Raw genomic sequence first — 113,425 nt, 5'->3', positions numbered from 1 at the left:
GTAAGGCGCTATTTGTCCGGCAGCCGATTATTATTATCGAACTTAAAAACAGACAGACAGGCAGATGTAGGATTTGTACTTTTCTTACTTACCAGAAGATAGACAGATTGTCACAAATTTAATTATTGTAGACCCTTCGTTCCGGACTAATGCGTTTGTCCGCGGGAATCGCCGTTCGGGTCAGCTACCCACCGACTTGGTTTTCCCTCAGGGACAGGACTTTGTGTGAATTTCGAAGTCTCAGTTTTTCTAGCGCTGCTGACAACTTTGTGTGCGGTTGCGTTTTGGATGGCGTTGTGTTGCATTGTCATTCGTCGGGTTGATACCGAGAGAATCGGACGCATTTTGAGCACGGTTTGCAATTTCATTGGTTAGAGGCAAGAATAATTTTTGAATTGTATTATTAAAAAAACAGCAACTCATTGATAATATATAGAAAAAATGAAAAATCAACGTTTTTTTAATCAATATTCATATTTTTGTCATAAAATTACGAACATGGCGTTAACTTAACTCTGCAAAATACAAGTTGTGACGTCATGCTGGAGTGAACCGCTTTTGTTTACAGGTTGGGGTTCGGTTAAGGTTTATGTTCTTTCAAATTATTCCGTTCAGTTCCGGTTCTGGTCCTTAAAATTTTACAAAAAACGGTAATTCGGTAACAGTTCAGCATTCTTTACCTTTTTGGATGTTGCTTAAATGTAGGCCTATGCCTTTACTTTTTATTTTCAGTAATTATTTTTTTCTCTGTAATCTAACATTATATATTTTTTATGTTTCTGTAGCATTTTTTTACGGTCGTCTTTAACTTTTCTTTAGTGTATGGATTTTTAATTTTTTTATTTCGATAGCCTTTCCTTTTTTATTCATTTTTTATTTACTTTACTATAATTTCATTTTCCTTTGTCATTTGAGGTTATATTTAATTTGTTTCTGTCGCATTTTCATATTACCTACCTATCGATAGTATTTCGTTTATATTCTTGCTTAAAGTATTTCGCAAATATTGCTGCTGCAGTTTTCCGTTTAAAATTTTTCTATTCAACCACTTCCAACTTTATATCTTACGATTGGTATTTCGCCCTGAAGTGAGTATTGTTTTGTTCCCTAATTGCTTTTGTGCTATATGTGTGCCGTGACGCCTTCAATTTTCTGGTTTTATAAAATAAACCTTTGTGTTGAAGTTTTTTAAATTCGATAGAGCCACTAATTACGAGGTCGATAGAGCCACTAATTAGGAAAGTTATTTTTAGGATTCATTGATCATTTAAAAACAAACACAAACAATCGCATCGCTATTCAATGTTCAACTAATTCTAACCAATTTTTTTTAAGTTAACAAAATTAAAATGCAATAGTGCAGTTGAATTAGATTAAAAATGGTCGAACATAGATCTTTAAATACAAGAAGTGTTGCCTTACGTTTAAAAGCTCCCATCAACATGCAATTGGGTAGGGATGCCCAAAACGTGACATTTTATTCCGATAACCAATATCGTGAACAAAAAGTATCACAATCCGATACCCAATGACGTCATAACCATGCCCACATAAGCAGAGTAGTTAAAAATTATGAACGTTTAAAAATACTTTTACGGGTTTTAAGGCTAAATTTGCAGGTTTAGTTACCTCCCAGTTGTCAAACATGTAAAACTTATTTGTTTGGTAAATTTAACCCATATAATCAAAAATCCATACAATTGGGACTCAATTAAAAAAAAAGAATTATAAAAAGAATCGATCGAAAAATAACATGCATAATAAATCCACTCCATATAATCGGAAATCCATAAAAGTGGAACTCAAATAAAAAATATATCATAATAAAAAGAATGGCACGAAAAATAACATGTATTACTTGATCTTTTCCATACAAAAAAAATCATCGGAAAAATCGTTTAATATGAAGTTATTTATTTTTCTGTATAACGTTCACTGATACATTGTAAGTTGCACATTGAGCGATAGTGCACAATGTGCACTTAATCGTCACATATCGCAAGTGCACATTGTGCGCACAATGTGCACATTTCGGTTTGCGTACATATCACAAGTGCACAATGTGCGCACAATGTGCACCTTGGAATGTGCACCGAACCGTGCACATATCGCGTTTTGGTTTTGAGTCCTGTTGCAATATGGGCTACATTTCTGGATTGTTAAAACTTGGGTGATGCTTATTGACTTCTGAAGCTATAGCTATTATTTGAGGTATATCGGTTGCCACTGAAGCGCAACTGTAGACAACCACTTAAGATGTTTCACTAAATACTGCAATTTAGTATTGATACGTTCACCTCAGACTGTAATTACGCGTATAAACTCATGTGAAACTTAGACGTTCAACGTAAGACCCAAGCAGCTACTGACGCCTCAAGCCTTATAGTACTGACACGGTACAAAAGCATAACAAACGGAGGTAGGTCTATCAACACAGCACGGTTCATGCCTTGTTGCTGCCTTCTCTTGATTGGCAATTTGGCCGGTTTTTGTAAATTGCTGTAATTTGACCTTTAAGGCCCGTTTACACTACAGCTGCACTGGGCGTGGAATTGTTTATACTACAGCTGCAGTGAGCTGCGCTGGGCGTGAAAATCGCGACAAAACGTAATGTTTTTCTATAGCTGCACTGGGCTTAGTTTAGCAAAGCGTGAAAATCGCTCCAAAGCGTATTTTTTCCAGCTGCACGGGCCTTGAGTTTAGCAAAGCGTAACTTTAAGCTAGCTGCAGCTGTTGCACGGGGCTTGAGTTTAGCAAAGCGTGAAACGCTCGCCACAATAAAATTTAAATGCAAATTACACTTTGCTCAGCTCAGTGCAGCTATAGTGTAAACGGGCCTTTAACGTTGACACGTCCGACATGTTACTCATGGTTAACCATTCGTGTATTGCTATAGCCTCTACTGTGTTCAGTAATTCAATAATCAAGGAACGACCTTAGACCCGCTTTGTTGTTACGGAAGGTCTACGAAACTTTCTATACGGTTATTCAAACAATATACGGCGTACAATTTGTTCGTTGTACCCAAACTTGACGCATACGTTCTCCGAATACATTCACCATCATTGCACGTTGGCGTTTCACTTCCTTTACAATCTGACTATTCGCAAAGATTAATGGTGAAATTTCCTGTTATGCATTGTTGTAAACCACATGTCAGCATGCTGCATCTGTTTAATTAAACAGCAGTAATGTAATAGCTCGTTTTTTAAATTACTTTACTCTACTTAGGTCGTTTTGGTAAATTGACTGAGTTAAGTCGTTTTGGAAAAATACCTTTGACTGGTTTAAAACTAAGTGTTTTTTTAATATTGAGTATATAATTGGACTATTGTGCTTTATTTTTGTACGTAAAATAATTTTACTTTGCGATACGTTGTTTTTTTGTTATTTTTAAGTTGAGTTACTGCTCTAAATTGGACAAGATTACCAATTTTATTAGTTTACTGTTTTAGAAATTGATTTGGAGTTAACATACTTTAATAAAGACCCGGGCCGACTTGGGCAAACTATGTCTTGGACTGTCACTACACTTTTTAAAAGACTTGTCTTGGACTTGTTATGTTATAAATGACTTAACTAGAACTTTTAAAATGACTTGCTTTTAACACTGCTAAACAGCCTAAATACCTACACTTTTTAAATTGTTATTATCAGTTGCTTAAATTTGCTTTCGTTTAAGTGATGTAGCCAACGCGTTTAATGAACTACGGTATGCTTCCAAGTTAGATAGAAACTTACTTATGCTGTGATGAACACTTTCTATGAATTATTATGGCTAACTATCGCGAAAATCTAATTTAGTAATTACTGCTGCGTAAACCAGTTACACTTTGTTTGACTGTCGCCTTCAGACGTGGTAGCATTTAGTAATAATCATAAAGTCCCGTTTACATTACAGCTGCACTGATCGAGCGGAGCTGAGCTGCACTGGGCGTGAAATTATTTTCACTACAGCTGCAGTGAGCTGCGCTGGGCGTAAAAATCGCTCCAGAACGTAAAGTTTATCTATTGCTGCACTAGGCTTGAGTTTAGCAAAGCGTGGAAATCGCTCCAAAGCGTATTTTTTTTCAGCTGCACGGAACGTGAGTTTAGCAAAGCGTAAGCTAGCTGCAGCTGCTGCACTGGGCTTCAGTTTAGCAAAGCGTGAAACGCTCGCCACAATATAATTTAAAGACAAATCACGCTTTGCTCAGCTCAGTGCAGCTGTAGTGTAAACGGGCCTTAACTCGAGAAATAACAACGTACCAACTTAGTTGCGAAGCGCAAAAAAATGCCTTATTTTGTTTAAACTTTCAGTTAGCTAAGCGTTTCTCAGAAGAATACTTGGCGAATTGGGCAGATTTAAAGATTAGCACTGTTTAGGTACCCAACAACTGAATGGCTGCATCGAAATCACGTAAAAAGTTCGCACGAAGTGCAAAAAATCGTAGGCTACTGTGCGTTTATACTTTGTTTTAAGTCAGTTAGGTGTTACCCACGTTCACGATTAAAAAGCCTTGCAAATACACTATAGGCTACATTTGCGCTAACAGCAAAAATGTGTAAATAGATTTATCTGTCGTAAGTTGCGTCTTACAGCAAGTCGGAAACGACGCGGCGGCATCGCTAGACATGCAGATGCATACAATATTACATGACGACTTGACTGAATTGTACCATTATATCAGCTTTTTTGCCTCGAGTTGTAAATCGTTTCGCATTGCTTCCCCACACTTCTCTTAGCAAATCTGTCGACCAGAGGCTGATGTCTGTGGCCAACCCTTGTTGCATTTTATTTATATTGTTTAGATTGCAAGTCAATTTAAGTTGCACATTTACTTTGTGACTCACTTTTTAATCTTTAGTTTTACCTCATAAGTAACTCTTTACTAATTAAATATCAGAAGCCTAACCTAACCGCGTGTTTGCATTGTATGGTGTTTTACAAATATATCTTGTGAATAACAATTTGCTTTGTGTAATTAGCGAGAAATATTTTCGTACCCTTTCATTTAAATTAGACACCTTTCAAACTTTCAATCACTATACCAGTCTATTTTAATAGGTAAAAAGTAAAATGTAATAAGTTTTGTCATTACTAACACATTGTAAACTGAGTTAACATAGGGCTACCATATTTTCAGCACCCAAAAAGGACATATTTTTGGCCGGAAAGTAAAACAAAAGTAGAATTGTTACTTTTAAGTTTATAGATGTTCTATGCTGATTTTCGGGATGTTTGGTTGTTTTGGGTTTCTCGGATTAATTTTCGATAGGAAATTTGGTGTTGTTGACGGACTCAAGCGCAAATATTGGCCTATTTGTTGCGAGCACGATGGTTGTGCTGTTAGCGGCTACGAATCGATTTGTAAGTGACGATTTGAAATCCTACGTTTTAAAGTGAATACCCTAATGAAAATCACACAACTTTGCTTTAAATGGGCCTTTTTACATGTGAGATTGCAATTGTTCTGGCGCAATGTTTTTGCAATAACAATCAAGAAGACAGGGCTGGTAAGGCAATTTGTTGGAAAACCTTTTTTTAAACCAGCAATTCAGCATGTTTCATGGCTACAGTATTTGTTTCGAATTAAATACAACGTCTCACCTAAAAGTCTTGTTAAAAGTATAAGATAACCCGTGGCATCTATAAAAAAGAAGCAATGATAGTTGCATTTACAAAAGCTAACCTTTCCACAGCCAAACTAACTGTCATTAAGCGCAAGTTATAGGGTCTGCAAAGGGAAATGTGGGGCTGTGTAGAGTTGACTTAAAGATCTGGCTTATATATTTAAAGATCTGGCTTATGATTAAAGATCTGGCTTATATAGTCGACACGCTGTGTTACTTGGATAAACTAAACTTAACAAGAAAGTTAAAAATTCCAACTGACCTAGTGCAAAAGCCTGTTTGCGTTTGTCAACAAGCTGAAGCTTTTTAAGGCGCATTTTTAAAGCGGATATTTCTAACACTTTCCGACCCTGCTAAAATAAGCCAAACAGTTTCAAACGTCTCCTTGAGGATAGTTAGAAAATTAAGACATTTTTAAACCCTCCAAAAAAGCTTTGTCATTCGTTTCTGTGATATAGCCTACGCCCTACATTACTGAAAAGGCCTCAGATGACGTTTCTCGTCGGCCTATTGAAATCTGAAACGGCGGGTTAAAAGCCTTGCTGGTCTAAGCCGAGGCTATGGCGTACAGTTTTGGAGATGATTGGCTTTTGTGATGGGGCTATCTGCAACCTACTTTAAATGAAGGGAAAGTATAGTTTTTCGGAAAAAAAGTACTAATTAAAAATACCCAAATATAAAAGTGCTTCGCGTGCGATACTTTACATGTTTGAGTCCCTTTACGTTTGTAACTTCATGTCCTCCCCACGGAAACCGTCAAATTAAAGCATTAATGTTATGACCGATACAAATGTGAACGAATTGTTTCGGTTGACAACAACGGACTTGCAGCAAGTTTTGAAGAGAACTGCTCAAGACACGGATACACATACATGACACTAATTGCCAATCATTTATTTTCTTGTTGTAGTGTAACATTTTAAAATAAATCTGATTGGGTAAAGATAAAGCATGTCAGTAAGCAACTGAGTTTTATTATAGTCATTTCTTTCATTTGTAAGGTGTGGCTCTTGTGGTTAATGTGCCCCAAAAATTTGTCTCTTGATCGTTGACTGTTGGTTGGCCACCCCTGGCTTTGCTTAACGTAAAACCCGTACTTTTAAACCAGATGTTTTTCTAATCGTATCTGCGACAGTTATTTACCAGGAACCGGGGGACGGAGATCTAGCGTAAAACGTGGGCGACGGCTAAACATTTTTGACCAAATATTTTTTTTATGCTCTTTAGTGGTGCGAAAATTTTTACAAAGGTGGAAAGCTTTTGGACTGTCTTTAACCTTTACTTCACTAACGGTGTATGGCTGTTTAAGTGGTTACCATTTTTTGTTTTGTTTAGCTGAAAGTTAAGTGAACTTGTATCCACCAAAACTTTTATGTTTTGCAGTAGCAATTTGAGTGACATATTATGGTTCTCAGTTGATATGTGTAATACAAGTGAATACTTACGTTTTTGAGAAAACGCATATTTTTAGCGATAGGAAAAACACATTTGTAGGAAATCTAAGTCGTCCATTCGATTATTCCCAGTTCCTTGGCTCGTCAACCAATCACATTCGGCAAAAAATCACACGTCTTGATTTTTTAATACCAGACCGTCGAGGCGAAATGAAAATACGGTGTCATAGTCAGACCCACCAATACCATGTAAAGTGTATTTCTCATGTTACTAAATATGATGGTTATAATCCGTTATTGAATTAAACTGCCAAGACACATTCCTTAACTTAATCTTGAAAAAGACCGACTGATGAGCATGGAACGGTTAATTAATTCGCAACAGTAAAAGTTTCCATGTATGCATATTTTTATTGCATAAAATACAGGAACACGAAAGCACATAAATTTTGACCAGAGATTGAATTAGCACTTTTTTTTAGGTTGATTTTGATCATTGTTAGTTGGCCGAACGAAAGTGTGTCGTGTTTGGTTGTCAAGAACAAAGAACACATAAGAGAAAAGTAAACCCTATTTACAAAAGTCGAAGCAAAAATAACTAACTACACAAGCCACATAACCAGTCTAGAATGCGATTTTAGCTTCTGCGGCCTTGCTTATGACTTCTTTTTTGGCAGGCCTGGTTGCCACGAAAAGGCACACCAACAATGTAATGCACAGCGCAGTAAAAGCTACGATGGGCAATTTGGACTTCTTAGTCGCCTTTACAACGTACAAGGTCGGTGCTGGTCGATGTACATTCTGGACGATCTCTGCAATAGAAAGTTAGTTGGTACCACGGATCTGTAATGTAGCCTAAAGCATCTTGATTTTTATCGAAACGTCTTAATCAGGATGCTGTCGATCTACTCGACCTTTTTGGCTTTGAAATTTATTATTAAGTTAGTCTGTGCTTTAAAATAACATGCAGGGTAGCATATGCCAATATAGCATATCTCTGCTTTTGTAAATCGAAAGGTTGGTGACGATCAGAGGTTTTTACATAGGCCATCTTCAATGGGAAAATCAGGAACGAAAAAGAATACTACCACATACATACGGTTGTAAAACAAGTGTGAAATTATTGGTAAAGTAGCGCGAAATAACTCACGATAGTATATTTTTAATACTGATTTTCCAAGAAAAAAAAAAAGAACTAGATCACTATACTTACTTGTGTCTTGATCGCACGAAACGCCATCTGAAGATAGCACAAAACCAAAAGGACAGACACAAAACTCTTTTCCGGTGGATTTCTCAAGACTACAGTCGTACTCACATCCCATTGACATCTGCAAAAACAATGAAATATAGCTTGTTAAAGTAAAAGTTTTTCAAATCAAGATTTTTACATCAACATCGACGATGCAGTAAAGAAATTGCATTTATAACTTAGCAATATGTGGTATCCATCAGGTACATAACCCGAATGTACCCAGTTAGTGTTACGGAAGTATCACTATTCAGTTGACTTAACGAATCAACTTTTTCAGTAGCAATTTCCCCGTTAATTTGAAATATTGTGAAGAGTTACATGACAATTGCGCGCTATTGGCTGGCTGAGATTGGCCGCAGTCCTTCGGCATTTAGTCCAAAAATCAGAAAAACAAATGTGACGGTAGGCTATGGTTAGAATGGTCAATATTTTTGATTTATAAATTATTGCAAAGTTTAATAAAAGTCGTTCATACGAATTAAAATATGGATTATTTTTGTTCTTAAATTTTGTGTTTGTGTAATTAGGATAAACATAGTATAATTGAGAGGCGTACTGGACCTAATGGATAAACCGCCATGCACGATAAATTATTTACCTTGTCACAGGTCTCCTTTTTGTTGACAAGGAACGGACCTAGGCTGATGGTTTTGGTTTTCAGCCTCTCGTCGGGTAAAGATCTTCGCTTTCTATAGGCCATAGCACAGGGATGCTGTGGTAGAACGAAATTAAAGCGCCGTTAAAATTTCATACTACATACAATGACACGACTATAGTGCGAGTTTTCAATTAAGAAGTGCATACACATTGGTGGCTAGTTGCTTGACAAACTACGACATAGGCCTTGCTCCTTTGTCCAAATTGTTTAAAAAAAAATAAGACAGAGAGAATACTAGGTGAGCAGACCACCTTACACAAGAAGATTAAACAAGATAAATAAGTAGTAGATTAATCAAGATTAATAAATAATTAGACATAAGGACTACAGAGAGATATTACAGATTACTTGCCGAACAGACCAATAACGCCAGAATCTAGATTATTCAAAATAGATAATTATCAACGTGAAAAAGTACAAACTAATAGCTGGGTGCAATCCACAATGTAAGAACCACAAACGCTTTAAAATGTTTCGTCAAAAATAAATTCATCCTGCAAAAAACGCGGACTCTAGATAAGATTTTAAAAAGGCCAACCAGATTGTATATTTTAAACAAAAAATATGATAATTAGCTGTAGTTGCTGACGGACTCATAAAAACCGACAGAACAGCTAAATAAGGTAACAAAATAAGGAGTTGTGACCGACAACAATGCGCTATGAATCGTTGAATGACAGCTTTTAAATCACATGTTGCGTGTTTTTTAACAAGTTTGTAGCTAAAAGAATTATTATACAGTGGCATGTATCATTTCGAGTGACACTATATATTTCCGACCCATGTGGCACAATTTTATTTCATTACCCAATGATGTAATTTCGAGTCCGCTATACGCGAGCCTTTTAAACAGAATCGCCGACTTGAACATGTTTTTTCAAAGAAAATTTTCATTAATTTAAAACACGAAAACGGTTTGTTGGTTATCACTTTATTTTTACGTGTTTTGCATGCAAAGTTGCTCGGAAATGGTGTAACGAACGTCTTAATTTCAATATTTCATTTCTGACTTTTATTGCTAATAATAGTTTTGATGATATGGACTACACTTGTTGTTCAATGAGTAACTAAAATGGCCGCGAAATGGGGATTATTCGTTGAATACGGCTTGGCTGACCGAGTAATAACACATGCTGTTGCTAGTGCTTCTTCATAGACTCTAATCCAGTGTTTGTTAACCGGGGTACCGCACTCTAGGGTGCCGAGAAATATTTCAAAATCTTTAGGATTCCAATTTGTAAGCTTCTTGACACAATTTGTTGTGTACGATAACAGTGCTAAACCTTTCTAACCTTGTTGCACAGTTAATGTGCGTTTCAATCTAGTTTATTGTTGTAACGTTCCAGTTAACCACTCAGAAAAATACGAGGAAGGGTGCCGCGAACTTTTTTATAATTTCTGTAAGGTGCCGCAAGCCAAAAAAGGTTGTGGAACACTGCTCTAACCTCTTGCCAAGTAATTGACCTTCCACGTGATCAAGCATGGCGGCGATAATAAAGCATTTTTCAATTCCTATACCAATGTTTAAAAAATAAATAGCTTGTTACTTACATCCTTGCACATGAAGCCGAGGTCCTCCGGACAGATGGTCACTTGACAGTGCACGAAGATTTTGTCGTCTGCGCGGTCAGTCCAAACAAACGAGTTAAATTGGAACTGGCCTTGTTCGGTGTCGAAGTTCTCGTTCACCTGGTTCGAGAGTTCCCACGGCTTCGTGTCAGCTGCGCAGCTGCGAAAGAATGGAAGGTTTTGGCAACGAAATACGGCATATTTAGTAAAAATGCTATCAGTAACGTAAAAGTATGATTTTATTAGAGATAAGCGAATAGCGTAAAAAGCTTCACCTATAATGTCAAGCTGTATCCTAATACAAAAAAAGATTGGAGGCAAGGTTAATAAAATACCACTTTACAACATACTGTATAATTAACTATAATTAACTTACTAGTAAAAAAAAACAAAAAAAAAACTATAATTAACTTACTAGTAAAAAGGTAATTAACTTACTAGTAACATTATATTACATCGAAATTTTTCATTTGTAACACAAACTGCCAAATTAGACAACAAACAAAATGTGATACCCAGCTTAAGACCGCTTAAGAAGGTTGCGATTTTGCAAAAATAAGGTCACGAAAGCCAACCAAAACACCCAATCATGCTTACTAGAGAGACGTCAGTTTATGACAGCCCTGATTTCATATTGAGATCTGACTACCAGCTATATTTATTTTGTTTTTTTACTAAATAAAAGAAAGGAATGATTGAAAATGTTTTTTTTATTTAATCGGCAAAGTTGTTAGATTTGTTTTTGGTCGAACAATTTTTTTTTTATATATTACAAGTGATCCCCAAAATAATAAAACAGTTTATAGCAGAAAGATATCAAAATAAAATATAAAAAATATTTTACAATAGCCTACTATTTGGAAAATAAAAATTACAAAACACGAAAAAGAGGATGCTACATGAGGTACGACTAATTAATCAAGGCATTTAAAAAATTGTTTTTAATCGTAGTTTTATGAATATGGTATAAATATTATAAAAATATTAAAGCGGGTTAAAATAAAAGTGGTGTGTTATCTCATTTGGGTGAAAGAAAGGAATTATTCCCTTCCTTCTCTCAAATGGAGCTTCGCAGCAAGGGATTTATTTTTCTCCGCATTTGAATGTTTAAGGTTTATGAAAAAAGGTTATTGAATTATATTTTTTATAGGGTTTTGCGCGAACGCACACCCCTCTAACAGAAACTGCGATCGATCGAGTACCCCGCATTGAGGCAGCCAAGCTAAAGTGTAATGGCAAGGTCTCGCCTTTGGCCAACCGCCTTCGTGATCGCGGTTAAAGATCCCCGTCAGTTTGGGAGCCGAGTTTTGCAGTTATGCCAGTGATATAAAATTTTAAATTCACAATTAATTTTCCAAGTTGTCTTGTCTTTGGCTAACAAGAAGTAGCCCGGGAATGTTTAAGTTTCAGTAATTGCGGACCAAGTCCTCGCACAACCAGCCAACTGAAAGGGGTTGTTGCCACCACTTGAGGTAGCACCAGAGCTATAACTGTGCATCGAGAAAAGGTCAAGTTTTGCTTTTTTGTTTGTGATGTAAGTAATAATATAAATATAAACGTCTGTGGATGTTAAGTTTTACCGCCCAAGAATCATTCGGTGATACCCAGGATAAAATGGCGAATTACTATATACTACAGTGTTCAATAAAGTACGATTTGTGCCCGCTTAGTATATTTACGACTTTTACTCACCCGTCGTAGATGATGGAATATTTTAATGGGTCATCTGGGTTGTTCGTAGGGGTTGCGTAACACCTACGCATCTGAAATAAAAAAAAAAACGTTAACTGTCCTAAACCGTGCAGTTTGTAAATGTACATAAGGTTCACTTGTGCTAAGCGGCGTAGCTTTGCTTTGCATACCTGCATTATTAAACTTGCGTCAAATCCACCAATAATGGCTACGGTGATATGCAGTGGGTCTGGGACAGTCACGTTCGCAAGATCAGAGTCGCTTCGACTCATTTGCAGAACGAAGTCACCATCGCGTTCGAACTGATCGACCTGGATTTTTCTGCGTTGAAATAAAAAATAATAGACCAGGATTTTTTTGTGTTGAAATAAAACATTAGTTGGCTTATTGTTGTTCAAGGAATCGGTTTTGAGACAAACTCTGCTGTAAAGTTGACGGCTATGAAAACGTAGTTTGAAGCAGTCAAAGGGAAAATAAAACTCCAAGCAATTACCGAAAGGGACAAAAAATCTTTTAGAACCGGTACGAAACAGGCTTTGTCTACAGGCACTGTGAACTATTAGTGTACAGGTCATTTCAACTTTCGATAATTAGGTATATAATGAAATGCGCATCTATCTTAGTTGAAACACAAGTGGTTTGCAAGTGACTTTGGCATCTCAGCGAGTAAAAATAATTATTGCAGGGTTTGACTGTTTAACGCAGGGATGTCCAACCTTTTAGCAGAATGGGCCGCATTGCCACTTTAAAAATTTCGATGGGCCGCAAAATCTCTCAAATTAAAGGGGTGACGTCATAAGTTGCGTCATATCGTGACGTCATAAAACAACCTAACTTATAAACACCCGTTGTTCGAGAGTGAACTTATGCGCAAATATGCGAAAATTTAAGTTTTCACGTGTTTGGGCTGACATATTTCCTTAAAACAGTCCGGAAAAACACACATTCAGAAAAACAAACATCTTACTTAGAAATGATGGGTGCACAAAGTGCTCGATGGATGTTGAAATGCGACATTAGACTCGATTATAAAAAACACAAGATTATGCCTACATCAAATACTGCGCGATCTTCACGTTTTGATGATATTTGAAACAACTGTTTTTAATAAAGGTTACTGAACGTGAGAATTAGTGGTGGGCCGCACGTAAATATCAGGCGGGCCGCAGGTTGGACATCCCTGGTTTAACGGTTTCGCGCTCTAATATGGTTCTCATGTATATATTCTGTATTAGGGAGAACACAGAACTTCTTGTTTTTCAAATAGCATTCTAGGCTCTTTGTTTACTTTTGCTATGCCAAAAAATTAGATAACTATATCATATTTAGCCTGTGATTTGTATTTTTAAGAATGAATAAATTAACCCAACTGAAGTACTCAAATCAACCGCTATGAACTTAATGTTAAATATATATGACATTACGTATACTGTCTGTGTTATTTTCAGCAAAGGGGCGTGAATCGAGATGGATATTCAAGTTGTAAAGCATTGACTTACTCCTGGACTGGCTGAAGGTAGTAATCTGATACGATGACGTCACGGCGGAAAATGCAGCTCATAGCCACGGTCGTTGATTGGTCGCGAGCGATGTTGATGGCCGGGTCGTATTCCGGCACCACGCAAAGGGTGTAGTTCACAAAGAGCATGTCGAAGTATTGCTGAGCACAGAAAGTTTGTTTTCATTTAAAAACGGCTGCGAGCTCGTTTTTTAAATAGAATTAGTTAGCCTACTTTGTAAAACCAGGCTGATTCTTCGCTCTGTAACAAACGATACAATGTGGTACAGCTATACCCCGAATTAACAAAGCAACTTTTTGACAAATCTTTCTATTAGCCTACTTTTTTATCTATCCAAAATTAGTAACAATATTTCTAACATAGTTAAGACAGCCAAAACCCGGATAGCTTGGTTAGGCTCTAGCTACATGGGTTGTAAATCTTTTCTTAGCTGCGTTCGCTTTCAATATATTTGTATGTATGGCGTACTCCCTAAAATTAATGAATTAAAATAAAATATTTTTTAAGACTACATCCGGCGACAAAATATCGTCAAGCGCTGCACTTAGCTTAACCGCTGCACTTAAGAAGATTAAACCTTTCTGCTCGTCACATAACGTTACCAACAATATGTTGGTCACATAATGGTAACTCTGTTAAAAATGAACTTGGTTGCGTATCCCCGGAATTTCAATTTGCGTACAGCAGTTTGAGAACCACTGATATACCACGTCCAGTGGTTTACCTATGACATATCAGATGTTTAATTGCTTCAAGGTGGGACGATCAGTAACTTATTATTAATATTGACCTTGTGTTGATCATCACAAATCATAAATTGTGCTTCCAGGGAGAATAATTTTCTTACAGGAGCGAGAAAAAAAATCCGACAGAAATGCAAGAAAGTTTTAATCCTTGACGCCACAAACGCCTTGAATAAGTAAAGTTGGGTTTTCGTTCCCTTTTAAGTACCGTATAAATAGTTTTAGCCTAATGAGTTCACGGGATGGCCCGGTCAAAAGGGTACTTGGTCTGGTAAAAAAATATTTTTATACTGGTGTGACGTAGGCTTAGCTGTACCAAATATTTTCTCAAAACACCTTTCGGACTGGTCTGCCAGCAATTCTTTTACTGGAAGGCAGTTCCAGCTCAGTTTCACCACTATGTGGTTTCCCGTACAAACAAATGCACACTCTGCCACGTTTAGCCCGTGAAAGGTGAGGCGACAAACCTGAATACTATTTGCGCATTGCCCGAAGTACATATTCAAGTCGAAGATATGGTCGTCAGCCGGCCACGTGCAGTTTTCCGGGATTTTGTCTCCGTTCTCGTCGAGAAAAACGAACTCGCTGATATTATTGATGTTCAGGGAGGCGATAAAGTCGTCCGTCAAACTACAAAAGTCAGTGGTATTGATTTGAACGAAATTGATTTTTGAAGTAACCATCAACCAATAAAACGTTTTTGTCTGCTCTAAAATTCCCGATAGCTTTATGTGTTATTGTAGCTGATTGCTCAACGAAAATGTCATTGCGTTGAAAAACTTATATAGAGTGGGTTTTTTTTCAACAGGTATTAGGCCTATCTAAAATACGATGATAAAAACGAGCGTTAACTGTTACTCAATCCATTAACCAGCATTGTAAAATATAGAAACTGTTGTTTGTTAAATACAGAACGCACTCTATCGCCTCTCAAAAAAGTAACTTTTTAAAAGATATGACTATGTGGACCCTCTGAAAGGTCATTATCACTATGCACCTTAGAGGTTCATGGGGCCTCAGTGGAGATGCCCTGTTCTAATATAAAGAGCCTTGAAACACACAAGCACCTAACGTACTTTTGTACACTTTGCTGAACGGGCATAAATGTTTTCATCACGACTGTTTAGAATACAATACTTACTTGACTTTCGTGCTGATAGCACATTCTATATCGACGCCATCGGCGCTGGTAACTTGTCGTACGGTTACTGTAGATACAAAATAACGTTGTTGACTCAACAAATTTATGTTTTATTGTTTTGATATTTTTTTGCAAGGAAACTGCTACATAATTTCTTAAAATTTATTACAAATTTCAAATTAAGTGTTTCGTCAAGTATTCTGGCTACCGACGTATCTCCATTTCAACTTTGCAGCTCATTTTTAACTTTAAATCCACATAAGATGTTATTGTTGATTTTTCTAGTTTGATTGGCGAATCACGGTTATAAATTATTATGTGTTTAAAGCGTCAGCCACATCAACGCTCCTTATATCAAAAGGCTGTGAAACACAACTAAAAAATAAATGTATATTTTTTTAATTTGACCGTTTACTCCTACAATTAAAATCGAAGTCTATTCACGCAGATGGGTTTGTATTTGTTGTATTGTATAAGTATCATGTTTACTATTTCGCTGTTTTCCTAATAACACTCACCTATTCCTCCAGGCGGTAGATTTTCGATTCCTCTTTTAGACAGTTTGCATTCCGCTACTAAAAGTACAATAAACAGAATTACTATAGCTTAAGGTCAATCAAAATGAAAGCACTAGTGACTAGAGTAAACAATGAATGGTAGTTGTTCTTTGCGTTATGTAGGTCTACCTCGATATTGAATTCAGTGCAAAACTTAAAGACAATTATAGCCCTAAAAGAGCATACAGCTGTTTTGTTTAATCAACATTTTACAGTCTACCTTGCAGCAGGAAGCAACATGAAAGGACAGTTGCAGTTAATCCGAACATTCTTCCCGGAGGAAAACCGATAAATCGCAACTTGTGTATTCCTTGTTTACTGCACACTATTATTACGTCAGTCTGGAACAGAACGTGTTATAGTATTAAAGAAAGCTAGCAGATAGCAAAATCCAATCAAAAGACGTATAAAAACATTTTTAATAAGGTATTTGTATGGCACATAATATCAAAATAAGGCTACAATACGTCATCTGTTAAGAGAATTTGTCTTTTTTTGCGAAGAAAAAATTAATGGTCCTACGAGTACACTGGACATGCTCAAATGCATTTTGCGTTTGTTATTTTATGTTTTAACAGATTTATATTATTATATGACTTTTCAGCATGGGACATACTCAACGAAAATTATGTTTGGGAAACAGAATGAGTTCTAAACATTTTCATATAAATGATACGCATCGTAAAATTTAAGAGAAAAACAAAATATTCAAGTTAAAATAAATTTGCCTCTCATTTGTGTCTTCAGGTTGCTACATATGAGTATAATTATCCGAAGAGGTGAATTTTTGAAATGTACAACTAGATTTGCTTAGTTCATTTTGTCCACTTTTCGAGCGGGATTGTCCTCGCATGGCGATAAAAATATGGTAGGCCCAATTTAAGCACATTCAATGCTGAATTTGAGTTAGCGGCATTCAACCTTATGAATTTCGTCTAAAACTATAACTGTGATCTCCTCTATTACTTTTTTGCGTTTAAGTAAGTTTTATTCCGTGATCTGACTTTTTGCGTTTTAAAAAATCACAGACAGTTTTTCGGTTTAGCTTTTCTCTTCGCAAAAACCCGGTCTAAATAAAAAATATCTGTTTGATATAGACAGTCTGTAAAAAAACAGTAAGCGCTACATGCTATACGTTTTAAACACTACGCGCACCAAGCATTATACGCTAATTGGAGATTGCGTACGACTGTATACAAGACGAGGGGATAAGAACAAGCGGGCGTCCTCGTTTCAGCGGAAACGTACCTGTCGATGATTTCATTCACCAGTTTCCGCTTCGTACGCGTCGCGTGCGTCCCGCGAACCCTTTATTGCGGGCGTTTTGCTGTCAGGTCTATACGCGCAGTCGCGCACGCAACGCCTGCCTTCCATCTATATTGCCTTAAGCGGATAAACGCAGCGCACGTTGGGCAATTATTTTTGTAATTCGGACTGTTGTTGTGTTCGACCAAGTCTTTTAGCGCTTCCAAAGAGTGATGAAAGTAAGCCGGAACGGCGTTTCGTTAAAATGCTAACACGAACGGCGCTCCAAGAAAATAACTTTTGCACCAACGCCGTATTGGTAAAAATAGGTAGATTTTTCACCAGGCCATTCCGCCATCTCCCTAAATGTATTTCAACTAAGATTTCAGTTGCATATTCAGTATTCGTTTTCTAAGATTACTTGTTTTGGGGATCCTGTTATTACGTAAATTGTGACGTAATCTTCAAAAAAGGTCATCCGTTCCGGGTATAAAATTAACCACTTTTCACCCCTGCTTTTAAATAACTTGCATATCGCAACGATCCAGGTGTGACCACATTCAGTCTTTTAAACGATTTTTCGCCCAAGTGCAAGTTCAACGATTTTTAACGACGCCATTTTAATGACGTTGAAATTACCTTCGAAAACCCCAATACTCTTTTGGCTTTGCTGCCATGTTTTTGGGTTACGTTAGACCAGTGGTTCTTAACCTTTGGCAACCTGCCGAACCCCTATGTTGTTCTACAAGCGTTCGTCGAACCCCAAATTTTCGCTCAGTATTCGTTTCTACCACCTAGCAGCTGAAACTGGACATAATAAAATTATAAAATTGCATTTATATAGGTCAAATTGGCCAAACTTGCAATTTTTAACGTTACATGACACCTTGGCACATAAAATAGATTCGAATTGAGCTTGAAATAACAGCATTTATGTTTCAGAGGACGTTCTCGCCGAACCTTGAACAGCTGCGTCGAACCCCAAGGGTTCGATCCAACCCTGGTTAAAAAAACACTGCGTTAGACGGTCAGAGCATCTAGTCAAAAAGATTCACCAGATAAGGTATAGCGATTAAGAAACAACGACAAATAGCGTTTTGAGGCCAATATTTTTGGCAAAAAACAATGTCTCGTCAACACATAGCTTCGTCGGTATGGATCGCGCAAAAAAAAGTACATAATGCAGATGAAAAAGATGGTCTTTCGTCAAACTTTCCGTGTATCTCATTTTTGGAAAATATAAAGTCAACACAACAGAGTGTTTCGCAACTGTACCGCAGCAAGTCAGCAGAATAATGTTGAATGCTTTATAAGAGTAGTATATAGAAAGTAAGGTTGCGGAACGTCGTTTAATTCACACTGCGAAAGAAAAGAAAATAAAAATTCCTGAAACGAGCAAATCCGTTGAGGCGGAAAGCAACTCACAACGTGTTGAGTAGAAAACGAATGAAATGAATGTAAGGCTATGGACTTCACGAAACTGAAACGCAACTGAACTTGATCAAGGTGAGGGCGATGGAAGGTATGGGAGGAACGTTACCCCCGTCCACCGACACACTGCCCAGTCTGAACGTGGAATTCGAAGACTGGCCGCCTTTATAAAACACGTTTATGAATTAGATAATGAATTTGTATAGCAAAAAATGCGCATTAGTTTAATGGGTTAGGGTTATTTTATATTTCTTCCAGTCTTGTAAACAACATGACTCAAGTCATTTGTAAAAAAAAATAAGTCATTTTTGAATAAATAACAACTTTTCCGATTGTTATGAGCAACAATTGAACTAAAAAATAACACGCACGCAAACTTGAGATAAATTTTAATGAAAAGCGGTTAATTTAATCCCAAGACATAGCAATATTTAACAGGACCGTAGGCTACTGAGATGTTTTGTCGTCAATAAGCCAACTATAGTTTAATTTTGCAAATAAAATATTGCTATTGGTAATTTGTTAAAATGTAAAAGAAGGGAGTCGCCAACTTTCTATGCATAAGTTTTAGGCTTTTTAAAAAATGGTTCGGTTTTAGGGAGCTTTAAAGGAAAATGTGGGTGTAAGTGTTAGTCCTAACTTGCTCTGTTAAGTAGTTTAAGAGATAACTTGAGAAAAATCGTCCAGGAGAGGAATTCCCTCCCCATTACTAAATACCCTAAAAACGTACTCCGTGTCCAGTGTCCATCAATTCTACCTTGGAATTTGCTTCTATTGCTCTTGGTAAGGTCAATCCAGGGCAATTTGTTCGTTGCGACTTGGCGGCGAAGCACAACCTCGCGGAAGGGAAAAACCGTAGTGTTTAGGAAATTGAAGAGCGAACGAATAAATTGCTGAGCTAAAACGAGGAAAGAAGCATCAGTTTCTTTAGGTAAGGCGCCTTATCCGCATACACGTTGCAAGTGCGTGAAAACTCATCGCAAACGCTGGTTTTAAAACAAGGAAATGCGATGTCGTTATTAAAAGACAATAAGGCTCGGACGAAGTTTGAGTTTATTTATATCACTTAATAGGTAATATTATTTCTAAATAATTTATAGATATATGGTTATTCATAAATAACGCTTCAGTTAAAATAACTTTCTTTAAAGATATTTTAAATTCTGGAACAAAATTTTCCTTTACAAATCTAATTTTTTTTTATGTATTTTTTTAATACTAATAAAACATCGAAAAAAATCACAAGAAAAACAAATTGTAATAGAAAAGCTCCCAGGTAGTTTTCATGTATTTTATTTTTACGTATCTGCAGAATTCATCTGTTTAAAGACGAATATCGCTCGGAAGTTCGCACAAAACATAATATCGCGAATTTAACATTGAAAGAAAAATAACATCGCTATTAACATTGATAAATTACTTGCCTTTGCAAACCTCAAATTTTCAACTGCTGAAACATAAGTAAATCGCCATTACGCGGTGCATACCTTGGTCGACTGGTTGCTTGTCAGCGTTGAACAGGTTCTCTGTGTCTTTATCCCTGCTGCAATCGTAGCTGCCAAAACCAAGTAACGTTCGAATGCAACAAAGGTTTAAAGCTTGATTAACTTTGTAACCGCCCTGTACAGCTTTTATATTCTATATGAAAATGGTTTAATTTTTTTTAGACACCTCGACGACATTTTGATTTGTTTTACCCTGGTTGCACATTTAGTTTAAACAGGAAGAGTTAGGTAGCTTAGTTTATTGAATATAATCAAATTGACAAATATAATGAATTTTCACCATTAAGAAAATTTGTAAATTTTAAAAACGTCCAATGTGTGACCAATACTCAATGTTAAAATTGATGAGGGTAATTTGGGTATTTTTCAGTGGTGAATTTCTGTACGGTTGTGCTTTAAAAACTTTGGGTAGAATTGTTATATTCAACAAAATGTAATATTGCTATCAATAAAGTTACACCTTAAATCGAAAGACTCAGTATTGTGTAACAGATGTATTATGTAATCCCACTCTTCGGTTGTAAACGCCATTAGGCTGCAGAAAACTTTGCGATCCCGATGAGTAAAAAAGAGTATTCCCTGAATAAAAAGATATTACTTATTTTTTATGTTAATAATAAAAAGAAGCATTTTTATCATATCAAGTTTAACTAATTAAAACCCAAAAATTGGTAAGGAAAATATTTTCATTTTATGTAAACTTTTACATTTTTGAAATACAGGCATTTATTTTTTCCCTATAGTTTGGCATTTTTAGCTCAACAAAATTAGATTGGAATTACAATTAGAACTTTTCACTTTTAACGAATTCTTTAGTTTCCTACATTAGAATTACCGAATGTCGAAAACTAAAAATTAAAGTAATCTAAACTATATAGATTGCCAAGCAATTGACAATTCTTAATAAAACCGCTTTTCTGATTTTTTTTCTCTTTTTTTTATCGAGGTATATGAATGCTAAACATTAAAACACTAAAGATTGGCACTTTACCGACTTTTTATGCAAATTAAATTGAGAAGTAGAAAAAGCAGTATGTCTACCTAAATCATCAAACTACAAAACTAGAATTATCTATAGTTGTCCCAGTTTGAATTGACCGTGAGTTTTAATTACGGATTTCTACAATAGAATAAGGCGTTGAGATTAAAGTGAGATTAACTCGTAGAACCCGGCAAGGATTAGTAAAGATTCGGTTTAAACTGTTAAAATAAGGTATTTGTTAACTGAGGATTTAACTTACCCTTCCAGTCGCGTCGGTTATGATTGCTTTCGCTTGAAACCCAGTATCAGATCTGACGGACCCCCTTGGGCCGCCAGCGACTATTGTATAAAAAAAGTAATGCATTAAAAGTGCTAGTATCTAGTTCAAAAGCAATGGTTTAAAGGCGTTTGTGGCTGTCGGGGCCCGGATGTGAGCAACTACAACCATTCACATCATTTATTTTTTGAAAGGCGGGCGTTTGGTTGATTACATTGATAACTTTAACGTTAAGCATGGATCCAAAGAACGTTCTCAAACTTAAATTTCTTAACGTTTAAAAAAACATGTAGATTGTAGATTTATCCGAGGACCGAAGGACACCAGATGACTAGACAATATAAAAGGCTAAAGCAGGGGTCGGCAACCTTTCGTACGCAGTGTGCCAGTTTATGAATAATGTCAAAATGTTAACCACTCGCGTGCCCAACATTTTTCTATGTTTGGTTTTACACTGGCAATCAGGGCTGTGGAGTTGGTTAAAAACAACCCGAGTCCGACTCTGGCCGAATATGATATTTCATCGCGTCCCGAGTCCGACTCAGCCTCTGTATTTCACCAATTTACGTAACTAAAATAAGGTGGATATTCCGCAATCCGCTCTATAGGGTCATGGAAAATATGACACGAGCATATGCTATTCCACCTTAACAATTTACAGTTTGCTGCCTTACACACGTCGGACTCGGGTAGTTTTATACTGGTTTTACTACAGTCCCGAGTACGACTCAGCAGCCCTGCTGTGATCTGACATCTAATTTACGTATATTTTTTGAAATATACTTCGATGCTTTTACCTATAGAAGCCGATACCTATAGAAGGAGTGTTAACTATCAGTTTCGCTTTTTGTTGGTTTCTCAGTCGCACAAAAACACACGTGCTTGCTTTTAATGTAGAACAGTGGTTCTCAACCTTTTAAGCTTACGTAAAATTTTAAAACAATTTTTGCGGACCGGTGAATCTTCAAAAATTAAAATCAACCCAAAATGTAATTATGACAAAAGTACACAACTTCAAAGCAAATAACGAAAACTTCAATGTAATGAGAAATTTGCTGCTGTCTTATCGATATCGTGGTTCCATTTAAATTTTTTCACATACAACTGGTCTTCAAGTTTAAGACACGTTGTAGCCTACTTTTAAACAGTTGGGCACAACACTTGGAGAATTGTGACGTACGACAAAGTCCAAAGTAGACCATTAACTCTATGCTACGTCACAATGCTGCAAATTAAGGAACTATATAAGTTCTAAATTTGATAGAGAAGCCGCCTTCAACATCTTGCTTTCTGCAATTAAGATATAAATTTGTACTATATTTGGCGGACCGGCAGGAAAGTTGACGCGGAACGCGGTTGAGAACGACTGATGTAGAATGCCCTGCTTTAACGTAGTAAACGTTACACCAAATTTGGGGCATTGTGACGTAATACGAACGGTTAGTGTATAACGCCCACAAAAAATCATATTAAGTACAACACAGTTAAGACACTTATTTGTGACACGAACTGGCAATGTGTGCAACTATTTAGTTAGCGCTAGTGTTAGTGATGTAATAGAATAGCAATGTTAATGATGTGGTAGTGATCTAATGGTTGAACTTTCTTAGGGGTATATGATGTGCGCGTTAAATCATTTGGCGTTGCCGACCCCTGGGCTAAAGTATAAGAGGGCATAATAAAAAATGGGCCTTGCAGTATTATTTTTATTCTCAAGCATTTTATAGCAAAAAAAAGGCAAATAAAAAACAAGGCACTTACTGGTCGAATTGAACGGGCGGCTACAGTTGCAATTAGCTCTCTCACGCCCACAAGCGGAGCACAAAAGAAAGGCGCGAAAGCTGAGAAGACGAGTCACGCCAACCTAGAGTAGCATTATTGTTTTTTTTTCTTCTCACAAATATTAGACACACTTCGTCGAGGATGACTGAAATTTTACGTTAAACGAATTGTCGTTGTTTGAAAAACTTTAAAGCCAGAGTTATTCGTTAAAACCGACATTTTTTGTCTAATTGTTTGATAGACATTTTATAACATTAACAAGATCATCGTAAAACCAAAATAGACAAAAAAGAAAAAATTCTGTACTTCAACAATAAGTGCATTTAAATCTATATTGAAATATTAGAAAACATAAAATCCTAAATCAACCTTAAGACGAACAAGAGAGGCTTTCTCGTCAGGGTCCACGTACATCTTGTACAGATTAGTAACTGTGAAAAAGAAGGCAACTTTCAGAACACCTTTTACGCAAAAAAAGTCCAAAAGCTTTGCTGTATACCATATTTTGATTTAAAATCCCAGACAAAGTACACCAAGATACCGTTCTTTTTAGTTGGTTTTCGTTTAACTCGGTAATACCTAAAACTTTTCCTACTGATTTTACGACACGGGTATAGTTCTCTTATTACTCGGATATATTCTGCAACTAGGAAAATGACATTAACAAACGTATCGCTTACTGCTGAAAAAACATTGTTAGATCAAATATATGCGAATTCGAAAATCAACAATTTGCGAAAAGTAAGCCACGTATAGGTCAAACACGTCGTATAAAACGTGTTTGTAAAAATAAGAAGTTATCATCTCAAACAGGCACTTGCAAAGAGTAAATTATAATATTTTTCTTCTGAAATTGTGACATCAATGTTACTTGACTATGGACAATCCTTACTCAGAAAAGTGCTACTCATGATTTTTCAACAAAAATAAACAAACTTGCTCTTCTGTTACTGACCAGGACCAGCCAACTCCTCCAGATCAACCGGTTCTGATGTTCCAGGTTTCTCTACGTTTTCGAGCTGATCTGTTTCCATCCTTGACTCGCTGGTCGTATCCACCTCCACAGCGCTACAGCTAAATAAAGCACCACTTGTTTAGTCACAAGACACCGAAAACATCGCAGACTCCGAATCTGTCGATCAGTGTATCACAGTTGGTAGAGCCACGGTCCTGGTATGGACCTCTGTTTTTTCTAGCCTGTCTTGCTTGCATCACTGATCGACAGATTTGGCGAGTCTGTGGTGGCTTTCACTGTACTAATAATATGTAAGCCGTAATCGTTGGTCAAAAAGTAGCTTCACAAGGGCTAGATCACAGTTGTTTTTCCATATCAATTTTGTGTGATAATAAACACAGAAAATCATAGTATATATCAGGGGTGTTCAAATGATTTCTGCCATGATCCACGACAGCCAAACCTGACAACATGATGATCCACTAAATGCGAATAGTAAACATATTAGACATGCTTTAATTTTTATGGTGCCCCTTGCCCCGGAGCTTCCCGTTCAGAGTATTTAGATGTGTAAAACAATCAACAAGAAAAGCCAAGTTACACAGATTGGTACCTTCAAGCAGAGTACTAGTTTGACCCTTTTCATTTAAAAAACATGACCAACTCTTTACGAAGGTCCCACAGCCTTTTTAAAGCATGTCCCTTACTTAAAATGTTTTTATTTTTTTTGTTTTTTTTTAATTTTTTTTCAAGACCTCATGGCAAGATCCACACAAAAAAATTAAAAGATCCGGAACCGGGTCGTGATCCACCATTTGAACACCACCGGTATATATCATATCAATCCGGTTCAGAGTTAAAATTAAATGTAAAAATTGTGAGTTCAAAAATTATAAGAAACGCTATATGATATTTTGATAGTAAAATATCGGCAAAAACATGCTATCTCTGATCGTATTATCGCCTTACCGTTAGAACGGTTGTTAAGCAAGGGAAGTGCGAAACTCATCACGTAACCACAATATTATTCTAGACATGGCAAACCATTCCTGTACCATTAGTTTAGCTCGGTATATTGGATATTACTTACCTTGGTTCCAGGGCAGGTTCTTCTGACAACCAATTGCTAGACTCCAGTATGTGGAACGTTGTAGGCGTGTACTTGCAATACGCGTGACCCTGGTTAATATTAAAGGAAGATAACTTTACTATCTAGGTCCAATTGAACTGGCAACCACGCTGTTTTAGTACAACTGGTTTTACGTACAGAAAGCGAACAAAAAATCATTTATGGTAGAAGGAGTATCAAAGACCATACCGACGTAGGTAGCTTGTTTTGAACGTTTCCCATAATTCTTTATTCATTTTCACCATGGTAAAGATAGCAATGAATAAAGAATTATTCGTAACGTTCAAAATATGCTACCTTATTTTGTATGGGCTTAATATTCGTTGTACCACAAGGTATATTTTGTTCTATTTCTGTACGTAAAACCTGTTGTCTAGCATTTAGGCTATAAAATACTTGTGGTGTAACAGTTATGCAGATTTTAACGTCAGGCACATTGACTGACCTTATAGTACCAGGATTTAACTGTATGTCTGTACATCAGCTTTAAATACCATTCAAAATTAATTAAATTTAAGTTAAGCCTTGATAATATTAGTGAAGAAAAAATATCCTAACATCATGTTACAAACCCTCTTGGACACGATCAACTTGAGTCTATAAAAGTTGACCGTGTTGCCAGGCAACAATCCGAGCATAGGGGAAGCTGAAGCTCTGTAGGAGATGTAGATGCTCATTGTTCTACGGAAGATGGACTGTTTAAGAGTGTTGCATAAAGGTTGGCAGAAAAGAGAAGCATGTAAATTTGATAAATATTCACTGATAACTACGCAACAAAACGTTTATCAAACAATTTAAGGGGTATATAACTAGAAAACGGCATTTCTAGGAAAAAGTATCTCTCCTAAAAGCCTTCATTGACATAATGATAAAATAGATAGAAATCGTTCTTCTGGTGTAAACGAAGTATAAACCGACGTTTCGGCAGCAGATACCAGCTGAAGTTATCAGGGTTAATAATTATTAACCAAACCTTTCGCTTTGATCTTCTGCAAGGTCAAGCCTGTAACTGTGTCCAGTCGACGTTTCGTCCCACTTATTATCCCTATACGAGATTCGGTGGACGATGCGACCTCTCAGCGCCACCAGCATCGCTTTGTCGCCAGAGGGCTGTCGCACGACCAGTTGGCCAACCGTGTAAACCTGCACCAAAATCGCGTGTCAAGGAATGGCTTTTGATTTTTGATGATGTTGGTGAGAGCTACAGCGTTTGGTGCGTGGGAGAACCTGGATTACAGTTTTTCGGAGACTTTATTTTAGACATGACGCCACAGTCTGATGTCACAATACTTGCAAAGGTTTGTCTTTAGCAAAGCCGATATTTTGGACAAAAAGCATCGCGATCCGACCCGATCCGATACCAATGACGTCAGTATTATGATTGAACAAGCAAAATAGATGAAATTGTTAAGTTCACGAGACTAGAGCATATATTTTTTTAGGTTTTGGGCTAAAATTTGCTTGAAGTTTGGTAGTTATCCTGAGTTAATATTTTTAATAAGTTTACCTTTTAAAGTAGAATTTGCTGCGTTTGATCGCAGATAATATGCCTATAATAATTTGGTTGTTGTCACCGATACCACCCTAGTATTATTTCGATACTACCACTTGGCATCGGGTATCGGCTTCGATCCGATATTATCGGAAATCCCTAATCAAAACCACATGATTGAATTAGTGTGAAAAAATGTACTTGGTCCAGTTAAAAAACACGCTCGCATTCGCACCAGAATACATTTATATTTTCGTAAAACTAAGCTGTTTAATGTCAATCGAAAGGCTCATAACGGGCTTTCTCTTACCGGCTTTAATCCGTCGCTGTAGAACCCCTTCTTCCAAACACTGGAAGCTGTCTCGTGGAAGCGCTGGGCGCCGGCAAGGTCAAACTCCGACGGAAGGTCATCCCAGTTCTATAAAAGATCACGCTTTGAAAAAAAAAGCAAAATTCTATGATACTCTGTCTTTTATGAATAATTAATTACTATCAATCAATAATTTCATCCAAATTTAAGATGTTATAAACCATACATGTGTCCCGCATATTTATTCGTGAATATCACAAGTAGAAAATAATCAACTTTACTTGATTGAAAGCAAACACCGCCATAGCCTACCAGGAAAAGGTTTCAAATATTTCTTCATTTAACTGGCAAAGGAAATGTTGATAATTGAAATTTTTACAAACCCAATAACTTTACCCAAGTTGCTTTCTACTTCGTGTTTAAACCGCACAGAAGACGTACAAGTTTACAAAATGTTATTTCTAGCATAATTCCGTCCGAGAACAACACATTTTGTTTCCACATTCACATACCCCTTTGCAGTTTATTGGAAGTTTAGCAGAAGAGTAACTTAAAAACAGGCGTACAAAATAGAGCGACGGATCAATGTGATGGTTCTCACCGTTATGTGCTTTAACGTGCAGATATCAACGCAAAATGAACGAGAAGAAGTGGAGGTCATCGGCTCTAGAACAACAAATACATATGCATAGCGTTAGCAGCGTTGTTTTTAGTAAATTTGGCACATATGTTGTCATAGCGTACACCAACGATTACGGCTTACGTATCATCAGTACAACAAAAGCCATGGCAAACTCACCGAATCTGTCGATCAATGATACAAGCAAGGCAGGCTAGAAAAACAACCTGCCTGCAGTGAGGTTCGAACTCACGACCTCCGGCCATACAGAGTGGGGGACAGATCCTTGAGCTTTAAATATTCCAAAAACATTCACTGTTTCCGTAAAAAGTTAGTTTGAAACCTCTGAGCGGGTCATTGGATATAGGACCCGGAAAGCTTACATGTAGCAATGCGAGTACCTTTACTAGCGGCGATGGTGAGCATGACAAGCAGGCCGGGGAATATGTGTGGAAAGAAGGAGGAGGCCTGGTGGCGGAACTGGACGTGACACTCTTCGTACCTCCAACCACGCGTCAGCATGTAGGCCGAGATTTGAAAGGAGGTGGACGACGAAAACTGAAGGAAAACGCTTTTGGTTGAGGTTTTATATGTTAAAGTGTGCCAGCGATCAGTTGAGCATGGTTAAAATTTAAACACTATAAAACCTTATTTGAAAAAAACAGTTGATGGTTCTCCTGCTCTAAAATACCATATTATACTTTTCTCGGGAAAGCTATTTCGATATATGTTATTTAAATAAGAAAACCGTGGAGTAACTAATTAATTAATAGTATTGACATATAGCCATACAAAGGAGAATTGGTTTCCCAGATGTTGGTGACTCTCATTATTGAGCAAAAGTAATGAACAGGGTCCGGGCCTCTAAACCTCATCGTCAAAAATGCAAAAAACATTACTTTCTTTAACGCAATACACAGAACACAACACTTGCCTTTAAAAGCTGTGCTTTGTGGGTGACAAAAATAAGCAGATCTTGCGTCTTTTCTTCGATGTTTTTTGTGATGTTCGAAGGTCCGGCACGTTCGCTAGTAGACTTAACGTGACAGGTTATTTTAGAAAGTGTTATTGAATTTGTATTGAGCTGCCTCTTGAAAACAAAAACCTTCGTCTGAATGTCATAAGTTAAAATCGTCGGTAAATTAACTTTTAGGAAAAATAGTAGTTAAGCCTATTTACATAACCTGTGTTTCAGGGTTTAACAAGAATTTGTTTTCCTCTCGGAACGATAAGATCTATTTACCAGGCTCATGAAAACTTTTTGAGATATGCGTTCATAAAGTTGCGTCATAAAAAATAGGCTGGTGACATCCTTCGATCTCGTGCAGTATATGCTCTAGGAGCTAAGTCTAAATACATTCAACGTGGTTGCGACAAACACGACAAACAAAGTAAAAACATTTTTACAGGTTTTGGGTTAGGGCAATAACTATACCGGAACGTCGTTCTGCTTTGATTAAGTTCACCAGGGTTTGCAGAAAATTATTCTCAAAATTTGGCATTTATTTAGTTTTGTAGCTTTTAAAACGAATACTATTCAGGGAGAAATATGCTAGTTGCCTAACTCACGTATTTGTAAATGTTCACATTTTCGCACGATATTAGCGCTCGGGACCAACCTAAATCACTCACCGCATTACCAGTCATATGCAAATTTTATAACAGAATTTACTCCGTACTTACGTCATCAGCTGATAGCTCCATGAGTTGAGGTGAAGCGGAACGGTCAGCGAGGCACAACGTTTCTCTCAGAGGCAGTTTAACGATTTGCTTTGTTGACGTCACTAGGTAAGCCAGCAACGTAAAATCGCGATCCAATGTGTTTTCGCCGTCTGAAGAGCTGCTGCGAGCAAGATCGATTTAAACTAAATAAATATGTTTAGTTCAAACTAAAGATAAATATGTACAACTTTAAAACTCCGGTAACCTTCGGAGACTATTTGAATCAGCGGATCAGTTAGGGAATTTGATGCATACAGGGCTAGCCTAGAAATTCTAGCCTGTCGTGAGGCTAGAACTCGCGGCATCGGTCGCACCTACTGAGCCATACAGGCTCAGAGATGCGCAAGCCGAGAAACAACCATGACATTATTCTCTGTTGCACCCCTATGGGTACAAACAACTTCCCTGGGAAGTGAATTTACAGTAACATATCAAGGCACTGAGGCAAACATACAAATACGTGTACAATTATTGTGATATAGACTGTAACAAGTCGTCCTATCGTTATCGTTGATTAAACGAACGACCTTTAAAGGTCTAAATCACAGTTATGGCACACGTGTGTGTGATCGTGCGTTTTGGTGACAAAACATTTTAAAATCTATATATTTGGCGTGGGCAAATTTAGGCAGCAGTTTGCGAATGACACAGGATTCGCTACACATCACATATAGACGCCGTTTTCTTTTTATGAGTTGCTGTACAACGTATGCAAGCTCGACGCCAAAAAGCCCGTTTCCGAAAGCAAATCAATAATTAACAAAAAACTGTGCTTTTTGCTAAAAAAAACGCTTACTCGGAGTCGGAGTTCGGTTGAACATTTTCTTCCGTGTCCACAGGCGCGATGTTTTTCCAAATGCGTTCTACCACAACAAAGAAATTGCTTATCACAACCAAGGATCCGAGCAGACCCGGCGGCAAAAGATTGTACTCGTTGCATAGCTCTGTCTCTGTCGAACGACTCACGCTGAATAGAAGTTTCGAGAAATAACCAGTTAAAAATTGGCTCCGTGCCAAACGTTTCAGCAAAAAGTCCTACACTTTCCTCACATAAGTGTGAAGTGGCTGGAGTTACCCATGTAAATTCTGGTCCAAAGAGAATCAATTAACAATAGGTTCATTCTTCTAGTACATTTAAGGATCTGCAATTAGTATTTCCATACATATATAGTGCGATGTTTTGGCATTGCATAAGCCTTAAACCAAACTTAACGGCATCAAAATTGACCAATAAAACCCGCTTAAAATATTTGCACAAATCATTTTTGCGTTATTTCGCATTTTTGCGTGATTAAATCATGTCGTTTGACCTAGCTATTTTATCCCAAAGTTAGGTAAACTACTTTTTGAATAAGATTCAACAAAACAACCTCAGATTGGTTGGATCTTGAAAAATAAGACACTGCAAATCGCCAAGACCATCAAAGATTTTCGTAGAACCAAATTCACTTCCTCCAAGCTTCGCAACCAATAACGGCTTGCTTTGTAAAACCTAAAATAAACGTTCCGATTGTATCAGGGTATAATGATTCGCTACAAACAAATAAACATGTGGCATTGAAAGAACAAAGTAAAATTTAAACATTTCCAGTATAACCTAGATTTGTTTTAGTCTCAAAATATCTGATCGTTTTTATTTAGATATGCTGTTTGGATTAAAAACAAACAAAAAAACTTTTATCTTCTGACCGTTTTCTTTTCATCATAAGTAAGAAGATCACTGAATGGCACAACAAGATGACACCAGAGATCAGAATAGGCATAATCCTCTAAAAAATGATCCCTTGCCCTTGATGTGGCTCTCTGGCAAACTTCCTATAAAACAGCCAATGTTCATCATACTTGCTATTAACTAATATCATTTGATTTGGAATAGTTTATGTTAATTTATTTGTAGGTACCTTGACCGAAAATAATTTAAGAGGTGTACATGGATTTTCTATTAACTTTTCAACAGAACAACTCTCATTGTCAGATGGACTTTGGAATTCCGATTTAACACTAAAATGATCTTTGAGCCACCCTTCATCAAACGCGCTTAACACTGTGCAACAAAATGTAAAGTTCAATGTTCTGTAAAAATTTTAAGGGTATTGCTTAAAAGTTTTAATAGCCCCTATATTCATGTAAAACTATTTTTTGTGTAGGTTTGATTCATATATTTTCTGTCATATGCAAACATAATACCCAATTCTGGAATATGCAAATTCTTTGAAAGTTTGCAAAGCTCCAGTAAATGCAAAGGGTGACAATGAGTGGTAATGATCTTGTTGTATAACGGACAAGAGTGGTCACAAAGTTTGGTATCGCTAGAATAGTTAGGTTGTGGAGCAAATTCCAGAATCTAAGAAATACACTTTTGATGTAAAAGGTAAAAATAAAAAGATTGAATACAAAGACGTACTTGTAATATAGAATGTTTACATGCCACCAATAAAGTATCACTCTTGTTCTACAAATGGTAAAGGGCATTAATTATGGATTAAACATAATTTCAGTTTGTAATTACACTTACCTTACAAACGTGAGCTTGTTTCAGGGCAATGATAGCACCTGGTTGTACAGAGGTATGGACAGAATGAACAATGTTAAACAAAGATACATAACAGTCATTTTGCATTTGCAATATTCCAAGCTCCCAGTTCAGAATGTATTCGATTTTACCAACATAAACTGGACAAAATGTGTATTGATATTCTCTCTTTTGCAACCTATTAACAAAAGTTCGGTGAACTGTTAAACAACTGAATCAAAATATTTAAATGAAAATTTTATTAATTATTGTCCTTGTATACAAATAAAAAATACAAATTTTAAATTTGAAAAAGGCTACTTAAAATATATTTTAACTATATAACAACCAATCTTTGTCTTGGCAAAGGACATCATAATCGGGATCACAATACATATCAAGAAGCTCTTTCCAATCTGAAACAGCTTGTACTTCAGTTGTTGAAGTGGATTTAAAATAAACTGACGGCCTAAAAAATATAACAAGTATTAAATTGTTGTTTTTTTACTTGGTTGCACTTTAAATTGTAGGACATACCATTGATCACCAGACTGTATCTCCACATGGCTGATAGTGACAAAAAATCCAGGATATATCTTTGGGTGGCAATTAAAAGTATCACAATGAACAGAAACCACACAAGATGGCAATGAATGACAGTTGCTTGGCAATGCTTCTAAATTGCTGGACTTTGCAATCAAATGCAAAACAAGGTGTTGATCAGTTGCTTCTAATCGGTACAGGATCCCTGGCAAGAAATTTAATAGGAAATATATAGGGTCCTATCTTAATCTCCTAATAAGACACATTAACAAAATTTATTTTCAGACCTGAAAAATTGCAAACAGATAGTTTCATCAGTTCTTGCATTTGCATTCCTAGTATCGTTTCAATGCTGAGCATGTTTTCTTTCTGCACCATTGAGTGTAAACTGACTAGTAGAATTGGATGCCCTGTGACCTGTAAGCAACTTCAAAATGCACAGAAATCATCTTTTAATAAAAATGTTTTTACAAGTTTTAAAACACAGATACAGACCAGGGGTTGAGGTCATTTGCTGGTATAAAATTCCATGAATAAAGCAAACACACTGCACCAATAAATGAAGAATCAAACTTTGGCATGCAGCACTTTATTTTTCCAGATTTGTCAGAAAACTCTAAGTTCCCTGTATCATCTTAAAAAAACAGACAAAAATTATTACACAAGCAATGCTCACATTTACTAAAATATTTTTGAAGTAAGTCATACAACTCTTGAACAGTTATAGTACTCACAAACTACTGTAAATTTGCCAAACATGTTTTTTTCTTACTGAACTTTTATTAGTACTTTACAAGAACTTTTGTTTAGTGTTTACATCGAATACATCGAGGAAATATCTCACCCAAACCAATTAGTCCAACAAGAAGGCTAGGAGCTTCATTCCAGGTGCAAAACCGACAAACAAGATCAGTTTCTGTCACCGGAAACTTGTAATCTTTCTGTAAAATCATAACACAGGTGAAATGGTAATTTTATTGCTAAGTGTTTTTATATATTTACCTGTACAATGTGACTGTGTACGGGCGTTGCAAAGCGTTCCTTGAGTTTTTTTACTGATATGAAGCATTTCTTTATGGGCAACTTTTTGTCATCTGAAGAACTATCTAAAAGAGATGGTGAAAAATTTAACAAGTATATTATATATAGCTAAATATTATATACAAAACCCCTATAGTTTAGTGTGCAAGAAAAAAAAGTTTATTCCAATACACAAAATAGAATAACATTAATGTTACCAGCTAAACAAAAGTGTTAGCACAATGAACATAAAAAAGTACAGAGATATTAACGTTAGTTCAATGTGCAGTAAAAAACAATAACAAAGATTGGTAGTTGTATAATTATCTTAAAAAAGAATTAGAATATTTAAAAACCTCTAAATATTAACAGAACTGGTTTTAATCCAAGCTACAAGAAGTTTATGTATATTCTGAAAAATGACAAACATGTCAGTGTTTTGCAATGGATCAGTCTTTACCTCTGGATTCTTTCACAACTGAAGATAACAATTTTTGAGCAATTCTGCGTGACAATGCTTCTTTTTCTATAAAATTGGCATTTTTTATTTGTAAAATTATCTTTTTCTTCAAACTAAGTACTAACCTTGTGTTGAAAGTTCTTTAACAGCCGAATTAGCAACAGGCACAATGTAATGCCTAATAAAAAGAAAGGCTGCCTTCACCCAAGCACGATGTGAGCTTCCTGGTGCAACTTGAATTCCAAGTAAAGTGGCATCAGACAGCAAATCAGAAGACACACTTGTCATATTTCACGCATGAAAATTTGTACATAGCTTATTTCGTGAAGTTGAATTGTTTTAAATATAATGTACTTAATGATCACTTTTTATGGTCCTATTAGCTTACTTCATTCATTTACTCAAGACCATTAATTTACCCAAGACCTTGAATCATTAAACCATATTTTACAATCATTTAAATTGTATAAACTTTAAGGAAAATTATAATAGTGTTGGGGAGTCACAGTAAAATAATGGCTCTGGCTTTAGAGCCACCAAATACATATCAAAGACTCCAGCTCCGGAGCACCAAAAATATAACCAATGGCACCGGCTCTAAAGCGTCAATTTTTTTAAAGTTTTTTTCAGCAAGGGCTAAGTTAAGTTACATCTGCAACACTAAACTGTTTGGTAGTTTTCATTTAAGCAAGTTGGAGTTTTTCGAGGTAGAGCAGACTAAAATTTAATAGCTTCAGCTCTACAAAATTTATAAATGGCTTCGGTTCCAGAAAAATATTAAAAATGGATCTAGCTCTAACTTCGAGAGATACTTTTGATTGTTCAAGATTTAGTTTTGTTCTCTACTGGTAGACTTTTTGATACATTTGTTTAGGTATGATAGAAGTGCAATATTTTTGACATTTTACAAGTTTAGTCTGTGTGCTGGCTAGCTTTTCGGGAGTAAGACAGATCTGGTAATGCATCACTAAAAAAATAGGGGGGACCCAAACAGCCCTCCACTTGTATAGCCCAATCTGCCAGTCTGGAGAGTATGGCTTGTCTTGATAAAATTTTGCGGGTGCACGGTAAAAAAAATTAGGGTGAAAACAAAGGTCAAAAAGTGCACCTTGGGGGGAACTTTACGATTTTCTGATGCACTCTGTATTGCATGTATGCTGATGCGATAAATAAGGGTGTGTGTTTTTTATAGTTTTCTAGCAGATTTTTTTCGGGGTTCACTTTTGAAAGGTTGAAAAAAACTCGCGGGTGCACTTGCCATACTTTCCACAGTGGCCAATCTAGAAAGTATGGTAGGTCTCGATGAGATTTTATGGGTACACTGTAGAAAAAACAGGGTGACTAGGTGCCTTAAAGGTCAAAAGTGCACCTCATTTGTGTAAAAGAAAAATATTTCTTGTAATACACTAGTGCAGTCACGATTCTTTCTAATGTAACAACCTTCTAACTCAGGGTGGTCCACAGTTGACTGCATCGCGGGCCACAATATTTCTTACATATTCTTTGCGGGCCACATAAAGTAGGCTAAATGCGTACCAGGAGCGGATCAACGTTTTTCGTTTGGTCGGGGCAGGAAATGTTTAAAGATAACGTCACAAAGTAGCATCGAAAGACAGATATGCTCCAGAAACTTGCTTCTGTCGTCGAACTTGTGCGCCAATAAAATCGAATTGTTATGAAGTTGGGAAAACTGATGTTTTGCGTATTTGACAAAAATTTTAATTCGAAGACTGGATTTTATAAGCGTAGAATGTTCGCGTAAAAGAGATGTTGCATACTCCCCAATCGCTAAATTACAACGTTATCATTTCGCGCACACCAGTTTTTCCAGTCTCATTAACCAGATCAATTTGGCTGAAATTGCAACCTGGTTTGGACCACCCTGTTATAACTAATGCGAACGATTCGCTGATAGCAGGTAGTACAGCATAATAGATACTTTATGATGTCACAAGAGACATCATAAAACACGCTATATGATCGAATAATAAAACATAACTAAAGACAATAAAGATGACAGATAATGTTTAAAACATAGACTAATGTTTTAAAAAATTCCCCTTACGGACCCTCTGAAACTGTTGTTCGGACCCCAGTTTGGGAACAGCTGTTTTAGAGAAACCCAAAATTAGTAAAATGTACACCTAAATTTCGTAAACTGATAGAGTTGTGGTAGAATTCCAAAACCAGGTGTGCATAAAAACCCTGATGGCACACCTGAAAATTTGGCGCTACCCGCCATAGTTCTCGCAAAAATTACCACAAGGCAAACATTTTATCTTTTTAGTCCGGTGCTGAAAGCCAATCGAACAGGTTCTTTTTATAATAATAGGTTAGGAAAACTAGTTTTCGATTTTCCCGCCTTTACTAATCACCATAACTAACAAACAAATGTTGAGTTATGGAACAACGGACTCAGATTTGGGGAATCCCAGCTAACAGTGGCGAAATCTTTTCAAGATGGGATTTAAATATAAATAGAATCCTTTGTGGTCACACTTAACTAACAAAATTTCTTCAAACCACCTGGAAGAATTTATAGAAAAGCCTTGATTATAATTAAAAAGAATATTTTATCTTAAAGTAATTCTCGCTTGTCACTTTCCTGATGTCTACTATCTAGTAAATATATGTTCTTTTTCAAGAGCATTGTGTTTAGATAAGAGTTATGGCAGATAAACATAAGGGAAATAGTACAGTGTACCTCAAAAAACACATCTTTGAATGACCAATAGCTTATATAAAAGTGTCCCGTTAAAACCCATCGTCCAAAACAAATTGTTAAAAACAGTGCCGGATTAACTAAGTGCGGGGCCTGTAGCAGATTAATTTGATGTGCAAATAATGACCGAACCTGGGGTAAATTTAGTTGAAAACTAGTTTGACTTTATTCCTGAATTGGCAACCCTACAACTACCGGTACAAAAAATGTTGATCGCCGGGCTATATTGAGGATTAGTAAAAGATAATATAAATTTTGTCACTTGTTTTTATATGTCTTATAATATTTTCAAAAGATTTTCTTTATTTTAAACGAAATAAACCTAGAAACCTAAATGAACTTCAAAAATTCTACATCTAGGTGTAAAAACCAATCCAAAGCGATGGCAACCCTGTTTTGAGCACATATGTTTCTTCAAAATTAAACTGAACGCTTTGAACGTTCATTAAAAAATTTAGTCCCACAGAAATAAAGTCAAAATGTTACTTTATTAAAAACAACAACAAAAACAATGGCACAATGTTTGAAAACAAAAACAAGGTCACAACATGTCAAGAACAAAATGTCGATGATTTGACACGCAAGAAATTCTGCTCGCTAAAGTTTATTATTTCTTTGTCTATCCCCCACGTTTGTCTTCCTGAACTTGTATCCACCAATATTCTGCAAAACATCCGGGTTACTGTTTAGTTTTGTACAAATCTTATTGTTTATTGTTTGAAGAAATTATGTTACGTTTGACGTCGCCTGTCTGTTCGAAATCGTTTTCTGCCACTTGGCACGTTGCAAGTTGTCCAGCTCCGCTCTGAGTTTGGAGTTTTCTTCGATTGTTTGGCTGCAGTTTAAGCTCGCGAGTTCGCTGCGAAGCCTAAGCATAAAAGCACATTTCGAAAATTTACAACAGGCAAAATGTACTGGACAATTCTTCATCAGGAAATCGCAAAGGAAAAAGTTATTATGTATATACTGCAATGCTGAATTAATAACATTGGTTAATTACACTGGGATACTGTATGTAGCTTTGAAAGATTACTCGAAACGAAAGCTAATAAAACACTTTTGAATTCTCATTGGCAATAATTTGACTTAGCGTTAAAATTTAATTTTATTGTCATTATTGGGGCGATTATTTTTTGACTTGTCAAAAAAAGTCAAAATTTTGTCAAAATTTACACGTTAGGTCAAATTTTTTTCAAGTCAAAATGGAATAAAAATGCACATAAATAGTCTAAAAAATTTAAAAAAAACTATAGTCAGCTTTTTGAAATTTATCGTTTAATTTTATCAAAAAAAATTAGTTTTGATTTATGTTTAAAGTGATTTTAACCGTATTATATATTTATTAGAGCAATATACGGTATAAAAAACGCGTGATAAATGACGCCTAGGTTACTTAAAACAATGTATTTCTAACAGGTCAAAAATTTGTCAAAATAAATTATTTTTAGGTCAAAATTTTAATTTTTAGGTCAAAAAAATCATCATTCTATTTACCGGCAAAAGTAACGTGTTATGTCGAAACCTGCTTTGCATTGAAAAAAATAACCACATAATTATGTAAGTTGGTTTGAGCACCGATATTACCCTTGTATAGAAAATCTTCCGATAGTACCACAAGATATTGTTTTTTACAAGAACTTTCACGTGAATATTTTGTTTACGGGATTTCGTCAGAGAAAAAAGACGCCGATTTATGCACGGAGCGGCCCTCAAAGGCGCACAGACCAACACTATAGTCTAGGCTAGGCGATGTGTGGCATTGCCTCTCGCTAGCAAAAAATATTTCATCGATCGACAAACCCTTCGCCTGTCACTCAACTCAACGCTGACGTCACGAAATTCACCTAACGAATTCCGGTTCGTCTCGCAACGCTGCCTTTAGTCTGATGACGTCACTGCGCACTTTGGCCGCCTCCTCTCGCTTCGCTTCGATGCGCTGGTCCTCGTCTGCAAGAAAAAATCGACACTTGGAGGCGCCATCGATTCTCCAAAATGGATATCATAAATTTCCGAAAAAATAGATACAGGAATTGAATTGGATAACAATGACCATCATTTCGAAGGGTTAAATAGACAAAATGCTAAATTCAGATATAACGAAGTCGTGTTATCAGTTTTTCAGCTAATAGCCAATATCCAAAAGTTTAGGAACACACAATAGTTTCGAAACACCCTATACGAGCTATAAAGCATCAATAGGAATTATCTATAAAAATGTATTGATATCAAGGACATAATAAAAACAAAAATGCATTAACGACGGAGTTAGACCTAAACTTCTCAGAATAAGATCGTCCTAAACCAATCGGAATAGGCCTACCATGAAAAACATTAGGGAAAGTGTATGGGCGATTGGGTTAATATTAGTGGAAATAGGTATTGGCCCTATTGTGGTAATATTCCGAACTGTGATTTATTCCGACGATGATTTTACTCTAATTTCCGTCTTGTTGCTAACGTTTGTTTGATTACTAGGTTTACTTGATTACTAGATTACGTTTGCAGTTTATTACACTTTTTGCACTAAAATTTTGTGCTGTATTGCAGCACGCAACTTTAAACTGGACTTACCAAGCAATGTTATATTATTCAGGTCCTCTCTAGGCTGTTTTTTTTCAACCTTGCGAAGCAACTGAATGGATTTAGGCAGGAAAAAGAGAATCTGATGCATTTATATATAAAAAAAATTCTAATTTGTCCATATTTAAATTGCGTTTGATTTAAAAAAACAAAAAACATTAGTCTGTAGCTTAACAAGGATAACCACTGATCTAAGGTTTACCGTGGTAAAGAACAATGATATTAGGGTGATAAAGTATGATCTGCGCAATAAAGACCAATTTAGTCTGACAGGCGACAAGTTATGCGGGGTTAAAAACAAAGGGGTGGCACTAAATATCCTTTTCAGTGCCGCAGCTTAAACCCTTGCCCCTAGCCACATGCATATCTTTTTGAGCCAAATTACACAGCATATCTTGCTCACGTTTGTTTATGCAATTCCGGCTGTCCATGAATTAAACATGGTTCGCGTGCGGAACATCTCACGACAGATAAGGCGCCGTTCAAACCGTATATAAACAACCTAAAAGATGCAGGGAATTTATGGGGGCGCGATGGCACCGTGTCAAATATTTCAGATGAAACACGATAGAATAACACGCAGAGCAGCAATTTGCGCAATGTAAAAGTGTTTACGTACTCAGTTGTGGCGTGGTATTTTCATTGTTTGGCAAGGTTCTAAAAACAATGCTGAATTAGTTTTAGTCCCTTATCAACGTTTAAAGCAAATACAAATAACAGCTCCCTTCCTCTTTAGATTTGAGTTTTTACACAATACTATCGGAAATTACGGAAACACGCAGTTTTAAAAAACCCTTTGAACGAAACTTTGAAATCCTTTTACACGGCCAGAAACAAACTAGAGTAAAAAAAATCGAACGGGAGTAACGAAATCAAATAGAAGTAACGAAAATTAATTCGCCATTAAAACTCACAAACCAGGTTGTTAAAACGGACCAGGTTGAAATTCCACGTCGTCATGTAACCGGCCTAGATCAGTGCTTTCAACCGGGTGTATTGTACACCCCAGGGTGTACCAGAATTGCTAAAGGGTGTACCGTATTCATGGGGTGTACTGGGGTGTACAAGATATCGCTTTACAATAAGCCTATGATCAGATATCAATAAACAGGTTTATTACCAGACTGACTGGAGTGTACAATACCTGACATAACTTGCAGTTAAGCGTACCTAGCTTGCGAGATACATTCTATTTGTGACATCATAACCGAATATTTCTCTCGATAATCGTTATTGTGAGGTACCTAATAGTTCTGAGAGGGGCACTCTGAACAATGCTACTAACTGGCTGATGAAGCTTTGTGTTTGTATGTTTTTGTAAGTTTTGTGCATTGCGAGAACAGGGGTGTAGAAGTTCTTCAGTAAACGCAAAGTGTGTACTGTTCCAAAAATGTTTGACAAGCACTGGCCTAGATAACACGAAACTTTCAAGCGCGCTTTCAAACGGGACGCATTTAAACGAGCAAGGGCGAGAATTTCCACAACAATCAAAAGTCGGCTTTGACGCGGGCGGTGCGACTTAAACCAGGTTAGCATCGACTTGGAAGCTGCGAATTTCTTCAACTTATTTCGGTCTCGCTAACAAGTGCCGCCACCGCGTCTCGCGCCCGAGCTAAATTTACGCCGCGACAGGCGCCTATTCTTGGGATGTCGCCGGACTGTCAACTTGCCGTTCTGTCATTCCGCCGCTAGGCTGAATAAAACATGGGCCCGTCCAGCGATTCCTAGAGAGAGAGTGACAAGCGGGTAAAAATCGATAGCCACGATGTCGCTTTGGACTCTCTGTGTTGCAATCGGCTGAAAAAGGGCTATGTGAAGCTAATTTTAAGTAAAAATAGGAATATTAAAATTAGGAGGTTTTGGTTGAAGCTTTTATTTTGATTGCACTATAACCTTAAATTATCGGTTATATTATGTTGGTTGTTTTACTTAATGCTAGAATTCAACCAAAACCTGTCGGTGTCCCTCTATATTGGCTGAAAAATAGCCATGTAGTTTTGAAGGTAGTACCAGAAATACCTTACTTATTATAACAAATGCTTTTCAAACATACATTTCAACTTAAGTTATCACTCAGCGACCATGCGACCCGTTGTAAAGCTGATATAAAGTAAAAAAACGCCAGCAAATTCTTACAGTTTTGCTCAAGACCACGAGGATCCACGAGGAAAAATGCCTATGAAACGTTTTGGTTGCAAAGATCTTCACCAGAAATAGCTTACGCAAAAGGTCATCAACAAACGCAAAAACAGCGCAACCGTAAAAAAAATACCTTTTACGACGCGCATGAGGTTTCCTATACAACAAACTATATGGTGTGTTTTTTCACATCTGTTGCATTTTTGCTTATGTTCTGTACTTCCCTTCGCACGGCTTGGCCATATTCATAAACAACGTGGACATTTGCGTAGTACCCATTTTGCTTGTTGCACATTTTGCGTGTTATCCATTTTACGAATACGTCTGTTTGATCAAAATTCTGTTTTCGACGCTTACTTATCGTCGTTGAGGCGTTCAAATTTAAATTTAAAATATTTACATCTGTTGTCCTGCAATTAGCGTCACCGGGTTTTTATTTCAACTGTCGCTCTCTAATTTGTTGTTTGACGCCTTCGAGGACTTAGCCAAACCTTCGAAATGGTCTACAAGGCGGAAGGGCTACACCACAAAAATATATCACATGAAGGAAAAGAGACATGTTTACTTGAAGTGTATAGTCGTTCCCATAAAACTAGCACATTAACGCTGCGAACGAGGTTAAACGCTGACAACATCTGAGTGCCGCATTTTGGTTTTATTAAGGCAGTGGTTTTTTTAAACCTTTTTTTTGCGACGCACATCGCTATAGGAATGTTACTGTTTTTTATCTGTTTGTATTTATATGTATCAAAAAATCGTCATCGTAAATGGGTGCAGTTTCTTGTAAAAATAAATTTCGAATGCATTTGTTGTCTTGGGATAATAATACCTGTAAAATAGATAGTGTTTGTTGTTCGGAAAATAGATTCCCAGGGAGCAGCGAAAGACCATTAGGTCACCAAAGAAGCATTTTATTACCGCAACTGAATTTTAATACGAAGCGAAATTATTGTTCGACGCCCTTAAAAATTTTAAACCACACGTCAGGACGTCATAACACACCGTTTAAAAACCACAGTCTTAAAGGACACCTAAGTGAAATATTGTTAATATATTTGTAAACGCCTGGATTTTCATGTTTTTTTGTGTCACACATTATGCCTAACGCCCCGTTACCGTTTTATGAGTATTGATTTAGCGCAAAAGCAGATAGGCTTTATTCTAGTTGCGTTGTGTACGTATGACAGGATATTAGAGGTAAACATATTTCGTCGAGGTGAAAAACATAAACTATAGAGCGGGGATTTTAACCTTTTTCCTTGCTGCACCCCTTTCTAGAATTGCCTTAATAACAACAAACCATTATATTTTTATAGAAGTAATTAATAACACAGTAACACAATGCTAAAATAAAAATGTTAGTTAGTTTTACATATCTGAGCAAAGAAATAAATTACAGTATTACATTTTCCGATTCGGATTTAGCATCCTCGCACTCTTTTGGAACAATGAAAGACACACACAAACATGTGTTTAATAACATCTGTGATCTAGCCCCTCGGAAGTTGCTTTATGACCAACGATTACGGCTTCCGTATCAATAGTACACCGAAAAGCCATCGCAGACTCGCCGAATCTGTCGATCTATGATGCAAGCAGAGCAAGCCAGAAAAACAACTGGCCTGCAGTGAGGTTCGAACTCACGACCTCCGGTCAAGCCGGGACCGTCGCTCTACCAACTGAGTCTTTTGGAACAATTCTCGCAACCCTTGGCGGTACGAGCATCCCTGGTTAGGAAACTCCCCACTAGAGCTTATCGATGTGAAAAAATCAGGGCGTTATTAAAAATATTCTGAAAGCCAATTGAAGGGTGCCTATAGCAGTTTCATTTCTATAGCGCTGCACTGCACGAGATTTAGCAAGCCCAGGCACACCCCAAGCAATGTTGAGGCGAGTGTATACGCAGGGTTGGCGGGATGCCGTAAGCCGGAACGCTGCGATTTTCGTGCGCCGGGCTTCTGGTTTGTTGAATTCTCTCTCCGCGTAAAGAGCCGCAATTTGCGCATTAATAATATATGGCGCGTCTACCAATCTACGTCGCCGCCCGGGATCCGCCCAAAGTACAAACGGAGGCGCTATACACAGCAGCCTATAGGCTTCGTTTTTTACCCTTTTGACGTTCTCTGTTGCGCTGCAATTTAACTAAGATTTTGTTTTTTTCTTTTTGGGAAGACGTTCCTGGCCTACTTCGAAGCGACCATTCAGTTTGACCAAGTATTGGGCCAGGGTAGACTCTTCAGCAACGCTAGAAACGACTAGGAATCGCGTCGTGATCGAGGCCTTTCGAGGCTTTGGTCTTACGTGCATTATACACAACGTCTTGTCTTTGTAAGTTTAGTTATTCCGAAAATAGATATGAGTTCTTATGCGAGAGCGCAGGAAGTTAATGCGTTTGAAGTCAGGAGTACTCATGGATTGCGCGGAGACAGTCTCCGAAAACTACATAATTAGAATTGCAGAGACATGTTTCAAATCAGTACAATTAATTTGATTTTAAATCCGCTAAAAACATTCGCATTTGTATTGTTCATTACTGTGACGTCATTAGGTGATTAATAGTGCACTGTGATAAGTTAAGTTAATAGTTTTCCGTTAGAGAATAGGCATTTGTTCGCAGTCCGAAGAAATATGTTCGTTATTACCGTTTCTTGGCACACGCAGTCAACTTGTTATACTGAGGCATATTTTGATTCATTTTTTACAGTTAATCAGAATTTTCTTTCGAATATCAGAATCTTTACGAATCCGTATGGTGAAAAAAAAGATTCTGGTTACACATCAATGATAAAGATCAAACTAGGTTTATTTGCGTCAATTTTGCAAGGTTGGCACGTTATATGTGCAAAGTGGTCCATAAAACGTTGTTGAGTTCGGTTATTAATTAGTGCCTTTTAAATGTATATAAACATAAATATTTTGCTTTTTTGAGGTTGTTAGTGATATGTGCACGTTGTTTCAATAGTTATATAAGCACGCTTTTAATTAAATTGCAGTTTTTTGTTTGTGGTATTCTATTTGACAATATTTGCATATAGTTACAATATTTTACGTCAGTAAAGAAAACATATCATATAAGCTTTATTAACAATGTTGTAAGTTTTTGTTGTAATTTCTTTTAAAGCCTCACCGAAAAATATTAAAACAAAAATTGTTTTTAACATTGTTTTAATATTTTAGCAATAAAGCGTTTAGCCAAAAGCGTAAAAGCGGCTTAAAACGACCCGACATGAATAACAGGCATGCAAATAAAAATCACATGAATAATGAATGTGGAACGATAACGTTCCAGACATAACAAAGCCGAACTCAACAATAAATGTTATCTCCAACAACGAGCAGACAACTACAAGCAATTTTAGTGCTATTACAGAACTGCGTGGAGATTTCAGGAAATACTGCGTGGAGATTTCAGGAAATACTGCGTTACGTTTACCTTCCGCACGAAAAACAGTTTTCAACGTCCGCGAAATGGCTTGCCCTTACGAGTCATTGTAATAAGTGTATATATTATTATCGTTCTGTAATTTTAAATACTGCAAAACGTTGCGTGATTTTAACAATATTAATTTGCCTGATTTTGTTAGATGTTGCAGCAATAATTTTATCAAATATGTCAGACGATTGTATCTAATATGACAAACGATTTATCAAATATGACTGACGTATACGGTTCAGTTCATCTAATAACTATGGGGCGATTGTTTTGACCTGTATTTTTTTGACGAAGTCAAAATTTACACGTTGGTCAATATTTGTCAAAATTATTTTGAGTCAAAATAGTTTAGAAATTCTTAAAAATCGTTACAAAATTAATAAAAACTGAATTGAGCTTTTTTTCTAAACGTTTAACGCGTTAGGTTCAGCGAACTTCGATTTTGCTTTAGATATAGTTGTAAATATCAGATTTGGACAAATGTATTAAACGGTGTATGCTGTGTGATTTTTGGTGGTGATTTGCAATTATCCCGTTTGCTATTTAGTTAATATGATAGCTTTTTGTTATATTTTGCAGTTCTTTGTACCAGGGCTGCGGAGTCGGAGTCGGACTCGGGACTCGAGGAGTCGGTTTGTTTTTGCTGGAGTAGGACTCGGACTCGAGTAAGACCTTCTAAAACTACCCGAGTCTCGAGTCCGACATGCGCATGCACAATACCGAATTTTAAAACTAATATGGCCGCCAAATGGAAATTGTAAAGGTGGAATATTATATGGCGGAACATTTTCCAACCATGTATTGTGAGTGAATCGATTATACGACATCCCTATAAGTGGATTGCTGAATATCCACGTTATTTTAGTTACGTAAATTGGTGAAATATAAGCTGTAGAGTCCGGGCTAGACTCGGGACTCGACAAAATCGCACATTTGACCGGAGTCGTACTAGGGACTCGGGAGTCGGACTCGGGTTTATTTTTTTGGCTGGAGTCGGACTCGGGAGTCGGACTCGGGTTATTTTTAACCGACTCCGCAGCCCTGCTTTGTACCTTATATTTCAACCAAACTATTTACTCAACAAATCTCAAAAATAATCTGCACCTTGTTTTTGTTTGGCATTTTTATAGTTGTTTGTTTTTTGATATGCTAAAATTACCAACTTCAAGCATTTTTAAGAAGTTTGCATTTTAAACACGAAAAAATAAGTGATAGGTGTTCCAATGATCGTCAATATAAAGATCAAAAACGAGTAACTGACGATACCAAGATACTAATGCAGAACTATATACAACAATGCGTTACTCAAATCAATGCATTTACAATTGGTCGAAATTTTGTCAAAAAAAAACATTTAAAATTTGTCAAAATTTTAATTTTGTAGATCAAAACTTCTCATTTGTTAGGTCAAAAAATAATCGCCCTACCAATAACTGTAAATTGTTCAAAGTCGCAACGCATTTGATGATTTCGTTCATTAATACAAACACTTCCTTACCTTAAGCCAGGGATCGGCAACCTTTCCTATGCAGTGTGCCAGTTTGGGCATAATTTCAAAAACTAAACAACTCGCGTGCCAAACATTTTTCTATGTTTGGTTTTGCACTGGCAACCTGGGCTCCGGATTCTGTTAAAAACAACCAGAGTCCGACGCCGAAATGTGCAATTTTCATTGAGTCCCGACTCCTGTTTAGAATCTACTCTACAGCTCATCAGTTTCGAATTTTGGTACTGCGCATGCGCACATGTCGAACTCGGGTAGTTTTCTTACTCGTATCCGGCCCCGCAGCCCTCATGTGTCTGACCTCTAATTTACGCATCTTGGGAGACGCCATTTAACCTCTTTACATAAGTTAAATTACGTAAAGATACCTTAAGGGAGAGCTCCTAATCCTGCTAAATAAACGAACATGATACTGTGTCCGCTATTATGCAATATTCTACGACGCTTTTCAGTCGATGCATAAAAGGCAGAAGTAGTAACTATCAGTTTTGCTTTTAGCTTGGTTTTTCAGTGTCACAAAACACATGTGCTCACATTTAACGTAGAATGGCCTGCTTTTACGCAGTAAAACATCGCGGCAATTTTAGGGCATTGTGGCGTAATACGAACGGTTAGTCGTACACAACAACTTTAACACCAACAAAAAAATAATATTAAATACAACATTTAAGACACTAATTTGTGACACAGATATGTTTGCAACCGTTTAGTTAGCGCCATTGTTAGTGATGTAGTAGTGATATAGTAATGTTAATGATGTGGTAGTGATGTAATGGTTGCACTATCTTAAGGTGATATAACGTGCGCGTTAAATCGTTTGGCGTGCCCTGAAAAATCATCTCGCTTGCCACTTTTGGCATGCGTGCCAGGGGTTTCCGACCCCTGCCTTAAGCTAATTAGGGCTGAGTGTATAAACTGACAAAAGATGGTTAAACTGACCTTTACGTGAATAATTCTCGTTTTTATTAAATATTTTGGTTACGCGCTTACATTTCGCTTTGTGATTTTTTTTGTTAAAGCCACCGTGCGATTTCTTTGTTTACAAAAATTCGTTGTCGATTGTTTTAAGACTGAATTTTCCCGATTAAATTCGCGATAATTGCAGCGTTTTTCGCTTACCTATGATGCTTGCTTGCAGACTTGATATCTCCGCTCGGAGGCAAGCCTCATTGGCCTGTACAGATATGAGCTGGTCCAGTTCATCTTGCGCTTCTTCCTTCTCTACAAATGATCGGATATTGGCTATAGGCTTATTGGCACAGGCGGGTGGTCGCAATAAAAGAAATTGGCAATGGCTTTGCATTCCTTAGCTTATCGATTAGGCGAAAATAAAACGGATTTTAAAACCGGCCATTAATTATATATTATCAGCGATATCGATAATTGCCAAATAATTGTGATTTGTCTTGCTTTGTGACTTTGGCAGTTCAATGACATGATTTTCTTTCCCCTTTAACCTATGTTAACGCTAAAAAACAAATATTGAGACTCTATTGTAATTTGAAGGAGGCAATGGAAATCTCCGCAAAATGTAAATAAAGCAACCCAGTCAAACCGTTAATTGTAATGGTTGCAGTTAATAGAACAATTTAGGCTAAAAAATAAATATCATTATGTAAGTTGTGAAATTGCAGCTACTATACCAAAAAGTAAAGTATCGCTTTCTACCCAATAAAAATTAAGGCAATCCAACAATAACCACGTCACCCAGCATACGTTCAGGCGAACAGCGAACAAAACCGTTGTGCTACACCTCTCTCTCTCCCTTCCTCTTACCTTTCGTCCTCCGCGCCTCCAGCTCTCGCAACTTGCCCAGTTCCAGGATTCTGATCCTGTGCCGATCCTCCCGACCGGAGCTGAGCAGGTCGTAGTCGTCGATGAAACGCGCAACGTCGGTCAGAAATCGCTCGACGTGATCTCGCTGGTCGGCCTGGTTGCGTCGCTGCAAAGTATAGCATTTTGGAATGTTGCGGCCGGATAATGACAGCCAGGGCTGTGGGGTCGAAGTCGGACCTCGGAACTCGACAGAGTCGATACATTTCGCTGGAGTCGGACTCGGGCCTCGAGACTCGACAGAGTCGATAAATTACGCTTGGGTCAGACTCGGGCCTCGGGACTCGACGGGGTCGATACAAATTTCGCCCCCCAAAAAATTATGGAGTCATACTAGGGTCTCATCGATTTTTTGCTGGAACCGGACTCGGGCCTCGGGACTAAGGCGGCAAAATGTAAATTATAAAAGTGAAATAGCAAATAGGTAAAATAAAATGATATGCGGGTTGATGAGTTATATGAACCACTCTTTGAGAATGGAGGCGGGCTCGGGACTCGATATTATTGGCAAATTGCCTGGAGTCGGACTCGGAACACGGAAGTCCGACTCGAGTTGTTTTTAACCGAATCGGCATTCCTGCTTACAACGGTCGTATTTTTATCGCGTGCTAAAGCCAATTTAACAGGCAACACAAACAGAGCCAAACAGTCTTTATAACAAAAATGTCTTATAGTCCCTTTACACACACCAACACACCACACAAAACGCCCTTGTCCTGTGTAACAAACGCAGGGCACAATTAGCGCGGAATTATTTAACATTAAAGTTATTACTTGATCAGTTTAATAGGCGTAGCTTTTCCAATCGCTGAATGCAGATTTTACCCGGGGTTGACAGTATTTTCATAAATACACAAAAGGTGCCTTTTATTGCAATCAATTAAAAACAAGTACGGTATATGTATTTTAATTGTAGCGAATTCGCGCCAAGAGAGTTAGCTTAGGGATAATGTTAGCATTAAAAGGTAAAGCCGCTTGTCGCCGTTTTAACTTGCAGTCGCCTGTCGGTGGGCCGCATATTGAGTAATCAGATGGACCATCAATAAATATCGTATTTCGAATATACATAGGGCGGTGACGCGTAGCATAGCATTTCGTGCGCCGAATTCAAATGCGGAACAAAATCAAATGAAGGGGTGCCTAGATATCGATTGAACGCATTGAATTCGGTCGGCGATTATTTCGTCGGATGATGAAAGAATTCGACGTCGACGAAAAGCAATTTCGACGCAGATGAGCGCAAGTTATCAACAGTCGATGCAATTCGTCGGCGAACTAATTGCAATTGCGCACCTCCTTCCGTACGCTTATCGGCGAATACACGTTTATATAGCGGCCCCTTCGTCGCGTAAATGTTTACTTGAATGCCAGTCAGTCAGTCAGTCGATCAGTCGGCAGCTGCGTATATACAAGGGCGAGAGTTATTGATGGTTTTGTTGATTTTTTTAATATTGCGCTTGAACGAGAAGACAAATTAAAGTCTATGCTAGAATGGGGCCAGCTGCGTGCGGTCGACTTTGTGTGAATCGTATAACTCAAGTTTTCAAAAGCTATGACTGCGTGTGAAGGGTTTAAAACTCCTAAGAGGTGAAAACATGTGCCTTTTAATTTTGTCGACCGATTTTACAAGTGAAGTCTTGAGTACCTTTCCATGATAAAAATAAAAAGGCGCCAGGGAAATGGCTACCTTGTTTTTAAATTGTTGAGAAATTCAGTAATGTTTTGACGATTAACAATGAAACTCTATTACAGCATTAAGGGCAGGTACAAAACCAAGAAGTTGCAGGTGAACAAATAAATTTGCCCTTTGGAAACCTTAATCCATAAATCAGGGATTTTCCAAATGTTTCAGTTTGTGGTCGCTTTTAAATTGGTAAAACTTTTCGCGACCAGTAAGATTTTACAATAATAACATACACAAACTCGTTGTCTGCAGCAGTGATATGTAAGTGAGTAAGAAACGGTCTTTTCGTATAGGTTTTGACATTTGCGCTTCACAAGTGAATAAAAGTACAATTTACATGAGTAACGAACACTGCGTGAAATGAGGTATATAGGTAGCCGTACTCGCGGCCTTTAAAACTCATAGCTCGATGCTTAGTTTGTAAAACCCAACTCCCCATAAAGAATCTCCGTCTCCCATAAAAATCGCAAAGCCCGCTTAATGGGTATCGCTAATAAATAAGTCTTTGCCACTTAAAGAACGATTTGGCTTATACTATAGGATGTATCGACAAACCGAGGCCAATTTAATTCCTAAAAGTTGTTTTTAGTACGGTATTAAAAATTTAAAGGTTCAAACCAGCTCGTCTTCGGCGCTCGTCACACTTTCGAGCAGGCAAGCTCGCCGATCCATCAAAACTTTGACTTGCAATTCCGTCACGTCCCTTTCGGTTTGTGCCTCATACATGCGCGGCAACTGAAAAAGAGTAGCGCGCTTGTAAAACAACAGCAGAAAAGTCCCGGCGCGCAGCGATAGAACGGTGATAGATGGGAGTGACGCCGCCGCGATTGACAGGTATTCGCGATTGTTCTTTACTGCCAACGTTCGCGTAGTCGATTACCGCGTGTTGGATCAACCCAGAATGCCGATTTAGGTATAGTTATCGGGTTGAAACTTACGTTGAGCGGTTTTCATGTCTCAAAAACAATGTTTTATAGTTTAAGCCTTTAAGGTAAATTTAACAGACCAGTGTAAATTGCCAATCAAAAACTCAGCTGCCTAACGCTAAAGCAAAGTTTGGTCCGAAAATGCAAAACTTCGCGCGTCTCAATTTTATTAAATTTCAAAGTTTCAAATTTTAAATTTTTTATTTCACATAGTTTCGAATCGGACAGCCCTAATTCTCCCCCTAATACCAGGTATCATAATAGAAATTAAATGCTCACCAGCCGTGTTCCCTCAAATTTAGAGGTAAAGTAGGTAATTAGTTAGAGCACAGAATTTAAGGCGCTCGACCCAATGCCAAGTTATCGCCGTCGCAAAACAGATTAGCCAGAGATGGACAAGAGCGTTAGGTCGAAATTGGCGATCCAACAATGCTGCGGATTGAACGCTGCGCGAGAATCTAACGCTCATCGTCACTCTTGCGGTGCGACTGACGCGCGAACAGCTTCTGTCGCTTCGATAAATATTTGATTTTTATTGAAATTCAACGCCATTTATCCTGCGACAGCGGCCTTGTGCACGACCGCTGCTTTGTTGAGGCCGGTCAGTTTTGATTGTAGAGCGGGACAGTACACTGTTGGCATATTTGGACTGTTCAAATTTCAGTTGCTGAGTGGTGAAGAAAATTATAATGGACAAAACTCATTAGTAATATTCGATAATAACAGATCGGAAAAAAATAGCAGGTCGTATTATCAGCACTCTTCTAGATCTGCGGAGGGTATGGGTATTAATCTATTTTAGCCTGAGAAATAAACTCTAACGTAAATTATTGCCTAAAACATGATTAAAGTTGTCGTAGCCTGTTTTACGTTAGCTTATTCGCAATTTTGAACATATTGCTTTTAATTCGAAAATTGGATCTTCTCGTAAAGTTAACCTTTTTGTTTAAGGCTTTAAGTGCAATCGATGGCACGAGCAGCGAACACTGGTTGCACGTTTCAACGTCACAATTCGTGCCACGTCATTCGCTTGCGGTTTACGCGGTCGTTAGACAGGACAGAACCGTGATTAACGAAAAATTGTCGTTCGTTGCTCTTTGGCTAGATGTGCTATTATACTTTCCTAATTCGATCTATACACAGCTAAGGTAAAAGTGGAACTGTTGTTTACATGCAGGCACAGACCAGGTTACTAGTATAATAAAAATGAACTTACAATTAAACAATTCAGGATATGATAGTGTATGTTGTCAGTAGGCTCAAGTCTAGCTTGTAAGAACAACAAATCACCAGAGACAATTACTGCATTAAAAGATTTAAATAGTTTTAAATAGCAAAAAAAGTTTTGTCAAATATATTTTTATCGATAAATGTGCAACGCTTCGATAACCTATACAGGAAATATTCATCAGGGTAATAAACTTGCAACTGGACGAAAAATATATATCGCAGCCCAACAAAATGAATAATAATTTTTGAAACGACAAAAGTATACTGTCCTGTAAATCTAAACTACAAAAGTTGTGCTTTGGAGAACAATCCTTCTTCCTTCCTCGCGACAAATCTTAGGTTTTATAAATAAGCAGCGCTATAAGATGGAGTCAAACAAATAATTTACATCAAGCGAACAAACAGAGAGTTGGTGGAGCAACTAAAACACGGACAATTCTCCCTTTAAATTGTCCCATTCCCTAAAAGCATGTTAGAAAAGTAAATAACTTTTTTTGGAACGCCAACAGCACACTTTTTTGAAGCAAGGCTATTAAACTTATGAAACCAAATCGGCCAACACGTAAATAACAGTTTTTGGCTACCTTCTACTACAGAAAATGTCCCGCGCCTGCGTTATTGATTTTTAATTACAAAGCAAATTCCTGTCGGATATAGCTTTTGAATCAAGTAAACTGACAACTTCAATTTGAAAGCGCCTTTTCGACTAACCAAACTTGTTTGTACTGTAAAAGTTTCGTTCACAAGCTTATTAAGAATTCAATAGATATATTAGTTAATTAGTATGTGTACCTCAACATTGTTAATTCTTTCTTGAACACTTTGTATCTCAGCGCGGACCTTGCGTATATCGGCGTTGCATTCTGCAATATCTTTATTCACTAAAACACAAAATGAAATAAGGTTACAACAAATATGTCGATAGCACCAGGGGCTTCGTTAAATCAAATTAGGCAAAGGCTTTAGAATTTTTTCTTGGCTTTATTGTCATTTTTCATGGTAGTACGTCAGTATCAAGATTGAAGATGTCATGTATTTTTATTGATCGTTAAATAAGGGCTCGACTATGGGAAAAGCAAATAGGGTAATAAGGAAGTGTTTCAACTTAATTTTTATGTTTACCTTTGGAAATACTTTCCTGAAGTTCTTTGGCGTCGTTTTCCGACGTCAAGATTTGTTGGTATAGCGATTCAAAGCTCATAGTCCGTTTTAACCTATATATCATCACATAGAATTAGCTGTGGTAAAGAAATTGGAATGGTATAGATTTGCAACATGTGCTAGAACTGATATTATGTGCGTTATGGCCAGGTTATTTAATACTGCACAAAATAAGGTGAAAAGGCAAACCAGTAATAAAATATACCCATTAAAGCCTACACAAGCCTGTCATTCTGGGGTGGCCTACTAGTGATTTATAACAAACGCTATGCCGCCCACTTTCCAAACAAATGTAGGCTACCTAAATCTAAACCGCGATGCCTATGCGTTATAATTAACGGGCCGTGCCCCAAGCTGATACAGTGCTCGGTTTGCACTAATACATATTGGTGAGAGTACAAAGCTGTGCGCATTTTGTAGAACTAATGATCGTAACCCAAAGCAGGCTGCAAAAAAGCGCCAGGTGCTTACAGATAAGCACGGCCAAAAAAGTGCTGAGCGCTAGACTCTTTGAACGTTAAATAAATACGCAGCCGTCAGATTGTTTGCATAGACATCGCGATCATTGGCGAATGGCAACATCTACATTACTGGATGTGTGTGCACAAGCACTAAGCAGCCTCTGAGCCGGCCGACCAGCAATACGCATGGCCAATAGAGGAAACTATAGAGATGCTATCGTTAGATTACTTTTTGCCTAATATATCTATTCAATGACTTACCGGGTAGCAGAATAGGCAGGATAGTATTCAAACAGTAGTTCGGATTGGAGTGTCCGCTTCAAAATTTAAAGGAAATTTACAGCGCACATGTACGTTCAACAAAGCGAGCTGTTCTGATCGAAATGTCAAACGTGTGTTGTGGTGTATGACGTCATACTGGTATGTCGGGTTTTGAGCCTAATCTATGTGGTTTCTGGTTTCAAGCGGCAGACTGAAATAGCCGATTTTTTGCTCTGTGTGTATGATTCGACACTGCCTTGTTGCAGGGTTTGCAATTCTATTACAGTAACGTATTTCACTGGCAGTCTCTTGTATTTCAACGTATTTCACAGACAGTCTTACGTATTTCCTTTTTGTTTGAACTTTTTTGAGTTTGCAGCAACCAAACAATTGTAGTTCTGTACACTGCACAGTGCTGTATGATATAATATTTGGCCTTTAGCGTACCTTGAGGCGAATATTATTTGCGCCAAACGCTTTTAGACTGTAGGCAGTGTTACATGTGATTTGCAACCAAACAAACTAACGTTTTACTACTATTATTATATGCATTAACCAAGGCATATATGAGCATGTTTTTATACGACTTTGCTTATCTGTTTTTTTATTTATGCAGATCATAAATGCAAATACTATTAATTTTATTGGGCATGAACTAGCAAGAGGCTGCTGTAAGAACCAAAAAACATGTCCTCTCCCCCGAACACACCCACCACACCAAGGCCTCAAGATGTCAAACATGCCTTACACAAAGATGTGTTCCACCCCAAAGGAGAAAGACTGGTCAGTTTTATGCAGGTATGATTCATTAGTGTAAAAAAAAGCATAAAAGAGTAAAAATAAAAGTAATTATAAATGTTGTTAGAGAAAAAAAGTTCTGTGAGTTTTACTTGTGTAAAATTAAACCTTTTTTATAAACAGTTTTGTAAAAAACGTTTATTTGTTTGTATTTCTTGTGGACATTTTTGAGGGTTTTGCTGATGGCCTAAATGTTAACGCAAAGCCTTTGAACCCTTTGAAGGCTTTGCATTAAAAATGTATGTGATTGATAATTTGGAAGTAAATTCTTTGGCGACATTATTTTATATTTAAAGTTTTGGGAATCTTTACTTTTATAGGTATCAAAAACCGAACAAACAAGTCTCCCCTTCAACAAAAAAGACAATGTCCACTACCTTTGCTGTTCAGTGACAGTTAAAAGGCCATCAAAGGCATTTATCAGCAGGTTTGTGGTTTAACTGCAATCATAATACCTTCATGTTTTCTGTTATATTTATATTGAATTGTATAATGTTTAATCTTGAATAAAAATCATTGTGTGGTAAACTTCTTTCATCTATAGGTATCGTAAACCTGATAAGGGAAATGGATATGAGCAGAGGAGGTTATGGTCTCTTGAAGAGTTGGCGGTAAGTGTATTGGTGGCTCTGCTTCAGAATAAATTCCCCATAAGTGTTTTATTGATTTTGTGTGGCTGTCAGATGCCAAAGATTGAAATGATTTATTAGATGGAATTTTATATATAGTGCCTTTGCTTTGGAGTAATTTTAGAGATATGCCCTTTAGAAATATTTTTACACTTAATTAAACTAATTTTTATGTTTAAGAATGGCTGTTTTCAGTTGTTGATATGTAAGATTTATTGGTACTGTTTATTAAATACCAGGCAACATTTGGTTAACCGAAAATACATACATGTATATTAAACTTGATTTATTTACTGCGTCTCAGAAAAGTTGGCCGATTTTCCCAGAGCCTTTTATTTAAGAGTGGTTTAAGGAGGGTTGTGTAAAAAAAAAACTTTTGAAGTTAAGCGATGTTCAGTCTTTCCTGCTCATACCAGGTGTAATTTTATCCTTGACAGAAGGTGGACGGATACAGCGTTTCGGTAGGCTGTTTACAATTCGACCTGTACTTCGACCGTGCCTTCCGGTTTGAAGCAACCTCCGGGCAAGAGAAGGAAGAGTTTCTACAGAACCTTGCCAGCCTCTGCACCAAGTACCTGGATGGCAGGGCACCACCACCCTTTGAAAATGTTTCAACCAAAGTCACTAAAACCTTACCAACGGCTTCAGGTTAGAATTAGACTTTTGGAAGTTTGTTTGGAAATATTTTACAAATCCCTATTTTTAAGCGTGTAAGAAGGAAATGCCAATCCATTCACTGTTTGTTCCCATGATAATTAAGGTAGGATACCAGTACAATCGACCGTTTATCACGCCAGCCCGTTTTTAAATCGCTTGTCTTGGAATATCAGCCGTTTTACGTGAAGTTTATTGGAATGCTTGTCCTTGAGTAAAAATTCGTCACGCCTTATTCCACATGAATTGGCGCAAACTTCTGTGTGGAACTTTTTTAACGTGCGGTCAAAGTTAAAGAGTCCCATAGCAGACAGCGCCGTACTAATATTAATAGAAATAGCGTATAAGTCTATAACAAGAGTAGTTGACCAGCCCTCGAAAGCAAAACTTGTTTACCGTACTTGAATAAACGCTTCGGGCTGTCGAACTATGCTAAGGCGCCATGCTTTCTTTCACAGCGCAATCGCAAATGGAAAAGAACAAGCAAGAGCTGATGGAAAGAGGCCAGAAACTTTCTGGGGTCGAGACCAAAACGTCGGAAATGGCCGACTCGGCCCGAAGTTTCTCGCAGAAGGCCCACGAGCTTGCCGTCCACTACAAAAACGCTGCTTAGCTGGTTTGTTTTGTTTTATTGTTCCTAAACCCGTCTTTTTTCTGCTTTCGCTTTCCGTCATTTCTACCAGTCGAGTATGGAACGACGTCTCTGTGCTGTGAATGTCGCGTCAAATTTTCGCTGCCAGAAAATAATTGGAGGTACATGTTCGTGCGGTCGCGCACGTCGCAATAAGTGTTTAATTTTTGTCTCCACATCGACTGAAAGACCCGTTTTTTTGTAAGGGCCCTATTGATTTGTGCAATCCAATGCATAGTGAACGTCGCAGTACCCTTCCATCAATTACTGCGTTTACATTGCACGGTAAAGTAAACTCTAAAGTAGAAGTTTCGAGAAATACTTGGCTTTGAAAGTTCAATAATAGGGATATGTGTCTCCAATTTGTTCATGTGTTCTAGCTATACTGTTACCCAAACAAGCATTTAGGCCAAGCCAACATGCTGAAAAGATTGAAGTTATTACCCTCACTATTTGTTCAAGGGTAACCAACCTTATTTTCTTCTAAAGTTTTGGGGAATTTATGGTCACTGAATACCTGATCCTAAAGATACTTATTTCACAAAATTTGCCTCGTACCTAGTCCAAAATATTCTTCCTACAAAATGATCTATAATCAGAATTGCTTTGTTTTTTAGAAGAAAAAGTACTAAATTGTAGATAGTAATCAAAATAGGCAGTTTCATCGTCAATTGCCCAAAAGCAAGTTTTTTTCACTCGTTTTCTAAGCATGGTGCGTCCGAAACCTATTCCGTTTCCAGAACGTCCGGTACCTGCCTGTTATGCATTTGACCTTTATCTCTGTGTGTCATTGAACTAGAAACCTGTTGCTCGCTGCCGGTATATTTTACCAGGGCAATACCACGTCAAGTATTTCGACATGTAATTTGATTGCTGCTCGCGCGGCCATGGTGTTTCGCGCAAGTAAAATGCCATATTATCTCGATTTTCGCCCCCCAAGTATTAGTGTAGAAACGGTGCGGTGTTGTTTAAAACTGTTTTTCAATTTATTGGGTAACTCTTTATAACGTTGTTCTTCTGTATTTTTTCTCGTCAGTATATCTGCGTTTCAATTTAGACCAGATATGACTCGCCATCCGAATATTTTCGAGTTGGTTTTTATACCCATTTATTTTACAATAAGTTCTTTATACAGTTTGAGGTGTTTTTACAACCTAAACACTTACACATGCGTCTTGCGCGTTTTTAAAACACTGACTAAAAAGTTGGAAATTTGTTTTCAGGTGTAATTGTATTTGGTAAAATGTGACGAAGGTTTCTAGCGTAAACAAAAATAACATAGCCAACTATGAAGTATTAACACACGCTTTTGCTTTTTCCTTGATGACCTTTTAAAATTTTCCGGTTTTTGTGGCAATATTTCGCTGTTAAAATATATACTTTTTAAAATTGCGGCTACATTTTATATCTATAGTTTCGTGACCTTACATCTCTGATGCCATTAATAAAAATGTCACGCAATTTTCACTTTCTTGCTTACGTTAAAATCACAAGAATTGCGAGGCTGGACTATTGAGATCAGTGATGATAAACATTTTTACCTTGTGGTCCACTTCAACTAATGTTTTTAACCGGGAGCCCGCTGTTACCTTAGTCTAGATTTAGTCCAGAATCAGGTATAGCGACCATGTTGTTTTCATTGCAACTTTACTTACACAGGTGTACAATAAACAAATGTGACTCAAATAAATCGTTTTAAGTCAAAATACTGAATTTCAGAATAGCAAGCTCGGACGTTCAGAATTAACCAAAGGGATTTTGTTCGACGGTGAACTGTAAAAAAAGAAGCAGCAGAGGCACGCTAACTGCAAAGTTAAATTTACTAACCTTTCGACAAGCCTGTGAACCACACAGTGAATATCATTTTCATTTTTTTAAGTGGCCTGATATTTGCAAAAAATGTTTAAAGCAACAACACGTCAAGTCCAGCATACAAGTTTTTTTTATTTCAATTTCAACAAATACGTCGCAAGGGTTTGTTTGCTTGCGGCACGCGACACAAAAAGGGGTGGGTGACAAAGGCATTCGCTACATGGGTGTGTCGCGCGCCGGTCGCCGCATAGCAAAACATCAGCCACTTTTCGCAAAGCAGATTGGAAACCGGGAACTCGACAGAAAAAACGACAACACGACAGGATCGGCGACGACGGAAACAAACGAGCTGAAGACAACGACATGGTCCGGAGAAAATCGGCGAAAAACGCATCAGCGGCTTGATGGGAGTAGGAGTCGCCGTTGACGGATGGACTCGCGGCCTTTGTCGCTGCTGGTCGTCTCTAATGGGGATGATCGGGACGACGTTGTCTGCAAATTAAACAGCGCGTGTTGGGCGAAAATTCCGCGCAAAGTTCGGCCATTAGCGCTGATTGAAAATCGATTCCTTGACGTCTCAACACGCGGCCTTTTGGCTTTTGGTCTTTGGCAGCGGGCGCGCGGCCGGTTTGACCCTCGTGTCGGATTTATTAGGAGTTTTCCTTCGATTTGCTCGGCTGAAAGGTCGCGCCCGTGCGCCGAGGCCAAGATAATTAGGGTGCGGCGATGGCCCAACCAGCATTAATTCATTTCCACCCAGACTCGGGCGCATCATTATTTGGCAGATGAATAAAATAAAGGCGAAAATGTTGCTAGCGTTGGTCGAACAGAAACTGAATTATCGGAAGTAAACTCGATTTACAGTTGTGTGGTCGATATACTGTTATTTAAATAATCTGTTTAGGCGAAAATATATTTTTTTTAATGTGAGAAAAAAAGCAAAATAACACCTCAACAAAATTAGATATAAACCTGGAGAAATAATTACAGTTAACGTCGGTTTACACTAGTGTTTTATCAACGGAATGCGAGGCCCAATTTATTGTGACAGGTAAAAGCAAATGTTCTGTTAAAAAAAACTTTTTTAAAGGTTAAGAAAAGTTTGTGTTTTTTTTTGCGAAAACTATAAAAAATGCTACAACATTTATTGCAGAATAAGGCGTTCGCCGCTTTGTATAGTTGGGCAAGGGTTTTAAATCGTGCCCTGAAAAAAAAATGGCGCGTACCTTGGTGCGGATCTGATGATGTTGTCCACGCGGAGAATCATCTCGGCTGCCTCAGACGCGCTGAGGAGCACTTGCCTCTTAACTTGGTAGGACTCGGTAATGCCGAGCGACTTCATGCAGGCGATCTCACCCTCCTCCATGTCTGCACAACAAACAAAGCACGTGGAAACAAGAGTGTGGGATCAAAGTTTATTCGAAAAACCTAGCCGTGTTGATCGAATAACCTAGCCGTGTTTTGGTGATCAAACCTGCAGTGGAATAGGCACCAATGCTTTGCAATATCTGGGCGAATTTGGCGCGCCGTGATTGCTTTTGAGCAATATCTCCGAAAGTTGTAACGAAACAAAGTTGATTTTTTTACAATTCTTTTTACACCTTTCAAGCAAACACACTTTTAGCGTAAAAACAATAATATTCATTTTTTATGAAGATTAATATTCAGCCATTCTTACACCTTATTGTTGAGATTTCTCGCTAATTTTTTCACGATAAAAAACTACAAGGCATTCTCTTTAAAATGAGCCATCGCTTGCAGTCAATAATCAATATCAATCGGTCTTTGCTTTAATATGCAATCGTGTATACCAATTCAAAGCTAACGTATTTAACTAATAAAAAGTACACGAAGGGCATACAAATTAGGTCAGTATTGTTGCATGTCACAACTGTAACAAAATATTTTCTACTTATCCGGACCCTGACGGCAAAGCTTGGCATCGTGAAATATGTATAAACGCTCTGCGTTTTTTTACGCAAGATGTAGCTTCGATATAAGTACTTCATCCAACAACTATAATATTAGTGTTTGTTACTTTTTGTGCATTGCTATTTGCGAGGTACAGATAATTATTTTTAGATTGTTAAATGTTTACCAGGGGGGTTAGGAGCAACGTTTCTCATAACGCAACGAACTAAAAAAAAAACAGTTCTAAAATATTTGGACAAGCTGCAAAATGTTTACAATTTAAAAAAAATCATTGTCTGTATACCCGCGAAGTGCCTCATTAAACAAAAGTGAACCTTTACTTCCCGAAGAAAGTTTTAAAAATTTAATCAGGGCGTGAGAACGTACCGAGACTTGTGGGCAAGACAAACCCTTTGGCTTTCTCAAGTGGTTCTTAAACTGAAGACAACTACCACAAAAACTAATCAGTGTTATTTGGGTTTTTACGACAATAAAAATATATATTATCTTTATCAGGTTCCTGGCATAAACGTATAGCATCGAATTTTCAATAGTTTGTTCTAGAAATGAGATTTTGAGTGCAAAATGTTATTCCAACTAGAGATTTTTATTAAATTTAACAGCGGGTCATATTTTTTCGGTTATTCTTAAAAGCAGTTCTTTTAGTTTTAGTATGACACGACCTTTAAGAATGCAAACATGCATAATTATATTTTAACAGCAGGTCATATTTTTTGGGGTTTCGGGTTATTACAGAAAATGGGATATTTTGATCCAGGTTTGTATTCCCAAAGGTCGCCACATAGTAAAATTTACAGAACCACTGGCACAGCACAGGACTTGCTGAACAGGGAGACGAGTTATAAGCAACCAAACGACGGCTTACCGAGACCAGAGTCGATCTTTCCATCGGCGTGCGCCGCTCGTAGCTGGGCTGCCAACTCTGCGCTGTCGAAACCGGCGTTGTCAGCGATTGTGATCGGGATCTGAGAGAATAAATCTCACGGTTAGGCAGAATAGACGCCGGGATTCCGTCCAAACTTTTAAGGGTATTCAACTAATTATGCAAAGACAAGAAACGAACGGCGAGTTTTTAACTCCAAACTACCACAAATCAAGCTGATCAGACTTAACTGTCTCTTTTTGGTTGAATAGAACAAAAACTAGATAATTGGATAAATAGGCTGACCAGTGACCAGCCTATTTGAATGCCCATAGTACCTTTGACCAAAGTTTAACTTAACATTGTAAAGGAAAGACGCGTGAATACAATAATGCGTGTAGAACTGTAGATATATAGAATTAAACTAGTTAAAATTAATAATCGAGTGGCTACTCCTTTTAAAATTTAAACGGTTTATAAACAGTTAAGGCCTTTTGGGGGGCTTAAGAGGTAAATCACTACAGTAATACAAAACAACGCCGCACGCCCATAGCATAGGCTATAGCGGCTACAGGACCCCCCTCATAGGCTAGCGGCTACAGTACCTGCATAAGAGCGCGTCCAAAGGACTCCATGGCCATAGACTCCTTGCCCGGCGTCTTCATGGCGGTCACATGCACAGCGTTGGCCATAAGCGCCTCACAACAACCGCCACCTCGCACAGTGCGCGTCTCGGCCACAGTTCGCTGAAGCACGCAAAGGGCGTCGTGTAGCGACCTTTCTGCCTCGTCCAGGATCTGCTTGGTCGCGCCGCGGAGCACGATCGTGCAGGCCTCGGCGCGTGCGACACCTGGCGGCCAAGTAATAATAAAAGGGTTTCATGGCGGCCGGATAGAATAGCATGAGGCCATACAGCAGCGGTTCGCCAATTTGCATTCAAAAAAATAAATATTTAATAGACTGATACCACTTTTTTATGTTAACAGTTAAAATTAGCGATGTAAAATGACCCCTTTGCGGCATTCCCAACAGGTTAAGAACACCTGTGCTAATACATACATTACTTTTAGAGCACTACCAGCGCTCAAATTCTCATTGCGTCTGATAAAAAAAACTGAAAATCTTTACGATAGTAGTTGGGCCTAACCGACCTCAAGATAAATCTAAAAAAACGAAACGGTATTCTAAGTACAAACTGAATATAGTTTAAAATTCGTCACATTAAAATGCACTTCTTACAAGGAATTATAAGGGACATCAGTTAAAATCAGCCCTCATTTCAAGAATTGCTTTTAGTGAGGATTAAAAAAAACAATTAAAATCATGTTTAGGGTTGTTAAAAATCCGAGCTATCAGCAGACTAAAACTTCTCTACGGCGTAAATAACTAAAAACACGTATCAAAGTCTCGGTATAATCCTACCACCAGAATGCGGGCAGCAGCAAAAAAACATGAAAAAAAACTTCCAAAAAGCGTCAAGATCGCACCTGAGAATCGCAGCAGCTTGTCCTCGCCGATCATGATTTCCTCGATGAGGTCGCAGTGGCCGAGCTTGGCCAGGTCGGGGCGGTCAAAGGTCGAGCAGATGTCGCCGCCCAGCACCAGCGAGAGACGCTCGACGCCCTCGAAGTCGGCGTGTTCGATCGCCATGACGCCGGCGTCGGCGAATAGCTGCTCCGGGTAGTTGTAGATCAGTTGCCTGAAACAGGACATTTGAGTCGGGAATTGAAAGGCCCAAGCAACTTTTGGCCGGCGATAAAGGCACAAATATGAACAATAGGTTTAGTTAGCCCACTAACATACCATAGGTTTAGTTAGCCCACTAACAACACTGTCACACCTGCTCATCACTAATAAAACTCTGGTTAAAAAAAACAAGCTGAAAACATCATTTTTGGATATTTAGAACCATGTCAATCAGTAAGAACTGCTCTTGAAAATTGTCTTTAACAGTCAAAGGTGCATTAAGTTTATGCACATTTTAGATTAAAGGTACTTATAAGGAAACAATTATGTAAAACACTTTATATTTTACAAATTTGTACAACCTTCCACATGACAGACAGAGATAATAAACTATTTTTGTGTAGCCAGCCCTGATGTAAAGAATTTATCCTTACATCTTGGTTATTATTAAATCCTAATAAAATACCTGTTGATGAAGCAATTGATGCCATGAGCAATGATCTTCTCACACTTTTCCTTCATCTTGACCTTTTCGGCAAGTTCGATTTCGGCTACTTTAGCAGTGCCATCAACCCTGACCCTTGACCCAAAGATCTAAGACAAAAACCATTAGAAGTGGATTTTTTTGTATAAACTGGATTCCAAGTGTTAGGTACTGTTGGACGTTTTCGCAAAGTTAAACATACAAGTTGACTAACATCAACCGACGTATTTTATACTTTATGTCTTAAGAGATCAGTCAAATAAAAAAGTAATAGTTAACTACCTTAATCTTATCAGTGTCCATTGACGTATTAGCGATGAGTATCTTTGCATTTTCCATTCGCTTGGGTTGGTTCATTCCAATCTTTTTGTCGAGTAAAAAGCCTTCATCCAGGTAAGAGTCTGTCATAGTTCCCCCAAGTTTCTTGATTATCTGTTTGGAGTCAAAGATGGAACATTTTATTAGTAAATTTTGTTTATTTAGGCAATTATTTTTTTAATTTGAACCATTAATAAAACTTAGATATATGCAAATAATTTTATATATCAACACATATAACTGCTCTACAAAACAACTTGAATCCTGCATTTTAATGGTATTTGTGATGTTACTCAGTTTTCAAGGTTTTAAAAAGTATGATGTTTTTGCTGCTGTTTTACATTTTTTTAAGAAATTTCAAACATTAAGATTTGTTTAAAAGTAATAAACACTCTCCTATAAATATATAAAAAAAAACTTCTTCACTTTGGTATCATTAAATGTTTGACATAAAATAAAAACATAAGATAACCAGTCCTCAAATAATGATGATTTATTGATAAAACCTAAATACAACATACCTGAATTGCTTCTAAATTTCCACTGCCTTTTAATCTTAGTATGGCATTGACAGCCATACTGGAAAAAAAGTCTTTATGTTGTGTAAGAAGTTTTGAACTAAGTGTAGTACGTGCAACATTCATTAAATCTTCCCTAAAAAGTTCCTCATTGTTTCTAAAAAACAAAAATTTCAAGTGACAAAAACAGTAACATATTTACAATAAGAGGCTTAATAGTGTTTAATTTGTTAGTTTAATTACAACTTGATATAAAAAAATAATTTATGTAACACTATTAAACAAACAACACAAGCAGTTTTGCTAAAAAATGAATAACATCGTAAACACACTTCAATGTAAAAAGCATTGTTTTCAATTTATCTTTATAAAATGGGGAGTTTCTGAAAAGATGAAATTCTTAAATTGATTGACTGACCCATTGTCAACAGCTGCGTTATCAAGTGCTTCGCTTGCAGCTTTAACAGCAAGTCTCCAGCCTCTAACAATAATCTGAGGGTGGAACTTTTGTGAGATCAATTTTTCTGCTTCCTTTAAAATAAAATGATGAACTTTTATGATCAAGAATGCCGAAAGAATAATTAGAACTTTTAGCAAAATTAAATAAAAATTATTCAATAGTTGGTTTTAAGATGAAAAACTCTTTGAAATTAACTAAACAGGAGGTAGAAAAAAACAAAAAGAAATGTATATATACTTTTAAGTGAAAAATCAACAACAAAACATTTGCTAACCCTTAAAAGTTCAGCAGCAAGAACTGTGACTGAGGTAGTGCCATCTCCAACCTCGTCATCTTGAACTTTGGCCAAATCTAAGATTTAAAAAATTTAAAGCAAAATGGATTTTGGTAACAAAAGTATAAACTAGAACTAGTAACCGAATATTATTTTTTTTAAAGTTTGTACACTAAACAATGCCACCTTTAAAACAAGCTTTTTATTATTTGATTAACTAGTAATTGTGATTAGATATATAATAAGAAATTAAACTTAGATTTATTTATTATTTATACATGCAAGCTATTTACATCATGCAAATCAGCTTACCAACTAGAACCTTGGCTGCCGGGTTGTCCACACCAATTGCTTTTAAAATTGTGGCGCCATCATTAGTGACAGTGATGCCGGCTTCACTTCCCTGACCCTGTCCAGGACTGATCAAGATCTTGTCAAGACCTTTTGGTCCGAGAGTGCTCTTCACAAGATCGCCGATAGCAATGGCACCCACAAATGAGGACTGGAAAGAATAACAAAAATGTGAAATAGTAACATGAAATAAGTAAAGTTTAGACACTCAATGCAATTTACATTATTGTACTTGACAACCTACTAGACCAAACATTCTACATTTCAAGTATTATTAAGCACGCACAGTTGAAAAGTAAGGCCTGCATGGGGGATTTATAGCTGCCCGCAGCCATAGACCAGATTGGAAACTAGAGAGACATTTCTGCAGTTAAAAAATGCGCGGCTGTTATAATAATTTTTAATATAAAATGAAGTTATGCAGAAAACCGTTAGCGCGACTGGGGTTTTGTGTCCGGCCTTGCTTTTCAATCTAGGCCGTATATATGTATTTTGCACAAAATCACTGTGAAATGCACTGCAAAAAGTCAATCAAATGAGCATAAATTTAAAATGCTTCATCTAATTCAATGCAATAAAGAGGCTTAAATTTTAGCATTACTTCACACAATTTTAAGTCACATAAACACCTACGGAAAATCCAACATTTTAAATCTGGATCTGAGTAATTAAATAGCTTTTCGGATAACTGTATTAATAAAAAAATCAAACTACACAATTTACCATTCTTGCAATTTCTGCTCTTTCCTCATCTGCTCCTTGATTGTAAACCGAAACTGGGTTTAATGACATCTATATCGCAAAAAAACATTATTAAAATATAATACCAATTTTCTAAAGTATATAATTATATGCTTAAAAAGCACTTATTTGAGTAACATTTTATTTGGAGATATGGGTTTAACGTTACCAATCTAATGGAATACACAGTATTATAATTACCATCTTGTCGGTTTTCGAATTGCTGTTGACCTATGAAATAAATATTTCAACGAACTCCTATGCCGGTAATGAAATCTTTCAAATTTCGCTAACAACAGCAAATCTAGAATATTCTACAAAACCAAGTTGTACACCGCAATCCGATGAGAGCTAAGCGTTTAATATTATTTCTGTAAATCTAATTTGGAACTAAAATTAAACTTAACAGCTTTAAACTACACGAAGATGCTCTTTTCAAAAGATAGCAGTTCATAACTAAGTTTGGAGAGTCTAGCGAAATAAAAATATTATGTTTTAACAAGTTATTTTATAAGCCTCATGGGATTTTACGAAAGAAGCATGGTTTGTTTCACATTGTAGTTGCCTATTTGAAGCGGTTGGTATTTATCCTTGATTTTTGCTATTTTGCAAGCACTTCTTTTAGCGTAATGCAGGAGTGAAAGTACGATAATTTTCTTTGCGAAACGCATGAAATATTTAAGGGACACAATTCACTTATTTCTTGTACTCAAACCCATGTGACAACTTGTGATACCATTGGAGCACGTATATAGCCATGTTTCAGTTAGCTTACTATATTCGGAGCCTAATAAACGCTAGAACAATGTCGCTTTATTTGTGCTGAAAAAACGACCTGAGTCTTTAGGGATTATCCCTGGATGTGGTCGTGGCCCAATTATTCTCTACATCTCAGTACAAACATAGTTAGGGAGGTCCGTTAATATCTGATCGGAGCCGATAACCGATGCTGTTGGTAGGAGGCTAGCGATTTTGGCCCTAATAGCCTTACAAATATGCCTTTGACGTTTCTATTTTACCTACATTGTTTGTTTTGGATCTTGCCAAAGTTTTATCCATCATTGTGTAAATGTAATAACAAGCATCGGACATCCCTTCTTCACACGATTAAAATGCAGCGTTGTAAACATGTCATTTTAAAATGAATCAAGTCTCAGTCTAGTCATTAAGCCCGTTTATAATTCAGGGAGTCGAACCGTTTGACCTTTTCGGTTCAGGTTCGTTTCGGGTTCAAGGAGTTTTTCGGAATCCGGTTCAGTTCCGGTTTCGGTTTCGAGCAGTTTAAAAGTTCCGGTTCAGCTCCGGTTCTACCATCGTTATTTCAAAACCGGTTCGAAAAGTTCCGGTTCGGATATCATATAAGTTGCGTTAAATCTATAAAATGTGGGTCAATAAATGTATATAGAGAATTATCTTTGATAGTAAGTCATTTAATCTAAGTTACGTGACGTATTGAAAAATGCAACTCATTATTGAAATATCTGAAAAATAAAAATATCAACGTTGTTTTACATAATTTTTGTCAAAAAATTTCGAACATGTCGTAACTTAAATCTGTGAAAAGAGGTTGTGACGTCATGCTGGAGTGAACCGCTTTTGTTTACAGGTTTGGGTTCGGTTAAAGTTCATGTTCTTTCCAAATATTCGGTTCAGTTCCGGTTCGGCTCCTTAAAATTTTACAAAAAATGGTTCATGTTCGGTTCAGGTTGGGATAAAATTGACCCAAAACCGGTTCATAAAGTTCCGGTTCGGTTCCGGTTCGACTCCCTGGTTCATATGCACGTTTAAGCTGGATTCGAATCTGATTCGTTAATTCATTCTCTCTCGTTTTGGTGTTGGAATGAATTAAGTTCTCTCGTTTCTTAATCGGTCAAAAGGAGTGGTTTTCAATCCGTTCGCCGCTTAATCTGTTCGTTTTGCGGACGAATGAAATCGTTTAATGTAGAATGACCTGCTTTAACGCAGTAAACATCATGCCACTTTTGGGGCTTTATGACGTAACACGAACGGCTAGTCCTAAACAAAACAACAAGTTTAGCGCATAAGAAAAGAATATTACATACACTCGTTAGATACTAATTTGTGACAGAGGGGCTGGTCTAGAATCCACAAAGGATGCGGGTTTGGGTAGGTTTAAATAGTAATACTTGGCCCACCCTTACCCAAATATTGTACATTGCTTCAATAATTATCACAACGCTGTGTTAGGATTTTAGGCCAGCGCCAAATACAGTTTTCATTAGTCATGTTTGGTACATCTCATCACCTTATTTTGTCCACTCTGCCTTGTATATATAGCGTTGACCAGCACACATAGGCTTAACTTTCGTGCACTTATATTCTGTGTGCCAGGTAAACTGAAGCACTATACAGTCAAAAACATACTGCGGCAGACCAAACTCAACTAATTCTTGTTTTTTTTTCAATTTTAGGTTTATAAAAACGAACAAGCAGCAATAGATTGCTACCGTAAGGACCTAAGCCGAAAAATCGGTTGTGCGTCAGAGGTTTACTGGAATATTACGTAATAATGCATATCAGTGCAGTTTGTACACTCAAGCTGGCTTGAATTTCGCGCCATGTAATTACGACCCTGGAACGGATTACTTTTCAATCCGGATTGAACCTTAATCTAATCTGCCCGCGAAAGGTGTCTATAAGCGGGCTTATTGTTAAAGCAGGACGATTCCACGTCACATTCTTGACATAAAAATTAGGAAATAAACTATGAAAGTAGGCATGACCAATAACTCGAATAAAAAAACGACAAAAACGTAGCATATAGCAAGTGAATTGTTTTATGTTCAATTGTGCATAAATAGCCCAATTTTATAAAAAAAAAACATGCTTAATGAACACACATTATTTTAACCCGAGTGATTTGTCCAAAACACTCAAGACAAGTAAAGCAATTTTGCCCAAAAGACGTGAGCCAAGTCAAGTCATTTAAAAACAGTGACTTAAGTCAAGTATTTTTCTAAAATCTAATTAGAGTCAAGTCATTGACTTAAGTCATTATAACACTGTTAGTGTTAAAATGCTTGATATGACTTAGCAAAAAAATGTAAATTCTTGCATAAAACGTAAAAAATAACTGGTTTAATTTTGTGTTCCACTGATCGTCAGTATGATATAAAATCAAAAATAAATGACTATAACGACGCAAAGACAAAAGTGCGATACTCTAAAAATGCGTAAATTAATGTATTGCTAATAGACCAAAATTTTGTCAAAAACATTTGTTTAGGACCAAATTTATCATTTTTTAATTGCCATGTTGATAAGTATAAAAATCGTTCTATTGATATGTAAAAACTTATTGTTTGCTTTATTTACAGCTGAAGATCATTTTTTACCAGAGTATCGATCCGCTTGACTTTTTCGTTTAACGTAGACTATACCAACGACCGTCGGTCGTGTTTTAAGGATTGTTTCGAAATTCAATCAGTTTCGCTTCGAAAAAGTTTAAACGTTCATGTTCGACTAAAGCAAGTTGTTTTATAACGTGTTAACTAATTTCTGTAAATAAATGAATACTAGTCATCATGTTATAGTTATGCGCCTGACTTGACTTATTACAGTATAATGTTGTGTTGAATGTTGCATATAATGGTAGCCTTAACCGTCTGTTTAACTTCTGGTGAGAACAATCTGGCGTATTTCCATACACCGTGCGATCTCTCTCAAACGGCGATTTGCATGTAAACTTAGGTTGGTTCTTGACATGTGCCCAGCAAAAATGTCTAAATCCCTTTCGTGGCTTCTCCTTAAGATAACCGCGCAGAAATATAGTTCAATCGATGACGAAATCCCATATAGAGCACAAAGCGTGAAGAAGGCCGCGTCGCCACGATTGCAACGTGTATTCGCCCACAAAAACCTGACGCGTTTCGCTACTCACTCCAATTGTTCTGCTGTTGTGCATGAGACAGGAAACTACCTTTGCGAGTGGGTGGCGGCAAATGCCTATGCTTCGAGGAAAATAGCTAAACAATAGTGCAGCGTGGTCGCGAGCCGTTTGTTTAAACGGAGACAGTCAACAGGTTATGAAAACAAAAGCGCTCATATGTCAGAATACTGCCGATTGTTTTTTTCTGACGCATGAGTTGAATACCGAAGCAAACGGCCGCTAACATGTAATTCAACAGCTAAAATAAACCCCTAGTTTTTGGTTTACGGCGTGACGGGTGTTTTCAATCAAATTTAGTGTCACCAACGCCAAACTAACCACAACGAAAGGTAGGAGGTAGCGAATCAAATTCCTCAAAACGGATGGTGGAAAGGGTAAATGGATATGTTCAACCTTTTAAAAATGTAATACCTTATCTTCTAATTGTATAATAGGGGAAGTATAGGAGTGTCCTTTCGCATACCGTTGGGTATTTCCCGTTAAACTAATATTAAAACGAAACCATTTATATACCGCCAGGATAAAATAAACATTGTTAAGCCCGCTTAGCTATTTTATCTTTTTTAGGTAAGACCAGTGGTTTCTGTCGCCTCTAAAATTCCCGCCCTAATCAGCCAACTAATATCGACCTGTTATGATGTTCGCCTCACCATAACGTAATTCCTCTTATCGTAGCAACCAGCAATGCGAGAGTTCATTCAACAATTAGCGGTTGCCATACTTCTATTGTTGGTTTTTACAAATATAGCACAAATGACTGTTAGAAAGAAAACAACACTAATCGTTGCAACGGCCGTCGCTCTGCGGCGGAAATGTTATCGTTTCAGCCTATATGACGAACACATGACTAGCCTACAGGCACTATTAGGTATATTAGCATAGCAAAACCGGGTAACCGTAGCCAGAAGCAGTCGATAGTCAGTGATTGACTGAACGTGCTTGTGCCATGTACATTGTCTGTTGAAGAGGGGTTTTCTATAATGGAATGATAAAAATATTTAGCACCTCGGTGTATATTGGCAAAGAAGTGCTCTGCTTGCCAATAAGTTGTCAGCAAAATGTAAAATACGAGAGCTGGAACAATCGTATTCAAGGGCGCTGACTATATATTGATTGCAAACTTGCAAAAAACAATAGCTTAGCTTTCTATTTGTTGTTCTATTCTCACAAGAAAAATTTAAACACAGACGAACATAAATAACAACTTAATTGTCAATCGTTAGAACGTGTCATTTCGCTTAGTTGTGTGAAGTCATCCTTAAAAAAATTATGATTTGACACGTCACAGCGAAACTGCAAGTTTTAGAAACAAAATATACGCAAACACAGTAACGCTATTGCTAATCTCTAAAAATAGCAAGTATGTTGGTTACATGTTAGCAGTATCATGTCTGTACTACATAAGCCATTGATTATAACAGTGTCGAGCGAGATAGCTTCAGGGTAAAGTCTATGATTTGCACTACTGAAATGTTTATAAAATTTTGAGTTAAGCAAAATAGATATATAGCTTTTCAGTATACTTAGCACATTAACAAAAGTGAGGGTTTTTATGTGGAAGTACTAAGAGTAATAAAAAACGAAGCCATGTTGCTTCATAATCTAAATACAAAATTTAAGAGTCGGCACTAGGGTTTGCCTTTTAATCGGATTACGTCCACAAGTTGTAACTTTATGTTTAGTTTGGTACATAGACGGTATTATGCTATCACCTTGTTGGATGTTACTTTAAAACAGTAATCTTAACAAATACCTTTATCTTTAAACAACAGGCGGCATAGCTAGTTTTTGTGTAAACAACAGACAGCTAGTCTGTTTTACAAGAAGCTTTAGAAAACAAGGAAGTTACACAAGTGCTGATAAACATTGTGAATCGCTGTATTAGTTGTACGACTGTATTTACGCTCACAAATGGAAGAATATGACAGTCCTTTTACCAGATTTTTGTTTTTTTTAGTAATTTAGCAAACACCTGGCAATTATAAGCGACTTAAGTCAATGGTAAACATGCAAAACGGTTCTGGCCCTGCCACGTGCGAGGTCCTGTCGACGACCTTTGCTGACCTTGGGAAACAAGCCCGAATCCGGTGCTCGGTCATAGAAGAAATCGTACAACACGAGAAGGAATATGTGAAAGTCCTGCACTACGTTGTTGATGTAAGTATATGTGTTTCTTGAGAAGGGTTACGGTTTGCCTAATAAGAAACCGGTTGGAATACAACAACATGTCCCGGTTTAGGGAAGTTGTGTTTTAAATTCAACGGAATTGAATTACTTGTTATAGCCTATTCTTTAGATCAGTTTTTACTGGACGTATTTGGGCGTGTTTTTTTTTTGATAAATATTGGCCTCTTTCCGGCTTGTTACGTCAACAACGCTACTCCTTTTGTAATTTTCTTAATCTTTCTCAACAAAAGGATGCCGCCATTTCCGTTGTGAAGTTGTGTATGAAATTTTATTTCAAACTGAGGTTCCAATTTCTTTGATGAATTAATTTTGAGAACGTTGCCTCTGACTAAAGTGTATTTTCAACAAAAGTTTCAAGACAAATGCTATAATCTGTAGTTGATTTGTAATAAAACTAGTGTGGGTCGCAATAGCTCAAGTCAATGTGTGATCCAATTTGACCATTAGTGAAAAGTGACTGAGAATTGCAATAACCTGGAAAGTGGAAGGGTTTGGTAAAGGTACATTCGAACCACGGTTCCGCACACGTGCGTTTACCAGCAGAGGCGTGTCTGACTCACCCAACGTACTGCTTACCCCTGCAACTTATTTTCCGGCAGTGACGTAGAGTGTACACTTGTGCCACAACGCGTTTCCTTTTTGGAGCAAAAAATGAAAAATGGGCCCCTGGTACGTCATACATAGTCACAGGTCCTCCGCGATCGAATGCGAATCCGTGCCGTAAGTCACGTTAGTGCGAAAGCAGGAGTTTTTCGGGACGCGAATAATTTGCGCGCCGATCTCGAGTGAGACATTTTTTCCACGCACGCCTATCGTGTGACTGGGTATAAGGTCTGCTATTCAGGAGGCGTGTGTACAGTGCTCCCACTGCAGCACAACCAGATAAGCGCAGTAGAAATTACCACTTGCCTACAACCTACAAGTTCTCTCTATCAAGATTCAACAATTAACATTTAACTAAAACAAGGGCAAACTATTGAATGTGTACTTTTCGTACACTTTAATGAAAAATAATTCTACAAATTCGCAGAGTTTGTAATTGATTTACGATTTTGCTCTCTCAACTTTAAAACATTCATATTCACTAAAATAATTATTTGTTCAAGACGAACATTTCTTAGAGGGAACAGCGCATGTGAGAGCAAATGTTACATATTTCCCGGCTGATATGTGATTCTTAATGCGTTTCTATAATGGCATTTAGCGTAAAAGGTTGACGGCGGGGCAAATTTGCATAACCTATGGCTATAGAGAAAGCTTTGAATGCACAGTTTTTAAAAGAGAAGCAACTGAGAACATAGGGCAAAACATTTACTGCGTGTCACGTGTGGTGTATTCAAGGGCAGCCTACATTAAAAGCGAAAGGCTAGTGCAAACAAATTTGGTTCTTACCTAAAGCAAAGAAGACATACACAACCATTTATTAATACACCCTACCAAGGGTAATATACATAGTTATACACACACACGAAGGTCTGGCGTTTTAATACGGGTAAAATGAAATGTTGACAAATTTGAAAAAAAGTGATGTATGGTAAACAAATGGTGTAAGATCTGACATTAAATGGAATAACCGCTTGCATAAAACGTTTGTTACCAGCATAATAAAGAAGGTCGAACTTTGTGTGTATGGCATTTTTGTATAGTGACGTTTTGCGACATGGGCGAATACAAGTTGCTTTTTATTTTATTTTTCACACAAAAACAGTTTTCACGAATGATGGCTATAGTTCATTGTGTTTTTTATAGTTGAAGTTCAATAGTTATGCATTATTGTGTTGTTTCCAGCTATGAAGCTTACATAACTTGGACTAACATGTGTTTTTTATGAAGTAGACTTGAACTTGAAGTGAATTTGAAACGACTTTCTTGTTATTTTCTTAGATTTTCAAGCTTTGGCATTGAATACAAAAACCTGTGATAGTGGCTTGTAGTTAGTCCTTAACCAACCAACTTGGAATAGATTCCAAAAGTAACACAAACGCTCTTAACTCCCAGTCGGCTTTTTACCACGAAAGCAGGTGAAGGAAGACGAGTTGGACTAATAAGGTTTTATGAAAAAAAATTTGCTAGGATTTGAAACGACTTTTCCTTGCTTTTTTCCGGATTCAACTGCTTTATTTGACTTGTCTTGCCATTTGTTGTCAACGAACCAAGTCCATTATACTAAAATATTTTTGAAGTATAGTTTTAGGATTATGTGCAAGTCGGCTTATATCAATACAACTGGTCATGCAACTTTAAGTGTAAAAATTTCGTTTTAATTATTTATCTGTTAAAGGAAGGAGGCAAATGTAAAGAGGTATCAAAAGCTATACAGAATTTGTCCAACTTGGTGTTTCCTTTTCACAATTCACTTCCAAATGCGACCCTGTTGTTTTCGTGCTGCACCAATCGTTGGATGAGCTTTGGTCAATCGCCTTTTCATCCTGAACGCAGGTGTTGAAAGACGAGTTTGTACGCAGGTGATGAAAGACGAGTTGGACAAGTGCTGTGAGCAAATCGAGTTCGAAGTGGACGAGGGTCACGTGCGCGCGCTGTTCGGTAACGTCGTCGACGTCCTGGATCTCCACGAGAAGATCCTCTTCGCCCTGGAGGAGCTCCTGGGAAGTCAGGAGGGCGGACAGCTGACGACGGAGGATTATTACCGGAAAATGGCCGAATCGCGAGCAGGCGGAGTCTTTGTGAAAGTGGTAAGTTGAAATGTGGAGAAGCCGGCAAATAGTTTGGGCAGCACCATAGTGTCATTACAGTACAAATATAATGGCCTTTTAAATAAGTTGGTCGCATTTATACTTTGACTCGATGAAGCACGGTTGTACGAAAGCTTGTCGATAATTAAATACAATTTGTCTTTGCGTATAGTGCCACCGGATTCCTTTATTTAGAATTCAACAAACCCGGCCATTTACAAAGATTTGAATAAGTTGTTGCAGAAACATTTGAAAATAAAAAAATATGCCGAGTTGTGAAATGTTCATGTTTTAATATTTATTTATTTTTTATAATGCTGTTATATTTTCTGGTATTGGTTTAAAGCAGATTATTGATTTTTTTCACCAAAATGCTACTTATGTACATTGGCTCCTCTCTTCGTAATTTCTTATAAATACCTAAACTCCTAAAAACGTTGGTAAATCAAAAAAGTTCGTTGTCAAAAATATGATATGACTCCAATTGGATCGAAACTGACCTTATACCTTTTTGACGATTAATGGATGACTATTTTAAAATTGTCGAACATTCGTTACCTCAAAATCAGCACTTACGAAAGGTATAGCCTTGTTATGGTAACCGATAAGGCTAACACAAAGAATGGACAAAAAAAACGATTACTATTTGTCAGTAGAGGCCTACACGCGATCATTGCTGTCAATTGTTTTTGTTTTTTTGCCTCAGAACCGGAACGCTGACGTCATCACGAATGACGCATATCCAGTTTATTCGCATTTTGTGATGACGCGTTTGACCAATGAGCTGTCTGACCCGCTTTCCGCGATTTTGTCGATTAATTGCAGTAATTTTGTCGCCCGCTAACCGCAGCAGAATTAATCAGACAATAGTGCATTCAGAATGTCATTCAATGGGCGGTCAATGAAACGATTTTTATAATCTAAGTTGGTTTGTTTTAGCAGCGCGCAGAATTCTAATAAAATTAATGCACGATTATTCACTTATTGCTTTCCGGTCGCGATATGAAGTATTTTAATACTTCATTTGAATCAAAATACGTTGTACGTCAAACAATAACGTACAACTAAAATTGTTGTGAAAAAAGTAGAACGTTATACCCATTCAGACTTCCACCTTATTCTATTCCACCTTATTCTATTCGTTTCCACCTTATTCTATTCCAACTTAAAGATTTACAATGAGCTGTATTGTCGGCTTCAAATTACTACTGCATGCTGTCTTATATAATATTAGTTAAATCCCGAAGGTCTAGTCCGACTCCGTCGAGTTCCCTGTCCGGCACCTTTACTCCGCATCCTCAGATTTAGGCGAACAAGTCGGCTTGGCGCTATGTGCAGTCTTCCCTTCATGTTTATTTTTTTTAACGTATCATTATTCATTAGACCAACGCTTGCTTCCATATTTCGCGTGTAGAAATCCACCAAGCAACTTCGTAAAACCCACTTAAAACTATTTTTTGTCGCAGCGAGATTCGTTCCGGACTTACGAAATCTACTGCGCCAACCACACTCGATCGGAGCAAGTTGCAGCCGACTTGCTGAATATGACAACGCTTAAAGCAAAACTTAAGGTACGTGTGGAATGTTTCCTTAACTTTTTTAGTCTAATTTTGTTTTTTAACAGTTACATTTAAATTTTTTTTTAAGTTTTTTGGGTAAAGAAACATATCGTGGAAATAACAAATCCATACACTGCAAATACAAACGTGTCGCATGAAAGATGTATGCCTGTCCTTGCAGTACTGTAAGATTTTGATATTTGGGAAGTAGGAATTTAAATCATATTATCGCACGGCAACTGTCTGAGCTGCGCTATAAGTCAGACTAACCACGATTGTGCATTTTCAAACATTTACGCCAAGACGATAAATACCGAGTTTTAATTTTGTGTAAAACAATAAAGATGGGTATAAATATAACTATTTTAGAAGTTCAGTTAAGTATAAAAACGGAATAAAAAACAGTGTTTGGTTTATACACTATTTGGCTAATTGTTTGACACAGTTCATGTCGTAGAATTAGTTTTATTAAAACAGATTGGAAATTGTGAAAACACATTGATGTAGGGTAACTATAAAACAGGCGCGCGGCTAATGTTCTCACAAGAGGACCAATGTCCCTACAAGATCCGGTATTACGCCGACTATTATATTCTCCAGAAATGGGCGACGGAAGGTCCACTTGTGGGATTTACGACAAACGAGGCCACGATGCTGTGTACTTTGCTCGCCAGGCCGCTACACCACATTTGCAAGCTCGGCGTGCTGTTAAAGGTATAATATGAAGTTTATTGGGTGGTATCACTGACTCGAGTACTCAGCAAAATACCATAACCTTTTCAAAATCACATTGGTTTGTCTTAATGTAATCTTCCGACATGTGTTCGTTTCTTTTTTAAAGCATCAGGCTCTTTTGCCATATCGTACCTCCGTTTTTTTCGGAAAATATTACGCATAACAAAGTTTCTTCTAATGTTCAGATCTTGCGAGGTAGCCTGTGTCATATATTTAAAGATGTACAAATGATTTGTGCGAAATTTATTTACCTTATTACGTTTCCCGCAACTGCATGTTAGTTTGCTGTTTAAAGTAGTGCAGTGGAAAAGAACAAGAAAACAAATACCAAAGCAATAAGTTGGAGCTTTGGATATTTGCAGGGTTAATGTCTTATCTGTCCAGTTTACACGCGAGCTATAGTTAGATATTGCCAGCGTGTATATTTGGATAAAGTTTCTTGAAATTTGGACAAACAACGATATTGATCAAGCATCAAATTTTAGCGGACGTGATTTCATCTTTGACAGTCATACAACGGTGTCGGTATGGTCACTGGACTTTGAGCGCTGTGCGAACCTGCACTTCCGCATAAACAAAAACTCAGCAACCGCCTTCCAGTCATATTATTTCGTTAAACCGCCCACGTGAAACATCTCTTCCGCCTTTCAAACTGTGCGCCTAAGTTTGCTGACTTATACGAAGCTCGGTTGGCATCTTGAACCCTCGCGATATTTTCCATAGACCACAAAAGCTGGTTGATTAGCAAGCCGCTTCGCATGGATATTCCTCGAAACAAATCTGCCAAAGCAAAATGTCGACTTTAAAACCTTATATCGACATTTTTGACGAACAACCGGAACTAGGGTCGGTTGCCTGTGTTTCTTATCCAAAAGACAAAAAGCCCAAAGGTTTTAGTTAATTTCAACGCGTTAAGGTTAAATAGTTACCAATTTGTAAGCGAATAGAGCGGACAGTGTTACAGTGACATGTCAAAACCATGTAGGGCGTGACAAAAACTTCACTCGACAAAGTGCAACCAACCTTTTACTGATACGGTCTAAAGCGCTTTACCCTTGTTTAATAATTGTTATTAAAAGGCAATTATAGACTTCGTAATGGCGCACCGACCTAATATTTAAATCAAGGGAAATGTCAAACAACGGTTGGTATATCTAAACAACAACAATTGTTGGTATATCAACGGCTTGGTATTTAAATAACGGCTGGTATATCTTTTCCTCAACGACACCAAAGTCGTTACAGATAGGGGGCATTTAAAAAATTGAATTTTAGAATGTTGCCGAAGTAGGTGAAATTTGCTTCCCAAATAACTCGACGGAATATTAATTTTTCTAATTTATTTATTTTAGGGCTTCTATGATTGACAGTGTGTAAAATCAGTACATAAGCGAATATCAAGATACCAGATGCAGAATTGAAACTAAAATCAAAATGCTAACAATAATATTGTGAAACTCTACGCATTGCTCAAGCGGATATTACACATTGCTGGACGTTATTTGCTCGTGGGAGCAATGCATTTTAAATCTGATAATAGACAGTCGGCGGTCGCGTTAAAAGGTTTTCCTATTATGTATAAATGATTACAAACTGTGATAATATCCGTACGATAACGTGTTTAATATTGCACACACTTGATTACGATAACGACTGTTGGTGCTGAGAGCGTTGCAAACTCCTTTCAAAAGGCTTGTTTACAATTTCCCGGCAAAGCCCTCAGCTGACAATAATGAATTAAAATGATTCTCAACCGTTGTGGCCGCGGATCACCTGGCGGTTTTAGACAAAACAATTCCAGTTTAGTTTACATGTTTAAATAAAACTCCCAATAGCCGCAGATTTTACGTTATTATCTGAGTAATGTGACAACAAGATATTATAACCTACGGCAGACCCGATAATATTTTACTTGTGTTATTTTTCCTAAACTCCTCACATCATCCCAAAGCTGCTCTCCTACGTGTAAAACAGGTTGGAAACCACTGGTTACGGCATATGGTTCTCATACTTTTATGTCTTGCGGCACCCCTACAAGATTTTTCCCTAGGTAAATCACTGGAATGTCACAATAACCGGAGCTGGAGCAACAAATCAACTCCACACAATGTATAGAAAGTTTTAGTTGAATTTATTCCACTCTAATCTTACACAAAACGTTGTAAGAGTTGAGCAAAAATCAGTCCTAAAAATTCTCAAATATCTCTCGGCACCCTTGGACATTAGAAATGGCACCCCGGTTGAGAACCACTGAGTTACGGTACAAACTGCTATTTTCTACAGATTCTGGCGGTGTTCACCCCGTCCAACCACCCCGACATCGACGACGTGTTCTCGGCCATTCAAATCGCCCAGGGAGCCACGATGGCCATTGACACTGCCAAGCGGGCCCAAGTGTTGCAAAGGGCCTATGTGGCCTGTGACGACATGCAGAAAAAGTGGGAGGAGAACAGTCTGCTTAACAAGGAAGGCTTTCTCACCAAGAGGGGCGGAAGCGTTAAGGTTCGTACGCCATTTTATGTCGTAATAATTTCAAGCAAATTGCTTTGACGGGCGGTTGAATTTGACTTTTCATTGTTTTTTTAGCCGAACTACAATGATTTATTAACGCGGAAAATAAGTCGAACTGAGTGTGAATTAAAAAGCAAACTTGTCTTCTCCAAAACAATTTTATCAATGTTTTAAAAAATTGACTTTTGGATGTTGTGGTTTATACACGAGCTAGTTACGTGCCTCCAGCGTTGAAGTGTCTGCCACATCGGTGCATTTTTATTTATTGTTTACCGTTGGCTGTAACTGTAGGTTGGTAACCCGCAATGGTCTAATTTTCGCCACCTTATATTTTGCTTCACCTAGCACTTGTACTCATTTTGTCGATCTCTTATTCGGTTGTTTTACTTTTACCATATTCTCTATTTACAGAGCTGGAAGATCCGATGGTTCACGTTACGAAGCAACGAAATGAAATACTTTGACGAGCCGATCGTAAGTGATCTATAGTTTCTATAATGTAAATTGTTTTGGGCTTTGGTGTATGTTATCAATCATTCATATGATATTTTTTGAGCGCAACCCTGTACGAAAAGATTATCGCACTTGGACGAAGGCCAAAATTTGAGCTACGCCAATGAAGTTAAAGTTAATTGGAGTGAAATTGACAGGTTTAATCAAGTCGATCATTTACTGCAAATTTTAAACATAAATTTATATTTTTGAACAACTTCTTTGGTCTCCTTAGCTTTTATACTCAATTAAACCCTACCGAAATAGTGCGGTTGCTCGGGGCATGCAATGTGAACTGATTAAAACTCAAAATAGGTTTATTCGATATCTTCAATAATAACAAAAACAATGTTGCGATATATTTGATTTTATCAGGATACATTCTTGTATGTATAAGCTGCATATACTGCGTATGAACTTTTATGGTTCATTTTTTGTTTAATTTGTTATTTACTTCGTTCTATTTTATTACGCATAGGACGAAAAGGCATTAACGACGTTGGATTTGCGACAATGTACCTCGATCGTCGAAAACAGTTCGCAATCCAAACCAAACTGCTTCGGGTAAGTTGGGTACATTGATTGCTGCTGCATTATCGCGTTACTTGTTTTTCTTTGTTCCACAAAGAAAATTATCCTTCGAATGAAAATATCCTTTAAGTGCAACGTGTTTATTTAGTTTAGGCTATACATCCTACGTAGATAACAACCCGTTTAAGGGGACCAACAAAGTCATGGGCGCTACTGTTCTAGTTTTATATATATATTTTTTATTTTGAACCTCGTTTAATAACACCCTAATAATTCAGTGCCTCGCAACCTTTTAAAAAATAATGTCATCCCACAACCCCTGGACAAAGCGAGAGATCTGAGAAGCCCCTTTGAAAAACAAGCGTCGGGGTGCTTATAAAAATACGAAGGCACCAACCGCTTTCAAAGCTGCCACGCCAAGTCGTTTACAAGACTTCTTATGCCTTTCTAATTTCGAAGGCTCACGTTCGGCGACCGCACCTACTACATGTACGCTGTGACGCCAGGCGAGAAATCGGACTGGATGAATCTGATCGCCTGGAAGCTCTACCTCATGCACTCGGCTGAGGAGCGAGCGCGCCTGGCTATTTCCTCACCCGCGCGCGACAAGATCGACTCCGTGCTCTCACTGCTCAAGTGAACAAGTGACTGCGATTTTTATGGACTGTGGCAGCCGGCGCGCGCGCACTTGGTCCGTAGCGCCGCTCTTGCGAAAACCTCCTTGTCGCGGTCCGGTCGACGCTGTTGTAATAGACGAGAGCTGGCCTAACACAGAGGAAAACTGTGTATTTGCTTAACGCTCCTTAACCTGCTTTTTGCAGTAGGCTAACTCTCTTGAACAACCTCAACTTAATGTTTTTTGTATAAATTTCAGGCCAGCTAAGTGGTTCGCATGCATTGTTTAACAACTGCGAGTTTCGTTCCATTGCGCGCATGATAAGCTCGTCACACTAACAACTTTAAGCTTGTATATAAGCATACACTTATATCACATACAACCTTACTTCATAATATCATGCAGTAATTACAAAAACCTAATCGTTCAAGACTTATTAATTTATGTGGGTCTTTCTGAAGGCCTATAGGCGATTGAGTATAAACTCCCGTAACCATTCCTGTTTAAACCTGAAGGTTAACCCCATGTTAACCGCTATGTAATACGTGTGACTGTAGTGCTAATTGTTGGTAGGTGCAATATTTGAGATCGTAGTGGATAAAACATTTTGCCTTAAAAAGTTATATTTTCCAAATCCCTGACAGATTTGTGCAACGCAATTTCTTTTTTTTTGTCAGTAACAAAGTGTATTGCATGTGATACTAATTACTCTGTATTTTCCGCCATATAAAAGCACGTCTTGCGTAAATAGGCATTGCGCAGATGTTGTCAAAGCTGTTTACTATAGTCGCGAATTAATGCAGATTTTCACAATTACTACACTAATTGTCCTATACATGATTCGACAATGCTACTTAATATTACAGTTTTTATTAAATTAAGTTAATTTTTTTGTATTATTTTACAACTTTTAAATGCTATTTTCGAACAGCAAGGTTGGAAACTAAAAAAAAACGCATTTTTGTTATTGCCGTGTTACGTAATCGCCTTACATATTTGAACGTTCATTTTTGTAAAAGAACCACACCAAAGCAACACAATTGTTGATATGCAACTAAGTGAATTTCACGATCGATAGATACATAATTTGAAGGTATATTTAGTCACATAACCTAAAAGTAAGCAATGTCTATGTAATACTCTTTAGGTCAGTAAATATAGCGAACCAAGACAATACATTGATTGATTTTCTTTTTTGTTAATAGTTATAAAACTATATGTCAGGCAATATAAAAAAACAAGCAACCTTTCGCCAAAATATAAAAATATAACTTTTAAAGACGATCACATTTTTTAATTTCGAAAAGGTGAAATCGAAAATTTATGGAATCTCCCGTTACCAGAGGATTGCTATAAAACTATCAGCAATAAAACACAGGTAAACGCAAAAACCCAGAAAAAAAAGGCAACACTTTTTCAAAAAGTAGTGCACTGCTCTAACTTAATACAGTAGCAACTTTAAAAGGAAAACTGATACAAATCACGGTAAAACTTATTGCCGTACTCACATTTGCTTAAAATTTGGTGTTTATAAAGTTTTCTTATATTGATAAATTAGCTCCAGTCATTCACCTTGTTCTGTTTTATCTCATTGTCTACACCCACCCCCTCCTTAAAACACTTCCGCACTCTTTGGAGATGATATTTTATGGGCATAGGTTTTGGTGCTAAGGGGCTATAGTAAAGACAAAGAGCCTCAGTGGAGTTACCTAATACCTCCGAAATCTGACGTTTAAGTAATTTCATTACAATTGTGTTCTAAGAAAACATATCCTTCAGGTAACAAATTGGAAAAGCGCAACGGTTCTGCGTAAAAGCTCAGGAAAATACAATATTTTTACTAAAAGACAGCGGATCTTTCAGACGTATTGCGACCAAACTATACGGCTTCCCGTTTTAGTTTTTTGTTTTGTTCTTGATATGCTAATAATTGAATTAATTGAGTGAAACTTATTGTAACTAATTTTATTTAAAATAGTGTCAGCAGTGCGCTAACAGAAGCGTGACATTAGCTTATTTAGACCTTTCCAAAACAAGGAACTCGCGATGATTAAATATGCTGTTGCTACCAGGCAAAGTATACCAAAAATAATTTCAGATGATGGTTTAAGCTTCAAATAAATTGCATTTGTTTGAACTTACATTACCGATGTGAATCCACTTACTTCAAAAGTATTTTCGTTTTTTACTATAGTAAAGCTGCCATATTTTCAGCACCAAAAAAGAGAACATTTGTTTGCAAGTAAAACGTAAGTAGAATTGTTACGTTTGAGTTTAGTGATGTTTTATGCTGATTTTCGGGATGTTTGGTTGCTTTGGGATTAACTTTCGATAGGAAATTTGGTGTTTCTGGCCGACTCGAGCGCAAATAGTGATCTATTTGTTGCGAGCGCGATGATTTTGCTGTTGGCGGCTACGAAAAGAGTTATAGGTGACGATTAAATCTTACGTTTCAAAGTGAATAATCACACACCTTTGCGTTATTATTGGGTATTTTTACATGTGAGGTTTGGTTGCCATTTTTAGGCGCAATGTTTTCAATAACAATCAAGCTTTTTCGCTACATTCTCAGGGAAGATATTTCTTATGTGCGCTAAAAAAACTTGATTTCATTGATTGATTAATGCACAAAGAAAGCAGTGTATGACAGGGGTCGGCAACCTACGGCCCACCGACCGGATCGGCTCGCCATGTAATTCATCCAGCCCGCGGCTTCTTAGGACAAACTAGTCACGAGTCCATTACAAATACTTTTTGACTATTTTAACTATAGGCAAGTGCGTAAAATTTTAGCGCTTCGCGCGAATGATATTTGTACGTCCGGTTCGTTTACGATTTGAGGCTGTCTTTTGAACTAGATCAGCGCTTCTTTACCGTTGAACAGTGGAAGGCTGACAAGTGGGTTGCGGACAAATGGAAACCGTATTCAAAAATATTGGGCATATATTTTTAATTTGTTTTTAATTTTTGGCAATGTAATAAAAACTTGCACGAAATTTCACACAAATGCCAGTATACAAAAAAGATGCTGAATTTGGGACTTTGAGGCATGTTATAGGCCAACTAGACATTCGTCTACCATTGCTGGTCATTAGATTGGCTAAGAGCATTAGAGCAGGGGTGGATCCAGAGAGGACACCTGACCATGCCCCCTAAAAATATTATTGTTGACAAATTTTAATGCAAACACTATTTTTTCGCGCTTTGAGCGAACTTCTTCTCTCTGTCTTTATTGTATTTTAGTCCCTTTGAAGTAAATCCGTTAATATCAAAAGTGCTATTTATATCATGGCATATTGCGCTGCATTCCAAATAAAATTCAATTCTTACATAAATGCTTGTGTTTATATGCGATTATTTTATGTGCCTAAGCTCATTTCGATTGAATTAAAAGTTTTGCCAAATCTAAACGTAATAAACGCATTTTTTTTCGCGCTTCGCGCGATTAATCTGCATTTAGGTTCCATATTTTACCACGAGTTCGTTAGACAACAAAACGTCTTTTTAAGATTAATTATGTTATGACGTCACGATTTTTGAGTCATCCCTCAAAAAATTTAACTTGCGGCCGTAGGAAAATAAGACTGTCAATGCGGCCGTCAAGAGCTGAAAGGTTGGACACCCCTGGCCTAGACTATACAGATTTCTTAGTTATTAGAACGACCGGCTGTTTTAGATTTTTGTGCAAGCCACAGCGCCGTTAGCGTTAATCATGATAGGTGATTTCTATTATTGCTGTATTGGAGGGTCATAGGCACCACGAAACAATGATCGATATGTCCTAAACTGGTCTCCATTAGCTCACCAACCTTGAGGTTTTGTCTAAACACTGTCACAAAACTAACAAATAGGATTCGGTGCTATACAATAAACAAATCGATTTCCCGTTGTTTGGAATTCGTAACTAAACAAACGAAACGAAATAGATAAAACTGAAGAAGCAATGCAAATCGTTTCAAAAATTAAACCCGCGTAGTTTTAATTTAAACAGTTAACACCGTGATAGAACAAAATGCCCCACTTGTTACTACGATAGTGAGGTCAAAAAAAATTGTAAGCAAGTAGGCTACCAAGTAGGGACTCAGCTAAATAACTCATTGCCTTTGCCTTGTTTAGTTTCAGTTTAAGGAAATGGTATGCTTGGCGCAGTAGTCATCCTAGCAATCCCCCATCTATAAACTCTGTTAACGCAACCAGGCTAATATAAACAATTTTGTCTAATTTGGAACCAGTTGTTTTGTAGGCTGAGTAACGCCGTGTAGCACAAGTGTGACAAACATATGTTTCAGGAGATGGTTTAGTCATCGCGATTATGTGCAGGCAACCGTCAAGACCTGATCAATCGTGCTTTACTGGAAAAGCAACAGAAACGCATCTATATATGAGCCGATCTCTTCATACAGCGTTTAAAGCGAAAGGGGTCAAAAGAGAGTTTGCTGAAGACAACAGTATACAGCAGCAGCGTATAGTATGGCCACTTCAAAAAGTTTTTTTTAAAAAGTTTCAAGTGACGCTAGAGGAAGTGGGATGCCTGGGTTGCTCAGAGTATAATACAAAACAATTAGATCACCGAAAGCTTTTTTCTATAAGCAACCGAATGGGCCGGGATCCAAACAAAGGGCACAGTTAAAAATAAACTTTTTTATTTCAGACATGACCCCGTATGCTTAAGGGTGCATGTGTTACAGTGTTATAATGGTGATCAAGAGGTAAGTTAAACGTTAAAAACGCTGCGTTTGCATTTTCTAACTCAAATTTTGGTTTTTCTTGTTGAGGTTTTAATGATTGTCAAACATAAAGTGTGTAAATAGCAAAAAAACAACCAAAAATCACAATAGCGGTTTGGACCAAGTTTCCCCGTAGATTACAGGTCCTCTGACTAAGACATTTACAACAGGGAAACCTTAAAAGTAAAAACCTCAGCAGAACACTGTTCTAATATTTTCATGTATATAAAAGCATATGGTTGGCGCGACAACCGTGTCGGTGACTGTTAACACAAGAAGCAAAACGTTCACATAGGCTTGGCAAGGCTTTCGCTAACTTCGAACGCGAGACTTCGCGTCAGTCAAAGTACAAACGAAACCGCGTAACCAGAATTCCCATCGCAAAAAACAGGAAGAAAAACGCGCGGCGCCTAGTCGAAGAGGTAGTTTTGCTTATCGGCTGCAACTTTCCTCCAATCAATCGCTTTCACCGAGCTCCGGCGCCCCGACAGAAGGAGCCGTGTACTGACTCAGCGCGAGCACAGACGACGCTATGCAGGCCGTGGAAGTCCAGGGCATTGTCACCGGTCGTGCGCTGACTGACCCGGGCCGCCAAAAAGCGCTAGATGGCAAATCAACAAGGAAGTAGCGAGACAGAGACGCGCCTTGCTTTGCGCATACTGCTGCATGTCTTCTTTTGGGCGCTGCGAAGTTGCCGTCTGCCGGAGTTGAGAGGCTTGTGGGAGTACATTGCCTATAGTTAGGCTTAGTGTTGGTTTAAGTTTGAGCAGAACAATAGGCATGTTTATTGATTTAGAACAGATCGGGACCCACTTTCGAACATGGTTAGACGACAAAATCAGGATTTGCAACTTGTTGAAAATGCGTGTGTGTGTTGCGCGGCGGTATTAGCAATGTACTAATCATAAAGCTTCGTATTTTTGTATAAAGTATGTAACATAATTTAGTGGGTGTTAAAAGATAAAAAAACGACTTTAAACAATTCAAACGGTGATCCGCGGTTGACGCGTTTACTTTCAATGTTGCATCGTTTTAGCGATTTTTACGCTGGTTAAGTTATGTTTAGACTACCGGTACAGACGCAGTTTCGCTATAAGGAAAATCGTGTTATGTGCCGCGCCTACAAGCAGACACTGTACTCCATTCGCCCTCAGTCGTCACGCGAATGAAGAATACAAGGGCAGAGTCACCAACTCAGTTTGTACAATTACCTCTGTGAAAACGCTGCGTTCTGTAGATTCGTCGAGGCACCATATATTGTTGTTGTTTAACGCTGCGCCTCGACACAGACTGTCGTTTACTTAAGTGTTAGCTCTGGTTGTATGTTGTAGCTTTTAGCACCAACAAAACATCACATAAGGTGGGCGCTACAGTGAGGCCTCTTCCTTCCTTGTAAGTTGGGCGCCAACAGTGCGTGGTATATACATACTTCGATGTGTTTCTGCCGCATTTCATCGGATGCCTTGTTTCACTATAAAGTTACCGGCAGCATATTTTGTCCATTTAGGTCTGTTTCGACAACACAAAGATTCTGATTGATAGTTTTTACGTATTTCGCAGCCATACAGACAAACTTTAGCTAGAGTGCAAAGACGGTCAGTTTTTAAGAGTTTTTACAAGTTTAGTAAGGTAAATTAAACAACGTACCGGATTTATACAATTGACCAACGCAGTATACATTTAAGTAAATTACTGTAAATGTTTAAACAGATAATTGCTGTAAAGGTATAAATAGAAACTAATCACCCAAAGAATAATCCAATGCCAATGTTAGAAGACCATCCATCCATATAGGATGTACGATACTGGCGACCACTTTGTATATAAGTCATATTATTCTCAGACAGAGAGTATATTGAGAGAGCAGAATAAGCATATTTTTATTTTTTATTTTAGCAGCGATTTGATGCGTTTTCATTTAGTAAAATCTTATCTCGCTGCAAGCCATTTATAACAACAACTTACTCACGGATGGCGGACAACAGTGATTCGGACGCGGGGGCCCCGGGAGCGAGCAACGACATCGAGCTGGATGAACTGAAGAGCAACAGCAACAAAGAGCAAGAGGAAGAGGTCCAAAAGGAAGAGGATAAAGAGGAACCTGCAGAACAGGAAGAGGCGGTGGGGACGTCCAAAGACGCGGAAGAAGAGCAGAAGGATAACGAGACTTCTTCGGAAGAGTCCGAGGAAGAAACGGAGCAGACCGCGGGAGGGAATGAAGACGGCGCGAAGCAAGAAGAAGATGGTAAGCAAGGAGACGAGGAGGACAAGGATGAAGATAATGAAGATGATAATGATGACGATGATGATGATGACGATGATGATGATGACGATGATGATGGTGACAAAGACTCTCCGGGCAACGCCGAGCAAACGTTAGGTAAGTTGTCGGATTTTTACATACCACTAATTGACAACGTATATGAATGTAGCAAAAAATATTTGAAATGGCACAATCCCGTTATAATAGATTAAACTTACAACAATAAAAGTGCTAAATAATAAAACACTCCTATAGTATCACTCAGTTTTGTATTCCGATTTAGTAGGGCACAAATAAAAATGGAGGATTCGCATTGATGTAATCATGACGATTAAGTTTGACTGAAAAATGCAAAACTGTTAAGTATGACATCTTAATTCAGGCTGCGGCGATAATATTTCAAAAAAATTCTCCCATTTTTTTAAATCTTAATAAATTTGATTCACTTTAGAGTGTTATCCGTTTTGATTGTGTTAATATGACCAGTTCTGTGTAGTATTGCTGCATGCTTTTCGAATATTAAGCACGTATAGTTATCATCGTTTGAAATTCCTGTAAACAGTTGACGCATTATCGAGGAGCCACAAAGATAATAATGTGTGACATTAACATGATAATAATGTGTGACATCAACATGATAATAATGTGTGACATCAACATGTACACTACAGTTTATTGGTTGACTAAGTATGAATAAGTTTATGGGATGAGTGGGAAACAAAGAGATTTAAATTCTGAGGTGTCTAGTTTTGCTCTATCTAGGCCAGTGTTCTCCACCGGGATGCCGCGGCACTCTAGGGTGCCATATTTCAAATTCTTAAGGATTCCCATTTGTGCTCTATTGGTAAATTTCGTGATTTTTTATGTACGATCAAAGTGCCGATAATTAAAAAGGTTTTATCAACCTTGTTGTACAGTTAATGTGTTGTTTCGATATCGTTTATTGTAACGTTACAAAAGTACGAGCAAGGGTGCTGCGAACTATTTATAATTTCTGTAGGGTGTCGCAAGCCAAAAAAGGTTGCGAAACACTGATCTAGGCAATGCATGTTTTGATGAGTCAAAATATTTTTATTGTTTATATATACAGTATATATGTTGATGCTTGAAAAGACTGTATGTTACCTTGTGTTTTATTCTTAGCCATAGCGCAGCAACAGACTGACGTGGGAAGTCGCAACGCCTTGGTCGGAAATGGTGACGTCGAAGGTAAACTTAACGCATGTGCTACCAATCAATTTGTGTTCTATGGTCGCTATAGTGCTCGCTATTTTCGCTTTTTTTATCCGTTGGTAACTCGCTCTGAATGGGAGTTTGGGATATTAAAACTGTAAAAACAGTAAGTAACTCTATAGTGTCTTAATCGTAATATAACGAGTATGGGTTCTAAGCGAGAGGGTCACAAAAAAATAAATAAAACCGTTGCAACTGGATAATGCGTTTTCATTTTCCTTCAAGTAATATCGTTTTAACTGATGATGTAGCATTTATTCTGGCTTCGACAGGTTAAATGATCAGTATAACTTAACTTGCGCTTTGATCGAAAGGTAATAAAAAAAGCGAAATTACAAATATAAAACTAGACGTTTGTCAAAAGGCCCCGCCCCGCCTATGATATCTTATTGCACATTCGCATTTGTTAAAAATACAAAAGATTGCTAGTATAGACACTGTGCAAAAATTGTGCCAAGGCCCGAAAGCGAAAAAAACGCCGTGCTTTCTTTATGACAGGGAGCGTTGCTACCCGGGGTGGCGGATCAAAGTGGGGCAGGAGGTTCCGAAAGTACAAGTTGGAGATAATTATTGCCGCCATCATCGTGGTACTGGTAATCGTCATCATTGCCCTGCTTGCTTCCCTGTCAGGTGGGTAGACGGCGGTAAAATATCGTGCTGGTCATGTATACGGCGAGAAAATAATTGTTGGCCAGGTAACTGAGTGGCCTTTTACTTGTGGCTAAGGGTTATGTACTTATAGGCTGAGTCGCTAAATTTGCATGCACGAAAGATCTTGTGAGTTGGGTTTTGAACATTAAAAAGGAATCGTTTTGTACAATAACATTTGGACGCATGAGGGCACAGAGTCGCAATATTTTTAACCGTTGTATGGGGCGCGCAAAATGAATAAAACTATTTTGTTAAGTTTTTATTGTTGTTTTAAATTAATAGCCATGATCATTGGCCTAATCGCTAGCCATGCAACGTATCTTTACTTTTCACTGGAATTTACTACCGTGCCTTCATATGTCGGTAACTTGAAATCCTGATCCGGTAACTCGAAAAATTGGCGGCTCACAGGAAAAAATACATTAAACAAATACTCCTCCTAGGTCAAACTGAACCAGAACGATCGGGCGGTACACCTGGGACGACCAAATCGACAACCAAAGAGCCTATGACACCAATGACAACAATGATGACAACCGCTTCACCCAGTACCGTTGCGACAATGGCAACTACAACATCATCACCAACGACTACAACAACCACAAAGGCACCGAGCACTACCATAACATTGTCGACCACAGCAGCCACAACCACAACGATTCCTACAACATCTCCGACCACAGCAGCCACAACCACAACGATTCCTACAACATCTCCGACTACAAGTCCAACCACGATGTCCACAGCGGCTCTACCAACGGCCACGCCTGCGACAAATATGACCCAGGCTGTCTCTTCTACTGTCCCCGTGCCCACCGTCCCCTCTTCCACAGCTGCCAGCAGCATGGCCGCGACCACTACGTCAGCAGACACGACCGCGACCGGAGCCACAACAAAAGGTGTCATGGTCAACACCGACGTCGCAACGCAAGCAGTGACCAGTAGTATGACCACCACTTAAGCTTATCGGTCATGTTAATACAACTGAAGGCGAAGACATACTCGCACATTCTATTTCCATTTTTTAATTCGGTGTGAGACGACCAATGGTTTTTCGGTGTTTTTCTACCAATCTTTTTATATCTATATACGAAATTATGAACTACGGTTAATTACAAACCGTCAAAGCATTTCGCTTATAAAACCTGTTTTTCGTTAAGATTACTTTTTTCATGTCAGGTGTACATTTTTTAATGATTCTTAACGAATTGTAAAGCTTAACGATGCTAGCACTGCAGTGACCAGCAATCGTGTAATTTTTTTTACTTTGTACTATAAATATATATGGAGCGTTGTTTTTTAATCAGATCTTTTCAATTGAAGATAATTGTTTTGCGCGTTGTTTTCAGGCTAAACTACAAATTGTATATAAAGCTGTTAGTTAAAAACGCGCTTAAAGCGTCGGGTCGACAGAGGCGCAGTCTAAACTGCCTCCTGTTATTTTATTTGCAATCTAAGTGTAAATAACCAGTGTTGTTTTCGTCATTTCCGGGCAGTTAAAACTGTGTAGTCCTTTTCGTGTTTTGATGTAAATGCTCCTTCATGCTATACAGGACCTTAACTTTATTACGCGTATATACGTTTGACAGGCCTTATCAAGTGTTAACCGAACAGTGACGGGTAAATCTTGTCCTGGTAATTCGGTGTAAAGCCTCCCTGTAAATAGATTGTATATATACCTAGACCTGCTTCCTTTTCTGGAGCACCCGCGCACTTTGTAAAAAGCGGTGACAATCTTGCGAGCCACTGTTTTAACGCTTTATTTGATTTTACTTGTACATTTTTTGTGTTTTTATGCAAAAAAATGTGAACGACCCGAAAAAGCTCTTTGGGCATCTTACAGCATTTTCATTTTCACTATTAGGAATCAATTACAACAATCCTAACTGTATGCAAAAGGGTTAGTTTACAAACTATAACCTTGACCGAATAGCCCATTGCAGATTATACGAAAACAACACTGCACTGTACTTCTTTTTTACAGTAATTCACGCCAAACCTTTGGAATGCTCATTAAATGATTTTGTTAATCAGTTATCATAAAACATATGCGTACGCTTTTACTCGATAAGTCACTTTTCTGGAAACCTTTTATTTTTTCGTAACTGCAATAGGTTAATGTATTATGTTCACAGTATGTTATAAGCCTCGTTTTTTTAATATTAAAATATTCAATCTTGTACTTAACTTTGCTTTGTTCGTGTTTGGTTTGTAAGTGGTATAACAGAAAACTTAACATTTAGTCCCAATAAACTGTCCAAATAACCTAAACTTTCTCGAATGTAAGAATAAGATTGATAGAAAAGTAATTTCGCATGCAAACCATCACTGAAATGTTTCGCCTTACGACAACATACTTTATGGTTATTTATAACTTTTTCTTTTACTTACCAGTATTTTACCAGTATTTTCAACAACCCAGGGTGTCCACTACTTGCTCTCGCGTTGTCCTACAGAAACAATAGCGTAATTATTAATCGCAAGTTACTTCCTTGTTTTGTTTAACGGTTCAATTGAAACAGTTCAAACGCCTATACTTGTTTTTTCTTCTCGCCGTTTTCAGTTTCCAAGCGCTACGCAATCCGCAGCTCGCGCTTCCGCGTACTGATAATATTATTTGGCAGCATTGCACCACTTTTTGTTTGAGACGGGCGTTATATATAGGCAGCGTTATGATCTAATAGCGAGCGAGAATTTTCCAAGGCAAAACTTAAAGTTGCGGCTATAGGCTACGAATAAAATCTCTATTGGGCAATGATATTTTATTTATTTGTAGAAAAGCATTTCTGCCTTAACTGCATTTTTACCTAATTATCACACGAATATTACACAAAGAAGCTGGGAGATATGCCACCTCTGGGATTTCCCAACTTGTTTTCACTGACCTACTAAAAAGGTCATTAGAGCTTTTTTCTACCATGCGGATGACGTTGTCAGGTTACTATATATAGTTACTATATAAACGCCCAACCTGAAAAAACGGTCAGTCAGTTACATATAAGGAACAATAAGGCCTACAAAGCAACAATATTTAAATGAAAATAATATTCTTTAATACCATATTATTAAAACTAACGACATAATGTAACTAAATTCCCAGCAATATTTCGAATAAAATGCAAAGTCGTCTTATGAAGACCTAAACCTGGTAGGTCGGTGGGTATGGGACAAATGAGGGTCACCTGTCTGGCATTGGCCGTTTTGGTATCGACGTTTGGGCGCCCTAATTTGGACGGCACCGTTAAGGGGGCGCTGTTTTGTCATCGAATTGTGTGACCATGTTTAAGGTTAGGGAAGGGCAACGAGGGGTTGTGAAGGGGGTATAAATCGGGTAAGGTTTCATATTAGTAAGGGAGTTAGTAATAAAGTCAGGGGTGCAGGGGATTTAAGATTAGTTAAAAAGTTGTATAGGACCAAGTCTGGCCATTTAGGTTTTATTCCGACGGGTTTCGATTTTATAACGACTTATAAGATATTAAGACTATAAGGTATTCCGAACTGTGCCATAAGTTAGGTGTTGGAGTATCACACATAATTACTAATCCGACGTAGTTAACCCCTTTGTAAAAGCTAAATTTAAACGCCTATATTTAAGCAGCAATTCACGAAATAATTAATGCTTCCAGATGCCAACTATGTATTTACGAACTAACATTGTATCTTTCCCAACCGTCAGCGTTGCATGGAAAGGTAGATATGTAACGAAGCAAAGTAAGGAAAGCTGTATAACAAGGTCAAATTATGGCGAATTGCTAACCAATCAGGGCTGCAGACGTATGATTTTGCGAATCCTTCCTAAATCGCCTACACTTGGTGATAAACACTTTTAAGAGTTGTCTGTTTACGCCAAGTTAAATGGCGCCCCGTTGATCACGCAGCGACATTAAACAAAGCGCCGGTGAGCACACGTCAGCGGCGGCATTTGGCGAACTGGCAGGACGTGTTTGGTGACGCGACGTTTGGGCGAGGTGTCGCAGCCCGGGGGCATTGCTGTGCGATTTCTTACGTGGACGAATGAAGCGATATCAAGCAAACGACCGCCAGAAGCACTGTAGTTTATCGCAGCGCCGTCCGGTAAAAAGAAGCAGTTTTCTTGGTTCGCTTTTGTTCGTTTATCCAGTAGATGCTGGTACTGGTAAAGTGTGTTCGACAAAAAGGAAAGAAAGTGTATAGCCTAATGTGTTTTAGAGGCGTAACTAAATATGCTTTTCAAGAGAAACCACGTGCAAATCAGAAACATTAGGATTTTTTTTTCAACTTTAAGCTAGAGCAGTGTGCTGTACAGCAAAGACTTAAAACCTTGTCAAATTTTTTCAGGCTTACTTTTAACCAAGTTTTTGTTGTTGCACCGAACCATGTCGGCAAAACTGATGGTGAAGCCGTCCACCGATTCCTCGTCTGTGTCCAGTTTCCCAACCACAACCGATAGGTTTGTTAGTAAACGCTAGGCATTTCTCACGTAGAATAAATACTAACGATTTTAATCGATAAGGTAACCAAATATGAATGTTTCCACTTTTATCAGGCATTAAGATTCAAAGTATGTGCAATAGGGCGGGTCGCGAAAACACTTTTTTTTCAAATCCACTTGCCTTATATGGATTTTGATAGATAGAACCCTAAAACCGTTATATACAAAGTTTGAGGTCATTTGAACATGTATTGGTGTGAGGAAATCGAGTTGAATTTTTGCCGAAAATCGCAAAATCGGGTAAAACTAGGAAATTTTAGGTTAAGTTTAATCCCTATTTTACAAGTGAAATTCATTTGCTGTGACCTTATTCTTCTTTTAAGACAGTTATGGAATAACTGAAGCAAGTTAGATCTGTAGAGATTGCATTGTAATATTTATTTGCAGTATTAATAAAAATTGCCAAAAATCGCAAAAATTTATAAAAAGACAAAATTTCGGATTGCTTTCAATCTCTAGTTTTATTTTAATGTTTATGGAAGCTAAAGACTCACTGCAGATGGAATAGCGGCAGGAGACTCCATTTTAACATTAATTACGCCAGTATTAAAAATCGATTTTTTGCTGAAAGGGTCAAAATGCAGTAAAAAAGTTGTTGCCTGTCACTGCAAATGCAAATGACATAAAATTCTGTTTTTGATTCAGATGATGCATGAAGTTTTCGGGAGTTCAACTTTAAAAGAATCATTTCCTTTCTTTTTTTAAATTTACAAACGGTTGACTTGCTTCTGTAACAAATCTAATAGCCCTTTCAATTGACTGGGTAAAATTTTGCAATTTTGAGTCTTTATCTTCCATGAACATTAATTTAAATTCAGGTTTGACTTGAAAACTACAAATTGAAGGCAATCCGAAATTTTGCCTCTTTATAAAATTTTGCGATTTTTGGCAAAAATTCAATTTATTTAAATACCGCAAAAATATATTAAAATGCAATCTCTGCAGCTCTAAATTGTTTTAGTTATTCCATAACTGTTTAAAAAACAAGTATAAGGTCACAGCAAACAAATTTCATTTAAAAAACATAGATTACACATAACCCAAAATATCTCATTTTTACACAATTTTGCGATTTTTGGCAAAAATTCAACTCAATTTCCTCACACCAATACATGTTCAAATGAGCTTAAACTTTGTATATAACGGTTTTAGGTTTCTATCTATCAAAATCCATATAAGGCTGGTGGATTTGAAAAAAAGTGTTTTGCGACCCAACCTAATGTGCAATATTATTCAACGCAGTCCCTGTATTTAAAGATTTACGCTGAAGGATTTAGCAGTAAGCCCTATACTTCATGACAATACCACTCTTTATGTTTGAAATGTGTTTAAGTAGCCATATTATTTTAAGCTAGTCTATATAGGTGGTATACAGACTTTAAATAAAGACCCAAGCGCTGGTGTGCTGTTGTTTGAAATAAATACATTAGAAAAGTCATTTCAAAACGTTGCATTAATGTTAATTAGAATAATCAACGTTACTTAGAATTTCAGTAATAACCTGTCTGAAGTCAATCGTTATACATAGTTGATCACACCACTTTAATAGCTTGCATGAGTATTCCATGGCACAATGGTTAGAATATCTGCTTTGTCATTTGAAATACCGTTATAATTTTTGACATATATGTTTGCAGCTCCTTCTCCCAACTGAAGGGCGGTTACCCGGAGACGGTTTACACGTCGAGCGCATACAACAACGCTCTGCTCGACGGATTCAATGGTCTCAGGTCGGAGAACCTACTGTGTGACGTCACGCTGATTGCGGGAAATACCCGTTACCCAGTGCACAGGTCCCTGCTGGCAGCTTGCAGTCCCTACTTTAAGGAGATGTTCACCAAAGACAACCAGAACGGTAGGTGAACTAAAAAAAGTAATATTCGTGAAGGTTCAACAGTTTTCATTCATCGAACACAGCCAGAATGACACATTGCTAGAACATTGAATATATCATATATATATAAGTCAAATGTTTACGATTTAAGGAAGTCTATATCTTAGCAGTGAGTGTGGTTACTTTTTGTCAGCCAAAAATGTAGTTTTTTTACGTAAAATTTCTAAATACAGTTAGCTAGCTTCAGATAGAATACAGTTCGAATTACTGGATACTTGGATCGAAATTTATTTACCAAACAGTAGCGCTTTAAACTAATTGTAATTTATTTTAATACTAATTGTATTTTAAAAGACTTATTAGACTTTATATCCGCCAAAGTTGATTTGCGCTTGAGAAAACGACTTAAGGAAATGTAAAGCACCAAACTCAACTATACATTTGTGGCTTGTTTAAAAATAAGCAAAACGAAGATAGTCAAACCATAGGTGATTCACGAACGCACACCAAAACGACGAAAACAACACTTCTATAGCTATTCAATATGTACTGGTGTCGAGTAAAACGCGTTTCTTTCCGCAGCGCAAATCGGTCGCAACGAAGGCGCGAAGTACACCTGGTTCTCGGAGTCGATCGAACTGCGCGGAATCAGCAGCGACGGTCTGAAGCACATTGTCGAGTTCATGTACACGGGAAAGCTGCCGGTCAACATGCAGTCGGTGCAGAACATCCTGGCCGTCGCAAGGCACATGCAGGCGAGTGATGCTGTTGGACGATAGACAAGTTTTTTGAGGTTTCTGGGCTTGTAAACCAATTGGGAGATATTGCTTAGGCCTCATTTAGTTTGACTTGCTGTTTAGCTTTTAACCGGAACGAACCTGAATCAATTTACTTGCTGCCTGGATTTGGGTTTCTTGTTAATTTACTTAAAATATTATATCTTCGTATAAAATAGGTCAATGTCGATACTGCAAAATAGCACCGCCTGTTAGGCCCAGGTATGCGGAGGACATATCGACTCTATGACAATCTATTTGTCTTCGGTTTCTAGTTAAACAGCGCCAGCCAGCCATGTCTTGGAGCCCCAATAACCTGGAACTTATTGCAAAATATATTAACATTTTATCACAAATATATTGACCATTGTTTAGTTATGTGGTATATTAAGTAAGACAAAGTCAGGATGCTCGTTTTGGTCTGTTTATGTTTATGTTTTGCTTAAACTATCAGAGATGTTTTCGAAATTTTCGAAATAACGCGGCTCAGTAAAGTAAAAATTAAAATCAAGTCAGTCTGTTGATTATTATGTTGTATGTAATTTCAAGCAACATTTCGTATCGTCTTCTGTCGATATGGGGTACTCCATTGGGCTTATTATCCGAGATTTATCATCTATTAACATTTTCATCGAAATTTAGAATGCGTAGTTACGGCTGCATGCGTGCCGAGATCCTAATTGTTTTCCTCGTTCCAGATTAAACCGGTCCTTGACTTCTGCATGGAGTTTCTCATTTCGGCCATCGATGTCAACACGTGCGTGGACATTATTCACATTGCCGAAGTCTTTAGCATGGCTCAACTGGAGGAGAAGGCCTACAAGTACATGCTTGACAGGTGGGCTGACAAGTTTGTTTTGTAATTCTATAAAACTTTCAATATAAAATGACCGCAATTTACTGACAAATATAGTCCTCGGTGGGAAGAAGAACCATAACAATTTACTAGAAATAACTTTAGCAATAAATACCAAAAAAATTGAGTTTTTTTTTATTTTTAATTAGGTTCCCTGATTTCATCAAGTCGAACCAATTGCAAAAGCTCACTTTCGAGAATATGAGCTTTCTGTTGGACAGTCCCGACTTAAAGGTCATGTCGGAGTTGGATGTTTTCGCTGCGACTTTGAAGTGGATTATGTACGATCATTCAAGGTAGGCATACTCTGGCGTTAGTCAAAAGCTAAAACATCACTAATCGTACAACAAAAAGTACGTGGTAAAAATGACCTTTGCGAAAACTTTATAAAGTGACGTCAGATTTGAATAGTCTTAAGAAGCGTGTTGTTCTCTTAAATTGAGCAAAAGATGTGCTTGCGGCCCCCGATGCTGAATACACCATTAACAAAATATTTTACAAGTACAATCTTCGCTATTGTTGTCTATTTTACTGAACAGTTTTCGTTTTTTGATGACCGTGTGTTTTCTGTTGAGCTCTATATATTAAACATGCATGTAATGCAAATATGCCTTCGTCACTTAGTTTTGTATTTTCACTGCAGACAAGCTTTCATTCGAAAACTGATGGAAAAGATTCGATTTCCTCTGATGCCTCCCAGAGACCTGATGGTGCACGTCAACGTGGTGGACTTTATGAGGACCAAGTGCAACGATCTCCTGCTTGAGGTAAATATTTTTTAACTTTATTGTCGACTTTTTGTCTTGAACCATAATTATCGCCTAAGTAGGGTTAAAGATACTGAGCCTTTGTAGAACTTTTACTGAACTTTCTTAAAAGTGGTAGTGAAATGGTGAAATGCGGATGCATTTATATCACACAGAATGCGTTCTTCTACCCCACAAAATTCAGAAAACAAGTAGAAAAATGCATGTTTTTTTGTTAAAATATAAGTTAAACTAGTTTAACATTGCAAGAAATGCAGAATGATATCTATACTGTTGCAATCAAACGTTAGAAAAATTCCCCTTTGGTTCAATATACTACAGGTTTGAATTATATAATAAATAAAACAAAAGGAAATTTTTCACGCCCCATCTACAATAATGCTTTGATATTCCAGGCAAGCAGTTATCACATGCTTCCCCACTCACAACCGATCGTCCCATCGGCAAGAACGAAGATCAGATCAAGCGACACCAGGCTGGTTGTGCTTGGAGGTGCCGACAACACTGATGAGGTTTCCAATCAGTTGAAAGGTAGACTACTTCCTAGAGATGTCCGATAATATCGAATCGGAGCCGATACACGATGCCAAGTGGTAGTATTGGTACATGTTTTGATAGGGGTGGTATCAATGCCGATCCGATACCAATTTAATATAAAAATATTGTCCGTGATTTGCGATCCAACGCGCGCAGTTTACCAATATTAGGTAACTAAACTTCTGCACAGTAAAGCACATTTTGGCGTTATAATCTCAAAAAACACCTTTAATCATTTCAGTTTTGCTTGTTCGAGCACAGTACTGACGTCATTTGGTAACAGATTGGTTCGCGATACTTTTGTCCAGAATATCGGATATCGGTATCGGAATAAAATGTCAAGTATATCGGCCGTCCCTACTACTTCCCCTTTGTGGAACTTTAACTATGAACGTAATGAACTTTGACACGGAGAATCAACGCCTTATTATAAATACGTATATAGCTTTTATACAAGTTCAAAATGGCCTAATAGTAAACAGATGAGGACAGTTAATTTACAAATTTGTAAACCACAATGTTATATAATTAATCTTTCGCTTTTACAGTTGATCAATTGCAAGCAAAAGAAACTGGAGAAGATAGTAGTTTTACTTTTTACAACAACGTTCGTACCACTTATCCGTACCGTTAAAAAATAACCATTCACTACAAACTTTTTCCCAATAACACTTGCAAAAATATACTTTAGGATTTTAAGATAATTTACAAATTTGAAATGCAATAGGACGGCCGCCATTAGACTTAAAAGCATTACACAACGCTTTCCTAACGCTTTCCACACATTTCAGTGTTTAACCGTGAGCTGACTGCCTACACCCTCCTGCCCAGCATGGACACCGGCGTGCATTCCCATTGCGTGGCGGTGCTCAACAACTTCTTATACGTACTCGGAGGCCAGAATCACTTTGAAGAGCGCGGAAAGACTTCGGTGTCGACCGTGACCAGGTAAGCCGTAAATTTGGCCGTTGGACCATCGTCGCAGAAGGATAATATACATTTGTGGCAGAAAGTTTTTTTATTATTGTGATTTGTGCGTACAGTTATTGGACGCGTGATGCTGTCGTTTTGAGTATTGATTACAATACTGTACGACTACATTTTTTACTGTTTATAGATTTCGCTATTGCTGACGTTTAATAAAATGTTTATTATCGAAAAAGTGGGATTAAATAATCTTTTTGTTTTGTACAAAACAAACATTAACTGCACTTTTCTTGTGTTTTACTTACAAAAAAAAATATGAATAAGAAAATTAAAGTTTTAAAATTTTGCGTATAGTATGTATTAAATTTTCCAATGTCGTGACTGAATTATTCTGTTTCGTATTTAAAAACTTTGCGGTAATAAAATGCTTCCTAATATATCAACAGGTGCATTTTTAATTATTGTGACAAAAAAACTAGCGATATAATTTTCTTTTAATTAGTGAAATTTCCAACGCTGGGGCGAAAAATAATAAAAAAGCGTCAAAAGTTTTTTTTAATTTACCTTACATCGTGACGACGCTAACGACAACTTATTATATAACAATTTTGCGTGGCACAGGTACGATCCCCGTTTCAACACGTGGATGAAGATAGCCAGCATGAACGAGCACCGAGCCGGTTTCCACGTGAGTGCCATCCCGGCTTACAACCGCCTCTATGCGGTGGGCGGTGTGAATTCGGTCGGCCGCTTGTCGTCAGTAGAGTGCTATTGCGTGGAGGAAGACCGCTGGAAGTACGTCGCTTCCACTCAGGTAAGATTTAAACTGTTTTCCGCTTGTGGTGTTGCAAATTAGCCGGGTGTATTTTTGTTAAATGCGCATTAAAGTGTGTTATAGTTTTGGTTTTTTAAACGTGCATACCAGTAAAAAGAAAATTGAAAAAAACAAACAGTTTCATAGCATTTTTTTGTTTTCCTAAAAATAGGAAAGGCAATTAAATAAATTTAAACTGACTTTAACTGCCACAGTTAATTTGTAACAAAACCTGGTAAAAACACCAGGGAAAATCCAGTTTCGCACCAATCCTATTAGGTCTTTGGTTGGCCAACTGTCGTTTTTTCTAAACTAATCTAAACCTAAAGAAACCCAGCTTTCGATGGAGTACAGTAAAGTATATCTCCAAAAACCCACAGCATTACAGTCTTATTAACTTAAAACCAACAGAACGCCTTGTGCGATCACAACGGCTCGGTTCACCGCGACAAACTGTACGTGAGTGGCGGATTCAGCGACGGACACTTCAGCGACGCGATGCTCTGCTACAACCCAAAGCACGACATCTGGGAACGTAGGTCGCCAATGCAAGCACCAAGGGGCTGGCACAGCCAGGTCACCCTCAAGGAAAAGTAAGTAAAAGTATATTCAGCGACTACGATTACTTAATACTGATTCATTCTTTAAGATAAGTGGATCTGTCCTGTTTAATTTAATAACTTAGTAGTGCAATATTTTAGAAGTTTAATCCCACAGCCAGGTCAACCGCAAGATAAAGTAAGCGCCGCTCTTCGTGGGCAAAACATACAGCGCCCTAAATTACGTGTTTTTATACTTGCCGGTATGTTTTGGGACATTAAAAATAAAAAGAGACGTAAATGTCCACAGAAAAATATTTGCGCAGTTTTTAATTGCGGGCATCCATAGTTGTAGGTCACCCTCAAGGAAAAGTAAGCGCCGCTCTGCGTGGACACAAAGTACAGCCCCTTGTTTTTTTGTATTTGCCAGTAAGTTTTGAGACTTTAAAAACAAATAGAAAATGCTCACCGATAAAATATTTGCGCAGTTTTTATTTGCGGGAATCCATAGTCGTAGCGACCCAGGAATATTAGCTACATAGATTACGTTTACTTAATACTGGTTTATTCTTCAGAATAAGTGGATCTGTCCTGTTTAATTTAGTAATTCAGTAGTGCAACATTTTAGAAGTTTAACTACTCCCGTCAGCCTCTTTAAACACTAAAGCGCTTTCCCCTGATGGTCAACATGGTTTGCAAGTTATGGGGAAATAGTGCAGCTTCTAGATTGCCTTTTCAATTGAACACCAAGCATAAAACCACCCTGTTGTAAAACGTTGTGAACCACAGATGCGAATTTAATTATGTTTGTCCGCTCAATAGGATCTACGTAATCGGCGGAAACACCGGAATCAACAAGCGAGTGGATGTGCTGGAAACTGAAGTGTACAGTCCCGACTTCGACCAGTGGACCAGCGTCACACCGATCTCGATGGGACAGAGCGAAGCTGGCTCATGTGTGGTAAGTTCAGAAGATAGCCGGCCACGGAATTCTATTATAGGGTCGTTGTACGATTTCAGTGGCCCTATATACTTGTTGATGTTAACCTTATTAGATATTCGTCATTGGGGGGCCAACTTTGTTATTTAGAACACACAATCACAAAGTAGTCACATTTTTAAAGATTTCGTCATGGAAATTTGTTGCTCAATAGATCTTAATTAGCTGATGCTATAAATAAGACTTTAAACAAGCGGCTTGGGTTTCAGCTGGACAACAAGGTGTACATCGTGGGAGGCTACTGCTGGTCAGCGAGGCGATGTATCAAGGTCATCCAGACCTACGAGCCCGAAAAGGACGAATGGGAACGGGTCGGGAACCTTCCCAGGGGACTGGCAGGCCTTCGGCTCTGCACCCTAACCCTGCCCCACCACCTCGTACGATAAATTGGAAACACGATCGATTATTTTTTCGCTCCGTGGTTAAGCTATCGGAAACCACTTTAGGTCGTTCCTCCTCTGAATGAGACATTTAGTTGTAAAAATGGCAGTCTGGTACTCAGTTTGCGGGTATGGCAATATTTCATGACACGATCCCTTTTTAAATATCAATTTGCAGACTGTACTTTATTTGTAATGTTTTCTCGTTTTAAAAGCAGCAATTTTGCCTTTTGTGTCTAATACTGTATAAGTGTATAAAGAACAATGTGCATTCTGTGCTTTTCAATTGCGTTTCCCCATCGATCATAATTTAAACTGGATATCTTATTTGCTTTAGACAAGATCGAAGTATATGAGGTTTATAGCGTTTTTCGTGTTTTTTGCACATTTTGTTGCAAACCAATTGATTTAGCGTTCGCCAACACTCGCGTGTCTTTTCAGGAGAATAAAATCAGAAAACAAACAAACATGGAATTCTCTTTTGAGTGATAAACACCCAGCAACACTGCCCGAATTCTTCGTTATAAATACCATCCTATCTAAACCATTACTCCAAGCGGAATATAAATATACTAGGAACATCAAAGGAATGACAAAAGCACCAAATATTCCCAAAAGCGTTTTTATACTATAACACATCAAAGGCTTCGCTTTAGATATTTTTTAACAGTATCGTTTTTTTGCCTATCGAAGCATTTTTCAAATTTGTTAACGGTGTCGGATTTTTTACGGGACGTTGTTGTAATAAAACTCCTCTTTGCATCTTATATTGTAAGGAAACGTAAAAGTGGCGATCAATTACCGGACCAAATATTTAAATAAAGAGGGTCGTATAAAATCCAAGCTATATGTTGCTAATAATGGTGCGTGTTTGAAGCAAAAAAGATCTAAAAAAGAATCAGTAATCACTTTGTGATTATAAACATCTCGGCTTCCTGTTGTACACCTTGCTTGCTTTGCTCCTTAAGATCCAATGGATAGAGTATCTGTTGAAGTCGCTGAGCAACAAAATATGAAAAAGGGTCGAGCGAGTGATTATTGGGTAAAATCGATTAAAATTATCAAAATATGTTAAAAGCGCGAAACCAGCGATAGAAATGTTTTCAAATAATTTTATTGTGGTTCCTTTAAAATATCTTAATACCCAATCAAAACGATAAAAGCATGTTGATGTATTACATTGGGCAACCAATGCGCAGCTCTATTACCTTTGGTTGTACATTCGGACACCTTTACTTAAAATCGCTTAAAACAAGATTACCATACATAGCAAGCACCATTATCCATCGTCTAAAACAGCTACAAGCAGTCGTCTCTTTTCAGAAAATTCTTAATATACCTGTTTAAAACTGCCACGCGCTTTGTAAAAGGCGTAGACGAACAAGATTGGAACCCAGCAGACCGACGACATGGCAGTGCACCATCCGAACACGTCGGCCCAGTCCGGGTACTGCTGGCCGGCGTACTCGACTCTCGTGTATTTCAACGCGTAGAAACACAAGATGCCCTTGAAAATTTAGACATAATTTCACCATTGATAAAGTGTTCATATAGCAAAAAACGCGACACTTTACAAAAAACGATCGACTAAATGCATATCAATATCTTTATATTATTTATGTTATATGCGTTTCATTAAAATTTAGAATATGGCTGAGTGTTTAGCTATTTGCTCATTCGAATTAAGATACACGATGCTTTTGGGAACGAAATATATTTATCATATAACATCCAAACGAACTGATTTTCAGTGTACTTAGTTTAATCTTTATTATTGATGTGAAACCAGAATCGTTTGTTTTTCACAATTCGGATTCAGGCAGATTCTGTTTTTCAAAAGAAAATCTAGCCATATCCTCGTTATTTTGTTTTTCTATCAAAAGATTTTTTTCAAAATATATGACAAAAATGTTTACAATTCACACTTACAAATCCTGCATTATATTGACATAAATCCCTGTAAGCAACTCAAAACACTACACAAATCACATATTAGGTCTTGCAAGCACGATTTACTCACCAAAAGCAATAGAGGTGTGGCGAACTTGTAGCAGTATTTGAAGTAGACCGACGGACGGTAGCCGATCATTTCTTTGACGTTGCTACAAAAACGCTCGGTGCCGTACACGTAGCCAATCACGATCGACTCTAGAGCAGCCAGAGTAAGCAGAGAGAAGCCGCTTACCGAGTAGTTGTTGTAGAGCTCGAACAGGTAAATTCCATTCTTCATATAAATGCAGACATATCAAGTGGAAACAGGACCTCAGTTATTTGGTCGTGCACCCAAGGTTCAAGTAGAATAATTTTCCTAACGGAACGATTACAATTTTTTTACAGACATTTTCACAAACTTTCGTCAGAACGGAACATCTAACAAGTAACTCCTATATGAAAACAATATCATCGCTCGATGTAGTGCATAAAAATTCTACTGAAACGTAGTTTGAACACATTAGATTAGAGAAATAGCAGAATAAAGGCTGGTGAAAAAAATAGAATCGATTTTAAAGAATATTTTACCGGGACCCCGTTTCGGACAATAAAAATTTATCTAGGTAGATTTTTTATTTAAAGAAACACAACATACAACAAATAACCTCGCTTCAATGTTGTAAATACGTCTATCGTTGTTGCTAGTTCAGGGTCTTCGCCAAGTTGGTCAAATGAAGTAAGCTATATACGCTCCTGTTGGGACTTTAATGAGACCTTCGTTTATATTTACATTATGTAGTGCTCACCCCAAAAGTCATTGGGAATCCCAGAATGGCCAAGGCGACGCACATTCCCAGCGTCAAAGCTCGCTTCCTTCTGTTCGTTCTGAAATATTTGGGCCAATGGTCGTTGATGGCACACACAATCGCCTCCACGCAAGTGAACTGCAACGTTCAGGATGTTAGCAGTCGAGATAAGTAGAAAAACATGTATTACCAGGCAATCGAAAACACTTTTGGTGGACAAATTATAGTTGCACAAACCGTTTTTACAACAGATTATAATTCAGCTTATCAGAGACAACACATACAAGACGTTTGCCAAATTGGCAGTCAAATTGTGTGCTGAACGCTACCGTTTTTCTGGTTTAACATAACTAGTGTTTTACAACCTCTTTTATTGGCAATATGCAGGCCAGCGTTTATAAGACCCTGTAAATAAACTGTTCAATTTTTTTTTGAGGTTTGGTACACATAATTAGCACTTACGTGGCTTTCTTATACGTAACGGTTTTAGGTATAGGCTGTGCAAAATTGCAAAATAAATGTAACAAATTTGCAAATAAATGTCGCGTAAGAGTCACCTGTAAGTAAATTTTATTCACATCACACAGTGTTTTTTGAAGGAGTGAAAAATTTATGAGCGACACGCTCAGGGTGCTTATACTGCCAAAGCGTTCAGGAATACGGAAGAATATTAAAGCTAAGCGAACCTGTGAATCCAACCCGAGCATTATGAGCATCAAAAAGAACAGGATGCCCCACAGTTGTGGGAATGGCATCAGCGAAATTGCAGTCGGGTAAGTTTGGAATGCTAGTCCCGGACCTAAAACAAACTCATCAAAGAAAATTGTTTAACGGTCGTATTACATCTATGCAACTATTGTTTGCCTTAAGAATGCCAAGGGTACGTAGTGCAAATAAAGCCAAAAGTTACTAAAATTTTATTGGGTTTAATAACCTTGTTTAAAACTTCTTCTATCCGTGGGACAATGGAAGGTGAAGGTTTATGGACTTAAAGGTGAAGGTTTATTGACTATTTAGTGTTATCCGCGGAGATAACTTTTAATAACACTGGATGTTACAGACGTATTCAAAGTAAGCGAGTTAAACTTTTAAGTTGGCGTGTAACAATTCAACAGTTATCCCCTGGTTGGCAAAACACCTCCATAAAAATGGCTCAACCGTATTTTACATACCGTGAGACGTGACGTCGGTGACGTTTATGTTCTGCAGATGCGCCAAATGACCGACGACAGCAAAAACAGAGAATCCAGCAAAGACCGAGGTCGCGCTGCAGATGATTGGGATTTGTATGCAAGTCCTAAAGCCACAAAATTTGCTTTGTTTCTTGCTAATAAACATATAACAAAACCTATCTACACACATACATACACAACTATACAATTATTTAGGCAAACGTTTCAAACATTTTTAGTGTTTTTAAATATTTGTTTTACGGAGAATTCCTGAAAATAATATTCAATAATACTCAAACAATACTCAATACAAACGCGTAGTACTTCCATTAAATAAATTTAGCTTAAACTTGATATACTGTATGAGTAAAAATTACAACAGGTCATTTTAAAGTAATGATGCTAGATATTGAAACTGAATATATATTATTGTATTTCCGGAAAGGAAAACTAAATACCGAAGTATTGTATAACAATACACAATAAGCATTAAAGCTTAACAGTTTTTGTGTAAAGGTAAATTTTTGTTGAGTTTCTAACCATTATTACAGTGGTTATCAACCGATGTGTCGCGGCATTCTAGCGTGCCATTTTTAATGCTTAAGGGTGAGGAGAGATATTTAAATTCTTTAGGATTCCATTTTTTTCTATTGGTAAGCCTCTTTATACATGTTTTGTGTACGATAAAAGTGCCAAAAATTAAAAAGGTTTTTTCTACCTTGTTGAACAGTTAATGTGCTGTTTCAATCTCGTTTATTATAAGTTACAGTTAACCACTCAGCAAACACCGCCAACTATTTATAGTTTCTGTAGGGTGACGCAAACCAACAAAGGTTGCGAAACATTGACTTATTGAGTAAAGACTTGAAGGACAATATGTATAGGAACAAGAATCTATAAAATTTGATTCTCCCATCTCCGTCCAACAGGTAAGGTTTATTTTAATGTCAGGTACATCGTGCAAATAGAAATAACAATGGGCAATGTTATAAAACTTTTTTTATTCTTGCTTAGCGAGTAACATTAGAAATAATAATGATAGTAAAAGCCCCGAGTAGCTCTCTCCTACAGTTTATTTTTGTCCTTTTAGACAATGTTTAAAATCTACATCGACGGTAAAGTAGTTCAAACCTGTAACAATTACTGTGGAAATCATTGTAACTGCCGAAAGTCACCAAAGCAGCAAAGCAGACTCCGTACGAATACAACACTTGACTGCCGGCCTGAACCCAAACCTGAGAGCAAATTAAAACTCTAATACTTTAAACCATATTAAACCTAAGGGCAGATTAACTATTAAGCCAAATATAAGTTTTGGCACGTTTGCTAGAGCTTTATTAGTTGGATACATCCATTTATATAGTTAATTTATGCACGCATGCATAACGCAGTCTTGTCCTTTAACAAACTTATTACGGCTTACACTTTTAATTTCTCGACAAGCAGTAGATTACACTAACCTGAGCGTCAGCCAGCTTCGCAACATCCGGAACCATGTAATAGTAGATTCCATCTGCAGCACCCGGTAACGTGCACCCACGCACCGTCAGGATTGATAATATGACGTAGGGGAAAGTGGCAGTGATGTAGACGACCTGGTAAAACGTTACGAGGATCAAATATTACCGATAGCGTACGTTAAGAAACATGCCAACCTTTCCGGCGGATTGAGCGCCCTTAAAGCAGCACCCGTAGACAAGTATCCACGCAATGATGAAACAGGCCACCATCGGCCAGTTGCTACAAGTTCCCATTTCGTTTATGCTGGACGAGGCTCGCAACACGTAGTTTCTGTAAGAATATAAATTTGTAGATCGAAGAACATTATGAAAACGACTGAAATTTAATGCTGGATTTATTCGTATCATCTATTTTACCACCAGAATTTTTCAAAACCATCCAATAATCCGCAAAATACGTAAAAGATGTTATAAAGACGCGTATGTTTTCCTACTGCCAAAACTCGGTAACCGCAAAAGATCCGTTTTTCATCGCTGCTTGATTGCGATACGATGATTCGTTGAGAAATGTTGAGTTGGCATCGACGACGGAAGTTGGACGTAGTGACGTGTAAGGAATGCAACTGTTCGTGTTCCACCAATTATCTGTATATGCATAGTTACAAACAATTAAAATACGAATGCTTTCTAGACCAAATATAAATTCGAAATGATTAAAGACATTAAATCCGGGCATATACTTGTTCGGTTTGTTTTGCTAAAGTCAGACTAGGGACCCAAGTAAGACCCTTTATCACTACCCGAGTCCCGAGTCACTACCAAACTTCTGATATTGCTAAATGTCCTCCGTATTTAGTTTTGCGTAAATTGGCCGATACAGGTTGCAGTGTCTGAGCAGGACTCGGGAATCGCACAGTTAGCCGGAGTCGGACTCGGGTTTATTTTTAACCGACTCCGCAGCCCTGCTGGTTAAACGAAATAAATAAATATGATTTTTTTTTCTTTCAGGATAAACGAGTTGGTATTTAGCGACATCTAATTAGCTGTTGGCTACGGGCTTTTCCAACGTTTGCGCAGTTAGCTCATGCAATACGTAATTAAATAAAGCCCATACCGCACGTGCTCCAGGAAAAATCGCCAGGCGAAAAGCTGTGGCTTAGGTAGAGGACGGACCAGGCAAGTACCATGATGTAGTACATCGATGCGTAAAAGCACACCACGAAACTTCCGGCACCGATTCCCTGCGAGAAAATAAAATCAAGCATTATGGCGTCTAAACCAAGATACTGAATAGGGTAATGTGATTTCTGCGGAAAGACAGAACATGCATAGTCCATATCAGGTCAATATATACAGAGAATTGCATTTCTTAAGGTTTTTGATTGATTATTGTAGAATTAAATCGGTCAAGGATTAATCAGGTAATAGCACGTCATTTCCTAACAAATGTATTAATATATATATATATATATTTATATGTATATATATATATAACATCTAAATGCGTGTCTCATACACGTCTTTAATCATGTGCATTTTGACATATTTTAACAAATTTTTCAACACATAAATCCTCAGAAATAAAAAAAAACTGTAATGAGCAATAATATATATATATATATTAAAGAAAGTTAGACGTACAATTAATTTAATTGTACGTCTATAACTTCCTTTTTAATCATGCGTTATGCAAGACAGAAACTGATTGCCTGTCGTATTCAGTCTATCAAGTCGACGTACCTTAAACCCTGGCACCAAGCTCCACACTTCAATCACAGACTTGTTGGTGTACTGGCCCAACGCCACCTCCAGAAAATAAAGAGGAATTCCGATAAAGGCGGCGAAGATCACGTAGGGAATTAGAAATGCACCTTAAAATTACATTTCCGGGCAATTCATTACCAATTTAGGGCGCTCACCAGTCTTGCTTTATTATGACAATTTTGAATTAGGCCGTTTATAAAGTCAAAATAACAATGCTGTAATGACTTAAGTAAATGACTTGACAGTCACTGTTTTTATTGAGCTTTTTTCAATAAAATTGGGGCATGTATTTCAATTTTTCTACATAAAACAATTTGTTTGCTATATGTTGGGTTTTTGCTATATTTTAGTTAATTTTGACTAGACTATGACTTAAATTACTCAATGTTTTCACTAATTGAAATTGCGGTTTAAATTTGAGTTTAGATCAGTGATTCTCAACCTTTTTTAGAGCCAGAGCCGCATTTCAAACCTAAGGTTTGCAAGGAGCCGCATAAAAACAACAGTAGGAATATAATTAAAAAAACATTAAAATATCAACAAGAAAACAACAAATATACATTACGCTAGCCTAGGCTAACTAATTAACAATGTTTGCCATAGCTTTGCCTATTGCCATAGCTTGTCGACCAGGACTAAATATATTGTGACGTAACTAACCGCAAAATTATTTTAAAGAGCCGGACGGAAGTAACCCGGTAAGATTAGTACTTCGTACTCGGGATCCTTGCTGATCAAATTCATTCACTTTTGGTTTCTCTTACTTCCTTTGTTGCAATTCTGCTACTGCTAACTAATTTTTCACTCCGTTAGTGAGAGCCGCAAAATGTACAGTTGAGAGCCGCATGCGGCTCTGAGAGCCGCGGTTGAGAATCACTGGTTTAGAAGTATGTGCGCATAAAGTTAAATAATTTACTTGCTAGATCGAAACTCTACAGAGCTTTAAGCAAATTTAAAGCCATTAAATGTTCCGCGCTTTTTATTGACTTAAAACACTTTGATTTTGTTTTATAGAAAAGTTGATTTTGTTTTATAGAAAGGTTAAGACTGTACAGTATTATGCTGGAAACAAAACTAATTTGTCAAACAACCAGATGTATGAAGTTATCAAGTTACCTGAAGAATAAAAAACTAGCAAAATAAACTAATATAATTTTATATAAAAGTATACCGCCTCCATAGGAAAACGCAAGGTAAGAAAATCTCCAAACGTTTGCGATGCCGACCGAAAAACCAAGGAAAACAAGAAAGGATTCGCGTCTGTTGGTCCACCTGTCCCTGAAATAGCATTCGGTCTTTGAACTATTTTGGGTTTTGCAGATCACTTGTCATAAAGTAGAGCTACTAATGCGTGCAACACAAGATACAAAAGGACCTTATAACTGCGGAGACCAACAGAAAATCATATCTCCAAGAACACAGTTATACGTGTCGGTGGTGTTACACAAAAGCGGTGAGTTTGCCAAACGCGTTTCGTTAATCCAAACACGTTTTAAGTTTTGAAAGTTCTGCGATGGGCATAGTAACCGATGGGCATGGTAACCGCGAGAAGGCTTTGATTAACAAGTGGTTGGAAGAAATTTAAAGCTCACCAAATTCAGTGCTTGACAATGTTTATTTTGCTTGGTTAATTTTCACCAATATCTAACTTTGTCTATTAAGATAACAAACCTGTTAACAGCAACTTCTTCGGTATCTTGTTCTTTGACTTTATTTGCGACGTTAAAAGGTTCTTCCATTGCAAAAAGTTGATGAAGAGAATGAAATCAATTAAATGTAAATTAAGTATTATTATTATTATTATTACTCAGCTACTTGGCATTGTCTGCGAAACTAAAATTTGGGTAAATATTCACGATGAATCGATTTGCCCTCAAATTAGAATGTCATTTGTTGTAAAATATGTTAAATACCGCCTATTTTCTGGTACTTATCTACAGTGTTTGTTCTAAAACAGCCCGACAACTCGAGTTCTACAAACCATAAGGTGGTGCAATCAACCCAAACAGAAATAGGGAAATGAGCTACAAAATTTTGATTTTATGTAAATAAATTTTCTACAACTTTTCTAGAAACGCAGGCTAGCGCCCAGTGGACTCACAAACTTCTTAAATATTATAGTTAATGAATTTAGTGGAACTTTGCGTGAATCTATACCGTTAGTATTCGTATTGCAAAAAATTGAAACTCTTAGCCACACCGACTACATTACAATGAATGTACGGCTATCATCAGTAGCCAACAACAATAAAACTGAAACAACAATAAACAGCTCGCGGCCACTAAAATTGTTAACAGGCCCACATTTTGGCCGCGGCCCACAGTCACTAATTTGTTAGCAAACTGACGATTTTGCCCAATATTTTTCATCTCTCTAACTCAGTGGTCGGCGAACTGTGGGCATTTTTAGTGGACCGCGAGTTATTTCTGACTATAGCTTAGTGTAATCATGTAGTTGTGGGCCGCATGAAAGCCGTACATTCATCGCACTTTATTTTAAAAGTTCGCGTGACTAAGAATTTTTTATATTGTCTCAGTGTGGTTCAGACCCACGTACCAAATGTGGTCCTAAGAGTTGACGAACTTTAATTTTTGCCAACGTATATTTTTCGTTTTATGGTACATTGTGGCATGGCATTGTTTTCGGCATTAAAGCGCCGAGAAATTTTTCACCTTAAAAACAATATCTTAAAGTCGCCACTGTTTTCGTAGTGGCTTTACTTTAGTGGGCCTTCAAAAGCTCTGAAAAGAGTACTTTATGCTGCGACAAAAAAAGTTTGCCGACCACTTCTCTAACTAATCAATTGCCATTTTCACTGTTACGTCAAACGACCATGTTTAGTTACTTTTTTATTCTTTTTTTATGCTACCTTAATAAAACGGCCTACCCTATCGATTAACAAGCAAAACTAAAAAAACACTCTAAATTACTTACTTTTTATATAATTCTTGTATTTCGTCATTTTAAACTAATCCTTGTATTCGTCATTTTAAACTGGCATTTGGCGTTTCCCTGTACGATGTGGACATTGCGAACCAATGATGGCGCTTGGTTTTACTTGGTTTCATTTT

At 37.5% G+C, this 113,425-nt stretch overlaps 8 protein-coding genes across 8 annotated transcripts; 4 read left to right on the top strand and 4 right to left on the bottom strand.

The window, feature by feature from the left end:
* Positions 1-18,593: 18,593 nt before the first annotated feature.
* On the bottom strand, positions 18,594-25,547 carry LOC146161318 (uncharacterized). The gene is made up of 9 exons (XM_083385673.1): positions 25,410-25,547; positions 24,320-24,438; positions 23,734-23,795; positions 23,344-23,446; positions 21,565-21,644; positions 20,784-20,902; positions 20,306-20,373; positions 19,576-19,716; positions 18,594-18,981 (listed from the first exon to the last, which is right to left on the bottom strand). The coding sequence occupies exons 2-9, from the start codon at positions 24,396-24,398 to the stop codon at positions 18,860-18,862; spliced, it is 774 nt and encodes a 257-aa protein (XP_083241799.1). The 5' UTR covers positions 24,399-24,438; positions 25,410-25,547; the 3' UTR covers positions 18,594-18,859.
* LOC146161317 (uncharacterized) lies at positions 24,557-34,541 on the bottom strand. The gene is made up of 24 exons (XM_083385129.1): positions 34,252-34,541; positions 34,127-34,192; positions 33,649-33,752; positions 33,491-33,587; positions 33,142-33,280; positions 32,934-33,073; positions 32,641-32,851; positions 32,453-32,572; positions 32,107-32,302; positions 31,996-32,043; positions 31,779-31,935; positions 31,493-31,635; positions 31,281-31,406; positions 30,962-31,083; positions 30,388-30,558; positions 29,553-29,712; positions 28,804-28,905; positions 28,271-28,427; positions 27,852-27,916; positions 27,251-27,358; positions 26,422-26,591; positions 26,021-26,129; positions 25,410-25,498; positions 24,557-24,620 (listed from the first exon to the last, which is right to left on the bottom strand). Exons 1-24 carry the CDS (start codon positions 34,412-34,414, stop codon positions 24,557-24,559), a joined length of 3,027 nt encoding a protein of 1,008 aa, XP_083241255.1. The 5' UTR covers positions 34,415-34,541.
* A 20,143-nt stretch (positions 34,542-54,684) lies between these two features.
* LOC146161316 (syntaxin-binding protein 6-like) lies at positions 54,685-58,393 on the top strand. The gene is made up of 5 exons (XM_083384620.1): positions 54,685-54,858; positions 55,179-55,285; positions 55,403-55,469; positions 55,925-56,135; positions 56,600-58,393. Exons 1-5 carry the CDS (start codon positions 54,748-54,750, stop codon positions 56,752-56,754), a joined length of 651 nt encoding a protein of 216 aa, XP_083240746.1. The 5' UTR covers positions 54,685-54,747; the 3' UTR covers positions 56,755-58,393.
* Positions 58,394-58,695: 302 nt separating this feature from the next.
* LOC146161315 (T-complex protein 1 subunit beta-like) lies at positions 58,696-66,544 on the bottom strand. Its single transcript, XM_083385989.1, has 13 exons — positions 66,412-66,544; positions 66,193-66,261; positions 65,431-65,620; positions 65,119-65,195; positions 64,803-64,915; positions 64,388-64,541; positions 63,831-63,980; positions 63,531-63,658; positions 62,866-63,077; positions 61,984-62,228; positions 61,382-61,481; positions 59,811-59,952; positions 58,696-59,076 (listed from the first exon to the last, which is right to left on the bottom strand). Exons 1-13 carry the CDS (start codon positions 66,412-66,414, stop codon positions 59,049-59,051), a joined length of 1,611 nt encoding a protein of 536 aa, XP_083242115.1. The 5' UTR covers positions 66,415-66,544; the 3' UTR covers positions 58,696-59,048.
* A 5,540-nt stretch (positions 66,545-72,084) lies between these two features.
* On the top strand, positions 72,085-82,463 carry LOC146161314 (phosphatidylinositol 3,4,5-trisphosphate-dependent Rac exchanger 2 protein-like). Its single transcript, XM_083384751.1, has 8 exons — positions 72,085-72,277; positions 74,773-75,000; positions 76,467-76,571; positions 77,160-77,273; positions 79,578-79,796; positions 80,217-80,279; positions 80,776-80,861; positions 81,288-82,463. Exons 1-8 carry the CDS (start codon positions 72,119-72,121, stop codon positions 81,466-81,468), a joined length of 1,155 nt encoding a protein of 384 aa, XP_083240877.1. The 5' UTR covers positions 72,085-72,118; the 3' UTR covers positions 81,469-82,463.
* Positions 82,464-88,074: 5,611 nt separating this feature from the next.
* On the top strand, positions 88,075-92,995 carry LOC146161313 (uncharacterized). The gene is made up of 4 exons (XM_083384543.1): positions 88,075-88,551; positions 89,578-89,643; positions 90,166-90,297; positions 90,762-92,995. Exons 1-4 carry the CDS (start codon positions 88,143-88,145, stop codon positions 91,277-91,279), a joined length of 1,125 nt encoding a protein of 374 aa, XP_083240669.1. The 5' UTR covers positions 88,075-88,142; the 3' UTR covers positions 91,280-92,995.
* Positions 92,996-94,639: 1,644 nt separating this feature from the next.
* LOC146161312 (kelch-like protein 13) lies at positions 94,640-103,848 on the top strand. Its single transcript, XM_083384253.1, has 12 exons — positions 94,640-94,747; positions 96,427-96,644; positions 97,206-97,378; positions 98,098-98,237; positions 98,405-98,551; positions 98,899-99,022; positions 99,418-99,553; positions 100,351-100,507; positions 101,108-101,300; positions 101,712-101,893; positions 102,662-102,800; positions 103,049-103,848. Exons 1-12 carry the CDS (start codon positions 94,674-94,676, stop codon positions 103,223-103,225), a joined length of 1,860 nt encoding a protein of 619 aa, XP_083240379.1. The 5' UTR covers positions 94,640-94,673; the 3' UTR covers positions 103,226-103,848.
* Positions 103,849-104,088: 240 nt separating this feature from the next.
* LOC146161311 (sodium- and chloride-dependent GABA transporter 3-like) lies at positions 104,089-112,092 on the bottom strand. The gene is made up of 14 exons (XM_083385128.1): positions 112,025-112,092; positions 111,525-111,631; positions 110,330-110,460; positions 109,704-109,830; positions 109,084-109,234; positions 108,785-108,920; positions 108,590-108,724; positions 108,261-108,364; positions 107,130-107,254; positions 106,644-106,756; positions 105,958-106,095; positions 105,240-105,443; positions 104,559-104,726; positions 104,089-104,217 (listed from the first exon to the last, which is right to left on the bottom strand). The coding sequence occupies exons 1-14, from the start codon at positions 112,090-112,092 to the stop codon at positions 104,125-104,127; spliced, it is 1,800 nt and encodes a 599-aa protein (XP_083241254.1). The 3' UTR covers positions 104,089-104,124.
* Between the last annotated feature and the right edge of the window lie 1,333 nt (positions 112,093-113,425).

Source organism: Ascidiella aspersa, chromosome 3 (assembly GCF_963924565.1).
Source record: "Ascidiella aspersa chromosome 3, kaAscAspe10.2, whole genome shotgun sequence".
NCBI classification, from domain to species: domain Eukaryota; kingdom Metazoa; phylum Chordata; class Ascidiacea; order Phlebobranchia; family Ascidiidae; genus Ascidiella; species Ascidiella aspersa.
This window is presented reverse-complemented; position numbering and strand designations above follow the sequence as displayed.

Coding starts and splice junctions, on each gene's coding strand:
- LOC146161318 (XM_083385673.1), bottom strand. CDS start 24,398: ATGGAAACAGATCAGCTCGAAAACGTAGAGAAACCTGGAACATCAGAA. Junction 21,645..23,343: donor CCGCCCGTTCAATTCGACCA/GTAAGTGCCTTG, acceptor TTTATACAATAG/TCGCTGGCGGCCCAAGGGGG. Junction 20,903..21,564: donor TAACCGACGCGACTGGAAGG/GTAAGTTAAATC, acceptor CTTTTTATTCAG/GGAATACTCTTTTTTACTCA.
- LOC146161317 (XM_083385129.1), bottom strand. CDS start 34,414: ATGACAAGTGTGTCTTCTGATTTGCTGTCTGATGCCACTTTACTTGGA. Junction 31,084..31,280: donor CTTATGATGAAAAGAAAACG/GTCAGAAGATAA, acceptor CGTTTATTTTAG/GTTTTACAAAGCAAGCCGTT. Junction 25,499..26,020: donor AGTTGATCGTGTCCAAGAGG/GTTTGTAACATG, acceptor AATATTAACCAG/GGTCACGCGTATTGCAAGTA.
- LOC146161316 (XM_083384620.1), top strand. CDS start 54,748: ATGTCCTCTCCCCCGAACACACCCACCACACCAAGGCCTCAAGATGTC. Junction 55,286..55,402: donor TCAAAGGCATTTATCAGCAG/GTTTGTGGTTTA, acceptor TTTCATCTATAG/GTATCGTAAACCTGATAAGG. Junction 55,470..55,924: donor GGTCTCTTGAAGAGTTGGCG/GTAAGTGTATTG, acceptor TATCCTTGACAG/AAGGTGGACGGATACAGCGT.
- LOC146161315 (XM_083385989.1), bottom strand. Junction 64,542..64,802: donor AACGCAGCTGTTGACAATGG/GTCAGTCAATCA, acceptor TTTGTTTTTTAG/AAACAATGAGGAACTTTTTA. Junction 63,981..64,387: donor GAAATTTAGAAGCAATTCAG/GTATGTTGTATT, acceptor GACTCCAAACAG/ATAATCAAGAAACTTGGGGG.
- LOC146161314 (XM_083384751.1), top strand. CDS start 72,119: ATGGTAAACATGCAAAACGGTTCTGGCCCTGCCACGTGCGAGGTCCTG. Junction 72,278..74,772: donor TCCTGCACTACGTTGTTGAT/GTAAGTATATGT, acceptor GTTTGTACGCAG/GTGATGAAAGACGAGTTGGA. Junction 75,001..76,466: donor GCGGAGTCTTTGTGAAAGTG/GTAAGTTGAAAT, acceptor TTTTTGTCGCAG/CGAGATTCGTTCCGGACTTA.
- LOC146161313 (XM_083384543.1), top strand. CDS start 88,143: ATGGCGGACAACAGTGATTCGGACGCGGGGGCCCCGGGAGCGAGCAAC. Junction 89,644..90,165: donor CGGAAATGGTGACGTCGAAG/GTAAACTTAACG, acceptor TCTTTATGACAG/GGAGCGTTGCTACCCGGGGT. Junction 90,298..90,761: donor CCTGCTTGCTTCCCTGTCAG/GTGGGTAGACGG, acceptor TACTCCTCCTAG/GTCAAACTGAACCAGAACGA.
- LOC146161312 (XM_083384253.1), top strand. CDS start 94,674: ATGTCGGCAAAACTGATGGTGAAGCCGTCCACCGATTCCTCGTCTGTG. Junction 94,748..96,426: donor TTCCCAACCACAACCGATAG/GTTTGTTAGTAA, acceptor ATATGTTTGCAG/CTCCTTCTCCCAACTGAAGG. Junction 101,301..101,711: donor AGTACGTCGCTTCCACTCAG/GTAAGATTTAAA, acceptor TAAAACCAACAG/AACGCCTTGTGCGATCACAA.
- LOC146161311 (XM_083385128.1), bottom strand. CDS start 112,092: ATGGAAGAACCTTTTAACGTCGCAAATAAAGTCAAAGAACAAGATACC. Junction 106,757..107,129: donor CACCGACGTCACGTCTCACG/GTATGTAAAATA, acceptor AGTTTGTTTTAG/GTCCGGGACTAGCATTCCAA. Junction 106,096..106,643: donor TGCTCGGGTTGGATTCACAG/GTTCGCTTAGCT, acceptor TGAACGTTGCAG/TTCACTTGCGTGGAGGCGAT.